General features: G+C 41.6%; 4 protein-coding genes across 16 annotated transcripts; 2 read left to right on the top strand and 2 right to left on the bottom strand.

Moving 5' to 3' along the window:
- Positions 1-26,711: 26,711 nt before the first annotated feature.
- On the bottom strand, positions 26,712-55,077 carry GABPA (GA binding protein transcription factor subunit alpha). Of its 4 annotated transcripts, XM_075170653.1 has the most exons (11): positions 54,956-55,040; positions 53,698-53,764; positions 51,041-51,141; positions 49,278-49,422; positions 48,297-48,381; positions 42,744-42,989; positions 38,115-38,309; positions 37,271-37,327; positions 36,090-36,230; positions 34,542-34,734; positions 26,712-29,644 (listed from the first exon to the last, which is right to left on the bottom strand). In XM_075170653.1, the coding sequence occupies exons 3-11, from the start codon at positions 51,115-51,117 to the stop codon at positions 29,416-29,418; spliced, it is 1,368 nt and encodes a 455-aa protein (XP_075026754.1). In that variant the 5' UTR covers positions 51,118-51,141; positions 53,698-53,764; positions 54,956-55,040; the 3' UTR covers positions 26,712-29,415. The 4 variants fall into 4 exon arrangements, with proteins under 4 accessions (XP_075026754.1, XP_075026746.1, XP_075026772.1 ...); XM_075170645.1 differs by lacking the exon at positions 53,698-53,764 and having other exon boundaries at positions 54,956-55,077; XM_075170671.1 differs by lacking the exons at positions 48,297-48,381; positions 49,278-49,422.
- Positions 55,078-55,173: 96 nt separating this feature from the next.
- Positions 55,174-62,162, top strand: ATP5PF (ATP synthase peripheral stalk subunit F6). 4 transcript variants are annotated; one of them, XM_075170752.1, is made up of 4 exons: positions 55,174-55,283; positions 55,992-56,170; positions 57,409-57,533; positions 62,039-62,162. In XM_075170752.1, the coding sequence occupies exons 2-4, from the start codon at positions 56,001-56,003 to the stop codon at positions 62,065-62,067; spliced, it is 324 nt and encodes a 107-aa protein (XP_075026853.1). In that variant the 5' UTR covers positions 55,174-55,283; positions 55,992-56,000; the 3' UTR covers positions 62,068-62,162. The 4 variants fall into 4 exon arrangements, with proteins under 4 accessions (XP_075026853.1, XP_075026833.1, XP_075026843.1 ...); XM_075170732.1 differs by lacking the exon at positions 55,174-55,283 and adding an exon at positions 55,396-55,507; XM_075170742.1 differs by lacking the exon at positions 55,174-55,283 and adding an exon at positions 55,449-55,544.
- On the bottom strand, positions 62,141-101,284 carry JAM2 (junctional adhesion molecule 2). 6 transcript variants are annotated; one of them, XR_012676806.1, is made up of 10 exons: positions 101,040-101,200; positions 77,602-77,667; positions 75,503-75,799; positions 73,060-73,173; positions 71,680-71,832; positions 69,654-69,859; positions 68,074-68,176; positions 66,258-66,393; positions 64,535-64,568; positions 62,141-63,362 (listed from the first exon to the last, which is right to left on the bottom strand). XR_012676806.1 is itself a non-coding variant. In XM_075170701.1 (10 exons), the coding sequence occupies exons 1-10, from the start codon at positions 85,969-85,971 to the stop codon at positions 63,330-63,332; spliced, it is 942 nt and encodes a 313-aa protein (XP_075026802.1). In that variant the 5' UTR covers positions 85,972-86,511; the 3' UTR covers positions 62,599-63,329. The 6 variants fall into 6 exon arrangements, 1 of the variants encoding a protein (XP_075026802.1); XR_012676807.1 differs by lacking the exon at positions 101,040-101,200 and adding an exon at positions 81,924-81,994; XR_012676817.1 differs by lacking the exon at positions 75,503-75,799 and adding an exon at positions 100,021-100,159 and having other exon boundaries at positions 62,599-63,362; positions 101,040-101,284.
- Positions 101,285-108,816: 7,532 nt separating this feature from the next.
- MRPL39 (mitochondrial ribosomal protein L39) lies at positions 108,817-118,962 on the top strand. Of its 2 annotated transcripts, none has more exons than XM_075170685.1 (10): positions 108,817-108,919; positions 109,419-109,625; positions 109,974-110,113; positions 110,601-110,700; positions 111,348-111,415; positions 112,729-112,841; positions 115,360-115,425; positions 116,638-116,791; positions 117,711-117,758; positions 118,804-118,962. In XM_075170685.1, the coding sequence occupies exons 1-10, from the start codon at positions 108,868-108,870 to the stop codon at positions 118,888-118,890; spliced, it is 1,035 nt and encodes a 344-aa protein (XP_075026786.1). In that variant the 5' UTR covers positions 108,817-108,867; the 3' UTR covers positions 118,891-118,962. The 2 variants fall into 2 exon arrangements, with proteins under 2 accessions (XP_075026786.1, XP_075026789.1); XM_075170688.1 differs by lacking the exon at positions 108,817-108,919 and adding an exon at positions 109,026-109,276.
- Positions 118,963-143,539: the final 24,577 nt, after the last annotated feature.

Raw genomic sequence — 143,539 nt, 5'->3', positions numbered from 1 at the left:
CACATGGACTACAGCCTGCTTGTGATGCTGTGGTCGAAGCGCAGGGTGAGATACTTGTGAGATTAGTCTAGTCCATCATCAGCCCAAATGAAATCCCTAATGCTGCTGAGACTGACACAGAGCAAAAGATCATACTGCCCTTTTGTGATTATAAAATTGCTCTTAAAAAAAAAAAACCCAACACTTCCATCGTATGCTTGTGAAAGCAAACAATTTTGTGTCAGAAATCTTACCAAGTTAGCATACCTAAAATACATGCTTGTTCAAAATGCAATGCCTGTATGCAGGCAAGACACCAAGAGTCGAGGTTTTAGACTCGGAAGTGAGCTTGAAGATTCCCTCTTTCTTAGCCCAACAGTATGCAAAAACACAAACACAGCAAATACCTAATCAAATAATTTCTGGGAAGTTTTCTGCTGGCTGGAAAGTAAGACAGCAAATGCTACTATTAATTATTTCTATTTTGAAATAATTGGGAGCTGTTTGAGGTCTGCAGCTCTGTGGCTTTATAAAACACACAAGATTCTCATTAACATAGACTTTGATATTTAAAAGTTCAAATTTAAATACACAACTCAGGAAATATTGTAAGTCAAAGGCCATAATAAAAATAGGCCTCTATCACACAGTCACCTACATTAAGAGTAGACACTTGTATATGCATCTCTGTGAACCTATAATTACAATAAACACTAAATATACGCAGAGTGTAGGCAAGTCAGTGTTAGCTGAATGGCATTTTAAATGGCTCCATATGCTTTTGACTAAACTACTTTGTAAATGTACACAATAAAGTCCTCAACGTTTTGCTACTGCATGTTTCCTTCAGTTTTATAGTGCTGCAGACTATTACGCAACTCAAGAACAAACTCTGACTCCATTAACACAAAACCGTGGATTTGTTTATAAGTCTGCTCTGATTATTTTTCTCCAACCTGGCTGCAGACTGCATAAACTGTAAACTCTTTGAAAGTGCCTTTTTTTAATCTGCTTTGATGGCACTTAGCTGAAGGAAACTCTGGTCCAAAATCTGTTCTTTTTCAATAATAAATAATTAGACCTCAATAAACACTGTTAGCCTTTTCTTATCTGTGAGCAAAGATCTTAATTAGTTTAAAAGCAGGCAAGGTATTGTCTCTGTAAACGTGCAATATTTTTCATTTTATATCACTTCTAGCTTGGGAGCGTTCAGCTCAGGACTTCATGAAAGTGGGGAGCGCATAGATCTCGATATTGCAAAAGAAATGCACGTTCTTCTAGGGTTGAATTAAACAGAGCTGTTCAAGCAACTGGAAAAGAGAGCAGGGGAACCATGAAATATAAAAGCTGGTCTGCAGGAAATGAGTGCTGAGGTACATAGGAAACTTCATGCTGCTGCTGCTTTTGATGAAGAGAAAGCTGGTGTGACATCTGGCTCAGCCTACCTTAGCAATTAATGCGGTGTAATAAGTGTGGATATGCTGATCAAAGCATTTGGTCCTGAGGCGTCTCACGTCCCCATTACCACCCAAGTTCAAGGTGTTTATTTCAGAGTATCTATAATCCAGCCTCCAGGGCTAAACAATTCAACTGCACATAACAGTCTGGCACTTTCAGAAGCCCACCGAACCCTGCCTCCCTCACTTGCCACCCCTTCTAGAAAGTACCGTGCTGTCCTTTCGTCTGTCTTCCGTTAAAGTGTCACTGCCCACATCAGTTTGTACACACATCATCTCCCTTTTAAGACTTAATGCCAGAAAAACTCTATTTCTGTCTTTCCTGGTGCAGCTCCTGAGTGGCACCACGAAGTTGGCTTCTCCATCTGCCTCCCTGCTCGTGTTCAGACAGTGTGACCCGCAAGGGGCTGTGGGCTGAGGGTGGGAGCCCCATCCTGCGGCGGTCCTGGGAGGACACCTGATGTCTGTTGTCCTGGGCTGTTTTTTTCCCAAAGGATGAGGATGGCAGGATTTCCTCCCGAGTAGCCACCATGCTTGGACTCCTCTGCCTGAGTCTGACCAAGGCCTTGGGGACACGTGGGGCCCCGTCACCCTTGGAGTGCCTAGCAAGCATCCAGCTTCTGGATGTGAGTGGGCACAGTCAAGGCCATCAGCTGTGAGTGGATGCCAGTGCTCCACGTCACCCTTTGGGAGCTCATCCCTGGGACCAGAAGTGGAGCTACTGCCCTGGGGTGTCTCACCATGCAAGTCCTGCCAGTCGACCATTACCCAGTTTGGGGTGGGCAAGACTGCCAGGGTAAGGTGGTGCTCCGGGTCTGTGAGACAGCCTCCAGGCTTGTTCCCTTTGAGCAGGGCAAGTGGGAGAGGCTGCCAAAATTATGCATCCTCCAGGCCTTCAATCCTCATGGGAGCCAGCATCGGGGGGCTGCTGGCTGCGCTCACCTTCCCGTCCCGAGCTTAGCTTAGGGAGCCTCTGCACTGACCGTCAAGGCTGCCTAGTCATACATGGGCCTTCGTGGACCTTCACAATATATTTATAGACAGCTCTTCAGAAGCACTCACGTCACCCATGACATCTGCTTCCAGCCTTGGTTTCAAGAGCTTTGCTGGTATCTTTCTTTTCAAGCCCTCACCATGTGCATGATGGAAGCTGAATGGGTGTTTCTTGCTGGGAGGAGAGCCCTGTGTGACTGGCAGGGTGCCAGTCCTCCCACGGCATCCAGCGCATGGAGCTAATGGCTGTCATTGATGAGGGCCACAAATACACTGGTCACCAGGAGTGCATTGCGTGAGGAGGGTGGGAAACGTGCTTCATCACTGATGCTTTTGTCATTGTAGTGAATGCATTGTCAATACAAAAAGAGTCCCGATGTTCCTCTCTGTCATCTTTCTCCACTCCCTTTCCTCAGAGAAGGTTTATTCTTGCCTTCCTACATCCTCCTCTAAGACTTGCCTACTCCTACTCTCTCACTTCTGAGTAACACTCAATCTACAAGCATGGGGCAAGCATGGTTACTTGGATTACACCTTCCCTGGCCCTCTGTGATTTGGGCCCTTACATCCCCGTCAGGCGTAGGTGCAAATTTGAAACAGACCTTCCAGGTTCATGTCCTCTGAAAGGGTTCTATCCTACATACACCAAGACCCCTCTGAGAAACAAACATGCCGATGGGGGAAACAGAGGCTCTCAGGGGGTTTGTTTCAAACCCCCACGCAAGGGTTCCTAACCAAACCACTAGAGTCAACAGAGTTTCTCTTTTTCAGGTGTGAGACACAGTCAGTCTTTCCTGTCTTCCCCTCCTCTCCTTTTCCACCCCTCCTTCCCACTCGGTGAGAAATGTTAGCACTATGCTCAAAATGCCAAGTGATTTTTCAGCTATTCCTGTCTTGAATCTGGAACAAGCTATAAGTACTTGAGCCTAAGTCAGCTCAGCAGGAATATAGATTTGCTTTTGCCTGACAAACAATTACAGATTTTTTTTACCCTTTGGACTGCCCGAGTTTGCTCATGATAACTACTTTCCCTGTCTAACAAGCGTACAGGGCCAACCTTTGAATTCACCAGACATACCACCAAAAAGCAAAAGCTGCATTAGGTCTTCTTACTGCTGAGTCCAGGCCATGCAGTCTGTCAATGCTTTAATGCTTTACACTGTGCATTATAGGCAGTGAAGATATGGTCAGTGGAGTCAAGCAAATGACTCATTTCAACCCAAAATTTACACATTTGGTCACAGGAATTACATGCTAAACTAGATCACCATTGACTGAAATGAGAGAGGAGGCAGCTAGCATGGTAGGGTGAGGGGGTTGTAGTTGTTACAAACACCTCTCCTGGCAGTACAAATGACAAAAATCCCATTCAGGGAACTATAACCTTGGCCTGAATTGGAGAAAATCCTCTCTCTGGACTCTGGGTTCCTCTTGCTTGCTTTTACCTGTCTACAGTGTAGGCATCTGCTTCTAAGTGGCCTCTCCATTGACCACCATGGGTCTTAGGGACCCACTCTGTAAGTGGTACCCACAGCTACATGACAGAAATCTAAAATGAGGCAGGATGAAGTGGAGTAATTACGGGTGCTAACTGAAGGGCTCACTAGCTCTAGCACAAGGACTCTGGTTCAAAATTGGGAGCAAGATTACCAAATTAGAGTGAAGTAGCTAGCAAAAACAGAGGCAGTGTAAAACAATGATAAATGTATTATGCATTCATCAGTTGGTCAAAAAGGAACCCCAGCAGGTAAACTTACTGACAGGGGAGTCCAGTTCCAGGGTAGAAAAAAGCAGGAATTCCTACAGGCACCAGTTTAAGCCTTTTGCTGAAAATACCTGGATAGTGAGGACATTTTCTAAAGCTTTTGATGACTGCCTCAGAAAGCTTCACTCAACAATAAATGTTTATCGCTGCAAAGCTGCAACATTTTCCTCTTTTCCATTCTGACTGTAAGACACCACCTTCACCTTTGTGCCTACAAATGATTAATTAGACAGCTGGTGTGTGGATGCTGCTTATCACACCGGAGGAGAAATGGTAGCACACAAGGTTTGGGGTGTGAGTTAGGAGGCCAGTTGTCCTACGCTCACTCCGTGGGCGAGGAGACAGAGCTTCTGCCGTGAGCCAGGGAAGGAAGACGCGCATAGCCCCCGCCCCGCTCAGGGCTGGGTGCCGCAGGGGAGATTAGATCCGAGACTTTCCCAGGCAGGCAGAGTCTCTGCGCTAGCTATCTGCAGGCACGGTGCATCACAGGCTCTGGCTCACTCAGGAATAACTCAGTTGTAACTAAACAGCAGCTGCGTTTTAGAAAAGCAGGAAGAGAAGTACCGGCTTTTGCAGAATAGGTGCGAAAGTGGTGTAAAGGTATAAGATGTTAAGGCAGGAGGAAGGGGCAACCAGACAAAAACCGAGGGTTCAAGCTGACTATCAGTGTACTGCTGGAAGTGCCAGGAAAGGTCGTCCTCCTTCCCAGGGAACCCTGACTGTAGCTTTGTAGGGAGAAACAGAAGCGGAGAAGAAACCACTGAGATACTGACTTGCAGTTCCCAAGACATCCCAGCTAGCTGATGATCCACAACTATTTTGCCTTGTACTACGAAATAATTTTGCCTGCTGGTACCTGTCCTCAAATAAGCCACAAGCAAACCCTACACCCAACCGCGTGATGCACAGGTGGGGTGAGAGAGGGACAGGGAGAAGCTCTTGTTTCATTTGAGCAGATCAAAACACAGCTGGAAAATAAAGTCTGTCTAAAACATCCACATTCTGCTGCCCAGTTCATTAGAGGAAGAGTTTCAGACTAATGCACCGTTACTCAACATTAATATGGAACTAAACCAGAAATAATCACATGTGACAACTTATGGAAACCTCAGTAAGGAGACAGACAAAAAAAAAAAAAGTGGTAATACGCAAAATATCAGCATTTCAGGATCCTATTTTTAACCTCCTAAAAATGCATTTACACATCCCACACATTAGCTACATAATCTCTTCCTAACACTAACAAGCCAACAACCTTCCCCATCATATGGAATATAAAGAGCTTATCAACTGCTTGGAAAAAGCAAAGAAAGCATCATTTGGAGAGGCCTTGGGGTGGGGGGGTGTGACCCAAGGTTTACAAAGTCGTGATGCTGGGTGCAGAACTGTTATCCACCACCTCGTGCACAGCCAGAGTTTGAGGGCACCTGCTGAACCTCACGGGCCATCCGTCCCAGACAGGGGAAAGCAAGTGCCTCTTTACACCGCAGGCAGTCAGCTTGCACTCACTGCCTCAGGAGCTCAGGGGGACAGACAGGATCATCAGGTCCAAAAAGGGGCTAGAAAAATTCGTCAACAACAGGTACATAAATAAATACCAAAGGGACCGGGCAAGGATGTATCCCCTAACAGACCAAACACAGTGCCTGGGAACAAGGGGAAAGTGCGGGGCAAGGACTGCCACTGGTAGCCAGGCTCACATGCTCACCTTAAATGGCATCTCCCGCTGGCACTGCCAGAGTTAAGATGCTGGGCGGCCGAGATGGCCCATTAATCTGATTCAGGAGGGCATTTGTCATGTTACAAATAACCTTCGGGGGGGGGGGGGGAAGCTCTTCCATGTGACTGCAGAGAGTGAGAGAGGCATAGAGAGCATTTATGCTCCTGGGAGCTTCGGCAGTGCTGGCCACCTCAGGAGCTGCTTAATTACACCGTTAAGCCCATTCCCCCCCGGGGCTCTCTGCAGCCAGCTAGCACTGGGGAAGCACTGCGGGTAATATTTCAGATGGACTGACAGCAGAGATCACTGGCAGGGTCATTTTGCTGCTCCTTTCTCCCACTCTATGTGCATTAGAAAATTAAAATGGAAAATCAAATGATGGCAATTCTGGAGCAGGAATGGGTACTGAAACAGAAGAATAACACCGCAGTGCTGACATGGAATAAACTCTGTCCAAGGAGAGGTTAGGGGTATGCATGGTCGGTGTTCCCTTCACTGATCAAATTTAAATCAAGCAGTGAGGGGAGTGAGGGAAGTGCAGGAGCATACCTAACACTGCCACAGGGCAGTGCCACTGCCACTGCCTGAGACATTGCTGAGCTAATGGTTTGCTTTTCCCCTTTATGCAGACCCAGTCCATGCCACGCTGTCTCGGTCCGTCGCTGCAGCAGCCAAGACGTATCACCGGGGACGGTGATACAGAGCCAGGGAGGCGGAGGGGTGAGGTGCCGTGGCCTGGATCACCTGGCCACCACATAGTGGCAAGGAGGGCTGATCTCTGTCAGCGCTGAGGTGGATGGATGCAAGGTGGACATCTCTGGGAGGGTGCAAGCAAGGTTAGGGGCCAGCTGCTGAACACAGCCATTGCAGATGCGTTTTGTGATGCTGAGGTTTAGACCAGAGATTAACAAACCTGTCTTCAAGAAGCCATTAGGCATATGGCAGGACAGACCTTGTTTCTCTGCTTGCACCCCTCCTGTTGAGCACCCACCTGTATGACGTGGCCACCTATACTGTCACTTTTGATTCATACCTGTGTTTGTGTGCATACTTGCTCTCTCCCTACCAACAAGTGCCTTCTCACACTAAAGGGCCTTTGGACGTGGGGTTATGTCGTGGTTTAACCTGGCAGGCAGCCAAATACCACGCAGCCACTCACTCACTCCCCCCCACCCCCAGCGGGACGGGGAGAGAATCGGAAGGGTAAGAGTGAGAAAAACTCGTGGGTTGAGATAAAGACAGTTTAATAGAACAGAAAAGGGAGAATAATGATAATAAATAATGATAGAATATACAAAATGAGTGATGCACAATGCAATTGCTCACCACCCGCGCTGACCGATAACCAAGTAGCGATCGGTACTTCCTGGATCACGCCTACCCTTCATATACTGAGCATGATGTCACATGGTATGGAATACCCCATTAGCCAGCTGGGCTGGCTGTCCTGATTATGTTCCCTCCCATCTTGTGTACCTAGCTCAGTCAGTAGGCACGGGAGCTGTCCTTGGACTAGGAGGGCACTTAGCAACAACTGAAAACATCAGTGTGTTATCAACATTCTCCTCATACTAAATCCAAAACACAGCACTAGGAAGAAATTTAACCCTATCCCAGCCGAAACCAGGACAGGTTACCTTTTTTACACCACATTAAGGTACTGTGGCATTCAAATCCCAGTTAGGACACCCATGCTCTAATAGGATTTGTAGCCAATAGGACTAAGGCAGCTTTACAAAAAGAACATGAAGAAAATAACTTGCCCTTTTTGATAGCCACAGGTCTTTTTGCTCGTGCTACCTAAAGGGAGTGGGATGCTACACCTGCAGTTGCCAGGCAACAGCCAGGAGTTCTCTTCTCTTTTGGGCTTTACCCAGTGGACTTGTCAGCTGGGGCTTTCTGGCCCTGAGAGGAGATGGGGAGGCTGGAAGACTCAGGGAAGGAGGAGCAGGCTCAGGAAGCCTCCAGATGATGAATTCCTCACTAGTCTCTCAGATTTCTCTCCCTTTCTTATCTCCATAAGACATTACCTGGTCCATCATTAAGGTGGTATCTGTGGGCTCAGACACCACCGCACTGGTCAGAAGTGTGCATTAAAACAGGCTTGTCAGACTACCTGAAATCTTCTCTCTCTCTCTGAAAAAAACCCAATAATACTTGATCATTACTGAGAAACTCACTTTGAAATCCTGTAACCAAATCCTGTGACTTAACAGAGTAAACTTCCTGTGAGCTTTCCTTGGAGGAAGAAGGCAGAGGCTAAGCTGGGCTGTTCTCCCCTCTCCTTCGCCCTGCATTTTCTCCTCTGTGCTGGGCATGCAGCCAGCACCCACGCCTCCCCTGCTTACAGGGAGAGCCCGACCTCCCCTGGGGCTTAATTTATTTGGCTTTTGTGGCTTTTATGATGCTGAAATAAAAGCCTGAAAAAAAGTGAAAGCTATCATCAGGGTAATGCTGGAATGAAGCAATTAAGTGTGTGCAAAAAAAAAAGGAAGGAAAAGCCAACTTAGATTTGACCCTGTCTCCAGAGAGCATCAGTGTCTCTGCTTGCCTTGCCAGGAACAGCCCGTGCTGTAAGGATACACATCAGGGAATTTACCGAGGTGCCGGTGCTGTACAGTCTCTCTACGTCAAACTAGGATCCAGCCACTCCTTCTGCCCAGCCCCGGAGGTGTGAGCTTCTCCAGCGGGCGGGCGGCTGCGTGTGCAGTTGCAGCTCCATCTCACAGGGAGCCAGAGCCCCTGCTGCGATCCTCCAGGAGAGGCAGGCGATGTTTCTACATGCCTTTTCTCTCAGCACCTTTCATAACACTCCCTTACGCATTGCTTTATCAGCAGTGGGCAGTCAGTGCCATAAAAACCCTCCACATCTGGGGCAGGGAGGGAGGAGGCGGATGACAGAGTGTCGTGTCCTGTGTGGAGAAGTGCAGCTCTGCCATTACTGCTCGTGCAAGGACCACGGTTTGCTATGACTGGTTGAAAACATCACGGTATGCTTTTTCAAAAGAAGATCCTCCAGAGCAGTCTGTGGCCTTGCAGGCTCTGCCTCAGGCTGCCCCATGGCTGCCTTTAAGCCAGCCTCTGTGGGCACAGCTCACCCAAACTCACAAGTTCAGCTGGGGTCTGCTGGCTCTCGTGGGCTCTGGCTTTGCTGCACAGCTGTCACAGCTTTGCTGCACCCGAGACCGTGACAGCTGGCTTGGAATAGAAAAGGCAAACCTCCTCGGTTTGGAGGGCAGTCCCCAGGCTGCCCTTAACAGAAAGTACTGGCACCATAGATTAGTCTTCATGCATTATGCGGTAGGGGAAGATCTGGGGTCAGGTGAACATTACTGCCTCTGTTACAGCTGGCAGGCCAGGTACCCGGCTGCACTAGCAACGCCCGGGCAGCATCACGCCATCTGAGCCATCCTTACAGGGATCTTACAGGAACCTCTGCCTGCCAAAAAAAGGTCAAGGGGGATTTCCTTTCAACACAGCAAGGGTGTTTTCCCTCTCTTGAGTCTTCTCTGCAGGACCGCCCATGGCAGGCAGGGTGGCTGGTGGTATACCTGTCATCCTGTTACTCTCATCTGTAGCGGGGATAGCATGGTATCCTCAAGCAAATAGACCCCTTTAACGTGGTTTGGTTGTAGTTTTTAAAAAAAGGAATTCAGTAGCAATAAGGCTGTTGTCCCAGGGGCAGCAGGTAATTCTCTGACTAGAGAAAGGCAGCACACCAAGGAAAACCTGTGGGCTGTAATGCATGATAGCTTTCACCGATCTCAGGGTCAGGATGACTCACTATGAGATGGTGTGAGGACAGACCTGCGGAGGGCTAATAAATCTGTTAGGCAAGCAGGGAGCACCTGAAATTGGAGTTTTCACTAAACTGCTTAGGAGAGACAACATACTTCCAGGGATTGCTTTCAAAAAAGTAGAGACACAGAGGAGCGACTGCCGCTAGTAGCTATTACAAGAAGAAGCTGTGGGCCCTCGCAGGCAGCCACAGCATGGGGAGCCCAGGCAGGGAGTAGCAACTTACGGGCTGGGTGAAAAGGAGCAGCCACCCTCCTGTTCTTTAAAGGCCTGCGTGTGCTCCTTCATGGCAAGTGGTTGCCAGCAGCACTGCTAAACTGGCTGACCCTCCAAAGAACTGATAGCTCCACCAAAAAAAATAAAGGGGGGAGGAATGTGGTGGGTTGACCTTGGCTGGCTGTCAGACACCCACCCAGCCACTCTCTCATTCCCCTTTTCAACAGCACAGAGGGAGAAAATAAGATGAAAAAGCTCGTGGGACATGATAAAGACAAGGAAATCACTCACTGTTGCAGTGTGGATATCTGCTCCATCGTGGTCTCTCCAGGGGATCGGGCTCAGGCACCTGGAGCACCTTCTCCCCCTCCTCCTCTCACCTCAGTGCTTGCAGGGCTGCCCAGCTCCCTGGGCACCCTGGGCACAGCAGACACACATCCTCCAAGGGATGCACCCTGAGCTCACTGGGAAAATGGCGCCCGGACGTTGGCACAGGCGGTGGCTTTCCTTGTTTCACGTTGCATTTCCCAATTTCATCCCAATCTTCTGGGATGTTTCCCTGTGCAATCCCCCCTCCTTTGTCCTGGCTCTGACTCCCTGGGCAGTGAAAACATTTCAAAGATCAGTCCAAAACAAGTTTTTGGGATGCCTACCAACCCCCATGCCCTGGTGCAGACCCCCTCCCCATCAGCCGCCCCCGTCAGCCATCCCCATCACCCTGTCCCCAGGAGTCAGCTCTTCTACCGCCGCGGTTCTCACACTGATCCGGGGTTTCTCCGGCTTTAGCTGATGATCTCCGGAGTGAAATCATATCGCAAGCTTTACTGAAGCAGGTAGCTTCAGCTATACCAGATTTCCACCTCTCTGTCTGCTTTTTGGGAGGTAAACCAGTGTGTGTCTTTGTACCCTGCAGAGCACCCCTCGCCGGAGCCGTCGCAAAGCACCAGAGAGCACCGAGAACGAGTGAGCGCCAGCCCCGTCCACTCGACGTCTGTAATCGTGCGTGGCGGGAGGCTTTCAGGTTCGGCGAAAACATGCGCACAGCAACGCTCAGGCCGAATGGCTGTAGGTTATCCCCTGGTACTTACGGAGGGATTCGCCTTGGCGTGAAGTAGGCTGCTGAGCCTCCTGCAGCATGGGGAATGGCGTCAGCGAGGTCCTCAGGGCAAAATTTGGGTTTAGTGGGATTTTATCATTTGAGGAACGGCTGACCCATGACAACGGAAGGGAGGGACAGAGAGAAGGGTGTGTGACCGCAGAGGCTGCTTACAGGGACTTGGGACCGAGCCTGAGGTACTGCCTGACCCCTGATACTGAGTGATGCATACTATTTACCTATATCTTAGAGCACCCCAGAGAGGTGGCAAAAGCTGTAACAGAGTTGGAAATAAGGCTCAGCCAGACTGAGCGAAGGCCTGAGGGAGGCAGGTTTCTAGGCTGTCCCGATCCGATGTCAGGAATGTCCCGATCCGATGTCAGGGGAGGTTTCGATATGATCCCAAGAGCGAGATTAAGACACAAACGAGGTCAAAAGCCGTGTACCCAAACAGCAACTTTTAATATCAAAAGTAGAAAATTAGTAGCGATAGGATAGAATAGAGTAAAAAGACAGAAGTCAAGCAGGCATTCAGGATAGACTTGCAAGAATAGTCACCGCCATGGATCCGCCGAGTCCCGGGGGTCCAAGTCTCTCGGTGCTCCGGGGGTGGGCGGTCGCTCCAGGGTCCGCGGTGTTTCTGCGGGGGGCAATCGCGCCAGGGCCCTCTTGGCAGTCCCTTTTATTCTCCTTCGAGGGCTGCAGTTTCCATGGCAACGCCACATCTCCGCATTCCCGAGTCTTGACCGTCCAAGCACGTGCCAGCCAGAGATCTTCCACACCTTGCCGCCCTTCTCAGCAGCCAAAGGAATCCTCACCCAGATCTACAATTCCGCCTTTCACACCTTGCCAGCCGGAGATGCCCGTGGCCTTGCAGCCATTCTTATCATATTCAGCAGCCAAAGGAACCCTCGCCCAGATAAGCAGTCTTTGAGACAAAAGTTCTACAATTCAGTCTTTCACATAGGCCTATGTGAGTACTGTTTCTGATCTTCTTTCCATGATCATATGACGTTAAAACAAGGGAAAAAAATTTATTGTCTTGCTATGGCAGAATGTGGTGACATAAAATTCAGGCCTGCTGGTTGTGGCTTTGCAGCCGAGGGGACGCGTTTATGCAGACTGGAAAGAAAATAAATCCCTTCAAAGAATAAGCTTCAGAAAATACCTCCCTGGTAATCCAGCTGTCATTTCTAATAAGCTGGTGATGCAGTATCGGGTATTGTCATCCTCTGGAAAAAAAATATTCTTCCACCCAAGCATAACACCGTGGGAGAAAGTGACCTTTCCTGAGCTGCACTGGGGAAGGAGGTCCCACGCCCCAGACCCCAGACCCTGCACCCCAGGACTTCCTTTTGGCTATGGTATGCATATGTTTCAAATACATCCCAACTTGCTCAGACAATGGGGCAAACCTCCCGTGCATTCTGCCAGGCTCTCGTCCCACAATCAGATTTCCCATCTCTCGGTACCGCCTGCTCTTTCCGTTTAGACCAAATACACTTAGAAAATCCCAAAGACAAGCCCAGCAGGCAGAGCTTTTGGCACAGGCAAAGCCGTGAGCAGCTGAGCAGCTGCAGCCCAGGTCCCACTGAACGGTGCTACTGCAAGGACCAGGATTTTCCTCTTGTCCTCTGGACAATGACATTCAGTTTTGCTCACGCTTTGATCTGCCTCTGCATTTTGCATCAGCAATGTCCTTTCCACCCTGGCTGCTGCAGAGTGGGTAAAGGGACAGGAGAGGTGGGCCCAAGGTAGCTTCCCCTCTCTGGCAATGACTCATGTGGATGGGAGATGCCTTTTTCTTCATTGAGAAGTTTGGATAAAGGTTTTTCAGGCAAAGTATTTCCATTTTTGGAAAACAAAAAAAAAGCCTGGCCCACAGAGATGTCAGTGGGAAAGACAGACAAGCCCAAACCCATATATTTTCTTCAGAGAATAAAATTTCTGTTAGCGAAAACCTAAATCTGACAGAGCTCTGCCAGCATTGATGGTGACATGGAAAAGTTTCTTCTTTCTTTCTTGGTCATGTCCTTCTATCCTCTAACTCAGAAAAATGGGGTATAGGATGTCTCTTGCTCTCTAAAGAGCTGAATAAATTCAGCCAGACAGATGTATAATGAGGTTTATTTAACGGACCCTTTTACACTTCAGATGTTTCCAGAGACAAGCGTGCATGTGGAACCCATCCGTTTCACAGAAAGCCCATAATACCCACTTGAATTTAAAATACACACTTAAGAAAAAATTGCACTGTATCTTAATAACTGCAGGAGACTTTGGAGGTCATGAACACAGGGAAACAAGTGGATGTATTAGCATCAGGCATTAATTCCCTTTTGTAAGGTCTAGCAGCACATGGCGGTCCTTGACCTGTCATAGTGTGGTGTTGATTTTCCGATTTTGAGTGGGCCTTTTCTGACCAGAAATCAGCAATTGTAACAAACTGTATTGCAGTTTTATTAATCAAACACCCACTGGAGACTGCTATTTCCACTAACAACTCGCTAATACCTTTGGTCAAATCCCATGCATAGTGCCAGCAGGGGTTTAAATGATAATTCAAAGTTCAAGACAAGGCTCATCCGTGCACTATCAGGGTCACCCGTGTAGCTGCCAAATTTCACATCAGAGAGAGGAAAAGAGAGAAAAGAAATAGCCAAGTCATCTGTGAACTGCTTTGGTCGAGAGATTCCTGATGGCATCCCTTTATTTACAAAACCATTGATTTTCTTTCCTCGATGCTGGTAATGAAAGCTAGATATGAAAAAGCACTCCTGACATCTTCCATATGTCCACGTGCCTTCCAGTGCGGCTGGGAGATACGTGTGAACAATTCCTTATGGCAGGACACAGCTCTCACAGAGCTCCAGTCACGAAAGCAGCCCAAGGGCATCCATGTCGCCCAGATGCAGGGTCCCTCCTTGGGCTGAGGGTCACTTCATCCATTTGTCTCGGCACTGGCTGAAAACCTACTCTGTTTGCCGCCTGCAGAAACGTTCCCCAGCCACATATTTCCAGGCTGCTGCCTGAAAGCGTTGCAGGGCTCTCTTATTTCAGTCGCAGGAAATGCGTTTAGGAGTAATCTCTCTGGCAACCTGTATTTATCGTCCAGCTTTTGCATGATTTACAGAGTCTTTTCAGCATTATTCAGCCGATGCTCAATTAATCTTGGTTACAAACCTTTCTATCTAAACCATTTGTATCTTTCTTTCCAATAATATAAACAAATTTCAAAGCAGGTATCGCAGCACAGTAAGTATTATTACATGGACAGCTCATGTGTGTAGGAGAATATTTCATTATGCCTTCAGCTTCTTTATACTCTCCAGGCAAAAGATTAAGGGATCAGGCTATCCCAGTGTCCTTTAAGAGGTATCAGGAGCAAAGATTTTGCTGAGCAGCCCCTACTCAGGCATATGGCAGCAGGTTGCTAAGACAAAATATTTGGGTTTCCCTTTTTAGCGTATGCAGGTGACAGTCTTGGAAGGCTCAGAAAGACTTTGGGGGGCTTGCTGACTTTTGCCCATGCATCAAACTTGTCAGAAATACCAGACTTGTAGGAAAACAGGATAACCTTGACTGGATATTGCCTCCTATTTTAGGGTTGAGTAGGGTAGTGATTTATACTCGCACATCACCACATGCAAAAAACTACCTGAAGCCAAAAGGTATCACAAGGAGCTGTTAGCTCCCTGTGAATATGACGCCAGTGTCTTGCACTGCTTTGCTGCTGTAGTGGCTGCCTCTACCCAGTCAGAGTTGAAGGGGAATAAGCTTCACCTTGACACAAGCAGCTCCAACCTACAGATGCTGTGAGAACTTGTCTGAGTACCAGTTTTTCTGCACCATCCTGCCTTCACGCGTGGCCTCAGTCTGTCGGTGTTGCTTGACGTTGGAGCCTGGAGAAGACTGCTGACACCAGCCGAACAGAAAGCAGCAGTGTAAGTAATGCACACAGTCACCTGTTTGGGTTTGTTGGCCTTGCCTGTCTCGAGAGAGAGAATTCTTGAAAATCCATGATGTGCTGTCTTGGGGTTCAGCGTGCTTACAGGTACCGGTAGGAAACCTCTGAAAATGAAAAATATCATAGTTTTAACAGAAGACTAATATGGTCGTTGAAGGAAGGGGGGGACCTTCTATCTCCTTAAACCATAATGGTTACAAAATGTGAGACTCCTGTGTCTCTAAATTACTGCTTACTGAGGCACTTCAGTGAATCAATCTCTGCAAATAGCTACCCCATTTTAACTTCTCTCTAGGCATCCACTAACCCAGCCTCCTTCTCCGACTCTGAATGCAAGAAGTGGCGGCCACTGGCTACTGAATTATAGGCTCTGGCATCATCACAGTGACATTTCATAACAACAAAAATTAGCCTGGGTTTAAAATGGAATGAAAAAAAAAACAAAAGGAGAAAGCATCTGAGCGGAGAAGGATGTTTTTTCCTTCCAATCACTGTACATGTGACAGCATGGCACCCCCTAAGACAACACGAGCAGGACTCAGTGCCAACACACCGAGACGAGCCGCCTACCACTTCTCATGAAACTAGAGGTGAGAAGGATCCCCTCCAATTGTCTAGCAACATCACTAGGCCAGTTATTGGAGCCCAAGTGTAATTTTAGCAGCTGCTGGCGTTCGGGAGATGTGGGCAGCTGCGTATCGCGCATGCTAATGACACATAATGGTGTTGGCCGATCCTTCATTTCTCTTTGCAAATCGCAGTTCCAGTAAACCGACAAAGGAAAGCTTTAGGGATCAGGGCTAAGAGGTGAGAGTGCCTCACAGCATCAGCCCTTGTGCCAGCTCTCGGGGCTGGTCCCAAGGCATTGCTGCCAGTGGCAAACCAAGCCGAGCAGGGCCTGGCCCTTGTCACATGCAGGTATACGTTTCTACCCCCATGCAATCTTCTCCGCTGAGTCCATACAACAGGTCACGGGGACACATCATTAACAGGATTGCAGAACTGATCCAACTGAAAGATAACCCTAACAAAACATACTGTGAGGGTTATTTTAAATAATTTATCTATTCTATACAAATATTAGGTATACGTAATCATATATTATGTCATATATAATTGCTATATATGTTTTCATACATGTAAATTTATAGTTTTTAGTATATCTGCTCAAGCATCAAAACTTGTCATTTTTAACCTGGGTGAGTTTATTGCTGTGGCTTACCTTCCTGTGAAGCATAGCATTTTTAACAAAATTGTATTTCACAAAGCCTGTGCCATGCCCTGTTGCTAGTTCTGATTGGCCTCTTGTACCGCTTTCCAGCTGGGACTCCAGGTCGGATCCTGTTCCCTCCTGAGCACGCAGCCCACAGGCTGTAGCCAGGACACATCACTTATTTAACGCAGCAAGCATAAAATCCAGGTGGTGACAATGACAGCCACTCAAACGATTACCCATTTGAACCAGCGCTCCCCTCCGTCATCTGCGATGGGGAGAAACAAGACGTGGGGATGTGTGGTGGTGCATTTCCCCCGCCCCCGCTCCTAGGCCGCTTGTTGATCTCAGAAATTCCCATGAAACCTCACCCTTGGCGTACTGAGTCTGGCGGCTGAGCGTTCCTTGACCCTATCAGAAACTCTGCATGGCTGAGCTGGGAACGTACTCCTGCTGCCTGGCCCAGGTGTCCAGTAGAACAACACAGAAACCTTGAGGATTTCTAGTAATTACCACCTGGGACTGTGGCCAGGATGGAAATTTACGGATGACTAAAGCCAACCATCTTGCAAACCTATAAAGGGTGGTCCCAAGTGAGGCCCTTTGAGCTCTCCTGGACCACAGCGGGCTGCACCCAGCATCTCCCTCCGAGTGGGACGCCGACCTCTCGAGTCTGCGCCATGCAGAGGACCGTCGCTGACGACGAGACCTGGACGAACCCCTTCACTCCTCGAAGCTCAACACTTCGCCCGTTGAGAAAGAAATGCCTAGACGTTCGACATGACTATTTCTTCACTGAAATTGGGGAATTTTTAACAGGTATACCTTCTGTACATATATAAACATATATATATTTCTATCTGTCTGTATGTATGGACTAATAGTAAGAATAATCTGTAATTAAGTAATGATTATAGTAGACTCTACTAAGACTTATTTCATAAATATTAAATTAGTTAATGATTAAGTGCTACTAAAGTTTGTTAATGATTAGTTGATGACTAAAAGTGCTGCTAAACACATATAGTCGCTAAGGTATAAACCCTTAGATGATCTTCCTTTATATGTTTCATCCATGTAATAAGTAATAGAGTGAACTTTGCCATCGAATTCTGTTAGGTTGCACCTTTATAAAGCTCTATTAAAATTACTTTCTGCTAATAATACCTTTGATGGTGATTCTTTAAGCGGCCTCTAAACCATTCATTTGCAACAGATGCCCCCGCGGAAGCCAGAGGTGCCCACGCTTCTGCTCACCTCCACGGCTGCTTGCAAAAGGGCAGAGCAGGGAGTCGGCAGCAGTTCCTCCTCAGCCCCCCCCCAAAAAGGCTGCTGCAGGCTGAAGGGCTTTGCAAGGGCCTCGCCTCGCTCCGGGGAAGAGGTGCAGCCAGCGGAGCTGCTGGCCAGCTGGGCCAGGGCGTCTCTTCTGCTGTGCGAGCTGCAGCCCCAGAGTAATCCCCCTGCGTCCCCTGGCTGGGCGCTAAACCGCCAACTTGTGCCACAGCGTAATGGAAAGGATTTTTTAATAAAAAAGGCCCTGCTTTTGAAGCCAGAGGTAAAAAGGTCATAAATCTTTAGAAACAGCTCATTAGGAAGCTGGAATTAAGCACAAGTGAGTAGGAATTTTAAAGATGACATTCTAATTATTTAATTCAAATTATTGATACTGCAATCTTCTATTAATTTCCCTGTAATTTGTATATGCACTTAAGAGAACATGTACCCTCCATCCATCTTGTCAGGCACATAAACCCAGGATTTTACCAGCAGAAACTGAGAGAACAACCCGAGATTCGTAGGGAGAAAGTTGCAGCACACCCACTGTCACAGGGAAATCTGAGGGCTTCTCCAGCAAATATGTCGCAGCAGAGCTTTGTACCACAGGAGGCATGCAGACCCTATAGCTTCACAGCTTTTTCTTTTTTTTCCCCTCTGCATTATTTTAGTTGAAGTGCTTCAAGCACACCACTGAAAATGTCAGAGAACAAATCAATATCATTGAGAGGAGAGCGTTGCTGATGCACCACCGTATCACATGTGAAGAGAGGGACAGCACTACTGTCTGCAGTGGTTTTGCTGGTACGATGCTACTGCCTGACACTTTCCCCCTAGGGGAGAGAGAAGTCTTGGGATTTTAATCTTACTTCAGCTAAGAAGTAGCTCTAATCCTCACTCTAATTCAGCTCAAAGCTCAGAAGCCATGACAAACCATCTCCAGGGTGTGTCACAGCAGACAACCAAAGTGCTTGTTTAGAAAGGATGGGAGTAATTTTCATATACTTGGGAAAAGCCTGGGTTGAAAACAACCATTTTCAGCTGATTCACTGCATTCACTACCTGCTGCCCCAAAAGACATGTCTTGCCTGCAGCGAGGAAGGCAAAAGCTCTCTGCCCACAGCCAGCAGCTGCAGGTGGTGGGGAAGGGGAGGAGGAGGGACGTGCATCCCCCCAGGGAGGTGCAACCCAACCAGGCAGCTTCAGAAGGGCTAAGGTGCAGTAGCAGCAAATAGGAAGCTCTCTGCTGGACTTTGTGACAAAATGCTGTGAAGCAGCATTAAAAAAAATCCAATAAAAAACGAGTGAGCGGTTCATTCTTTTCAGCGCAGTTGTGCTAGACTCCCTGCAAATTCAGACCAGGGGCCCTGAGAGTGCTTTGTCACTGTGGTCCCCACCTCCTTGGTGCTTTGTAGGCACCCAGTTAAGTAATTAGCCAACACAAACATCTTTCTCACAGGAAATAAAAAAGGGGCTAACTTCAACAGAGAAGTTTTTGCTGTGTGACACAGTCTTATTTTGGTGACATAAGAAGGAGTTTTGACAACAGATATGGAAGATGAAGGATTTTTTCCCCTTTTTTAACATCCTGCTACTTGCCATTACTTGGTAATCTTATGCTTACCTCACATGCTAAGCCTACCCGTTTTTAATTACTTCCTTGCTTTGGACTTTATAAATCTTTTTCACTTGCTTTTCAGTTTGTTCTATGCTCCTTTGTGCATTTGCACATTATCTTCTTAGATTTTTCTGGGCTTTGTTCTGATGTGAAATGCGACCAAGTTACACGCAAAGCCTTGGAGCGTATTCATTGTTACCTCTTTTCTGGATTTAATTTTCCCCACACCCTTGACAGTATCATTCCCGTGTTTCTTGGCTGGCACTACTTGGGATACCAATGCCTGATGACTCTACTGAGATCTGGACAAGAAGAAACTTCCCCTCCCGAGCTGCCAAATACCCGTAGCAACCAGAGGCCGCCCCTCCTATGTCTCGCAGGAAGGACGGGGGCTACCAGGCTGCTGGGCCATGTCCTCCACCCGGCCCCAGCCCCGCAGCGGAGGCCTCTGTGAGCAGCCTGGCACCGTGAGCCAGGGGGCCAGCGAGGACAGAGCCCCGAGGGCGGCAGGTGGCCGCGGTCAGCGGTCCCGTCACCTTGGAAGTGCCCCACGCCATTTCTGCCGGCCAAGCCGCAGCAGTCGAGCGACAGTGTGGGGCTCAGCTGATCGCTGGTGCCCACGCTGAGCCTTCAGCTCCACCATATGTGTTAATACATCTCCTTCCTAGGCCCCCAGGATGAGTGTCCTCTCTGCTCAGGAGCATCATTAGCTTTTACAAAGAGTGCTGCTTTTCTACCTGGCGTGCTTGAATTCGTTGTCAGAGTGACATCAGCTGGGAAAAGCTGGTACTGGAGCAGAACTTTGTTTTAGAGAAGTTTATTTCCACCCAAAAGCAAGTTCCCCCCACACTGCACAGAAGAACACCTCAGTTCTTCTGAAATCCAAGAATCCCGGGCAAATTATAACTTTGCATAATCTGAAAGCAACCAATGACCTCCCTCTTCAAGAGCGTTACCCAGATTTAATACCAAGTGAAGTTGTACTTTAATTATTCATTTTAACTGTGACTTCTTCGTACACGAAATGAGCAAGAGAAAACTGGAGCGCGGCAGCGCAGCCAGCCTCGCTGAAGGGCAGGGTTGGGCGCAGTGGGGTTTTCTCTTTCAGTCATACAGGAATGAAGCTTCAGCATCAGCTCTCGTGGGGGCCGGAGGTGGCAATTATCATACTGAAGGGCTGGCTGCTTGACATCATTTTTTTTTTTGGTCCTTCTGGTGGTAGTAATTGTATTTTAATGTTATATTAAGACTACAGGCTTCTCATTAAAAGGCAAGGCAGTTGCAACACAATACTAAGTGATTCAACACATGTTTATAATAATTTCTGCTTCTGGCTGGCAGCATATATTGCTACGCAAGAACCTAATGTGTTTCATATGATCTGGGCATAAATCAGGACTATATTTCGTTCTGAAAAATATCCACAAATGCTGTAAAGTAAAGTGCCTTGGACAATTCTGGTGTACGCAGATGAGCAGGAAATACATCAAGATTTTTTCTTTGGCAAGAAAGCATGCATACTTTATTTCTGAATATGTGATAGGTGAGGTTGGAGAAATCCTTCTCAAAGAGGAAGATGGGTAAAGAAATCCTCAGAGACTCAGATCAGCACTGAAAAAAGGTTTCTTTTTCTTGGGGCAGGAGATTAATGTTTATGGAATTTTTTCGGCCAAAAATCTCCATAGGTGTAGCTGAGCTCGTCTTTTGGGAAAAGAAGCTGTATGAGCTCTTACTCAGTAATGCCTATGATGTTTGCTACTCTCAAATCTATTATTGATTTGCTGAACCACAATCTTGACAGCAGGGCTTCTGATTAGGATTTTGTTTAGTGACTGAAGTTTTGTAGTTCCAGCAAGTGACAGGCATTTTTCACTAAGCTAAGCCTTGCAAAGGGGAATTGCCCCTTTTTCATATAGAAAACTGATTGCCCTGAAGGTCACAGAAAAAAAAACTTTCTAGACAGAAGCTATTTTAAGAGACGATGGAAATATCCCATGAAAACTAGTCCGCACACAGCATGTCTTTTGGGAGAGGGGAAAAAGCTGAGCTTCCCAGAACAACACTCCTGGACTTGTTTTGGCACCAATGCCCTTTGCTAAAAAGACAGGTGCTGGGCTAGCACGCTCCCTGGGACCACTGTCAGGAAAAAGGAGTATTTTTGCCTTTAGTTCTTCCATTTCATTGAAGAGATTCCAAGGTGATAAAAGGAAAGGGAAGGAGCAAAGTGCGTGCTGGAGTAAATAGCTCCAGTAATTCCCAAATTATTTAGGAACGTCAGATTGAGTTGGTATGAAGTTTGCGAGGTTCTCTGCAGCGAACAGCATCAGGCCAAACTTTAATTTTGCTGCTCTTTGAAAGAAAACTGTGATCAGTAGCTCAAGCAATGGAAAACTGCAGAAAAAGCGTAGAGCTTTACAGCACGCTTCTCTCTAGCAAGAGCTCCTCTACAACCACAAGGCCAAATACAGTTTAAAAAAATGAAACACAAGATTCCCTGGTATGTAGAGGCTTCAGGATCAAAATCTTTAAATGGGTCATTTAAAATGCTTCATTGAATAACACTGTAATATAACAGTCTGTTGGAAGCTGTCTGCTTCCCGGGACCACCGCTCACCGGACATACCTGTTAGCTGATACTGAAAATAATTCTGCACAGGACGCCCAAAGTTTAATCAGAGCAGGTTTTTCAAAACCCTTCACTGAAAACCCAGGTAAGGAGAGAAGAAATGTTTCTAGGTGTACACTGTTGAAAATGAAAGAGGAAAAACTGCGTTTATCTGTTTACTCTTCCTGGCCCAAGGGGATAGTCAATGCCAGTTGCTTCGGTCAGCAGCTAGCGAGGATATAATCAAGAACTACCTTAACACCATCTGGTTTTGTTACAGAGGCTCCCTGAGGTACGGAGCCAACAGGAGACAGTCCCTTGGCGTACAGGACCGGGCTGCTCCCAGCCAGCAAGCAGCAGCTACGGCTCACTCGGCTGAGTCAGGAGTTTCTTTGCTTCCCTGCGTTTTTGTTTTTCAGCGAAGGCTCTGTTTCCCTCCCCTCTGGCTTGCCTGCACCTTCAGTCAACATCAATGCTCTACCTGCATTTATATTCAGTCTATTAAATAACATGTCCAGCCTTACAGTTGATATTTCTGAGCAGCTTTGCACCTCTAAGGAAGAAGTTTTTATTTCTTCCCTCAATTTGTTCTCTTCAGCCAGGTCTGTCTCAAAAATAAAAGCACTCATCCGTTTCAGCTTTGTCTACTGCATGGTAAAGTCCAAAGGGCGGAATACTATCTGTCCCCTCCCCCTCCCCAATATATATATTTTTTATATATATATATTTATAAACTTGCCCAGCACTTTTCTGTCAAGACATGTTCAGTCCCTCAACACAAGCCAGTTTTACTCCAGTGCAAAGCCCCTTTGATTACCCTGGCAGAGCGTCCAGGCAAAGGCCGTCTGTCCTCTTTGTACCTTCCAGCCTGGTCTAGTTCACCTTCTGGTCCAGGGAAAAACTCATCTCTATTGCCCCCTGCCTGGTTTTATAAGCTTTTTACACCTGTTTTCAGAAATTAATATTGCTATTTTCAGTTTAGTGTCATAAATCAGCTATCGGTATGGTTCTGCACTCTAGCTGGTTACTGGCCACCCTCGAAGAACTATCCTCCTTTTGACAAAATATTTCAGGACCAACAATGAAACTAATGAAAAACTGTTGAAACCTGTTTTCCAAAATAATAGAGTCCTTTCCATCCCAACACACGCATGCCTATGAATCGCAGCTCCCTCCTGTTTTTCCCCGCTTCTCCAGTTGAGCAAAATTCAGCAAGCGGCCAGTCCACACAAGCATACTCTTGATTGCAAAAAGGCTGAATTATGCTTTATTTTCCTACCCGGCCACACCAATTTGAGCATGATCGCACTTACTCAGCTCTTCAGTTCCACAGAACTCCTGAACATGTATTGTTTGTAACCCCTTAGATGTTACTGGCCCATGGGCTGAAAAGTTGGTAAAGCAGGAAAGGCAGACACACCTCTTTTCTGTAAAAACCCCGCTACACTAGAACTATTCCTCAGCTGATTTTTTTCCCCTCTTCATTCTTATAGAGCTCGCTTTGGGCCTGGTGAATTATTCCCAAGGACAAGTTCAAGCTCCTGTTACAGCTTCTAGTTCCTTGTTGGGTGCAGTTCAGGTCATCTTATTAATTTATGGTTGTTAGCCAAACTGCTTCCCCAGCAGTTCTGCCTCCCTCAGTGTTTTTAGTGGACAGGAGCCAGCAGAGACTCCAGTTACACAGTGATTTTTTTTGTCCTAACCCTGAAGTTCAAAGAACTGCACCCTTGTACTGGTCTTGGCTGGGATAGAGTTCATTTTCTTCATAGTAGCTGGTATGGGGCTGTGTTTTGGATAACCCAGGGATGTTTTAGCTATTGCTGAGCAGTGCTGACACAGAGTCAAGGCCTTTTCTGCTTCTCACCCCATCCCACCAGTGAGGAGGCTGGGGGAGCACAAGAAATTGGGAGGGGACACAGCTGGGACAGCTGACCCCAAGGGACCAAAGGGATATTCCATACCGTATGATGTCATGCTCAGCATATAAGTCTGGACGTTCAGAGTGATGCGTTTGTCTTCCCAAGTAACCGTTACGCGTGATGGAGCCCTGCTTTCCTGGAGGTGGCTGAACACCTGCCTGCCGATGGGAAGTAGTGAATGAACTCCTTGTTTTGCTTTGCTTGCGCGCGCGGCTTTTGCTTTGCCTGTTAAACTGTCTTTATCTCAACCCACGAGTTTCCTCACTTTTACTCTTCCGATTCTCTCCCCCATCCCATTGTGAGGGGGGTGAGCGAGCGGCTGGGGCTTAGTTGCTGGCTGGGGTTAAACCACAACAACGCTGCAGGTGTCTTTCCCCCTAGTTAATCTCATTAAATCTCATCTCTTGCATTCTCACGCTTCCAGATTCATTTTTTCCATGCACACTGTTTGCAGCTTTCTCTCTTACAAGGCTTTTTTAAAAACATACTGGTTTCTCATTGTCTTCTGCAGCTGAAGCTTTTTGCAAACCCAGTTCCTATGAAGCAGTTCCTGCAGAGTCCTTGAAAATGAGAATTTTTAAAAACCTAAGCTTAATGGGATGAAGGGGGAAACAGCTAACTAACATTTTTTCATCCCAAAATACCTCTCCCTAAGTGGGAGAAATTTCAAATAAACTACTTCTAATTTCTAAGAAACAGTTTGTTTAGTGCCATCCATGCTTGCTTCAATTATAATCTATAATTGATATGTTACATATTCTATTCTAATAGATATAATTTATATAATTTGCTTTTTGTCTACCGAGATGGGGGTATTCTACTTTGATTAGTGAATTCTGACACGTAGGCCACATAGGACTGAAAATACGGCTCCTAAATGCTGATTTCTTCCATTTAGATTACAAGGCAGGTTGCAAAGGTAAGAAAAATGATGTGTCTTAAGATATTAGATATATTATGGACAATGGTGTTTTTTAATACTGAAGACTCCCAGCTCATTTAGATCATTAGTAGCGAATACCTGAAGCAATTCAGTAGACAAAATTAAATGTTTCCACAAGTTTTCACACTCACCAAAGCTGTGCTAAACTAAACATGCATTTTCCCTGCTGTTTCTGAACAATCATTTCAATGCCAGCAGCCTGAAAATGACTATTAAGAATAAACTGAAATTGTATTACTATCTGCTGTCCAGCAATTGTTTTATAAGTCAAGAACAGTTGGGCAATTAAAAACTAATGCACCACAGGTAGTTTCAGCTGTTTCTGGTAACATGAGACAACTACTTACATGAGGATTTCAGCTGTTTCTGATACAGAGTTATCTCCTCTTTTAAACTGCCTTTATTTTTACTAAGTAACTGTGTAAGTAAGTTGCTTACAACTATGATCAATAATTAATTACCTTTGGATTCTTCCTTTCCTATCATGGCCAGTTACGGTGACAGCACCTACAAACAGAACCTGCTTGGTTGTTGTGTGTCACGAACCACAAACACAACCACTGATACCTGTTTTTCCAGGTAAATGAGAACTGTTTCACAGGTTTCAGATCCATCTTCTGATACCACTGCCATTAGCACCATTTAATTTTGGTTTCCAGAAGACCAGTTCCACGAGTAAAGAAGAATTTTAATTAAAGGCAAACACTCAATATTTGTTTCTCCCTCCGCAGCATTTTTCACCCTTAGTTTCAAACTATTAATGGCTAAGATGACAATACTCTAAAATTACAAGATGATAAAATTTCAGTTTGGGGCCTGATTAGATATTGTGGGCTCTAATCCTGAAATAATGATGCAAAATATAATTGAGCCATAGTACGTCTAATGTATTGGGTCCCATGTTACAACTCTCAAAACCAGTCAATCATTCCTCTCCTTTAATTATTAAGTAATCTTCTGTTTAGCATCATCCATATTAACAACTCCTTTTCGAAAAGAAAAAAAAAATTACACAGTATCAAACCAAATATATTGTAGAAGTCCTGATATAGCTATACCAACACCAAAACTGTTAAGAATATGTATGATCTTGAAAAACAAAACCCACCACTCTAGTCAGTAAAAATATTCCCCGTAGACCTGTGTGAACGGATCTTGTATCACGCTGCGTTAAAAAAAAAAAAATTTCCCATAAACCTATGTCAATGGACCTTATATCATCCTTCTTTCACTGTCAGGCCATGGAGCCCCATGTCAGCTTATTTTGCTTAAGATTGATAATTGCAATTAGTTTGTAATTCCCTACATTGTTCCAATAAAAATTTCAGTCTGAGAATGGGAATCCCAAAACAAACTCCCACTGGCATACAGACTTAATATATAGTAACTATAAACACAAACAAAAGGTCGTCAATTAATAAAATACTGAACATTTGTAAGTGTACTTTAAAAGAAGGCAAACAAATTATTGAAATGTTCTAAAAACTATTTTCAGTCCATTACATGCTGTTGTTGCTGAGCTAAACATAAACATTTTGAAATCAAGTGATCTGGTAGATTTAAAGATGACAAAATATTTCAGTCTTGAATTTGGCAGTCCAGATGGAGGAGTTCAGAGGTATAATGAGAACATTTCTATTGAGACACGATTTTAAAATAAGGTAATAACAGTATAATCAGAATTTTATCTTCTTTTTAACAAGGGCAGTACTAACAATTGAGTTAGCGGGCCACATGAAGTAACTGCAAGAATGAAACAAAGTCCAAAGATTACAGATCAACGTGAACCTTTCCAATTTAAACACTCCTAAAAGCATAAAAGTAACTATTTTACAGGGCTCCATTTTGTCCTACTGTTAAGTTTCCTTCGTTATTTTTATCAAAGCACCGTTTGAGACTTACAATTAAGACATTAAAGAAAGCTGTTACAGTAATGAAGGACGCCGAGTTCCAGTTTAAAAGTAGAAACACGTAGCCACGTATTGAGTCAAAGAAGATGCATCTTCAGAAAATAAGATAGTCTGCCTTCTTCCTGTAACGACCTGGTGATCTTAAGGGTAGTGAGAATAAAGTGCATGCACCTTTAAACTGGTTGCACCTGAATGACATTACAAATGGCTTTCTGAAAAATTAAAAGTCAACAGGCATTAGCTGTATAACATTTTTATTTTACTATATTGACATTTTATGCACAAATATTTTATCAGAGTAAAAATAGAAAATAATTGTTTCATGTAAAATTACCAAAAAAATGCAAAACACAAAAGAAATACATAATTATTAGCAGAGTATAAGTGTCTTTATTTAAAGAGTAAAAAGTATGCAAAAACCCTTCCGTTTTACAAAAAATTGGGAATATTCTTTCTATGTTTTCCTTCTGGCAGCAACAGAACAACCTTTGACAATATATTCTACATCTTTTATTTTATTGAAGACATCAAGTTAGTCACAGATTTCTCCCTCAACTACAGAGAACGTGACAGTGATTTTATACTGTTTGAAAGATTCCTTCTTTACTAATTAGAACACGGTGGAAAAGCAGATGATCCCGCAACAAAGAACCCAAAGGACTATCATACCTACTGAAAAGCTGCAAAATAATATCGGATGTATTTACAAAGGAAGTGTGATATCAGAACTTTCCCCCGGAGGGCTTCTCATGTAACAAGAACATTCAGGGGGATAAAGTATTGACACAACGTTTCAATTTTGCTGTTAACTTATCCTCCCACAGTCCAGTTTGATCTAGAAAGCTGATGTTTTAAGCTTGTCTTCTCTTTATACTGTATTTTAACTAAAAAGGCCGCTCATGAACTCTGCTAAATAAAACTTGAGACTTGTTTTAGACTTCTGTTTAGCAACGGAGCAGTGTGTATACGTAGTTGCTGCCACCGCAAGATCAGCTTCATCTTATTCTTGGTAAGCAAACCTGCATCTATTTGCATAAGTCACCCAAACACTTGCCAACTGGTGGAATCAGACTACTAACAGTAATAAATGGATTGATGGCTGACCTCTCGTGACAGATGCATTTACATATTTTGCTTAAGATTTTTTTAAAAACAAAATAAAACCAGCATGCTCAGTAGATGGAGTGCTTTAAGAGCTCAAGAATGAAAACAGTATTAAGAATTCCTGAAAGAATCTGGCAAAAAAAAATTTATAATCGTGGTGATGATGAAGAAAGTAGGCTAGAACTACATGCAAGACTTCTAGTTAAGCAAAAACTATCTGCAGATGAACATCCACTTATAAACAAAAAGCTTTGTCCTCAATGCATCTTTAAAATAAACATGAGTGTTCTGTGTTCTTTGCCCTCTGCCTGCTAGTATGACCATTCCTTCTCAGATCAAGAGCAACAGTCCAGTGTTGCTCTCACTACTCAGAATAAACGCATTTTATGTTTAGAACCTCACTGTACAAGCACTTTTGATTTAGGGTTTAAGAGTAGCTCGATCCCTCACAGAATTAAAGGTTTTCCCTTATACATCTGCGTTTTAATTGTTAAGTGTTACCAGAGGGGGTTTCACTTATAAAAAGTTGGAAAATACGCATGGTGACATAATATTTATACTGTTTAATAACATGAAGGGGCAAAAGCAAACCCAAAATCGCACCATTTTCAGCCATCAGTACTGAAGCTCAAAAGTTGCAGCCTACTTCTTACTGCACAAGTAAGTTTGCATGAAGTACTCTCCGTAGCTCAGAATTCAGGATACATTCCAACTATTTCTATTCATCATCCAGACTTCAAATTGCACCCAGCTCTGGAGCATGCATTTGGCTTACGAAGCTTCAAAAACATCACTTGAAGTTCAGAAAGAAATTACTTTTAAATAAAAAATACATCTTTGTATTTTAATATATGTCAGACTGTACAGTAATTTGGAAATCAAACTTCAGTTCTCTGTAAAACTATTTTTCAACTTGCATTTTGTTTCTCAACAGGGACTACGGACTGTGATTAACTTAAGTCTTCAGTTACTAAGGTTGACTACTGTGCAGGTATACGCACCTTGCAGAACAGAGCATTAACAACCCCCACCAAAACAAACTACTCTTTGGGTGAAGGCTATTTTTTCAAGTTTTCAAATCACCTGATGGGGGGTGGTAGTGGGGGAAGAAGTTTGTCTTCGCTTTTTGCTAAATGGCTAGCATCAACAATGTCTTTCAAAACAGGTAAGTACTTGCCCTCATATATGCATATTATCTACATATTACAGTGAAATACTCATAATTGGCTTTTCACCTAAGCCAGATCTAAACCTGGATCTCCTTCTTCAGCACTGATCTTCAGTTCAGTCTAGTCTTAGTTTCCTTTGCTTATAAACACAGAAGCTGTTTTAAGAACCTGATGCTTTGTAACGTTTAATGTGTCTTTCGGCTCTGCTTGATTAAATGAGGATAATGAACATGTTTAACTTTGAAAGCATCAGATGCCATTTGGTAATTCAGCAGAGAACAAAAGACTGGAAAGGACTGAGTTCAGACAACTGATCAGCCTGTTTGCTGTAGGTACTTCATTTTTGTTAAAAGCGCTGCAAAAATTACTTCGTACAGCTGTGGACACAGCGCGCTGACCAGTTCAACCTTTCTCAACCAATTTCAGATTGCATATCACAGAGGCCCTGACTCAAAGTTGCAGAAGTCGTGGTGATCTCTTAACTTATATTGAAATATATGCTGTTAAAAGATCCAAATTTATGCGAGTCCCAGTTCTTTATAGAAAATCATGCTCTATATTGTACTGTCAAGAAACAAAAGAAGTTTCCAATTCTGATAAAGGTAAGAGCAGGAGCTGCTCTGGTTATATAGGAAAGGCCTCAGGCTCCCACTTTCAGGTCCTAGTGCTTAATTATCTTTCTCTGTTTGCAGGGATGCTGTAGCTAGTGCCACTGCTGTAACTGGCTGTGCAATGCCATGGAGCTGCATCTTGGCTAGTTTCTTCTGCTCACATTCTGTGACCAACCGATTCAACTCCGCTGCGCTGTATCCAATGAGAGTTTTCAAGTCACAGACAAATTTGTACACAAACCTCTTGCCTTGCACTTTGCAGATCATGTCTCCATCATAGTAATACCTGTAAAAAGAAAAAAAAAAGAAAAAAAAAATCAATGTAAATTTTCAGCATTTGTAACTTCCATACGCATCCGTTATTTACTTTAAGGTCACTCAGAGGCCAAAATACGAATCTTTTTCTCATCAAGATTCTCATAGAATTTCATATACCAAGATACATTTTCTTATATGAGAAAAGGGAAGGGGGTTGAAAATTGTCCCTGCACCTTGATATGTTACGGAGAAACAATACATAGTAATTATTTTCTAGGCAGTCCGAAGCACCAGTTCAGAAACGAAGGCCTCGGAGCAGTTTAAAAACAGCTGGGGGAAGGGGGAAATAAGTTTTATATAGCCTTTGCCTTAATAAGAAAATGTTGTCTCCCCCCTCATTACTGTCCTTTACTTTCTTTACTCTTGTCTCTGCTTTTCTGAGGAAAACATTCATGTTGGAAGCACTTTGAAAATTAGCATTGTAGTTTCTGTGATACTAAAGCAGCCATTCTCTCCCTATTGTTTTCAAAGATGGAAGTAAAACTATAAAAGCATGTTTGGGTTTTTTTATTTTTATATAGTTCATATGCCCACAAAACTACATCCTTTGCCTTTATTTACAATTAAAAGTGACTTCTCTAACTATGAATACTTTTTACATGCATCACAAAAGAATTACCAGACTGGGCAGAAGTGCAGTAAAGGTAACAAAGTCTAAATGACCCACTGTACTCCAGAGACATTATAAAACTTTAGGTGATACCAATAAAACAGAAGTTAGAATTTTACAATTTTGTTGCTGATCTTGTCTCACTGCAGGCATTAATAGAACACATGTCACATTTCTCCTTAAGAAAACCTAAGTGGCTGGGACATAACTTGGACTTGATGAGCTTAACAAGCTTGTGATAAATTTGGAAAAAATCAAAACCAAAACTAACCAACCAAAAAAAAAAAACCCACAGTTTAATTTCCTCAAAACCATCACCTCAAGTACAAATGACCCCGGATTTCTTGACTGTCTGAAACTCAATCCTCTGAGTGACATGCTTGTAAAGCAAAGATAATTCTCATTCACCAGCAAAATTCAGTCAATTAAAAGACTAACTTCTGTCTCCCACCTCTAGTGGAAAAGAGGTAAGTTACTAAGAATCCAACCAAATTTCTTCAGACACCGCAAATTCTGAAAAAAAAAAAAAAGCCTTTTCATTTCTTACTTTTGAGGGTCAGGATCTAAGCAACAGGACCAAAGCAAAGATAGGATGAGAGACAGACTATGTAGAAAAAATGCTGGCAAGCTGGTTACTGATACGATGCAAGAAGCCACAGAGGTCTTTATGGAGTACAAGAACTGTCAAAATAGCTTGCTATTGCTCTGTGGGTAAAGAAAGTTTGGTCCGTTTGCCAAAGCTCTCCTTCACCTTTCTCCTGAATGCCATACAGTTACACAAAAGCTTCCTCTTCAGTCCTCCCCCTCACTCCAGCCCGCCAAGCCAACATCTGCGCCTCCCTCAACTCCTCTTGTCTTCTCCTCCACAATCATTATGCTTGTTCTTAACTGCACCTCCGCTGCCACTCAGCACTTCTCCACGCCAGCCCTGTCCTCCAAAGCATCTTCCTGGCACCAGCTAAAGGATCTGTTGCTGTATGGTGTCCATCACATCCTAGTGAGGTAATGAGGTTTACTTCTAATGGGTTAGATGAACCCTGAAACCCAGAGGGTGGGATGATAATTTATGTTCAGCTTTGAAGTACAGTCTTGCAGTCCTGGGCGGAATTGGGGAAGGATGAGCGATTCCCTGGTGTGCCCCTCGCGTGTGAAATACAGTATAGCTTAGAGAAATACCGTATAGTTTAGAGCAGGCATTCATGTTGAATGTGACTGGGTACTGGACATAAAGAAATTGGGGAACTGGGAGCTGTGCTCACCTGGGTCAATACGAAGCATCTGCAGAAAGTCAGAGTTTGTAAAATGTGGCCATGGCATATGTCAAGTGCCACTGGCCAAATTTTTTTTTTTTTTTTTACGTTATTTAACTCTGTACAAGCATTTACATTTCTTGTACAATCCTGTACAATAACGACCATCTCAAAATAATGCTGCAGAAAAAGGCTTTACAAAACTGAATAAATTTCTTTAAATGATTTAGTCCGCATTACTGATACGATCAGAAAGGAAAAAGACCACAAGAAATTACTCCGCATTTATGCAAAAGCCCAAAACTATGCAAGATTCCCACATCTCATGCTAGAAACATTCAAGTTAGAATTCACGCAATGTGGTGAGAGGATTTTTTCAATATTATGTTGAAAGCATTTCTGATTACAGCATTTGCTTACTCAAAAATATAGAAAGCTAAAAATAAATAAAAATAAATACCCATGCAAGTTTACAAAGCCTTAGTTACTGGAATGTTCCAAGTCACATGAAAACTTTGTTTCAGAATAATACAGGGGATTAATCATTTTTCTTCAAGTCTCACTTCCCTACTGGATACCTAAACAGATGTTGATTTTAGAAAATTTACCAAGGTGTATGTAACAAAAAAAGCTGCTCTGCCATTTTTCACCCTGCCCTAGTTTCTATACTGCCTGGTTTTCCTACAGCTGGGCAGAAGAGCTAGCACATTTCTCAGTAATATCAACATCATTTTCTGTATTAACCAACAATTGACACAGTAATTTCAGTACATTAGTAAACAAAACATATTACCATTTAATAAAATTTTAGCTTGGCAACAGTGTTTCTCATGGGAGTAGCAAGAGGCATTAAACATCCCTTCAGGCATTCAAGTGTTAGAAAACATGTCAATATCGATGCAGCTGCCAAAATGGCAACATTTTGAGGAATGTGATTTCTGTAATTCTGTGACTAAAATATAAATGCAAAACTTCTCTAAGAGTGATTTATGCAAATTACTGTGCAGACATCTGTTTAATATCCCAGTGATAAGATCATCATTCTAAAGTTCTTCAGCTGCCTTTGAGATCTTCTGTGGAGTTTGTTGGCAAAACCCAAAAAACATTAGCATCATTTACATCATTTTTATGTTCCAGAAAGTCTTCACATATACCTTCAGTACATAAATGCATAGATTCCCAAAACCAGGTAGGAAATATGGGAATGGTATTGCAAAAATACAGGCTGGGGAGCAGCTCTACCGAAAAGGCCCTGCTTTGGGCAGGAGGTTGGACCAGAGACCTCCTGAGGCCTTTCCCACCCAAAGGACTCTGTGATCCTATGAAAAAAGTAACATTCTAATTTAATATATAAATAATGCAAGAACAGCCATACAAGACCAGACTAAAGATCTAAGGAAAAGCATGAAAGTAGACTAAGCATGTATCGATGCTCTTCCTTGCTTTCAATGATCTGGGGCTCAGGAACTTCTAGAAGTTGCATCTTTCCATACCTAATATCCTTCAAAATATTTCTTTTTCATTGATTTGTCCACTTTCCTCTCAAACTCATAAAATAATTCTGGCATCCACAATGCTGTGCCTGAAGAAGTTACAAGACAAATGAAAGGGTATAGTTAAATTCTGTATCTGGTGCCTGCCCAGGTTTCTTCTGATGCCTCCTGTTCATGTGAGTGAGATACCGAGCAGTCATTCTTTACTGACTCTATGCCATTCATGGTCTTCTAGACTTCGATCTCCCCCAGTGAAAGTACTCATTCTGCATTATGCATATTGATGTTATTTAAATCCTCCCTAAAAGACTAAAGAAAGACAGAAAATGGTAACTTAACCTTCATTTCTCATAGAGGTATTTTTAAATAGAAGTTGATTTTTTTTTTTAAACAACGCTAGATGAATTTACTTCCTTTTAAAAAAAAAAAATGTAGCGAAAAGTGGAAATGCTGAAAAGTAAATCTTAGATCCCAGACTTCAACGAATATGCAACTTCACTCATATAAAAAGAGTTCCTGAAACTGCTTAAATAATTTGCAGGATTAGCCAATAAATACCTTTCTTGAAAACTAATAAAGAGAAATAGATTTAACTGTATCAGAATAAGAAATTAGAAGTTCAATCTTAATGATTTCAGAGAACTTGGATGAATCTTCAAATGATTCCAGAGGCCAAAATAATCAGGGGAAAAAAGTCGAAAATTCAGGTACTTGCATTCTTCCCCCTCCTCAAGCACATCACCTACAGTGATTCAATAATACAAGTTCCTTTTACCAATGTCAAACTCCAAAATCACGAAGGAATGAAGACAGCCTGAAATGCTTCCATTTCTTCAGATGATAAAAGTTCACTATGTTGGAATCACAACTACTGTTGAAACTTACCCATCAACTGTATTTTTCAATTTAACATTCCTACCATAAGAACAATGGAATGATCAATGAATATTTGAACTTAGAAGAAGTTTTGTTACATACAGAAAAAATTGTTACATACAGAAAACTACTAACGATTACGTAATTACAGGAAAGTATCCGCTTTATACCATAACAAGAGCAAGAGGAACACAAACAAATAAACTGTAAAATATAAAAATAAGTCAATAATTCAGAGTATTCACATATATCTGTATCTTTCACCAATAATCATTATTGTTTGGCACACTACTGAAAGCATAAATGCTGAAGATACATTAAAAAGAAATGTATTTCCGAAAGTGAGCTACGCAAATTAACTATCATGTCAGTGTTCAATAATCTTGAAAAAAGAAAATGTATTTTCAAGAAGTTATTGTACTAGCTTCTTTAAAAAAAAGAAAAAAAAAAGGCAAAAAAGCCCAACAAATACCTTGCCCCTAAGACTCGTACGATCTGATCGGAAGGAGTAGCTTCAGAGGATCTGTTTATCCCTTTACTAAAAAAGCCGCAAGTCTTGCATGATAATAGTTAAAAATAAAGTAGCCAACTGGAAGCAAATGACTTGATACCTGATCAGTTCCTAAAGTTCCTTACCTCAAAGCCCGACTAAGCTTCTCATAGTTCATCGTGGGTTTATTTTTGCGCTGTCCCCATTTTTGCGCAACCAGTTCAGGTTGATTCAATTTAAACTCTCCTTCATCACCAACCCAAGAAATACAGTCCCGAGCATCTTTGTCAGTGAGAAGTTCTAATAAAAACTGCCACAACTGGATCTGGCCATTGTTTCCTGTTGAAATAGGAATAACAAGATCCATTTCAATTAGTCCCTTCTATGTTCCCCTCATAGCTAAAAATTTTCTACCAACATATTAAAACAGACCAACGTAGAATATATGATCGAAGGAAGACTTGCACTTAATTAATTTCTTCTAATTATTTTTTTGTAAACGTCTTCCTGCAAAGACATCAGTATTAATCTATTAAAAAAGAAACTGATGAATACAGAAAAAAAAAAAAATCAAGATTTCTCATAAATCTGCCCCTAGAACTTAAGAAAAAAAAGACAGAACACAATTAGCAAGAGCTGCTTATTCCTCTTCAGGCATATACGCACACATGCACACACATACACATATATATGTAATAGAAGCTGTTTTTTTAAAAAATAGTTTAGTCTCCAATTTTCAACGTGAAATATTAGAAATACAACTCCCCCCCACCCCAAACTTCAGTTTACGTCAGTATAACATCTTTCACGTCCAATCATTAAGATTACTTTTTAACTCAGGTATCTGCAGTTAAATTCCTAAATTCTCGATGAGATACAGATAGCAGACCTAATGTCTAAAGGGATAAACACAGCATATTCCCCACTGATGTCAGCTGATAAAATCTTGGCCTAAGAATCCTGAATGACATCATAATAGACTTTTATGGAGAGTATAAAACAAATAAAAATTCAAGGGAAAGGAGAGGAAAGGATTTAACAGAAAAATTCACAACAGTGGAGAGAACAAAAGAAAAATGACAGCAAGAAAAAAATAAGATAAAGAAATTAAGATGAGTTATTAATAATCAAAGAGTATGTACGAATAACAGTAATTCCAAAAACAAACTGCAGATTTAGTGTGCGGTTTTCGAGAAGGTCCATTCATTTAACCAAACAAGAAATCTGAAACTCGCTAAATTCTAAAGTCACCAAATTCGGGGGGGGGGGAGGAGGAGGGGAACAAGTAGAGCAAGTAGTATCTAGGCTAGGATTCTACAACATACAGTTTCTTTTCTCCCCCTTCTGCAAATGGAACGTGGAAAGAAGTTAAAAGCTTGAATAAATGCTATACAGTGGTTTCAGAGGACAGCCTGTTAAGTGATAGGAAGAGAAACAACTTTATGCATTTCATTTACTGCAGCACTCAAAAGCTGTGGCACCACATTCATATAGTGCCCATAGTGCGTGAGCTAACCAACCTGCCAGGTCTGCACGTGCTTGTGATATATTCTATAGCTACAGTCCCCTTCATACCACATGGACTTCTACCAACCTCACATTTAGAGTGACAAAGATGTGTTCTACAAAACTGTAATTCAAATTAATAAGCAAGTGTTTACTCCATTTGCATTTAAAAATAATGGAGACAATACCTGTTCTGTTCCCAGGGGAACTTCTGTCTTCCCCAGAGATCCTTGGAGCTCTCTGTACTTTAGCTGCCTTTGCATTGCTGTTTATTACTTTAATGGTGGTTGGGGTAGCAGGCTGTACAGATGCTGGAATAATCTGCACAGCTGTAAAGCAGAGAACATTGCAGAACATCAATTATAAATTGCTGGCACAGAAACAGGCATATATTATTTATTACCTGTATTATCACACAGGAGCTAGTTTTTTCCTTTGCTAAAAAGATACACTGTATAAATCACAATGCTAAGAATAATTTAAAGACTTTTTACCTCTTACAGTGGAAATTGTGCTTTTAGACTCGTAGCAGAGATGCCACATTACAGATAAAACATCAGTTTTATTTTACTATCATGTGTATTACATGTTTCCATAAAAAAAAAAACCTCTCATGCCTTTGTTTTAATCTTTATGCTCTTCCCATACGATCTACCCTAATGCACTTTTCTCTATAGTCACTGTACAACCCTCCACACCTGCTATTCAAACAGCAATTAAATACGCTTCTACTGCAATGGTATAAGAGGATGCAAATGCCCCCCTCTAGGTGTCTTTAAGCAGACACAAACCCAGTATGGAATACACAGTCTATCTATTTAACATATAAGCTGCTTACAAGTCTTCTGAAAATTGATTCATTCAAATAATTGATGACACTGCTTCAGCTGGAAGAATGAGTTTCAAATAACTGGAAATTTACTTTAATGTTTTTCTAGTATTGGTTTCTAAGCAAGACCTCTCTTCCACGCTCCCTTTCAGTTTTTGGAAACGCTTTCTTTTGAAATCATAACATTTTAATATATCTATTCATTAACACAATATGTAACCTAAAAAAACCGAACAACTCAAGACCTCAAATATGTGTCCTAGACAGCTTATTTCAAGAGAGTGGAGAACCTACCACCCAAAACGAAAGTTAGAGACTTTCATAGTTCAGGTCATACGCCACCTTCCAGCCAATAACAAAATATCGAGAAACCCATCATTTTACTTTCAAGTTTAAACTATACCCTCCTCCCCTCACAAAGGAAAACTACTCTCTCGAGTGATTTTCTAAATGTTGTACCATTATAGAGCTGAACCAAAGTACAGTGCTAAACCTGCGAACAGTTAATTGCGTAAATTAACTGCTGGAAGAAGTACTTACGCTGATCAATAGTAACAGTTGCTATTTCTCCAGAGTGTTCTTGGCTAGCCAACACATCTGCAAATGAGGGAAAAAAAAAAGTACATTTTTATTTAACCTACAAATTTCAAGTCACCTGAAGATCAAAAACTTTTGTATTTCATAGAGGAAAAATGTCAAAATTTGGTATCAGTTTGCAAGAGACATGCATAGCTCATGGTCTTATGAGTAGAGACATTTAATGTCTGTCATTCAATTTTTAGAAATAAGGATGTACATGGTGAATTTCAAGGTATCTTATGCATTCTCCATCCCCTAAATCCTTTAGCTATATCATGTAAATGAAGATGGAAATAGGTTTTAAGTCTGCCAAGTTACATCCAAGCATGGTAAATCTAAAATGCACATATACATTATAGTATTATACACATACAATGCATCACTTATCGGTTGTGTTGTGTACAATCTACGGACTTCATTTCCTATGCTTAATAATCTTCACTTCTATATGACAGAAATGTACATTAAATAACTCAGAATCAATATTTAATTATAAAACTGTCAAATTCAGCAGATGCACAAACTAAAAATCTTTATTAAAACAAAGGCGGAATCATCAGTCACTACTTCCTCCTTATTTGTTACGAAGTTTGATGAAAGACGGGCAAACAGCATTTAGTATGCAGACATGTTTCATAACAGAAGACATTCTCACTAATACCTCTTGTTATCTTGTATTGAAGCCCTCATTTTTACTGCCAATATTAAATAGAGGAAAAACAACTGCTCACAATTGGTTTCATCTTTAAAGAAAGAAAAAAAAAGAGGAGGGGGGAATAAGTAAAATCAGAAAAATCTGCCATACACTTTCGTAGAAGCTCCAAATGGCTCCAGAGGATTTCTCCCCGCGGGACGCGCTGGAAGAAGTCTTCTTGACTGAGGCTGCAGAGCTCCCGCCCGGGAATGCTGAGCGCATTGAGGTCAATGTCAGTCATGCTGAACTCCTTCATCACCCACACCACCCAGTGGAGCACCTGGTCTGTCGACCACTGCACTGGGTCTGGGAAAAGAGAGACAAAACTGCAAATCATCCCATTATATACTGCAAGGTTCCTCCTCACTGAGGATACAGAGCTAGACCTTACCGTAACTGACAACAAGAATGAAATATAAATGGCTACTGATCTAGAGCATTCAAACAAGCATAACCCAGAGTTCATTTTTTTTGTATGACCTTTTCTGAAGCCTTTTAAAAAACTTTATTTAGGGGGTTCTTGTTATCTGTTTATTTATTTTTTTAAAACGGCCTGCTTCTAGGCCAGTCAGTGCTACTATTCCGTTAAAGTCCAATGATGGTATGTTTTCATTAATACAATAACTTCCATAAAATAAAATACATAACATCAAGAAGTGTAGTTACCATCACCAAATCTGACTGGATGGAAAGTTGACTCCTCTTAAAATGCTGACGGAGTGGTGTTGCTTGGTGGGGAGATGGAAAGGGCAAAAAAGGGATTTCCTTTAGCAAAAGCTTTTACATCAGAACTACGCCTGACATTTCTCAAACACAGAAAATAATTATTTTTCTTTTTCCATAGGTCTTTAGTTTCAAAAAAGAGTAGTCTCTCTCACATCAGGATGCTCTTCCTCAAATATGCTGATCAGCATGTGATTATGATGAAATATTACACTCTAAACTCATCCACATTATTCCAGTTTCTAAACTATTTAAAATCACCATGGTACTGGGTTTGGATGGGATGGAGTTAATTTTCTTTATAGCAGCCCTTATGGTCCTGTGTTTTAGGCTGGTGACCAAAACAGCATTGGTAACACACTGATGTTTTAGCTACTGCTGAGCAGTGTTTGCACAGTCAAGGTGTGACTGACTAAAGCCCTAGGCGTGGGACACGACTCCCCTACAATGGAAAAAGGCTCAGAGGAGATGGGCAAGGGTGAAGTGCCCGTGCAGCTCAGAGAATAATGCAAAGAAGCATTTGCAAATGCAAAAAAGGAGGCGGAAGGTAACCTTTGTTTTAGATAAACAGCTATCAACAGCTGAGTGGATCAACTGGTGCTGTAAATGTCTCCCTGAGCCAGCCAGACTAGCATGGGGGGAGTGAATACATTGCTCAGCCCAACATAGATCACACAAACTAGACAACTAGCAAAAGGATTTCGAAGAGAGCAACAGGCTTGGGCTGGTATTCCTTCCTGGCAACTGGGGACACCCAACATCGTGATGGTAAGCGTATAATATAGAGACCAGTAATGGGAATCACATTGGTATTGTGATTGAACAGTGTGTTGCAATTGCTGTATTTTTCTAAGTGTAACTTACCTTTGTATTGTGTTTTTAGTATAACTTGTATCACTCTGCTAAATCAGAAATCCCATGTAACATCAACGATCTTCAAGTAAATTTGGCATCAAACACTACATCCTCCATGCATGGAGTATCTAAAAGAACCTGGTCAGAGAGTATGGGACTCCGACACAAGGCCTTCTCTGTTTCTCACTCAGCCACCCCAGCGAGTAGGCTGGGGGTGCACAAGAAACTGGGAGGGGACACAGCCAGGACAGCTTATTAAATTGTCTTTATCTTGACCCATGATTTTTTTTTTAACTTGCTTTGGGCCTTTTGATTCTTTCCCCCATGCCTCTGGAGGGGAAGTGAGCAAGTGAAGAGGCTCACCTGCCAGCTGGGGTCAACCCACCACAAGGGTGGGCTAATAAACATGCACTATATATATATATATAGATAAAAATATGAAACAGTAAGTGTAATATACCACATCTAGAAAGACCACAATAAATCATTAAACCAAAATTTGATACAATAGGACCCAATGCATGCCTGTATTTGAATCAAACAAGCCACAGCATCAAGTTTTGGGATGCCTGTTTGACATTTCAACAGAATACAACATGCAGATCATTTAAATGCCAGTGTTAAACCCACAAAAGTATGGACAACTCACACAGCAGAGGAACATATAGAAATGGTAATAAATAATCAACTCAAGATATGCGCAATACATGATTTGTTGACTCAAGAGATTTTAACATTAAAAGTCTGTTGTTTCAAGCAGTATTAGTGTGAGCAAGCTAGAAAGAGGATGGGTAAATTTAAGCAACATCTTCAAAACTTTGTTAACCTTGCATGCAATATATTAAAACATATACGTACAACAAGTACAAACTGGAAGTGGAAACTAAAGCAGGGATATTTATTTTCACTGTCTCAAGGGTAAAAAACAGGAGCAGAACAATTATGTATTTTTAAATTATGATACTGCAAACAGATGTCACCTTGACAAGTTTTTATTTTAAGAATTAAAGAAAGCAAAGCTTTATAAGTCTATAAACATTATCTAGGAGTCACAAATTCTATTTTGCTTAATAAAGGACAGTAACATTGCATGATTTTTTGCTGATGCTACCTAAAACCATGCAATGTAATCCTTTGGGAAAAGTCACACCAAAAGGGTTTTGGTCTTCAAAATGTTATCAGCAGTGAATTTTCATCAAAAAGCTCCTAATTTGTTCTCATTGACAGAACATAATCTGCAAGGTAACATGAATCATTACTTTCTCCAACCAGTTCCATGGTTTCCAAGCTTTCTGCTGCTTCCTTTTTTGGCTTTATTTCTCATGCCAATTAATATTTTCCTTCTTCCTAGGGACCTTTGCAATGGTACCGAATTTTTGGATTCTATTAGCAGAAATACCTTTAACAGCTAAGAATGTGTAATCTCTAGTAAAACACACCAAAACATAACACAAAGGGAAAGTCACAACATTTTAAAGACCTGCTAAAAGCTAATTTTCCATTTGCAGCAAAACAGAGAAACCTGTAAGGATGAAGATACCGAACCACTACCTTTCTGGATGATGATTATTTACTGACTGGACTTGACATTTAATATCAACATACCCTGTCTTTTGAAAAGATTCAAGGAATAATTTCAGATGAATAATTTCAGAGAACTTCACAGAACCAAGCCTCACAACTCTTTGAAGAAAACTGGCCTCTTTTTCTATTTTTTAAGATGTATATTTATAAACGTTGGGGAAAAAAAAGGCTTTTTTGGGGGACTGCATAAGAACCTCAAGAACATTCTTTACTCTCAGATAACGTAGAACTTAGTGGTGCCTTATTTCAACCCAAGTCCCTGCAACATCAAATCAGATAACGTTTAAAATTTTATTCTTTCTAGGAAGGCAGTTTAGCACATTTTTCTGATATCAAGAGAACGCTATTATTCTTAATACAGAGATCTCTGCCATAATGAACTAGTATGATTTTCCTGGAAAATCTGCACTCCCGTGACACAAAAGACATTAAACTTTTAAAGTCACAGTTGTGGGTTATAGGGTTTTCTTAAAGCAGCAACATTATTAAAGTTTATTAACATTATTCAACATAACAACAACATGGTTTTAAGTAATTTTCTTCTTACATTAATGGGAGAGCATGCTGAAAAATATCAGTCTGCTCCTGATAATGCTCCTGATAATGCCCCCTCTCCCCCCAAACATTCTGCATCAAAACCTTAATGATCAACAGATGAAAACTACTTTGGAAGTGCTTGCCTATAAGAACAACAAAAAGGCATGAAAAAGCCATTGCTTTAGTTATCAAAAATACATTCAAAATATCGACAAGCTACATCTCCTGCAAAGACCTGCAACTTCACTGGAATTCTTAAACACCTCCAAATATCCCACTTGCCAAATATATTCCAGTTTTGCAGGTCTGCTTAAGATATTACAGCTTCATATGCTCAATATGCCTTGACAGTACATTTCTGCAAGTCACACCAAGCAACTCAGCTGGATAATCTCCTGAACGTGATGTAGGTCTAAATCCCACAGTTTCAGTTCAATTCTAAGCAGGCATTCAGAGATGCTTTTTCGAAGCCTGCTAAATAACAACATTAATTCAAAAGAGATAATGATCTACCAGAAGACTTATATTCAGTTCTGAATCATCTTTTTCCAGTATGAAGTCAAGTATGGCTTTCCATGCAAAATCTGATTTTACACCGTACTCGGCATCCTACAACCTATGAACAATTTGTTTCAGTATCTTAAAAGGCAACCCCCACCAAGTACTGAGTCTAGTTCGAATTCAGACACACATGAAAAAGAGCTTTATCACTAACATATACATTTTTAAGGAGGGGAGGAAGAAGAAAACTGCTTTCTAAAAACTGAAATGACAGGAAGGTTATGGAGCAAAAAGGACTGTTTTAATAAAACTATTACAAGCACTGATTCTACTTCACTTTAGCCCTCTCTTATGCAGATATTTGCATTGTACTTACCCATATCATAAGAAGCTTTCTCTGAGGTATTGGAGCACTTTAATTATATAACCAAAATTAATTATCATTTATGAAAAAACACCAATCCTCCAAACAAACAAAAGAACCCAGCCACCTCCTGAACACACGCACGCGCACACACACACGGAGTCATGTATTATTACCATAGGGTATTCCAAGGCGCTCCTGCTCCTTTCGGTAGCCTTCCAATGCTGCGGCCCATCGTGTCACTTGTTCAGAGGTTTCATCTGAAATTGTTGTAATATGTTTTGTTCCATCCAAGGTTATCACTTGAGCTTCCTCGACAAGGTGAGCTTCAGCCTCTGCATGATGAGCATCCGGATCAATCACTACCTCCACAGTCTCCACAGGCTTCACAATTTCAAGGATGTTTAACTTGGGCTCTATCCCTAGATATAGAAAGAACAAACAAAAAACTTAAAAATAGCAATGCAAATATGACAAAAACATTGTTTTAAAGCTTTCTGGTTAATAGGTGTTAGCATACTTAGGAAAGAAGCATGACACAAAAGCATCACCAAATTTATGCAAGAGTCCTAAATTAGAATGACCTATTCTATTACACAGTATATACTTTAGTAAGGTGAATACAAAGCTGTCCCTCTTTCCTCCCCCAGTATTACAGCTTCCTGTTCTTTTAGGTGATCCATTTCACATATCTTGAACAGAATGTTCAGCATGTGGGCACAAAGAACAAGTATTTTGGTCTGTAAGAAATATACCAAACCAAAGCAAAAATAAAAGCAAACCCCAAAAAAAACAGAACAAGCATCCACCTCTTTCACCCAACCAAGAGGCATTTCTTTCAGTCTTTACAGTATTTCCCTGCTATCTCTGGGGTCTACACACAGGAGTTAACATTTTCTTTCAGTGCCCTGCAAGAGGCAGTGTGTTCAACAGCAAGTTAAAAGAAAACTAGAAAATTCTTCATGTTTTAAGCTTCATCAGCTACTCATGTTTTGGTTTTATGTCTATCTTTTAAAATATTAGACCACGGAGTTTGAAGATATGTCTGTAGGTATTCTGCAGCAATAAAGAACACATTCACTAATGCTACTAATTCTTTGTATCAGCACCTTCTCTGTCATTTTCTGAGAAGGTATTTTGTCCATCTGGTGCCTCACCAAATTTCTGACTTTGTATAGAAGTCATGATAATATGTATTCTTGTCATTGTAATATGCTAAACAGAAAAAAATTCTTTCGATTTTTGTGACATATAATTTCCATTACAGTAACAACTAACAACCACACTTCTTCAAGAGATTTTTACCAAACATATTTGCACATTAAAAAAAAAAAAATGTATCTGTAAAATCCATTTTATTATGACTTAGAAAACCTTGACCAGGGTTAGGCAGTTGAAGGTCGGATTCACAGAACATCACGTGGCCAGAATAACTTCTTGTGCCGTAAGGTATTACTTTGTGTCCCTCCCGTCTAATCTATATTAAAGCTCAATGTGAGATGGTAGGTTCTGTAGGTGACGGTCTTAAAAGCTAAAACCACAACCCATTCACAGTTTATAAGGGAAAACAAATGGAGTACTTACCTGTAGTACAAGTAAGAACAAACCAAGTCTTTTTTAGACAAGTATTCCTCTAGACTTTAAAAGGAATTCAGCTTGAGAAAAATATTAGAAAGGGAACACTACAAAGACTGCAAGTACAATATGCAGCAATATGAAATTAAGGCAGTGAAAATAGATGTAGACAACCAGTAAGTGGTTGATTAGATGAAGAAGCAAACATGAAGAAAAAGCAAAAAAGTACCTTACTTAGGAGAGTAAGTGTTTTATCTAGGCCATCTAAGATTAACAGGCACAGCAGAGGCTTGTTTTAAAGTCAGATAGAAATGGGTAAGGGAAAACACTAAGGGTTAAGATTCTATTTCTGATCTTCAAAAGAGACAGTAAAGAAAAAAGCTTCTAGAAAGGAACAGTTCACTATTGCTCAACAAAATTATTCACTGTCTGTCAAATAACTACATGTCAAAAGAACTGTGAATGGAGATCAAAGTGACGAGTCTCTAGAGAAATCAGCTTATAAGTAAAAATGTTGTGAAGTAGTCTGCCATCTAACCTACTGCAACATTTGATCAACATTAAATCACTGGGTTTGTCTGCATATCTTCTCACATCTCTACCTACTGCATAAGAAAACAGATGTCCAGTCTTCCTTGGACAGCACGTAAGTTGTGGAACACGATGTGACAATGTCACACCCCCAAAAAGTATAAACTGGTACAAAAAGTACAAAAATTCAAGGACATTAGCTATCAAGACATGTCCAGATGTTGCCAGTACAAGCCCCTTCACTGCTAATTGTCTGAAGCTAGAGAATATACTAGGGTTAAGACTGACCTACGGGCAACCTGGTTTTTCTTCCTTGAAATGTCTAGTATTAACCACAGCCAGAGACAGGACTTTAGTGATACTGCACCTTTAATCTAAATCAATATGTTTCATTACACTTCGTTCCTTTTCATGAATCGTTCCTTTACATACTAAAAATAATAAAAGCCTAGTTATTGCAAAAAACAGTTAAGAAACCACAATCAAATGAGAAGTTACACAGGTTACGCAGTTAAAACAGGACTCGGACTTCAGCTACCTAAATCCAAAGAACCTTTCATGCTTAACCACCACTTAGTCCCAAAATCTGCGTAAGTATCTATACCACAGCTACATACACATGCTCAGAAATTCTCAAAGCAGCTAGACGCTAACCTCTTATGTCAGTTAAGTGTTTAAAAAGTAGGTGGAACAGCATCTGTTTGGGAAAATGTTAATCTTGCAGGTGTGCTTTGGGTGTGCATAACAGACAGAACTGAGCTCAACACAAACGGCAGCTACAGACACTTTCATTCACAAACACGGCCTTGACTCGTTTTTGTATGTGGTACGTGAACAACTTGAATGGCAGGTTAACTGGACTACCTGTTCGTACACTTTGCAAACAAGAGATAGAAAGCAAAACTACATTATCCACCTCCATAATACAGGTCTCTCTCCTCCTATTGCTCAAACCAATGACTGTCAGAGGTCGCTGCTCTCATTCTGGCCCTTTCAATCTATCTCTGTCTCCCACAGTTCATCTGAAAAAAGTGTGGCAAGTACTTCCATTAAAGCTTGCCAGTACTCTGTTGATTAAGGAAGTAGAAAAAGCAAGAAAAAATTCCTTCAGGTGACAGACTACCAGCCAGATTTTCCACCTCTGAAGTTTTTCCAAAAAAGATTTCAACCTATGCCATACACACAGCACTGGCATTTACAACCTGAAAAGTTTATCTTCCCTACACCCCACCCATTTCTTTTCTTAAAAACAAAACCAAAACAAAACAAAAAAAAAGAAAAAAAGAAAGCAACTAAAAATAGGGTCAGAAGCCATTTTATCATATCTCAAGGAAAAAAACACCTACCAACCTTAACAGCTTAAGGATGGCAAAATGTTAATCTGATATTATCTATAGTCAGACAGGCAGGAGAAAGCCTTGATCAAATATAACTTGTGTCTGGATTTAAAAAAAAAAAAAAAAAAAAGACCAAAATATTTGCTATGGAGGTCTTCAAAATTAAAGCTTTTTTCAAATTCTTTGACATACGATGCAACGCAGTTACTCAGATCTCCACAGACTTGCAAGAGGCTTAGTTCAGAGCAGTACAGAGCAGGGCTGCGCTCAAAATTGCTGTTCTCACAGTGACAGGAAAACCATATACATCTCCACTCTTCAAACCAGAAGGGCATTAAGGCAAGGTGGAGTGACAGGATGGTCCTTCTAGTAAAAAGAATAAACAGGACTGAAATTTTATCTGCTGTAACTTATATTAAGAGATCTTTGTTTGAAATGCTATAAAAGAACTACAATGCACTATATTTCAGCTGGTGTTTACTCCTTTGAATTTACAGATGGCTAATTAAAATTTGATAGAACACTTGAACTGACATAACAGCTTTTCTCTTAAGTAGTAAAAGAGTCCAATCCACCACAAGGATTAGCATCACTGATTACTGCTAGCTGAATTCTATATATTATACAAGTTGGGGAAAAATAAAAAGAAGTACATCGAGAATCTTTCAATACCTCATCCGTACAAGAAAAATATGTGGATGGCATAAGAAGCTGTTTTTTTCCCCTCTGGCTCAAAGGGACACCGCAGTCTAAATAACAAGTCCATCTCCCTGTTAGTGATCCAAATATCTTCCTTTTATTATTTATATCCATGCTGTTTGTTTTCTGATATTCTGTCCTGCCATATTTTATTTGACTTCAACAGACAGATTTCTTATGAGTTGCTTAAGTATCAAGTATCATGGCCTGAAAAATACTGAGGATTGTTCTGAAGTCACACAAAAGTACTTAATACTCAGGTGTGTCTTTTAAGGAAAGAGGAAGAGAGAGAAGAAAAAAAAAAAAAAGCAGCTCCTTGTGCTATATGGTCATGCACCTCAGTTTTACATTAAAAAAGAAGGGAAAAAAAGCACAGGAAGAAAATGGAAGATAACAGTGAAGATATTTATGACTTGCATCCTTTTGAAAATGGAAGTCCGAGCACTGCATACTACAAGTTACTGGGCATGAATTAAGAGCAGTTATTCTAGTTCCCTGGAGGATATTTCTACTCTATTTTTAAAACCAGGAAAGTAGTTCAATCCCCATTACATATGGGGAACTGAGGATTCAACCTAGCACTAGTCACCTGACACTCAGCATTAAAAGCAAATCATCAGTCTTACCCAATACTGTTAATACAAAACAGAAAGTCTTTCTTCTGTCTAATCTACGCTGAAGCCACAAGAAAGCAAAATGCGCTCCCCAAATTTTGCTAATCTGCTTTGCTGACATAATTCAAAACAGATAATCAAAGATACTCTAACTCCAGTAGGAACTTGTTGTCACTGTTTGTTTGAAAATATGGCAACAAACATCTGTAGCTGTTCCCAGAGCCCAACATGAACGTTGTCTTCAGTGAGTGGTGGCAGTCCTTCCACTCAAGGCATATGGAGGGAGCAAAGGAGAAGAATAGGACAAAAAGCAAAACAATGAAGCTACTAATCCCTGAGGATTTGAAAAGGGGAAATCCTGCCATACCTGATACTACAAGCAAATAAAAACTATGCATCAACAAATCCCTACCTACCTGGTTAATGCTCCTCTGCCACAACAGTTTACTCTGACTTCTCATCCAAAGAAAACAGACAATAGATAGTGATCCCAGCCTTTCATACCAATTTTCAGCTAGCTATATATACTGTCATAATCTAATCGTTCACGAAACACACAAACTCACTCACCTCACAAAGATGAAACTGTCACCTACCTAGACAAAAATCTTTTGCCTGCTTAGATACTTGGTCTGGTATGAGTAACTACTCACCCTTAATGAAAGCCTCATACTGCAGTTGTCACTATTTGACCCAGGTTTGTCTGGGTTTTGGTTTTGGCTTTGTTTTTACTTAGAAATTGGTATGAACCTACTATAAAAAAACCATTTCAAATAGCATCAGTCCATTACATTTATTTTAATTACTGCTACTTATAACCACAGCATGCAATGAAAGAGACATTCTGAAGCTACGTGATCATTGACTGATTTTCTCAATTTTACAGCTAGAAATAGTAGGAGATTAGGTTTGCTCACAAGAGGACTCCTACAATATTAATTTGTCTGTACAACAGACAAACATAACTGCTTACCTTGCCTAGATATTACTTGCACACTGAGTTGCACTGTTCCATCTGTTTTTACTCCTTGATCAAAAAGGCTTCGCTCTGGGTCCAGCTTGATAAAAGCAAAAAAATTAAAAATATGTATTAGTCTCACAGTTATAAGAAACTCATTCTCCTTTAAACTTTAGAAACACTTAGTGTCTGCAGCAAATTTTCTGAAGAAGCGTGCCAATATTTTTAGTACTATGTAGACATAGTACACAACAGAAAGAATTTGGTCAGAATTTGAAACTCGCCACTCTGTTCTGTTTAAGGCAGTTTCACTTACAGGGACAGTTTTTAACCTAAAAAAAGCAATGCAATACCCGGAAGTACCTTCACTTTGTGGAAAATATCTACAGTTCCTTTTCCCAGTTTTTAACACCTTCATAAAAATTCTTGTCTTTAAAGCAGTATTCTCCCTGTTGTTTCCGGAGAAGCCACAGATGTCTGATTATAACCACAAATAAAACATGCAGCTAAACACAATGCTAAACAGCTATACTGTCTAACATGTGGTGATGCCTGTAAAAATAGGGGGGTGAGGCTGGAATTTTTTGAGTAATGTTTTGCTGTCTATGCACCTGAATAGTATAAAAACCTTCTCGCTTTATTCAGATTCAAAACAAGATTAGACTCATGGAAATTCAGGCAGCAACAAATGATGTGGGCTACCTCAAGAGAAGATAATATTGTCATTGCCCTCATTCCTTCACTCGCAAGGTGGTAATTTTTTGCTTTCTTACCCTCACCCCAGGAACCCAGAAAGTATTTTGATTTTATTCACACTGAATTAGTGTGTACATATTAAATCGTCTGATGATAATGAACCTGACATAAAATTAAACCCTTAATTGTAATTAATATATCGAATGACGCATGAATTCCATGAACAATGGAAGAAAGGGACAAAGTATGTAAAATGCTTCTCCATTAAGAGGTTAAATCTTTCACAGCCTTTCAATTTACCTGGATATCTTGCAGGCAAATTTCATGTGCATCCAAGGAACACTGCAGTCTGGGTTCCAGCAATTTCTTAAGATTTCCAATTGGCTCATTGATGTCAATAGCTTGACTCACAAATTCTGCTGTGGTGTAGGTTTGCTCAACGATGCTTAAATATCAAATTAATCAACAAATCATTACCTACATGTTAATACAGTAGATATAGGAAAGCTTAAAAAAAGTTAGAAATAAACTACATAAAAGGTAATACCGACTCTGAAATCTTAATACCGTGCAGAACAACTCTTAGCTTGAGTAGAGAGTGAATTACTAAATTTGGTCCCATTGATTTTACAGCTGTGTAACTCTTCTTTTACCCTGTCATCGTTAAAAAGCTAGGTTAAATACCAAGATCATTTCCAAATCACCAATTTCAAGAGATTAAGTCATGATCAGTATATTATACATTACTAACTTGCATGTAGAGTAAACTAATTCTATTTGCCTTGCCTAGACTGTATTTAAAAGATATTCAAGTTAAAAACAAAGAAAGAAACTTAACAGCTAGGGAAAAAAGAAGGAAAAAATGTTCACACTCATACAGAGTAATTGTCCATGTCTTTTCGCTAGTCAGCACCAGGATAAACTTAATGCATACATGAGACAACCAGAAGGAACTACAGCAACATGGAGCCTTGAAGGAAACATTAGTCACGTGTCATGGTTGTCCTGCACTAAAATGATGACAGTATTGGCATAGGCATTCAGAAACATCAATGTTATGGGACTCATGTCTTAATCTTAGACAGTTGGTCTCTCTACATTTACACAGAAGGAAATCAGAAAGTATACAGGCATAGTCAGTTTGTAAGTAGTAAAAATATACAAGGAGCTCAGAATAAGAAGAAACTAATAAGTGGTTTTAAATCAGTTCTCCAAAACAGGTTCTTAAAGAGCAGGTCACCTACCAGCCTCAGCTATTTCTACCCAACACATTAACTGCCTCTCTGTGCTTTCAAAAACAGTTGTAAAAATTAGGAGGGAGGCATTAGGAAGAAAAAAAACAGGTTGAGGTAATTAAGTGAAAGGATATCAGACTTCAGCATCTATGGTTTCAATGGCCCTAACAACAATACAGTCAATAGATACAGAACATAATTTCTGCTCTGTTAAAACAAATGACCCTGTATAACAGTAAAGCAATGGACTGGAGGAACTGAAAGGTTCATCTCAATTACAGAAGGGTACACTGAAACGGAAAGCTTTGCAGCATGTACATGTAGACATATTCCTACAGACATGAAAGTAGGGGAAAACTACTAAGAACGTAGTAAGAGATAAACAAAACTGTTTGGGATTTAAGCAATTAAGATTGAAGAACATGATAGCACTATACCGGTTTCCTGTAGTGGCTACAGTTCCACTTCAAGAAAACCACCATTTAATTAGATAAGAAACAGAAAAACTGAGAAGAGCACAAGCAAAACTAAGAGCTCCGTATCCAGCAATAAAGTTGAAAAACTGTGGAAGCAATCAACAGCAGGATTACGGAGATCATACTGAGCCAGTTACTTCTGCCCGTTTAAAGTTACTTCTTTCGCCTAGCTAGAAAACACTTGCACTTATTTCATAACCATGGCCACCTCTGAAGCATTACACAATACCCAATAATAAATCTAAATAGCCCAACTTAGTGCGTGCAGCTACAAATCTGAAACCAATTAAAGAAAACAAATAAATAAACGAATTGCATCTTAAGGACCCCAAAAAGCAAGAACAGTACATACCTTTCTTCAGTGCATTCCTGTTTCTCAGTTCCATCAATTTCTATTTCTATCAGCTCCTCTGCCTCTCTCTTAGTCATGGCTAAAATGTCTTAAGAACAGAGCTATGAACAGAAAAGAATTTTTTTTTTGTAAGTCACAGACCAACAAAACTACATGATGGGTTGTGTCCTATCAAACGTTTTTTAAACCAAATACCAGGATAGCTTTTTAAAGACAAGGATTCACCTAAAAAATAAAGACAAAAGCTAATACAGGTTTCACAAAATAGATGAGAATACCGGTTCCTCAAACAAACATTCTAGGGGCACATCCAGGACTATAAATGGGTGTTAGCACAGAGCCCAAAGCCTGATTTTCTTGGAGGCATCCAAATTTACTGAACGTTTTTGTTATGGGCCAGCTACAGCTTTTAGTGGCTGGTTGCAAAGAACAACTGAAAATTCTTTGAAAGTTATGCGTATTTTGCCATCTAGATTCAGCTACATACTACCTTCCTAGCGAGGCTGAAAGATGCTGCTTGTAAATTTAGGCAGCATTTTACATAAAATGCTGCAAAAGGAAGCTAGACAGAAGATCCATTATTTCCTCATAGGTAAAAAAACTCAACAATAAAGTGTTTATTGATCGTCCCGTCTTTCTACCCATCCCTCTCACAGGTGATCCCTTGATGATACGTGCAAAATGAATGCATCTTGTTAAGTCCCAAACTAACGCAGTATGTTAGCAATTAAAAGGAAAGCTATTCTGTGATGATATTCTCATTGACACTGCAGATTTTCATGCCCTGTAGAATACTGGAGTCTGTTGGAACGTAAGGGGGAAAGAAAGAATTACAGCATTTGGTCTGCAAAGACATAGTTTGTATAATATTATCATGTTTCACTAACCATCCTATACATCGTAAGTATGAAATACACACGATAAAGAACTGGGCCAAATTATATTAACAGTTTACAATAAATAACACCACCAACTCATAGGAAAAGGAGTAGGAAGTAGGAGTACAGAGGACAAAAATCACAGCAGAAAGAGCAAAACACACTACTATTTAAATATCCACAATAGAAGAGATTGGCAAGGTTTCCATCCAGGAATCATTCCTTCCCAGGGACTATTCTATCCCAAACCCAACTGTTAGTAAGAGATTTTATTAAAGACAAGTTAATAAGGGAACTTATTAAACCTTAAAACTTCTCAGAAGGAATGGTAACCAAGTTGTACAGTTGTTACAGGTTTAAAGAAATTCAAACTACTCATCATCTCCTTCAAAAACTATTATGTAAAAGTAGTTTGAAGAAATCAAGTGCTGCATGTGATATCAATCTGTAAAAAGCTACCAGGGCTAGAGAGGAAGTAAACAGCACCTCATTAATATCTTACCACTAGAACCAAAACCAGAATCTGTTCTGCTCACAGATCTGGCTTTGTGAAAATCCCCTAACTGCCACGGTAGGGTCCACTGAACTGGAGTGGTAGCGTCCACTGAACAGAGTCCTGGGAGTCCCATTTCTGTATCACTTAATCTTGTATATCATCTTCATGATAAATGGGGAAGAATGAAACATCACTTCTGAAGAATGCAGACAAGCTTAATTAAATATATGAAGGAACTGATACCTGCATGGTTACAGGTGATCTGGTTGACTGTTAAAAAGATTTTTTTAAGAAATTAAGGTTTGAGCAAAGCCCCTTACTGAAAACTCGCAAAAAAGCTAACTGGTACCATAAAAAAGGGGGAATTCCTTCTTATATTAGCAATCAGATTAAAAACCCAAAACAAGAAGAATAAGCTATCATTTTTTTTGTGAGGAAGGGAATTTACTAGTGAGGTCACAAAAAGGGTTAAGCTAGGATTTCTTTTCCTTGACATACTCCTAAGTTATTTATTGAGAAAACTCTGCAGATCTGCAGAAAGAACTCACCATCTTGAATGATTTCTGGCAGAAAATATTCAATACTGGTAAATGCAAAGCGATGCACAGTGAGCAAATATTGTAACAGCACAGTGACTGTATAGAATTAGGTAAGACATTTTGAAGTCCTTATAGATTGGACTCCAAATTGGCAGCCGGAATAGTAACTGCTCACTCACTTTTCAAAGGTGGTTTGCGGTTGCATCTCGTAAGCTTTACTATATTTCTGGTTACCCTGGGGAGGTAGGAGAGGGGAGCACAAGCACAGACAGGAGGTACAGAAAGAGGAAGAAAGACTGTTCCATTGAGCACAGATACAAGAAAGGGAGATGACGGGTGGAAAGAGGAAGAATAACATGAAAACATGTAAAGTCATTAACAGTTTAGAGAAACCTAATGGGGAAAATTATTCACTCTTTCCTATGCTAGAATAGAGAGACTCCTTATGATATAAACATTTCACACCAAGTCTAGCAGAATTTGTGGCTACAGGATGATGCAGAGATTGAAAGTGTACATAGGTTCAGATGGGACTAAGCTTCCTGAGCCTTCCCTGAAGGCTACTGAGAAACAAGAGAACTCAAACAGCCTGGTTCGCTAGGAGGGTCAACGTGGCAGGAATACCACAACAGCAGCAGTTGTTTGGAGGAACATATAAAACTGTGCTTGATTTGTGGAAGTTACAGCCTACTGATTGCTGTTTGTTTTTATTTTTCCTTCAACATAAAAAGCCCTAAGGCTTACCTGTTATCCTAGAAGGAATCTGACCATAGTGCCCGACACAGACCTCCACTAGCGTAAGAGAAGGCACCTGTTAACAGAGCCTTTTTTCCCCTGCACAATAGCCCAGTGCCATTCCAGTATCTTTTACAGTTTGGCATTTGCAGTCAGGGGAGAAACCCCATTGTTCTGTTAAGATCTATGTTTTCTTTTCCCTGGAACACATGGAATTAAGCATGTAACAAGCCCATCATGATAGAGGGACAAACTCTACTACCAGAATTAGTGTCTGTTATCCTATCAGGCAATTGTGAAGTGGGGGCAACTACTGGAGCCCATACGCATCATCAAGCGATACTGAAGCCCAATCGCTGGAAATATTTGTGCTCCCAAGATGCTCTGGTGGTTCAGTTGTTCACGGAACATTTGGTACTACCCATCCCTCTTACCATTCGGATTGGGAAATACCACCACAAACAGACACCCTATCCTTTACAGATCAGCTTTTGCAAGTGATCAGCCAGTTGGGATTTAAGACAAAGACAGGGGACCACTAAACGGGGTGGAGTCATGCCAGATTTCAAGTGTTTTCCTTCCTTATCAACAGTTAGAAGTTAGAAAATAAATCCGAACTGGGAGAAGATGGTCGTGCAGCACGCACCTGGCCGAACGCCAGGAAGCAAGCGACGTGAGATGCCAAACACCCTCTTACGTTTTCACCCAAAATAAGTTTTTACGAGCGGACATCGGCCTGTACGCCCCGGAGAGGGCTCACGGACCTTGGGTCGGACTGCCTGACTCGCTCCCAGCCGCCACCGCAGGCCCTGCGGCGGGAGGACTTCACCCGCCTCCCGCCTCCGGCGCGCCAGCTCCGCCGCGCTGCCCGAGGGGCCCTTCCCCGCGCCCCGCCGCAGCCGGCGGCTCCATTTCCCGCCCGCGGGGTGGCCGGCGGGCGGCGACCTGACCCGGCGGCGCCGAGGCCCCTCGGGACGGGGCGCCCCAGCCCGCTCCTCCGGCCGTCGGGCCGCCGCCACGGGCCCTCCGGCGGGCGGGCGCCGCCGCAGCCAGGCCAGCGGCCGGCGCAGACCCGCGGCCGGGCGAGGCCGCTCCTCCCCGCAAGGCCCCGGTTCTCCCCCCGCCACCCCGCCCGCTTCCCCCCCTCCTCCTCCCCGCGGCGCCTCGTCGTTGTTTGAACCCGAAACGGAAATGAGACTCGCAGCGCCGGGGAGAAACGGAAACAAAACACGGGCCGGGCCGCCGGGCCAGGCCGCGCCGCGCTCACCCGCCGCCACCGCCGTCCGCCGCCCCGGCTCCGAGCGGAGCGGCCGCACGACACCTCCCGCCGGCCGCGGCCCTCGCAGCTCCAGCGGGTCCCGCCGCCGCCGCCCTGAGGAGGCCGTCGCGCGCTCGGGATTGGGCAGCGCGGCCCAGCGCGGGCCCGGGCGGGGAGGGCGCGCCGACACCGCCACCCCCCGCGCAGGGGCGGGAACTACAGCTCCCGGCGGCCCCCGCGCGCCGCCAATCCGCGGGCGGGGGCGGGGCTGTGGCGCCTGTCACTCCGAACCCTTTCCCCTCACCCGGAAGCGTATCGCCTACTTCCGGCGGGAACGGTGGGTGGTGGGCTTTTCCCGCGCTCTCTCCGCCCCGCGGCGGGCAGCTCAGGGGGGCCCTGCGGCCGGGTGGCTCCGGGGACCCCCGTGCGCGGCCGCGGGGCTCAGCGCTGTGGCGGCACGGGGCCGCGCGGAGGGGGCGGCTTCCCAGCGTGCATTGCGCGGGGGGGCGGGGCGGGGCGGGACGGACCCGCGGCGGCGGTGGCGGCGGCGTCTCTCCCAAGGTGACCGGAGCTGGGCCGGGGCGGCCCCGCGGCACCGGTGGGTGCCGAGGGCGGCTCCTCCCCCGTCGGTTTGCGGTTGGGATGCCCGGGCCTTGGGCCTAACGGCGCCTTCCGGCCCCGCCGCCCGCGGGGGGTTCCCGGGGGGGTGAGACGGAGGCAGAGGCGGGGGAGCGGGCGGGCGGTGCTGCTGCTGGCTTTGGCTGGGTTAAAGTTGTTACTTTTTCCTTAAACAAGGCAAAAGCTGAAATTCCCCGCGTGTCCCGGTGGCGATGGGAGCGAGGTCGGTCGCAGTGCGCGGTGGAACGGCGCCCCTCGGCGTGGGTGGGTGGCCCTCGAGGTTTCGCCCCGGGTCGCGTTCTGGTTTAAATGTCCTTTCTGGTTGAAAGCTCATCTCTGAATTTTTACTTCTTTACGCATTTACATTGAGGAAGGAGCTAACTAATTATGTGTTTCTCTTTTGGCTTTTTTTTTTTTTCGCTAAAAGAGTGGCATCATGATTCTGCACCAGATTCTGCGACTTTCTTCCATTTTTCGCTCTGCTGTTTCCATTCACTTGCGCAGAAACATAGGGCTTTCTGCTATTGTCTTTAATAAGACAAAAGAGCTCGATCCAGTTCAGAAGCTCTTCTTGGACAAGATCAGAGAATACAACACAAAGAGCAAGTGAGTAAAGGAAATTATTTTAGGACTCATGGTAAAAGGGGGAAAAATTTTGATTTTGACAAATGCTAAAATATGCTAGCTTTGTAGGTTGGTCTCTAAATACTTAAGTTATGCTTTCCTGCAACACTTATTGATAGTGGCACAAGTGAGAAGGCTTGTTCTTGTGTACCTGACAGAAACTGTTCATTCTTTCCTCTTAAAAAAAAAAAAAAAAAAAAAAGAAGTAAAGCTGATGTCATTCTTCTTGGGGAGTTAAGGCACTCAGTTAAGTTTTTTTGCATACTACGTGAACATACCAGTATGTTAATTTTTACCCATCTATGTGCTCTGTAAATAGGGGGGGGGAAAAAAAAGCCCCTTTTTTTTGTCTGGGGAAAACGGCTATTCTTCAGCCTTGTTTCCAGAAGCTGAATGGAAATAGCCTCCAAAAGCAATTGAGAATTAATGGAACTGTGAGGCTGATCCATTAAACATCATGGAATCTTAGATTCTTGTAACGTTTTGAATGAAGTACTTAACAGGAAACTAAAACTATAGTAAATCTATGTAGTTTATTCTTGGGAATTATTCTTGGGAATGAAATAAGCCACTACTTAGTTCTAGTGGAGGAAGATGTCTGTTTCCACATCTACAAACTAGCCTGTGTAGGGAGGCATATTTTTGGTGGCTTTACCAATCATAAATGATATCTGTGTTGGTACAACTGAACATTGATAATTTAAGGAGTTACTATTTTAGTTGTATTTGTATCCCAAGAAATTCCTGTCTGAATCCATATGAATGCAAGGTGCTCTGTCTCTTGGGTTTTTTGCTTGTTCAGTATTCAAAACACATTCTCTTTGCAAGAACAGTTTAGCTTTACTAACCAAGAACCAATTCAGAAATAGCAGAGGTACAAATCACAATTTTGTTAGGAAAGCACACCTGGAACAAGTGAAACTAAGAGCGCTGAAAGCCTGGATACTCAGTGCAGTTTTATGTCTCAAAAGGCTAGCTCCGTAGCTTGGATTTTCATCACCCATAGTAGAAAGTCTGTACTTTACCCTGAGAACCTTGTTTATGTGTAAGGTAAGTAGGCCCTAAAGTGTGTCGTATCTTGACTTTCGGAAATATTTTATATGGTTTGCTTTAGTTGGTTGTCAGAAAGGTTTTTAATTCATAAATGGCCATGAAAATGTAGAACTTCCACAAGAAACTCCAGAACTGAATTGTTAATCAGAACTTTTAATGTTTTTTAGGCAAGCTGGAGGGCCTGTTGATGCAGGCCCTGAGTTTCAGAAAGACATGAATGAATCCCTTGCTAGACTTCAACGGGCGTACGGTGAGGGAGATCTAACCAAGTTTCCAGAATTTAAATTTGAGGGTGAGTTAACAATCTTACTGAATTTCTAATTGCAAGTAAGGACATGTTCACTGACTGGTTTCCTTAATTAATTCCCATTTAGTTTTTATTTGGACCATTAATTTCATGTAAGATGCCCTCAGTGAATCTCCTTACTTTTGCAGAGATCACATCTGATTCCGTCTAATTCCTTTTTTTGATTAGTTGCTTTTTCCAGTAGAGATGTGGACTTGGTTATATGATGCTTAACAAAACTTGCAGTCACATCAGGCTATCTTAATTACCCTTCACAGACCCTAAAGAAATAGCCCAAACAAAAATAGCCCAGGGCCTATTGTTATATTTGGTTCCCATCTTCCCAAAGAGGTCAGCAGGCTATAATTTGAAAACCAGTTGTCGATGTCATCCAAACTGCAATTTGTAAATTTTGTGAGCTCATCTGGAAGTGATTTCAGAAAATGACTATAGAACTTAGTTACTGATGATTACTTCATGAATAAATTATATTAAACCTTTTTCTTCAGTTATTTGGATATGACTTCTGTTTAACTGTTCTAAGCTTGTGTTAGCATGTTTTCATATTACCCAGATCGATTATGACAGGAAGAATGCTTGTGATGATTGGTTTATCAAGAATGCAAAGAAACTGCACAGACTCTGTCCGCCTTAGGACATAAAGGCGACAGTTTTTTTGCGGACAGGCTCATTTCTATAGTTCTTTGTTTCTTTTGCTTGCTTATGTAAGTACAGCTCAAAGTCTTCATTGCTCACAAGCAGTTTTAGCTAAAGTCAGGTTTTGCGGGGGGTAGGCTGTCTTCCTCATAAGCTGTAAGGAGCTGGTAGCTGGGACTCAGCAATCTTTGGAACGTGCCAGTGTATTTGGTTTACGTGGCGGGCTGCAGGGGTGGCCTCTGTCGGGAGAGGCCAGGGGGTGTCATCGGACAGAGCCCATTCCATCGAGCTCCAAAAGGGACCCACTGCAGGACACAGCTGAGCCAGTTGGCAATGTTGGTGGTGCCTCTGTGACAACATATTTAAAAAGGGGTGAAAAACGCTGTCTCGGTTCTCAACCCTCCCGTGGAAGGAGGGAAAGAGCAAGAGAGCGTGAGGCTGGGTGGGCATCTGGCAGCCAGCCAAGGTCAAGCCACCATGATCAATGACTTGTAAGTCTGATGAGACTAACTGGAAATTATAATTTAGACTAGGAATACACATAAAAATGTTTTGGGTTTTGGTGGTATTGGAGATGCCTCGCTTGACCTGCTGTTCACGAACAGAGAAGGACTGGTGGGGGATGTGGTAGTCGGAGGCCGGCTTGGGCTTAGTGACCATGAAATGGTAGAATTCTCGATACTTGGTGAAGTAAGAAGGGGGGCCAGCAAAACCGCTACCATGGACTTCCGGAGGGCGGACTTTGGCCTGCTCAGGACACTGGTCGAGAGGGTCCCTTGGGAGACAGTCCTGAAGGGCAAAGGGGTCCAGGAAGGCTGGACGTTTTTCAAGAAGGAAGTCTTAAAGGCGCAGGAGCGGGCTGTCCCCATGTGCCGCAAGAAGAACGGGCGGGGAAGACGACCGGCCTGGCTGAACGGGGAGCTCTGGCTGGGACTCAGGGAAAAAAGGAGAGTTTATCGCTTGTGGAAGACGGGGCAGGCAACTCAGGAAGAGTACAGGGATCGCGTTAGGTCGTGCAGAGAGGAAATTAGAAAGGCAAAAGCCCGGCTAGAACTCAACCTGGCCACTGTCGTGAGAGACAACAAAAAATGCTTTTATAAGTATGTTAATGACAAAAGGAGAGCCAAGGAGAATCTCCATCCTCTATTCGGTGCGGGGGGGAACGTTGCCACCAAGGATGAGGAAAAGGCTGAGGTACTCAATGCCTTCTTTGCCTCAGTCTTTAGTAGTCAGAGTGGTTATCCTCAGGATACTCAGCCCCCTGAGCTGGAAGACAGGGACAGCGAGCAGGATAAACCCCCCATAATTCAAGAGGAAGAAGTTAACGACCTGCTACGCCACCTGGATGCTCACAAGTCTATGGGGCCGGATGGGATCCACCCGAGGGTACTGAGGGAGCTGGCGGAGGAGCTTGCCGAGCCACTCTCCATCATTTACCAGCAGTCCTGGTTAACTGGGGAGGTCCCGGATGACTGGAGGCTCGCCAATGTGACGCCGATCTATAAGAAGGGCCGGAAGGAGGATCCGGGGAACTACAGGCCGGTCAGCCTGACCTCGGTGCCGGAGAAGATCATGGAGTGGTTGGTTTTGAGGGTGCTCACGAGCCATGTCTGGGGCAACCAGGGGATCAGGCCCAGCCAGCACGGGTTCATGGAAGGCAGGTCCTGCTTGACCAACCTGATCTCCTTCTATGACCAGGTGACCCGCCTAGTGGATGAGGGAAAGGCAGTGGATGTGGTCTACTTGGACTTCAGTAAAGCCTTTGACACTGTCTCCCACAGCATTCTCCTAGAGAAGCTGGCGGCTCACAGCCTAGACAGGTCCACTCTTCGCTGGGTAAAAAACTGGCTGGACGGTCGGGCCCAGAGAGTTGTGGTGAACGGAGTTAAATCCAGTTGGCGGCCGGTCACGAGCGGTGTTCCCCAGGGCTCAGTACTGGGGCCGGTCTTGTTCAATATCTTTATCAATGATCTGGATGAGGGGATCGAGTGCTCCCTCAGTAAGTTTGCAGATGACACCAAGCTGGGCGGGAGTGTTGATCTGCTCGAGGGTAGGAAGGCTCTGCAGAGGGACCTGGACAGGCTGGATCGATGGGCCAAGGCCAACTGCATGAGGTTCAACAAGGCCAAGTGCCAGGTCCTGCACTTCGGCCACAACAACCCCAGGCAACGCTACAGGCTTGGGGAAGAGTGGCTGGAAAGCTGCCCAGAGAAGAAGGACCTGGGGGTGCTGGTCGACAGCCGGCTGAACATGAGCCGGCAGTGTGCCCAGGTGGCCAAGAAGGCCAATGGCATCCTGGCCTGTATCAGGAATAGTGTGGCCAGCAGGAGTAGGGAGGTGATTGTGCCCCTGTACTCAGCACTGGTGAGGCCGCACCTCGAATACTGTGTTCAGTTTTGGGCCCCTCACCACAAGAAGGACGTGGAGGTGCTGGAGCGTGTCCAGAGAAGGGCAACGAAGCTGGTGAAGGGCCTGGAGCACAAGTCTTATGAGGAGCGGCTGAGGGAACTGGGACTGTTTAGCCTGGAGAAGAGGAGGCTGAGGGGAGACCTCATCGCGCTCTACAACTACCTGAAGGGAGGTTGTAGTGAGGTGGGTGTTGGTCTCTTCTCCCAAGTAACTAGCGATAGGACAAGAGGAAATGGCCTCAAGTTGCGCCAAGGGAGGTTTAGATTGGACATTAGGAGAAATTTCTTTACTGAAAGAGTGGTCAGGCCTTGGAACAGGCTGCCCAGGGAAGTGGTGGAGTCACCATCCCTGGAAGTATTTAAAAGACGTGTAGATGAGGCCCTTAGGGACATGGTTTAGTGGACATGGTGTGTTGGGTTGACGGTTGGACTCGATGATCTTAGAGGTCTTTTCCAACCTGTATGATTCTATGATTCAGTTGGATTAAGGAAGAAGTTGGTGTCGGATTGTTACTGGTGCAAATAAAAAGAGCATCTGTAAAGTAGGATCTATGGTGTTTCTCTTTTTTCCCCCCAGTTTTAGGGATGTGGTTTCTTCATATTTGGTTTTATTTCTATGTAATATGTGAAACAATATATATTAAAGTTTAGGATTTTTTTTTAATGAAATCAAATTTGTATGACCATAGGAACAAAACAAAGGGGAGGAGAGATAGTGTTCTTTTAGCACTGTTGCCTATCCTTAATCTAATTTCAACAAGTTTTCAAAGCTAAGTGGCTAGAAACTTAAATTTTTTGTCTTAGTGAAGATTACTATAAGCTGAGCCTTACCTCTCAGACTCTTTGTAGCAAGGAGAACAAACATTAATAGCCCATCTGTCAAAAGCCCTAACCCTTCTGAGTTTGTACCTTTGACATCAAGAACTCCTTCCTCATACTCCTTTGTATGTGGAGAATATCTTCTGCTGAGTGGAGTTGAAATTGTGCACTCCATTCTGTTAATCAGCTATAGTACATGAATCAAAGGGAAAGAAGAGCTTGGTTACTTGTTCTTGTATTACAGCCATGTTGGAAATACTAGTGTCATGTCTAGTAACATTCTGGTTGACTTCAATTTCTCTGCTGCCTTCTCCCCTACCCCAGGTGTTGCTAAAAGCTGTTTTGTCAGACTGTTACTAAGGTGCATGTCTGTCTGAAACCTTATGCATAACTCCTCTAAGGTGGAAAAGACCTGTCTCCAGCGTAGTTTATTCTTCAGTGCTGCCCACATCCAATCATACCCTGATACAAAGTTAAGTGGTGGTGTAGCCTGCAATGTACAAGAGCTTGCCTAAGCTTGCCAACTTAATGTTTAGTTTTCTTTGAATAACAGATGAATTGTGGTGTTTGAGGCTGGAATAAAAAGAGACTAATATGACTTTTCTCTCTCTCTCCTTCCTCCTTTAGAGCCCAACTTTGAGGAGACTCCAAAGTGATCTCTGCAGGTTGTACACCAAACAGCAGTGTACATCAATGGAGTTGCTGAACATGGCACCAGTTGTAACTTAATAAATTCAGTGTTTCAGTTTGATTTCAGAAGCGTGAATAAGTTCTTAACTGTATGGTGAGCACAATTAGCTATGATTGTCAACTCGTTAAGTGACTGAGGCATCTGAGTAGTGTTTCTTAATGTTAACCGGAAAACTCCTTTGCCAAGCTACATTTTAGTGCTGAGAAGTTATAACACCGATAATGATACACCAAGAAGGAACTACTTGTTTTTCTGAGTTTGTCACATCCAAAAAGCTGCTGCAGAGAAAAACCCCCATGAACCCCAAAATCTGTAGCAAAGCCCTATGGTAGTGATGGACCTGCACAGCCAAAAGCATAGGCACAAATATACTAATTTTACACTGCATCAATGAACATACAGGTGATGAAGTGTTACTCTTACAGAAGCAACTGAAACCTGTTAATGAGGTTGTGAGATTTAAATTTCAGTAACTGAACTATGGACACAAACGCTTCAGGTTCCAAGGAACTATTTATTTGTGACACTTCAACAATTAGGATCCAGATACTACAGCTTGAGTTGTACTGGCATGATTTTTCTTCAGAATGAAATTACGTATGCAGTCTACAGAGAGAGATACACTTCCTTGTGGAAGTGAAGCTGTAGGCATTTTATATTTGACAGCAAAAACACTGCGTGAGCCTCAATTACAGGAAGCTTTATTCTGTCAGGATATTCTGACAGAATGTGGGAAGCTTTATTCTGTCAGTTTAAGTCTGCACGACTACTTATGCACTTGTAGATGGCTTTGGCAAATCTAATACAACATCAAGGTACTAATAAGTCAGAATTGCAGGAGAGTTTGAGCCCTTGACAATGGTGGAGACATAAGTAGTAGAAGTAGTGGTAGCAAGGTCATCTATGGAAGTTACTTGAATAGATTGTTCCAAGCTGTAAGAGTGAATCCTGTGCTGCTGCATGTATACATGAACCAAAGGAGAAGTCTTCATACAAGTTGACTTGTGTATTCAATTTAGTTCTATCTTTAAGTTAAGTTTTTTGGGGTTTTGTTTTTTTAAAAAGCAATCACAGACAGTTAAGTTGGCTAGATCTAAACATTGGCAGTTTCTATTTTCAGCATATAGTATGTGGAAACAACATTTACAGAGTGGAGGTCGAAAGATCCCTTTGATACTTTTGTATAACAAGTAGTCATTTGATGTCCCTCACAGAGGCTGAAATCTTCTAAATGACAAAGGACTTTGTATGCTTGAAATCCTAAATGAAGCAAACAAGGTTACATAAGTAATAGTTCAAAGATTTTAACCAGATTAACATTTAGTGTACATTTCAGAAGAAACTAAGGCATCGAGATTGAAAAGAAACACGCCTGAAGGACTGTTAGTTAATGTTTACTCTTTTCTGCAAAAGGAAGTCTACAGAATGCTCTGCTACACAGAATAGAAGTAATAACCTATTAAAAAATACAAGTATCAAACACCTCTGCTGAGCGTCTGATTCAAAAGTGCATTAATATTGATAAACAGATACCACAGCTCTTCAAAATTTGCTCCTTCCCACTCAGAGCAACCAGGTAGTTGGCCTCGGTAAGTTTCTTACATACCTGCTAGGTGAAGGAATAAGCTTATGCTATTTAGTATGTTCTGTTTTGATTAAAGAAATGGGTGGCATTCAGCAAGCTTTTAAGGCTACTAATATAGCCTTAAACTATAGATAGTGAAATTAAGTTGCTTCTAGTTGAATAGTTGGAGCTCCATTCTTTTTGCACCGATCTGAAAAGCTGGAGCAATGTACGTGCAGTTAAAGCCCTTGAGCCCTCTCAGTGAGGAAGGGGGAAAAAAGTAGTAAGTTTAGCTTCCATATTTAGTCAAGCCTTTTGACCCACATTAATCTTGGAGGAATTAAAGCCCAATCTTCCTCTCACTGCTGCCTTGGACTGTGTCCGAGTTAGTTTCCTTGGTTAACTGATACCTACAAGCAAGGCAGAGTGGAAGTTTCTCCAAGAAATGGCATCATGAAGTGGACAGTTTAGAGATGATATTGCCAAATAGTGTAAGGGTGTTACTGCTTTAGTTTATCTGACAGAGGGAAAATAATCATGAAAATGGGAAAGAAAAAGAGTGAAAGAAGCTAATATTACAGGGAAATGTGGGAAGAAGTAGGTAAAAGACAACCAGGTAAAAATCCAGTTAGTGTGGTAAAGAAAAAGATGGCAAAGTATGGAGCAAGGTGCTCTAGTTGTGTGGCACTTGAGACTGAGTAATAGGAAGCTACCAATGCAGAGATAAAGTATCTCCAGATATTGGTGGCATGTACGGTTTGGCGGGTGTGTGTAGGGTGCGTGTATGTGTGCAAAACCATCACAAAGCTAAGGAATTTTGAAGACATCTAAAACTTTTAAAACTCACTACTGAATGCAAAATACTTGCCTTTTCACTTGTAGATTGATAGTTGGTCTTCTTTCTGTTAACAGAACAGGAGAGGAATATAGGTTAAATAGTGACTCTTCTGGTGTTAGTTTTAACCCTTTGAGAGCCTTATTTATGAATGCATTTTTCCAGATTTCTAGCAATCCTTAGGGTTTTTTCTCCCTCTTAGAAAAATGTTACAATAACAAATCCATTGAATGCTTTTAGATAGCTGTCATTATTTCATGAACTACTGTCAAATTACCTTCCCTAGCTTGTCTTTTCAAGACTGCCTGTTACGCTTTTTGCCTAGTTCATGGCCAGTATAAATCACACAGTATTTTAAAGTAATATTTGTATTTCTCTTTAGTACATTACTCTTTTTTTTTTTTACCTGCTATTACCTAGAAGTGCTAAGATAAACTTTCAAAAGCAAAAAAAAAAAAAAAAAAATTGGAGGCCAGCCTTCAATGAAGCACACAATTTTAGCCTTGTGTGGGAGCACTAAAATAGCTTGAGGAATTCTGACTTGCTACTAAGAAATTTAAGTGCATGAAATCTCCATATTAAAGGAGCAGACCAGACATCCTCAGAAAGTTTCCACCAGTTATATTTTTACAAAACATTTCCCAAAATAATCTGTAGACATGGATATGAGGACAGTTCAATCTGGTTCTGATCATCTTTTGTCTAGTTTGAAGAGGAGACAAATGCATGCGTGTAGCCAAGTTAGGAGCTTAAACCGTAACTGTAAAAAGACACATCTCTGCACATTTATCACAGTAATAATGCTTAATTCATTTTCTGACCAGCACACTGGTTCTAATAAGGGAACCAGCTGGTGTGTAGGATCAGGTTTATTTCAGTGTTCAAAAAAGCCACTGTGCAAGAATCATGTGAGAAAGGCCTTACACAATCATCACAGTTACTAAATCATCAGAAATGTAAATGAAGTTTGCAGTGATTTGTGTATTACTTGCATCAAGATACTTACTGGGAAGAACTTTCCTCTGGAAAAAGAAAAAAAAAAAAAAAGAATTAGCACAAGAACAGTTTCCTTAGCTGTTTTAAAGTTCTTTCAAAGAGTTATTCATAGCTTATTCAGCTTTTCAGTTTCTAGGAGTTTCTGAACCAAATGTCTCTTTTTGGTGTAGTGAGTTTAAACAGAAAAAGATTAGGTTGCTTTCAAAGGTAAATGAACTTCCAATTGAACATAAACTCTAACAACAGCTCCGTTAGCCTGTTCCTTTCAGGCAGCGGACCTTCTCAGGCCCCGACATTTGGCATCCCTTCTTGCTGTGCTGAACTCTACAGAGAGGGTTGCTTGCTGTCGAGCAATCTTTAAAAGCAAACTTTCTCCATCTGCACTTTCACCACGACCCAGAAGAGGGAGCCAGTAACTCAGTTTCCCCTTCATCAGAACTGAGCTAAAAGTGAACTTGCACGGCTTGTTTTTATGTTGCCTTTCTTTGCCATTCCCTCTCAAAATTAGAGGAGAGAGGCTCCAGGAACCAAGGTTCGGCTCATTGCTTTCCCTAGATTGCCGCTTGGTAGCCTTGTGCAACTGCACAAACGTCTCCATGTCATTCTTGAGTCTTTTGCAGTAGAAGTTGGCAGAATAAAAATGCCTGCACAAAAAAAATTGCTGTTGTAATGCTCTTTAGCTTTAGTGCCATGGAGATAGAGCCTTCATGAAAAGGAGGACATGTTAGCGTCAGCAGAAGTACAGACATTTTTTTGACACAAGGAAAGAGTGATTTTATTTTACTTACTTGTAAAGTAGCCCTTTTTTTGGGCATAAAATACTCCAAGGCCACACAATGCCATTACCAGAGCCACAAATACTACAGCAGCGATGATACCGCTTACATTAAGGTCATCTGTAATGATAAAACATAAGTTCCAGTGTTGTAAGTTGTAAAAAGTTCCACTGGCTGGATTTTTTCCCTAATTACTACAGGCACCTTTTGTATCTATAGGTGGTCTTTGGCCCAAGCTGTGGAAGTTGATTAGTAACACTTGAATGTAGATAAGCAGTCCAAAAGCACTGCTGTATCACAGCCACATTAACAGGAGTGCTTGATACACTTCAACTGCCTAGGTTGGGTCAAAAGTAGGGGAAGAGTAAGAGCGGTCAAGGAATACATACTCTTCATTATACCTATCCCCAATAAGTATTATTCAAGTCATGTGCCTCTAAGGGAAAATATCTTGAAATCTTTAAAAGTCTTAAAACAAGTGTTTTCATATAGTTAGTTTGCCTAAAATAACTGAAACAGCTGATGGCAATGTCAGGTCCCAGTCCTGAAGAACTTTTCAGGTGAGTTATTTAAAATTCAGTGCTTATTTATTTTTAAACAGCAAGGCTTTTAAAATTCAACACAATAAAGGCCAGCAAATATTTTAGCCCAGATGTCTAAAGTTAAACTCTACACTAGGCTACCAAAACATCTAGCCATTTTTATTTTGAAGGTGATGACCCGTGCCCATTTCCTAATATAATCACTAAGAGCTTCAGACAATCATCCGTTTTAGGAAAAACAAGAACATCAACAAGCAAAAACATTTTCATAGGTTTTTGTTATATGTCCAATTACTTATTTGGATCCTAACTTCAAGCATACATTAATATATGGTTGGGAATTTTACCCCCAAACCTATCAATTTTTGTGCATTGGTTGACAGCAATTTAGGACTTTGGTGAGTATTTCCACAACAGAGGGGCTCTGTCTTTGTAGCTTGTGGAACACTTGCTCATAATGAACCAGGAATGCATTAAAAGCTGTGAAACAGTGATTTTCAGCTAAGTTCTAAGAAAGCACCAGACAATTGCTTTATGGAATACTTGGACGTGAACTTCTGTGCAGTATTTTTTAGAATTTGTTACCATCTGCTTCCTATCACATCTGCAAGAGCTAGTTTTATATTTTGCAAAAACATTCATACATTTCGGGTTATTATAGACTCTGCCCCCCCAGCCTTTGCTGACTTCTTTATTAGCTAACCGACGTTACACTTCACCTACGCTGTGCAAGTAGAAAAGAAACAGGCAGCAGGATATTTTTTTTTTTTCCTAAGGTACACTGACTTCTTCAGTGTTCCTCTGGCAGGTATAAATGAGTCATTCAGTTAAATTTCTAAGATCTCACATGAATGCATCTCAAAAGGGAGGCTTGTCATAAAGAAAATAACCCAGTGGACTTGCATGTTATCCTGTACACCTTCCACAAAAGCATTCTGAAATATTAAGGCTCTCATATGGATACTGCTGTTCTGTGAAGTTTGGTGTTTCGCAACGTAAAGGCTGGCTACTGCAATAATTTTAAGGTACTAAACTAGCTGCTTTTCTGTGAAATGCAGTGAGATATGTTTGTGCTGTAAAGGAATGCTTTAAGTAGCCACAGCAACTACATATAAGGAACTCATTATTCCTCCCCCAAAATGCCATAACCAAACAAAAAGATATAATTCAATCTTGTCTTAGCTTCTCAGTTGCATCATGCAATAAAATAATTCCTATTGCAAGACTGTTTTCCGCCCTTATTTTCTTTAACACATACCAACTTGCATTCGCTTCACTGAGCATTTCTGAGATAATCCAATCCCATTGGAGGCTTCACAGAAATACTCTCCAGTGTCATTCTTTGTAACTGTGTTAAATAGCTGTTAAGACAGAGTCCAAAACCATTATCAGAATGGAAAAAAATTCAGAATTTCCTGTGGGATAGAAATTTTGACATGTCAACAGGGTTTTTTTTTTTTTGTTTGTTTGTTTTTTTGAACAAAAAAAAACTGAAAGAAAGTGAGAAATTCTGGTCCAGTTCGACCTCATAATTCAGCTCCCTAGTCACATTCCCTGGTCCTCAACTTCAGCTTCTGGTCTAAGAGGGTCTTCTAGATGGACATTTTAACTAGATAGAGTGTATCTACAAGGAGATTCTTTTTCAGTGGATCAGTACTTTCCAATAAAATGCATTTTCTTAGACATGCTCTAATTTCAGAATCCCTGAAATCAGAACTTTTTGTTCATTTTCCCAAAACAACAACCACAACAACAAAATTCCAAAAAAAAAAAACCCAAACGTAGTACAAAAACTATTTCCCACAGAAAGATTGTTGTTTCCCCCTCCCCCTCCAGAAATGGCACTTTCTCTCTTCTTCCAATGGAGAAATGCTAAACTGCACTATTTATCAAATACTACTACTATTAAAATGAAAATGAGGAAGCAAGAGATGGACAGAGACAGACCTTATGTCAATTCCAGTGTTTCTCTGTATTTTTTTTTTATCATTAGACTTGTTAACCTTTTTTCCCTTTAATATATCCCATACTTTAAAACTAAGGTTTTCAGAGGTGATTAGTAATTTTGAATAGTCCACCTAATTTCCACAGTGTGCTGAAAGACCCACAGCACCTCTGAATGCCTAGTCACATTTCACTTTCCACGTTTGATCATGCACAAGAGTAGGGTGTTCCTAGAACAACTCTTTACTTCTGAAAAATCTCAGCTGATAATGCATCGTAAGTAGTATGTATCAATGTTTTTAGAAGGATCAGCTAACAGGGCAGGGATGAGAAAAAGACACGGCCAATTCTGAGGGGGGAAAAAACCGCCACAAAACCACAACTAAAACAAAAAAGTAAACTGTAAGCTTACTTACAGTGCCAACTCATTCCCACTGACTTCACTGGACTGGAACTTGTAAAGGCCACTGGACTGCACAGATTCTGGACTGCCCTTAGTGCTGCACTCCCACTGGAGTGTGTGAAGTTGCTATTTCAGATTTTAAGGCGCTATCAAATATAACTTTGTTGACATACTGAGAGATCATTCTCACCTGGCACTAGTTAGCTAACTGACAAGGTGAAATTTGTCATGTATTTTCTAGATTCTGCTCATTTATCATTACTGCAGCCTTGCAACTCACCCAATTTGTCTGTATCACTCAAAGTCTATGGCTTGTCATTGGTCTGAGGCAGAAACCACCTTCTACGTTTGTTAGCACATATTTCAGCATGACATTGCTCTCCGACAAAGACCTTGTGCGTTTTTGGATTAAGACCCCTGTGCATCACTACTGAACAGTAAATTTTTTCTTCTTGATAGCTGGTTGTGACAGAGTTGGTTATTACACTTACCAGAGTGCCAGACTTTTTATTCATGGTGTAAGTTATGTTTGCTCCTCTAGCACTGCCTGTTCCCGTCTTTTCCAGTAAGGCAACACCATTCTTGTACCACTGGTACTCAGACGGAGGAGACCCCTCAGTCTCCTTACAGCTCAGTTCCACTACTGTTCCCGTCATTGCGGAGCTGGGTACCTCACACACCGGAGTGGTCGGAGCAACTGGACAATGAAATTGCACTTGTTACACAGTCTTACCGGTATTGTCTATATGGCAACAGTTTGACAGTCACTGGTGAGGAGGTGAGCACTTGTCTACATGCTTAGAAACTCCCACGTTAATGAAATGAGGTGCTGGAGAAGGGGTTGAAGGCAAAGTCCTGCTACTGGAGAGCACAGTAAAATTTGTCAGTTGCTAAAAATGGAAGAAAGAGGCTTGCTCCCAGCCTCCCCCCCCCACATGCTGTGTCATCCCGTCTCCACTGTATACACTCTCATCCAACACCAGAGAGTTTCACCTCGTTTCTTGTATGGGGCCTCTTGCTCACAGACAGAGGAGGGGTAACTCAGGGAATCTGTAGTCCAGCAATTCTCCCCTTCCCTGCCCCAGTATTTAAAAATAGAAGTGAGGAAGAGGACGAAGATTTTTTTATTAAGTCAACTGGTTTTTGAAAAATGATTCAGAAAGTCAGAAAGAATTACCAAGACTGGCCATCATCACAGCCATTGTGTAAATCCCGGGTTGAGGACCAAAAACAATTGGCTACTAAATTTCAGTTTAAATTAAAAACAAACATTCTCACACACAGATGCAGGAGAACTGATCATTTCTTCTGCCATGAAGATGAACGTCTCCTTTCTGATTTTTATTACATGAACAGAAAAGGAACTTTTTTTTTTTTCGGTAACTTGAAACTAGTTAGAAGAAAAGTAAGGGTGAAGAGGCATGCATGGAACATTAAAAGCACAAGAGACACCTTAACAAGTATTCATAGTTTTTTCTTGGCTGTTTTTAAAATAAAAAGCAAAAATAAAGAAAATCAAGTGAAATACTAAGTACTTTGCATTAACTTTCAAAAAGGTTTGTGAGCAATGCACACACACATGCTCCTTTGGGCTCTAAGATTTCAACTTTAAATTGAGAAGCCACATTTAAAAGAGGAAAGCTGTTGAGAGAGTGGAAGAAAAAAGGAATAAGTAGGGTTACCTCATTGTTGGACCTAATCAGAAGGTCATGAATTTATCATCCTTTATGAAGAACTTTGAGACTTTATTTATGATTTTAAAAGATCAATTATTTTTGTATAAAAAAAACAATACAGAAACTACACAAGCGAATATTTTCTTTTCTCCCTATGCGGAGAAGAGAAGAAAACTACCAACCTCTACCACTTGTCCACTGGGAAAAATACCAGGAACAATGTAAGAAGAATGTGCTCAGTATTCACTTTTCCCTCCTTTCCCCAACTGGGAAAAAACCCCAACAAAAAACCACAAAGAACGACCACCCCCTCAAGCCAACACCATCTCTCCTGTAAATGAAGTCCACAGATTGTTAGCTCACTGGCTGGCATTGCGCAGACACTGCAGCAGTTTCTCCTTCCAAAAACAGGAGGAGACTGTAGCATATTGGAATGAACTGCTGCTTAGGAATATTTGATAAGTGTTGACAGATGCTGACTTTCCAGTGCCAAACACCATGATCAGCTTATCCAGATTCTCAGCCACTTAGTAACTTCAGTTTTAGTAGAAATGGAAGTTTCACCATCACATAAATCAGCATATTTGCTAAGTTTTGAAAACTGAAACCCACATTTGTATCAACAAAACAGTTGTTATATTCCTTTCTAATGCAAGTGTGCATTTTGCAAAGCTCTTTTGTGAAGTATGTTGTAGAATGTGCATGTGCACGCGTGCTTCTAAACCCAGCCCAAAGAGGACCCAAAAACCCAGCAGCCACACACCATATGGACAACCCTGCCTTCAACACCCCTTGCCATCATTCAGTTTCTTTACAGAAGCCCAAGGGATAAAGTTTGTACCCAATACTGTGAGAGTAATAGTAGCCTCTCCCAGGCGTTGCCCCTCTTCACTCTTTGCACTGATTTCACAGCGGTAGGTCCCAGAATCCCTTCTAGTCACATTTCTAATACGGATTCCTGTATTCAGCATCTCTGCTCGGCCTCGAAGATCACCTTTAAGGGAGAACAGACAGAGAGGTTTCTGCTCTTTCTATAAGACGTTGCTTATAGTCTACGTCTCATTGGCTTGTTCTGAAATCACGTACAATTTATGAACTATTGCTCATTTGTCCACGGTTAGTTATCTATCACCAAGGAGCAATATGTAATCCCCCTCCCAAGACAGTAAGAACCTTCCACAACTTGTCCATTTAGTCCAAAAAAACCCCTCAGTTCAAAAAACCTACATCTGTCATACACTTTCTATTTGGAAGATGGAATGCTTTTTTTCCTGCAGATATTTCAAGAAAACATGTATAGCAGTAGTCAGGTGACAAAAAAGACATCATTTTCCTCTAGAGGGATGGCAATCACTAAATTAATTACCTTATAGAAAGAATCGTGAGTGAGACCACAGCAAAGTATTTGACATTTTAACTTGGCAAGAAAAACTTGATGGATTTAGCAAAGATATTGCCATCAGACTTCTTACAATAAAGTTTTTTCCTTCTACAGCTTGTTATGAAATTAAAGTTACATGCACACACAGAACCATGAGTTCCAGTGTTTCTCTAAATTAAATATATGCAGAAAAAAACCAAGTTCATCAACAAGACCAGCACATCATGCAAGCTCTACAAGCTAACAAAATCGCTGTGCTCTTATTTTACTTCTCAACCTTCATTTATTGTGTACAAAGTACCAGAGACCCGTATTTTCTTCAACATATAAAGCTGAGGTAAGTCCTTTTCAGAACATATAAACAGAAATTCCACTTCTGAAAAGAATACGCATAATTTAAAATATACAGCTGAGTTTATATTTTATGTATATAAAAATTGCTGCATTATTCATATCTAAGCCTCCAGCTCTACAGGAGGCTTCAGAAACCTCTTTGTAGGATAGAAGTGCAGAGCTTGCAGTAGTTTGGGGGAGTTTATATCTGAATGTAATTTGATTTTTGAAAAATGTCAAGGAATGCGCAGTGCCATTTTTTTTAGTCTTGAGTTTTATTAAATATAATTTTATTACCAAGGTAACTAATCGTTGACGATTTTATTAAGAAATGCTTTTTTTCCCCCTGGGGAAGAATTCTTTTCCTCAAAAGGACAGCTGTTCAGTATGGAGAGTCAAGAGCATTCTCTTTCAGTCATTTTCATAATGTTATTCCCCAAGAAAGAGTCGATATCTATGCTAAAGAATGACATGTTAAACCATCAGTCTAAGTTTGTGGTACTGTACCTGTAAATTCACCATTGTAGTAGACAAATGAGACTCCTTGAGACTGGATTTTCTTCCATTCTATTCTTAAGCTCATCCCTTTTGAAAATTTGTGCTTGCAACTAAGAATAGCCTCTAGAGGCAGAAGAAAAAAAAAAAAACACGAAAGGGAAAATTAGAGACTTTAGCATTGTGTTTGGTACACATTCAGGCTCCATGAAATATCCCCCCATCAAAAGAACTTGAGCAGTCAGCAGGGGCCAGATCTACTTCTCAAAGTGAGGCCATCAGACCTTCTCCAGATTTACAAACACACACTGGGGAAACAGAAACTAGTTATTTTCCCATACTTCAGTGGCCTTCAGATCAAACTTCAGATGTTGGGGACTAGAAATTCCCATGTTGGATGGGCACAGATTCTGTATTACTACCCTCATTTTAGGTTTAAATATTTTCGTCAGTGAGCAGACCACCATTAAAAAAGGACTCTGATCCTGTTATCAACAATACTTTGTGAATTACCATTCTGAATTCAGTATCAGTAGTTTAACTGTTTAAATGTATAACTTAAGGCAGATGGAGAACACATCCGTAAGATGGTTAAATATTCTCCTAAGTAACTTATGTATTTAGTTGCAATTTCATATTGGTTATTGTAAGGATATGTGGAAGGTGAGAGTCTGCTTCATTAAGGTTTCCCAGTCAAGGACTCTTTCAATGCAAAAGTGGTAACAAGCAAAGGGGGCAGCAACAAACAAAAACACAGAGACACAAACATGACAGACAGGGACTAACAGAGATGATGACAAAGACCATCAGTCTTCAAACAAACTGATGGCAACTGGAGCGAGTGAGGGTCTCTGCACCAGTGGTTGGAGGGGCCACAGATGTTGGGAGTGTGTGCTGGTGAGTTTCAAAGCACGTCTGCCTGGAGTGCTAGCTATCGGGGCAGAGAGGGGTGGCTTGAGTAAATTCAGGGCCAGCAAGTGGGGTCACACTGGGGGCGTAGGCATCCCTGGGCTTGTGGTGCTGGCTGCTGAAGTGGGAGTTTGTGGTGTGTGTGCAGCCTTTCTATCTTCCCTAAACCTGGTGTGCCTGGAGGTGCGTGTGTGTAATTCACTAGCAAACCTCAAGCTGGGAGAGCTGGTGAGTAGGGCAGGGGTAGCGGATGGGCAGAGGGGCTGTGCTGGTACTCAGGGTATCCACGAATGTGCATCTGCTTGTGAATCTAGAGAGTGTTGTGTGAAGGCTTTCATCACTGAACTTCAATCTCCACCAGCCAGAGAGGAGGAAGGAGGCTCAGCTGTCTATACTTAATGCTTTATGCGAGCCCAGGCAGTGTTATACGTTGGTGCTGTTGAAGGCAGCGCCTTGTCTGTGATGGTCTGTGTAGCTGGCAGCGCCAGTGTCGCGAGCGTGTGTGGGTGTGCGCACACACGCATGCATCCCTGGGACACACACGCGGCCTTGCTACTGGTTGAACCTGCAAATGGGAAAGCGGCAGCTGTGTCCATCGGCCTGGGACAAAGACCCCCAGGTCTCCAGGCACATTGGGCTGGGCTCCCGTGGCCGGCAGGAGGAACTCCAAGGCCCCTGGAGCTGCTGGCAGCAGAGGCTGCTCATAACATCCCTTGGCGGTTACCTCATTTTTCTTGAGTTTGAGACAAGAAGGTTCATACTATTGTTCACCTTCCTCTCTGTCCACTCAAGTTTCCCTGACTTATGTATAGTGGGCATCACCAACCAAATTTCACAGAGAGGCTGAGATTTCAAGAGTTACTGATTATTGCTAAAGTTGCCATAACAGGGTAGGAAACAAACCAAAATTAGTGGTCCTAATCAGGAATAGGTCATACTGGGAGCTCAACTGTTCTTTTTTCCTCCGTCACAGCAGGGCATCAGCATATGCCATCACTAATATGTAGCTTGCATCATTGTAATTGTGGTCTATGGCCAAGCCTATAGTTATTATGGGGGAACTGGAGAGGGAGAGAAGACATGACAAACTGTATAGGTGAGTTACTGGGACAAACTCAGTGTTTCAGTAGTTCCATTCTCCGTGGAACAGCATGCTGAAATATGTATATTTTTTTCCCCCAGTAAATAACTCTTAAGTCAAGGTATTAATAAGAATTGTTGGGAGACAACATCAGAGGAAACAATCCAACCACACATCTGACTGGCTCCAAATCTATTAATAAAGTAAAATTTAGTATCTCCCAGAAACTTCTGTAAAAAACAAATACAATATTGATCTTGCCACCTTTAGGCTGCTCATCTTCCAATATAGGCCAGAGTATCAAGGATCAAAGCCTTTATAGTTTTGGCAATGCCTGTCTATCCTTCAGGAGACAAACATCCACTGCTCAAACACACAATCTGCATTAACTGGCACTCTCGTTTCCAGTCTCAGCCAACAAGGCTAAAGGGCAATTAAGAGCTACCGACAGATCTACCCACTCACCCTTTAGAGTCTGATTTCCCAGGTCTGTTCTGTAGAGAAACAAAAAGCTTCCAAGGGCCCAGTCTGGTAGCCTTGGTGATCTCTCATAGGGGAAAAAATGTCCAGACTTGAAAGAAAAATTGAGGCAGGAGAGCATTCTTTACCAGAAACACATTACACATGCACTGGCCGCTTCGAAAAACATGCTGTGCACTCAGGAAGCCCGAGGTTCCTGACTTCAGGTTGAGTGGATGGGTGGAGGCTTCCTGAATCTTAAGATTTGCTAAAGTTTCCTTTCCATTTTGTTTTTGTATCCTTCTAACAAAGAAAAAAACATCATTCAAGCTCAGTTTGCTTTTGCTACTGACCTTGTGACAGTTGGCGGGTCTCATGAGCTAGCGTATATTAATTGACACAGAGACAACTCAGCTGAAGTGTTCTCAGCCGAACAAGTCACCTCCATCTTGAATGAGCTGCCACTTTCCTGCATGCCACGTTTTTTCATTTCAGAAAAAGCCAGCATTGATGCCCTCCCACTAATCTGATTCGGAGAAAGGGAACGAAATGGAAGAAAGGGAGCGTACGCAGAACAGAGACAAGATAATAAAACCCTCTTTAGCTATAGTTCCCCTCTCCCACTTTTTCCCATACTAACAGAGTCAGTGAGAGGTATTTTCCGGAACAGGTCCACTTGACTTGCATCAAGGTAGGCCCACAGGACACTCTGCATCAGCACAAGCTCTGCCAGGCCTGGAAGAACCTTCTGAGATCTTGGAGAGATCTGGACAATGTTTAATTTGGATCTACATCTGGTCTGGAGGCTATAATTTGGTTATAGAATCATAGAAGATCTCAAGTTGGAAGGGACCCATAAGGATCAGAGAGTCCAACTCCCTACTCCTCGGAGGACTACATAAAACTACCTAAACCCATATGACTAAGAGCATCGTCCAGACGCTCCTTGAAATCCGACAGGCTTGGTGCCATGACCACTTCCCTGGGGAGCCTGTTCCAGTGACCGACCACTCTCCTCTACAGTAACAAGAGCTAGGAGGAGAAAAGAAAAATGCATTTCAGATCAGCTGCATTCAGTTGAATAGCTACGTCTGTCAGCCCCTGCCATTCCCTTAGTGCTGCGACACAAAAAGAACTCGGCATGGCATCTGAGCTATGTTAAACTGATCTCACTCTGTTACACAAATACAAAAGAACAAAATGCAAGCCTTATATCATGTAAAAAGACAGAACCTAATCAAGCTTTAATATTACCTGAAGAGCTTCTCTCTCCTCTTGCCTGTCCTGAGCTCTAAATGTATTAAGTTTTTCTTCCCCAAAAGTGACAAGAATACTCGACAGGAGCCCAGCTGACAGCTTTAGAGACCTCCAAAATATTTGATTATTACCTCAAACAGATGAATAAAGCCTAAAGCTCAGCAAACAGTTTTTTCAATTCCTAAATTCCCATCTCTTTCCATTCCAACCAAATGCAAAAAAACCAAATAAACAAAAAACCCCACATAACCCACAAACCTCACATACACACTACTAGGATCCCTTTCTCATCTACCCAGCAAACATCAGGTTTTTCTCCCTGCCTCCTTAGCTTCTCTAGGATATTATTGGAAGTAATTTGTCATTTTACATGTGACATACACATATATAAATAAGTAAATAGCCATTATAGTTACTGACAATTAAAAATAGCCATTAAATTATAGTTACTGACAACTAACTGACTTCAGTTGTTCTCTCTCTAGTCCCTCACTTCTCTGTCTTGCAAGATAATAAATGCTTCTCCTTTCCATCAGTTCCCATCATTTTGGGTGGAAGGAAACCATGCACAAGTTACAGAGTGAGCTACCAGGACTGACAAACAAGTCATAGAATCACAGAATAGGTGAGGTTGAAAAGGACCTCTGGGGAGCGTCTAGTCCAACCTCGCATTAAGTAAGAGAAAATGGGGACAGGACCAAGATTACACAAAGAGTCAATGGAGAGAGTAGGAGCAGGACCCCTCAGGAAAGAGGAAGACAATCTTAACAGCTGCACAGCTTCTGTATACATAGTTTGCATGTATTGTGTATATATTAAAGATAATCACAGCAATGCCCATACTGTACCCTTAAATTCCTCTGCTTTTACATTTTTGTTATCCGTTTCAATGGAAATTCCAGACACTTTACGATCTGCAAGGGGACAGAAAAAAAAGACAATTCAGCAATAAACACTTGTAATTTCATATGTGCTTCAGCAGCTACAAGCAATATTTTTGAGACCTCCTTACACTGGACAGATTAGATATTGTCTACTAGAGAGAGCATGGGACTAAGAGCTAGACCAGGGCTGGCCATGTGAGTGGCCTCGAACAATTCATCTTTTCCTTTCCATGCCCTGACACCTGTAAAAAATAGTAATATTTCTTTTTTACAATAGCATGATAATATTTACATGCGAGAAGTTCTACATAAACAGTAGGTGGTGTTTTATACTGGGGTAGTTTCTCAGTCTGTTTCTAACTGGGGAGACTTGTATTAATCCATAAATACATTTTCCACTATATTCCTATTACAAGGCAGGCATGTTTACTGGAGAATACCATGTACAGCTTCTATAGGGTAAAAAAATGCGTGCAGTAATTGGCAGTTACCTCAAATTCTTGTTGAAATGAAAAGGAAAACATTAGTCAACATTTCTATAGTTTTATATCAAAGAGAGAAAAAACCACCGTACATTCTTGGATAACTCTTGTATCAAGAATACTGAAATTCCAGAGAGAACAAGTGAAATAACCACTAGCCCTACATCAACCCCCACCCAGCTACCTCGTCCCCCACCGCACCTCCCTACACATCCTCTCTTAAGAGCTGCTCTCCTCCCACGAAAGGTCTCCACCACGTTCCCTCATGATTCAGAAGCATTCCAGCAAGGCCCAAGAGTCGGTCACAGTTACTCTGATTACTCCATGGCAGGTTACAAGTCTACCAAGTGCTTAAGAACAGCTAAAACCAGTTCTTTACACATGTTTACATTAATCTTTTTTTTTTTTTCCCCCAAAAGCATCTCAAGTTCTCTTGGGTTTAGGACCAGTTTTGAAGACAGCATGGACACTCCTAATGCAGTCCTTTTCCTCCATCTGCATGAGCCAACTGAACAATTGCTACAGAAGGTATGAACAAGAACTGAGCCCCTCTCCCCATCAACAGTATTTAGAAACATGGCTTGTTCAAGAGCATAACGTTCTTTTGACTGATAGAAACTAGTCTTGCTTTACACCTTTTAGTCTAATCTTGCTATTTACCTCTCTCATGCACACAGACCTCCTTTGTTCATCCCCAAAGAATTAATTTCTCTTTCCCCTGCCTAATGGGGGAAGAGTTGCACACAACCTAGCAGATGGATATCCAGTCTTGATCTGAAGACATGAACAGATCAAGAATCCTTTACTTCTTATTGTTTTCTTTTGACAGTTGATTACTTCTGTTGAAGTGTGTGCCTCATTTCTCACTTGAGTGAGTCCATTCGGGCTTTCAGCTATGGGTTCTCATAGCTCTGAGATAGCTCGCTGTTTTCTTTGTATGAAGGTACCACCATAGAATAGTTTGGATTGGAAGGGACCTTTAAAGGTTATCTAGTCCAACCCCCCTGCCACAGGCAGGGACATCTTCAACTAGGTCAGATTGCTCAGAGCCCTGTCCAACCTGATCTTGAATGTTTCCAGGGATGGGGCATCTACCACCTCTCTGGGCAACCTGTGCCAGCGTTTCACCACCCTCATTGTAAAATACCTCTTCCTTATATCTAGTCTAAATCTACCCTCTTTTAGTTTAAAACCATTACCCCTTTAGCAACAGGCCCTGCTAAAAAGTCTGTCCCCATCTTTCTTATAAGCCTTTAAGCACTGAAAGGCTGCAGTAAGGTCTCCAACCCCAACTCTCTCAGCCTTTCTTCATAGGAGAGGCGTTCCATCCCTCTGATGATTTTTGTGGCCCTCCTCTGGACCCGCTCCAACAGGTCTACGTCTTTCCTGTGCTGAGGACTACAGAGCTGGACACAGTACTCCACGTGGGGTCTCACCAGAGTGAAGTAGAGGGGAGAATCACCTCCCTCGACCTGCTGGCCACGCTTCTTTTGATGCAGTCCAGGATATGGTCGGCCTTCTGGGCTGCAAGCGCACATTGTTGGCTCCTGTCCAGCTTTTCATCCACCAGTACCCCCAAGTCCTTCTCAGCAGAGCTGCTCTCAATCCCTTTGTTCCCCAGCCTGTATTGATACCAGGGGTTGCCCTGACCCAGGTGCAGGACCTTGCTCTTGGCCTTGTTGAACTTCATGAGGTTCACACGGGCCCACTTCTTGAGCTTGTCCCTCTGGATGGCATCCCATCTCTCAAGTGTGTCAACCACACCAGTGAGCTTGGTGTCGTCTGCAAACTTGCAGAGGGTGCTGAGGGTGCACTCAATCCTACTGTTTATGTCACTGATGAAGATATTAAACAGTACTGGTCCCATACACCATCATGGATGTCTTCTCAATTAAAGATCATTCCGTATTGTTCAAGTCTGGCACTACAGAGGAAATTCTCCATCCAAACTGTTCCTACGGCCTTTTCCTTCCTAGTTTTTTTTCAGCATCCTTTAAAAATACAGATTGCGGTTCTATCAGTATCTATAACCATTGACTCTGTGAGTCATGGAGCAATAGTCAGAAGGCGTATTTGAGTCCCCAGCACTGTAGCAAAAGTTCAATTACTCATTCACTGTATGCTGTTGTGGTGGGTTGACCTCAGCCAGCTGCCAGACGCCCACCCAGCCGCTCTCTCACTTCCCCTCCTCAACATGACGGGGGAGAAAATAAAATTAAAAGCTCACGGGTCAAGAGAAAGACAGAGAGATCACTTAGCAATTACCACCACAGGCAAAACAGACTCAACTTCGGGAAAATTAAATTTATTGCCAATTAAAAATAGAGTAAATGCAGGGTTGTGCGGAATGAGGGTTGTGGTCAGTCCATAACAGCTCCTCTCTGCCACTTCTCCCTGCTTCAGCATGGACTCCTCTTCATGGGCTGCTGTCAGGAGCCTGCTCCAACACAGATCCTCCATGCACTTCAGCTTCCTTCAAAGCATATCCACTTGCTCCGGTGTGGGATCCTCCATGGGCTGCAGTGTGGATATCTGCTCCAGTGTGGTCCTCCACAGGCTGCAGGGCAATATCTGCTCCACCGTGGGCTGCAGGGGATCCTCCTCCCCCTCTCCCCTCGGGGCTCGCAGGGCTCTTTCTCGCACTTTTCCCCTCACAGCCGGGCAGCGTTTTGCCCTTCCTTACCCAGGCTTTCCCCGAGGCGCCGCCACCGTGGCTGCGGGGCTCAGCCGTGCCCTGCGGGGGGTGGGTTGGAGCCGGCTGGAACCGGCTGTGTCCGGCACGGGGCAGCCCCGGCCGCTCCTCACAGGGGCCGCCCCGCAGCTCCCTGCCAGCCCCTGGGCACCTGCACCCAGTACCCCTGTATTACTCTTTAGAGTTGCTGCTTTCCCAATATCTCACCATCCCCTTCCCCTCTTCCAGATGTACGTCCAACATCTCTTGTTTCTAAGAGAATACAGCTTCTCACCTGGCAATGTAAAGTGAATTTTCATATGTGCACATTACCAAAAGATCCAAATTTGTGTGCAATTATCCTGACCTTAATATGTTTTAATTTTATCATCACGTTTGTGTTACCCCAAAATAGTTACAGCAGAAGTTTATAATATGAAAATGAGTAAGAAGTGAAGACGACAATTCCAGCAATGCCATTTACATACCCGCAGAATACTGAAATAACAAAAAATACTTGCGTGACAAATAGCGCTTGGAAATTTTTTCCACCCCATCAAGAAAGGAAACTTTCCTGTTAGACTTTAAATAAAGAAATAAAAAAAGCCAAAGTGACCCCCCACACACCTTGATGAAACCAGAGGAGGGAACCGCTTCTCCAGCACCTCCCAAAGTAAGCGTTACTCCTGCATGTCCACACAGAGCCCACCTCCTTGCTTCTGTCCAAACTCGGTCTAGTATACAGCCTGAAGTCATTAAGTCATTTTCCTTTTAACCTATTAAGCCCTATTTAGATTTATGGAAAGAAAATTAGCTTTTGACTTTTACCCAAAGCATGTTGTTTCTAGAACAACAAACACCCCCCATATCCTATATGCCAACAGATAACGAATCATGTTTATCTATTGAAATAACATCTTCCTTCATGTGTTCATGATGGGGAGGAACATTATGTTCTGAGGCTCTGACAGCAGCTAACGCTTGCTAACACTTAGGTAGGAAGCATTTCTAGGACTCCAGTGTGTGGGTAAAGCCATTTATAAATTATTGGCACATCAACCTTCTCTGTCTGGACACAAACCAGCTCAAAGACATGCAATTCACCACTGTATTACATTCACCGTTTCACAGACCTGGAAATTTCTCTCCTCCTCTTTAATACAGATGTCACGCAGATCACTGTCAAGGTCTAAGTATTCATAACCTAGAAGCCACAATAAGAAAACATGTTTTATGGCTTCTGGGGCAGAATCATGGTACTTACTTCTCACTATGGAAGTTACCACGAAATTACTTTGCATACTTTGTATTGGGAGCTTGCAATTGCACAAAGTCTCCATATTTCCTCTTGCATCAAGGGATTTATAGAACACATGAAGATCCTATTATGCAATGCAATAAATACAAAATATGTCAGAAAAAAGAAAGAAAGAAGTTCAACATACACACAGTCCTCCTCCTCACACACACAAACCGCACATATACGTGACCCTCTCCAAGAAGCAGTAGAGTCCGAACAGTAATTGAAGGTGGTGCAGAGACAGAATTAAAACCATTATATATTCTGATCAAGCAGAAAGACAGGAAAGCTCTTTAAAGCTAAAGCATCTCTTCCTTAAAATGTCCTTTTAGAAATGCCTCTGTCAATTATTCAGAATCCAAGATTTAGCTTGGATTTTAATTCACCATATAAAGAGCAATAGTGAAAAGATGACATATTACTGTACCAGTGAACTTTTTGTTCATCAAATGCTTTTATACAGACTGAAAGAAACCCTACTCTTATGTGTCAGTAACTCCATTTGTTTAGAAGTAAACCCCCAAAATACACACTTTCCATTTGATAATCACTCGCACAGCTGTAAACTGATACTACTAGCTGGAGGAATCATTAAGGAAAAACGTATTAGTCAAACCAAATCAAAGGAAACTGTGCCTGGAGGAAATTACATGAGAACAGAATCAAAACAAAGTTATAAGTACAAGAGAAAAAGCAGTCTTGGGGTATTTGTTTTGCCAAGTTCTAAACAGCAGGTGGTCTAGAGCAAAGCTTAACAAAGGATTTCAGAGGATACTGTAAGTTTAGGAAGTCTGATGTCCCAAGAATAAAGCAATAATGAAGCCAGTTCTTTTACAGAAATCCCTGAAAGAGAATAGGAAACCAGACATCGGTTTGGTGTTAGCATCCTTCAGACACATGACCACCTCAGGATAAACCATTGGCGACATGCTTAGATGCTGATGCAGACTTCTCAACTATGTAACTACCTACAACGAGGTACTCAAACAATACCTAGAGTTTTGACACAGTCGCATCATTTAAACACTCACACCAGTTTTGGCTCTCCTGTTGCCATATTTTTCCTAAGAGAAGTAGTCCATAGATTACATAGTCCATACATGGGGAAGGGGGAGGAGAAGCTATCTACCTTTGGACAGAATTAGTTGTGAATCACCTAAAAAAAAAAAAAAGACTACCAACTTCCATTCTTCTCAGTAGTCTAAGATGCGGTTGCTACAACCAAAAGGCTACCAACCCTGCTCACGGTGGTGTTGGCAGGCTAGACTATGTTAACTCCGACAGTTAACAACAGGCAGCCAGGGGTCACACCCACCACTCCTCCCAGTCGCATTGCTGTCAGTGGTCAGTGTTTAAGCAGCCTTCGTCCTCCATGAGTTCTGCCTGGTGAATGCTAACCTCCAGCAAACGTGCTGGAGAGAGATCGGGAGTATTCACAGCCCCTGCAGGAGCCTCCTGTGTTGGCCGGAGTCCTTAACCGATCTCCAAAATTGGCAATTTAGGCACCAAAATATAGCCCAAAATAACCGGAGTAACCCCAGCTTCATTAAGTAAACATAATGTAAACATAGCATTAAGACTTCAAATTTTGGACAAGAGCTAGAAGAAATTATCCCACATCATGGGGAAAAAAAGGAAAAAGAAGCTCAACTTCAGTCTTCCAGTTATCTTGAGTCACAAAATTTCTTGAATCTTAAAGAATAATAATAGAAGAGAATTTACTTTGGGCAGAGTTTATCTGATTCACAAAAAAACAACCCTACATATATTTAGCCGCAGAAAACAAATAAGGCAGTAGTCTGAAGGGGGGGGGTCTGCAGGGCTGGAATAAGAAGCTCATCTAAGCCCAGATGTGGAGAGCAAGTTTGTATTTTAATAGGTGTGGTGTGACTGCATAAAGGATGGTAACCTAAGAGAGAAGGCACATTTTCTGGCTGACCAGCTAAAGGGGTCTAAAACACAAAAGGAACTTCAAGAGCTTCTCAGCCACACGGTCACTTATGTGGTAGCTGTCAGCAGTGCTTCTGTTGTGTTTTGGAAACTGCTAGGCTTAAACACAGCAAGTTTTAGTTGTTCAGACCCCGGAGCTGCTGCAACTCTCTGAGACCTGGTGGTAACACATACAGCTCTTGAGAGTGGCTTAACGTGCTGTGAAATACGTGGCAAGATTTTCAACACTCTTACTGGCTGATTAGAACATAGACCTTGCAGATGTTTTTAATCAAGGAAGAAAACCTAGGCATCCAACACTATGTACACATGTGCTATCCCTACATCAGCGGCAAACGAGAGATGTTTTTCTAGCAGCTTGAAGAAACTGCTTTTAACAAAGAAGTTAAGTTTTTAGTCCTTACAACTACAAGGAAAACTGTTCCTCGATACAAAGCAGATGCAGTGCTGGTTTCCTGGCACTACAAAGAAGTTGTTCTACTGTGTCTGTGCTGGTAGTGTTTCAAGCATCAGGGGAAAAAAAAATGGCTATTTATTTTCACTTCTTAGACAGTACTAGAAATGCAGTACCTTGGTCTTGACTCTTGGGAATGACAGAGATACATCAGTAGAAGCAGGCTTTTAGATATTCAGCAGGTTCAAAGAATAGGGCAATGCAGGGAATAAAAGCTCACTGGCAGAGCAACACAGTTTAACTTCTGTATTGTAAGTAGTGCCTTTTCCATAAGGAGATTTATTAATAACCTCATGAAAAGCCTTGTAATGAACCGCAATTTGTGCGCATAGATACCTGCTAGCTTTCCCTCCCCTCCTTTTATACAAACCCTCTCCTAACTCCTCACAAATTTTTTATTCATGGAGAAATGGACTAGGTTTTTGCAGCAAGGGAAGAGCAGGAGCGGTGGGAAGAAAACAGCTAAATCCAATATTTGGTTTGGCTTCTCCTTTGGAAGAGCAGCTATTACAAAATTAAAATTCCATCTCTACAGCTGAGTATCTGACACACTCAAAATGGACCCTCCCCCCACCTCCAGCAAAACCAAAAAAATTTCCCCAAAACCCAAAGGCATTTTCCCTTCTTCCAGCCCAGGCTCAGAGCCATGCACAATCTTCCACTCCGTTTGCTCTCCTAAGCAGAGCTATACATTTGAAGCTGATAAGGCCAGCACCTAACTGGTAGGTCAGTTAGATATACAACACACACATTAAGTGCCTTGCTGGGAAGTCAGCAAATACTCTCTTCGCCCATTTTTAAATAAAAGATCTCAAATTAAGAGCAAAAGCAGTCAAATTAAAAAAAAAGTTATCTACAGATACTCAGGTAAGACAAAGCAGTCAAGTTGAAACAGAGGCCTGCGGGACCTCTATTGCAACACGGGACCTCTATTGCAACACAGCAAGGCATCACCCTAAAGTGTACTTTAGAGTGGTTCCTCCAAACATAAAAACCTTACAAGTAGTAGGTTGTTTCAGAAAACAAAACAACCCCCCCCAAAACTTAGGCTAAAGTGACAGAGCTTAAATGGCCAAGCTGTTCAAGTTCAAATAGTTTTTCTTTGATTTACTACTTATTACATATCCAGAGGTCTAGAACCTAACACAAAAAAGCGCGATTTTATTTAGATGTAGCATAAAAATAAAAACAATCCCTCACACTCATCTGTTACAGAAAGTAGGTTTTGAATCAGCTTCAGTAACTCTGCCTTCGTAATGGAAATCACATGAGAAACGGAACGCAGAACTGCATTTTCATCCAGCCAGGAGTTATTTAAACAGGGGAAGAGAAGCTTTGCCAGAAAGTGACAAAGAGCAGGATTTCTACCTGTATTAAAAGCTGGTATTGGATGATCTGAGCTCTCAGTCTCACAGGGGAAAGAAGTTCTTGTGTTGAATGCCTCTGCTACAGAGCAGACTAGCAAAGAGGTTTTCATTTATAATGCCAACCTAAGAATGAGTTAATCCTTGGCTTTGTGTGTACTGTTTAGTGCAATCTGGAAGGCTAGCACACCAGCTGATGGTGCCTTTATTCTTAACTTTCAAGTTAAGCAAAAAAAAAATCTTGCAAGTAAAAGTAGTAAGAGACTGAAGTTTTCACAGCCAATTATCTAAAGTTATCAGCAGTAGTCCTAAGAGTTTAAGATCATGTTAATGATTCATTTCGGAGCACAGCCCCAAGGACAGTTGGCCCTGGCAACACAAAACTGGAAGTGCTTGTAGAGGAGAAAGTAGGGAATTTAAAAAAAAAAAAATCATCAAGTGGCACGGGACAAGAAAGGAAGAGATTATTTAGGTCAGCCTTTCTGAAAAAACTGAACACCAAAGCACAATTCCAGGTAAACTGAACAGCCTCCTAAGTGCTTTCAGCAGTCCCAACACTGAAAGATTACTGCATGAGATGGTGTGGGAAATTCTGGGAAAAAATAAATTTATAATTAATTTTTATATAATTAATAATCAAAATGTAAATTTCAATTCCCTTCAAAGTTTTTTTTTGCCTCCTCTTTTTTTACTCACACAGAAGAGAGGAACGGTTTGAATTCACAGCTTGCAAAGGTTCAATGTAGCATGGAGTTTATTCCAACAGAGAGACAATCCAGAAAGCATATGCTATTAACCAAATAAATATTTATAGCTTGCACTTTTACAAGACTCAAAACTCCGCTACTCTTCTTGTATCCATGGCAATTCCGAGGGAGCTTCTGAAAAACGGGGGATGGGGTTTTAAACTAGTCAGGCTCTCACAAAAAAGCCTATTTTCCAGCCCTCTCCCAGTCCTGCTCAACATTGGTTTCCACAGCAACTCAGCAGCTGCTCAAAGACAGCTTGTAAATGCAGTGCAAGCCTATAGCTGCTTCAGCTGTTGCTTATTCTAAGATGCATCAGGACGCTGACGACTTGTGTCTAGTACCATCATGTTTCAAAAGACCATGAGAATGGGCTATGGGAGTAGAAGCCCCTTGCCACTGCTGTCCCGCCCACCTCATATCACATGCTACAGCAGTGATCTGCACAGATTTCCAGCTGCATTACTAGGTGTAACAATTCAGCAGAACACTTGCCTGTGCAAATACCTAGAGAAATTGTCATAGAATGATTATTAAATTTACAAAACAAAGCTAGGTACCCAGTGCAAACTGGCATGTTCCTCTGAAGTCAATAGTACTAGACTGATTTACATCAACCGTAAAATCAGCCCTGAAACACAAGAGAGTTGGGAAACTAGAAGAAACAAACACCCCCAGACCGTGCCCCCCCCCCCCCCAAACCCCACAACAACCATTCTGACCCACAATTCGAGATAAAGATCTCTGAAATCTCCTACAACGTTTAAGTGACTTTTGCTGGAATTGCCAAGCAATTTGAAAAGCATAAACACTTTCAAAAAGTCACTTCATTTATATATCTACAAGGATTATGTTTCCAGATGCTAGGAAGAACATCAAGACGCTACAATTTTAAATCGTTGCAAATAAACACATTGTTATAGTGAAGGAATGTCTCTTCCCATAGTTAGTCTTACTCATTTAAGCTGGAACCAAATTTCCTGTGCATCCTTAGCCCCTTCTCAAGTTTATAGCAGTTTTTCCCCAGTAGGTCTTCTCAACCCCTTTTTGATTCATCTAAGCATTTCTAGAAAGCGCTTTCACTGCAGAGCATGAGAACATACGAGTATATATTAAGTTCTGGCTTCTAAACATATAGGAGTGGCTAACTAACCAGAATTGTGCATTGCAAACAGATCCTAAGTAGCAGGTAGGATAGCTACTTTGACCAACTATGCCCAAATGTCTCATTTTCAGCAAAGTGTAATAATCAAAGCCAAGTCAGCACTGTTACCTTATGTCCCCCACTGAAGGGGATGATACATCTGAAATTTAAAAAAAAAAAAAAATTGTTCTCTCTGAAGCAAATATTGACCTAGAATATACTTCTATACTAATATGTAACAGATGTAAGAATAACTCCTTGCGGTGAGTTTTTAAAAGAGGGCTTTACACAGGCTTTCTCCCATTCAATTTTTGCTGACTTTGGGGCATACCATGACTTCATTCTAGCTAGCATGTCCATTAAAAAAAAAAGTCAGAGTCTTTCCAAAAACAGTAGGATGCTCTTTAAATACAAATACTCAGCAAGAGCCTTGTGCAATGCTTTGTGAATTTGGGATTTCTAGGGAGATGTTTCCAATAACTGGGAGTGGGGGTGGTGTTTTCACTTGAGCAAATTTCACTCGAACCATGAGTTTTAGGACTGCATCCTATTAGTGATAAACAGCACTGAACTCAGCTTTTTAACTTTTTTCTCCAGACTACAGACCAGATTCTTTGCTAATACGAGCTGGGAACATGATGACCACTTCTCTCCCGGCTGAAAGAATTTGGCGAACCCTTCCTAATAATCCAAACGCAATTGCCAAATTAGCTCATCCCATTTTCATTCACACATGATGTCTTACACTGCCAAATTTGCTCAATAGTCTCTTCCTGCCAGAAGCAGCTAACAGTCACATTTGATGACTACTACTTTCAATCAACATCGTAGCTTACAGTACGAATGCATATCTTTAGCCTTAATTCTACAGGCCTTTAATAGATAATTTAGTTCTTTAATATCAAATTTTATGGAAGCACCTTCCGGGCACATTTGAACAAGACTGAAGCCACTCCTCCAATTCAAATAAGGCTGATACGTATCAAGAGGAGCTAGAACAAACAGAAGATGTTTTGCATGCTTAAAGGAGAAGGGTGATTAGAAGAAATCCTCCGGAAGGTAGAGCTAGGAACAATAGGTCACAGCATAATAGGTGCCAAGTTTTTCTTAAAAGGGATGAAGAGGGTAAAAAAACAAAAACAAAAAACACCCAAACAAAAAACCCGCCACTACAGTCTTCATCACATTAAAAGCTACACAAGCAAAACAACATATGGGTATTCAGATCAGAAAACATTAGAAGAACAACATTGGAAAGTTACACAGGAAACAGGAATAAACATAATAGAGTAACCCCTGTGCTTTATTTCTTTTTAAAATCAAGCATAAAAGTTAACTTGGTGATCATCGCAGCTTTTCAACAGAAGAGATGTGTTAGGAGCCACATCCTCAAGAATATTTGGGTAAGGTTCGCTAATGAAACACTCTGCTGCTTTGCATCAGAAGAAGGGAAAGCTAACATTCACAATTCACTGATTTGCTGCTTCACGTAACAGGATTTAATGATCTTGTCTGCAAGTGCTTAAACTAATGAAGTACCAGCTGTTTCACTCTCACAAAAATGAAACAAAAAAGATGTAGTTTTACAGCATTGTAGAATTACTGACAACAAAAAAATAACCCAAGAGACAATGATTTTTATGGAAGACAAATAATCTTGTCAGAATTATATAGTCAATCTAGTCACAGTTCAGAGACAGAAATAGTACCGGTACATGTAGAGCTGCAAATTTTTTAATTAATTTTTTTTTTAAAAGTCATTGGATTTCCCCACCCCACCCCGAATAAACCATATCTGATTAAGGATTCAGCCCCCTAGGTCACTACCTTCTCAAGTGCAACTTAGTGCTTAAAAGTTAAAATGGCTGTATCTGGAATACTCTACAACACACATAAGATATAATGTCATCAAAACCCACGTTACATTTCTAGAATACCACTGTTAGAGTCAATAGACCAACACATTTCATGAAACCATGACTCCTAGATAGGCATATATGCTGCTTTAAACTACTGTTTTGCCATCTGCTTTGCCTACTTCTGCCCGTATTCCCTTTATAACCAACTGCTCATGAGATATTGATGGTCTAGAAACTTTTGTGTCACTATTATTACTTAAACTGAAGTTTCCTTTAGAAATAAGACTAAATAATACCACTTTGAAGGTGTTTGTGCTCCTTCAACTCAGATCAACTAATTTCAGTTTAAGGATCTGTTTTTGAGAAAGATACTGAAGAACAGGCCAAGGACTATGCTGGCAAACACATTATACAGGCAGACGCACATCAGCATAAGCACTGTGATCACATGGAACTCAAACACAAAATAAGGTCTTCAGCATTCAGCTCTAAGTTCACAGAACAATACATTTTAGTAAGAAGAGGATCTGGGCACATTTACATATTTATTCCCACTGTTGTTGCAGGGCTGAGCTTCTTGCAGTGAGCCTGGATGGTACAGAGCTAGCATCAGCAGAGCTACGAGTGGTCAAGAAATCAAGAAAGGGAGCCAGATGGCTTGCTGAATAATAGATTGCTACCAGCATTTCTCTTCTAGTAGAGGAACTCATCATCAACTAAGTAAAAGTTCAACAGTCCTACTGAAAGTGCCTTTGTAAAATAAGCCCATAAGCTTTTTTATTTACGAGTGCCAGGTATTGTTTTAGGGCAGATAAGGAACAGGTTCCTTACAAGAAAAAATTAATTACTCTTTCACAGGAAAGAGCATCCACTTCAGAGCTTACAGATATGGAACTCTTCATAGCCAAGTCTACACATCTCCTACTTAAACAGTATGATTTCTTAACTAAGCCCCTTGCCACATTTAGCCACAGGAGCTTCCTTGGATACTATCTGTCCATCCAGCACACAGTTCCCATCCCAAGGCAGAGGCAGCTAAAGAACATGGACTGTCTACCCTTTAGTCACCACAATTGACAATCTAAAATAATCAGATTTCATACCACATTTTTATGTACAAGGTTTCAGCAGGGCTCCATAAAGTTATAAGGGATACAAATGCAGCATATAGGTGCAGGATTGCACCCTTAACAGCAACATGATGCAGTAGATAATTTTTCTAGTTTTCAGATGATTAGTCCCACCCCAAAACTGACGGTGTTTGAAGTTACTAACATATCTATATTGGACATACTATTTTAAATAGCATGCCTGTAAACAGGGTTACTAGGACTCCAGTCAGCTTCTTTATGTACATATTGGACACACAAGCTACACTGTTAGTTTGACTGATATTCTCTATAGTTACAATTTGTCCCTCTTCTTCTCTTTGTATTCATGCAATGTGAGCTATTTCAGCTTCAAAAGAAGGGCAAATTCTTCCTCACCCCCTCCCAATATTTCGTTAACTGCTTGTAACATCTAATTTCTGCTGGAATCCATAGGCACAGCATCACCTCAGTAACGAACAGCATCTCTGTTCCTCGTCCACCCTGTTCTACCTGCAAGCTGCTCTTTTGCTTTGGGGGCAGGGGGAGCATACACTGATGTATACAATCAATTGTTAAAGATGCCAATAAGATCCGAGTTCAACTTTGCCCCTCCAAAAAATATTAGATGAAGTTAAAACCAGTTGTGCTCAGAGTTTATCACATGCTAGGCTGATCCTAAATACTGACTTATTCCCAGCTTTCCAAAGTGAAGTGTAAAACAAACTTTTGAGTTTAGTAGATTTTGTTATATAGATACTCTATTCTTTTAGGTTCTATTATTTTACTAGAAGACAAAGTGTCTGTCTTAAAACTGTGCAAGTTTTATGACATTTTCATAGGAAAATGTAAGTTTCCTGTGACTTTTTTGTTGGACTGAAGACTAGCTTAAGAAAGGAAGAAAAAAAACTTCTGCACAGCTTTGATGTTCCATAGAAGACATTAAGTTTGCTTTAAGTCAAGAAAAATGTTCGGCACTTGAAAGTCTGTACATATAAGAACTGGCCATCCCCTTCCTCTTTCGCCATTCACATAGCTTTCAAAAGCTTTGAATAAACTTCAAATAAGTTTAAATGCTTATAAAGAGACATCACTTCATCCTTCTCTCACAAAAATTGGTGTATTCTCCCAACAGCTATTTCTGTTAGAAAGCCACTGCACTCTTTGGCAACTGGGGAAAACCTCTGTAGCACTGTTTTCTCTCCCTTCTTCCCCTAAAAAAAGGGGACTAAGAATTTGAACACAGCTGGAAAGCGAACACCAACTGTGTGTGGATTGTTACAGTCTTGAGGACTCAGCTAGAGATACAACTGGAACATGAATGAAATAAGAAATAGAGAGAGTATGCAGTGACAGGGGAAAAGCAGAGCTGAAAACAATTTTTTAGTTAGTCTCTCTACATATGGTGCTGATTCTCTGTTGATAAACAGCTTCCCCAGATGACTTTTATCCCCTAGAACATTATTTATTGAAAGGCTCCGAAGACGAGTGCTATAAGTACGTTAACTTCTGGAAGTACCCCTGAGCCATCATTTCAACAACACTTAAACTGAACACGTAGAAAGAGAAGAATCACATTTACTTTTTATGCTTAATACGTTTCAGAAGACTTCTGTATCGCTTGATTCAAACAGCACTAGTTGAAGTCCAGGACATAGGTCTTTCTTAGAAAAGAAAAAAAAAAACCAAACACAAAACAGCAATTTACTTACAAATGGAATTATGTGAAGGCCTTTTAGTCTGTATGGCAAGTAGCAAAAGCATACACTAACACAGCCCAAAAGGTCACTTCTTGATGTCTAAGCATACTTCCACTATGGATACATCTGCTTACTTCTCTCCACCTCCTCTCCCAGGCACCAACTTTGATGTTACCAGTGAATCTGGAGTGTCTGAATTTGTTTGCTTACTAGTCACTCCAATACTACAACAGCATCACCTTAAAAATCTTATAAGCCCTTACTACTACCTGGCTGTCCCAACCCTCCCTCTCTTTTACATTTTCAGATGCTGTGTTACTCCATTCCAATATTGAAATACTGATTTTTCTTTCAGAAGCCTCTCAAATGATTATGACATTCTTGTGTATCGGTGAATCACATTACACCAGGGAGGATCATTATGTTGGTGAACAGAAGGCAACAGTGGCATTCATTGCAAGATACAAAGAATACTCAAATACTTACTAAAAATAAGACATTTACCTTTCACATAAAAATATTTGCTAACATTTAAGTGGAAAGCTACTAAGTCTTCTTGGAGGATAAAGACCTTTTCTGCACAAACTCTTCCAACATCTAAGCATTGCTATTAATGATCTTTTAATTGGACTTTATGTCAACATTAGAGCAAAAAGAGAAAAAAAAAAAAAAGAAAAAAGACACATCCCTTTCCCACCTTCCAAGGAGAACCCCGTGATACATGTTTGTTCTTTAAAGAAAAGCAGGGGGGCACAAAAAACACCCCAACAGACCAACGACATACAAAAGAATTCAACCCAGCAACATTTATCGTGTATTTTTGTTTCTGAACAGTGCTAAGCAGATACCAGTGATGTCTTCCTTTGATATTCTACTACCTCCTCTAATTATTCCTACAGTTAGGAGTTGCAAACATCTGAAGCAAGCTGGAGTTGTTTATGTGCAGTATAAGTCACTGATTAGTTATAATATTTTAAGTCTCAAGCAATGAAACATACGCATTTATCTGTTAGAAGTTACTAAAATTTATACCCTTTTCCAAATCTTGACATAAAACATCTTAATTGGCAAGACATCACATTAAAATTTGTTTAATTCAGCAGCAGCATTGAAAGAGTCTTCATTCATGTCACATTTATTACAGAAAGCATATATTTCTGTTTAGAATTAACTTGCACAACTTAAGAGTTAACTTAACTCACACACCTTTCATATAGCATGGGTCAGCTAAGTGCTTTATTCTCAGCAAGGCCTGACTTCCCCCAATCTACATTTTTAAAATGTTCAGGCTCTCAGGCAAGCTCAACACCTTAACACCAGTCGATCAGACCCAGCAAAGCTCTGTAGCATGAGAACGGGGGCGCAGAACTCCCCAGCCGACGCCACTGAGCAACGCCTCAGGCCAGAGCTGCAGGGCTCCTCCCCGGGTCTTGGCACACCAAAGCCCGTACTTCTCATCCCCAGCCACTGTGCCCTCTCAGATTTTTCTGTATTTAGGCAGGGAAGCAGCCTCCTCAAATAGAGATGTCTAGCCCTTTGTTATTAAATACATGGGACAGCTTGCCTGAATCCCAGTTTCAGAAGTGCTCACCACCACCAGTTTGAACGGTGTCAAAGCTGCATCAAAGCCCCGTCACACTCCCCGAAATCCCAGTCAGTCTGGCACAAGGGTACATAAAACAAGAGCCACAAACAACAAGCCAGGAGTTTAAGAGAGAATTTCTCACCTTTGTGGTTGCCTAGCTTAAAGACTGGAGGAGGGGTAGAAAATCAGTTTAGGTGGCCCAACAGTCAAAGAACCAATATTTACGTTTTAAGACCACTTTATAGAAACAGAAAGGGTACTGGAGCACAAAAGCTAGCCATAATATGCACCTAAACACACCTACACATTCTACAGATATCATTCCAGATCATGCGTTTTCACTCATTTTCGCCAGTACAGCTACTAGAAGGCTTCAGTTATGAACCAGGGCCTCCCGGAGATAAGTACTCTATACGTTCAAGTGGTAGACTGCTGTCTAACTCACATAATATGTATTCAAACTCTGGTTTTCTGCATATCGTTTCCTCATATGTTTACAAGTATGCCAAGCACAAACACTTCTCCAACTCTAATCCAGCTCTAGCCAACATACACAAGTCCTTAGCATACCACCCTCAAGAACTTTTCCCAACTCATACTGGGCACTTTCTGCAGGGTGAGATACAATACATAATCATTTTTGTTTCTTTATTATATTGAGCAAAAGTCACTTTTCAAGAATGCATGTTCCATCATTACCTCCAAGTACTATGCTAGCAGTTTGTGAACAGCAAATATAGCCCCTATTGTTAACATTATCTGGTACCAAAACAACCCTATAATACATCACTTTCCATCCAGACAATAACATGTTTTGTTTCCCTTTGAGTCTGATCCAGTGGTCTGGACCAGCTTGAGAGCATGTTCAACTCTTAAGAAGTTAATCCAAACAAAAGCTATGTAAATATATCTATTGAAACTTCATACCTGCAGGGTCTGTTCTTTCCAGCTCAAGTCTGACCATTTCTTACTTTTTTAAACAGCCAGGGTCAAGTTGTAGCTATTTCAATGCAAGTTTGATCTTCCCATTTCTTACTAAAAAGTGTTAAGTTTGAATGCTTGCTTTTTACAAGTTCAAAAAAGGCTTATTACCAGATTTTTCTATCAGGTTTTCCCCTGCAAATAATGTTTGAGAGAAACTGAATGCCTGCTTTAATTCCTGTAAACCAGGAGGGGTTACAGACTTACTAGTGGTTCAACAACTACCGCTGTTGTATTATTTGCTGTTGTTCAGAAATGCCTATTTTCCCCTTCTTCCTTCTCCAAAAGCTCCTTCACCACTCAGTGTATGTTAGAAACCGACAAGGGAACAGGACCAGATGTTCAGCTGCCAAGCTCACCTTATGCCTCATTTAAGAAATTTTATATAAGCACTCAAGTGCTGGATGATATACTGTGAGCATAGAGGTGATTCACTGGAGCCCTCCAGAAAAAGAGTGGCTTTGGAAAAACAGGTGAGCACAAGCACTGGCAATCATCCAAATGCTCCTCCAGCCTCATTTGCTGTCTCATTCTTTGAAATACATATTCATCTCCCTAAAAAAACGGTATTTAGATGAAGGAAACAAATCATTTGTCTTGCTTACAAGACACCATAATATTTTCTTTAAGCTTCCTGTGGTGGAATTACAGCACAATCACATACAACGCTTGGAGGAAGACGCGACAAGCTTTTCTGCAGAAATGTTTTGTTAAAACTTATCATTCTTTGAAAAGTATTCGGTATGGGAAAAGACATGCCAGAAAGTAAAACTGTAACAAAGCTAGCTTTACAAAATTGGGGGGGGAGAGGAAGGTGTGCTAACCTGAATAGAATTAATTACTGGTAAATGAATTGCCTTTCAGCTTCCACATAACATTTCCCTCAGTTTCCATTACAGTGCTCACCCCATTATAAATTAGCCACTAAACCAGAAAGTAAGAACTTGTAAACCAACTATTTTCCCACATATACGCAATAGTGCCACAAAGTTACCACGGCGGAGGAAAAAAACCCAACCAACCAAACAAGAAAAAACAGCAATAAGAGAGCTCATTGTATACATCCACAGGGGCATTATTTTAAGCAATTTTTTTTTGTTTGATATTGTTGTATAACTTCAAGGGAACCTAATTTAGCCATTCCATATGGCCCTGGCAAATAGTCCAATGACAAATACAAATGTCTACCTTGTGCTTCAATTGTTTTGGTATACAAGATATTTATATTGTATATAGACATTCCTGGCTGTGCGAACATTTCTTAGTAATCTTCCTTTACGTAAGCATTTACACTGGAGTCACCTCTAGCATTGCTAAGAGAAAGTATGACACTAAGCCTTACTTTGAGAAAAATATTCCTAAAAGGGATTGCCAGCTGCAGGGAACCGATGATAAACAGACTGTCTTCAGAAGTGCTCCAACACAAAGATGACATTTTGAGTGTTGATGGACTCTAAGTAGGTCATACCATATGTAAACTTTAAAATCCCAATTTCAGAACTAAATTACTAGTTGTTCCTGCCCCTCCAAAAGCACTGACAACCCAAATCTACATCCCCCACTCCCCCCAACAAAGGAAGCTTGAGGGAAGCTTGCTTACTGCTACTGCAGAAGATTCACATGCATGTCACTGTCCGTCTTCAGTGAAGAAATATCACTACTATTTACGCATGCAAAATTATGAGAAAACTGGATTTCTTTTTAGTATCAGTTGTACAAGAAGATTCCCTCATACTTAAGAAGAGGACTTCTCTCTCATGACCACTAGCACTTGAGAAGAAGATAAAGCACTTGGGGCACCCTTTGAGGAAGGTTAAAAGCCATCTCTAACATTTTTAGCTCACTTCTTTAAAAACAGGTCTGCACACACCCCCAATAACATTTGGGGTTAGGCAGTGAATACAGACAAGTTTGGTAGCTTTAGGTCACGAAAGATGATCCCGCATGTTTTGTTAAGTCAGTCAGCTAAAGAGAAAAGATGAAGTCAAAGTTCAACTACTTGCGAGTTCCTACCTAATCGTTTGTGATGTCATCATCCAGTTTCTGCAGCAGAACCTGGCAGCTACCATGTTGCTGCCAAAACAGCCAGCAGTAGGAAATATAGGCACAATACAGGAAACAATTGCAAAAATATCTTTGTGTAATTCAGTTAAATAACCAATGAGAAGACCTCATCCAGGCTCGATGAGATCTGCTAATCACAGTGGTAGTTTTAACTCTCATTATTAATGCCAGATGCCCTATGGTATTCACAATTACCAGAAATACATGTCCTATGACATGAACAAATAATTGTTGCAACGTTAACGCTGAGAAAACAGGACCTCAGAGGCCAAGAGACAGCAAAAGCAAGTCCTCCACTTGCATACATCCAGCTTAAACAGAAGAAAACAAAAGGAATTGCGATTGCCTTGACGTGACTTTTCCAGGTACATTTCCTGTCTCCTGCAGGCAGTGAGGGAAGACAGTCACCCCCATTTTTCCTTTTGCACATCCAACAGCAGGCTGTGGGACCAGTAACCTGAACTAAGGATACCACAGGGCCAGCCAGGGACCAGTGCTCTCTGCCTCCTCTCTGCTGGAGAGAGAGAGGAGAGAGACAAAGCCCTTACCACAGAACCGCATCGCTTCTGGCTGAGGCCTCTCAGAAATAGAGAGCCCCTTCCAAGGGTTGCTAGGTTTAAGGGAAATAGCATGATTTGCTCAAATGCAGCAAAGGCCATGATTTCTGAGAGACGTGCCAATAACTCACAGCCAAAGTTTCTTCTAAGCATGGTTCTTCTAACCACGAGGGTGAAATTGTGAAGGTTATAACATAAGCTAGAGAGAGAAGCATGTCTCCCTTTTAAAGACAGGAAAGTCTTCCAACCAAGTCCTCAATTTTTATCCATTTTAGAAGCATTCAGGTATCTTGTGCAGTGTCACCACAGTCACAAATGAAAAAAGTCAGGCAGCACATTAGAAACAAGCATTACTTTTCTGTAGCTAATTTTCATTTCTTTGTTTATATTTAAGAAGCTAACTGTCATCTCACAGCCTATGTTATGGTGTTTAAGAGTCTGTGCAGGTTTGTAGACCACTAGCAGTCTATAGCAAAGAAATACTGCTTCTCAACTAAAGCAGCAAGAGAAGGAACTTTTCCTTAATGTCTCTTCCCCCCACTCCCTCTCCAAAAAATAGGTAGTCTGGTTTCTAGTATTATGTTGGACAGATATTACTAGAGAAGTATGCAGTCTTACAGATTTAAGAAATCCCATCTCACCTGAATATGGACTCTGATTTAGAAATCAGAGTAACTCCCTAGCAAGTTAATCCAGCAAACAAAGGTTCAACAGAAGACTGGGGATTGACAACACTCTCAATTTTGAGTATATCAGTTGTACATCACATATAATCAGGAAAGCATGGTTTGAAGACTTCCACTGTCTATTCCTACAGCCAATGCAGTCATGCTTTATGATTTCTTGTCAGGGGCAGGGGAGAAGACGCAAAAGGCTTTTTTGGTCTAGAACCTCTGTATCTGGCTGAAAGATTCCTGAGCACTAAGGAGTGTTTGTTTTAAAGCCAAAAACAAACAAACAAGACCTCACCTTACTTACTGCTCAAACTACCCCAGTGAGCTCCATCAAATGTTTATGTAAGACTACTATTTATTGCCTCTGCATTGTCCTCACACAGACACATTGAGCTGGATTTGCTTCAGCATCACTAGCTTAAGTTTAATTTCTAATGTACACTAATGCAAGAAAAATCACACCTAGAAGCTTCACGAAAAGGCCAGTTCATCATTACGTACTATCTCCTCCAGAGTAGCTATGATGATTAACAACAATCTTTTCTGGACATTTTCTAGCTGTCTTGCCAACAGAGCTCACAAGTCTTACTCTGTGGTACCTTTTAAAACTTTCCCGATAACATCAGTTTCAGGAGCTCATGCTGACACAGAATATGATTGAAGACCTCCAACTCCCTTACTTTCCCCTAAATTAAAGGTGAAAGAGAAGCTTTAACTCAGAGAAATTACTATTTCTGTGGGTCATTAATATTTCTTAGTAGGTTCTCACCGAAAAGCAATCCAAACCTCATCTACCTCAGCACTGTCCTTGGCTATGCTGACGTCCTTCGACCAACTTACACAGCTCTTAATTTCTGCAGCTAAACTACCAAGCAAGCTCTCTAGACCGACTCCACAATATATTGTTCACACGCTTCAGGTATCAACCACTACTTTCTTTTCCTCATTAGTTTCTGCCCACTCCCCACTATCTCCATGGCACGTTGGGCCCCAGTCCCACATAAGAGACCACTCAGCCCATATGTCTGACTTGGACGCCAGTATTACTCAGTCTTATTGTTAATGTGAACATACTTCAGCCACAGGAGCAGCAGCAGACTCCCGATTGCCTGGATTTCTGCCTAGATTTCCTCCAGCTCACACAAACAATCAGCATTTGCACACCCGTCTACAGTCATTTTCTTCATGCGACAACTTCTTATCAGCACCTTGCTGGTAAACTTTCTCCCCACCTGGCGTTTCTTGGGAATTGGGACAGGAAGAGAAAAAAACAATGCATGTCTGACAACAACGTAGGCACCAGACTTTGATCCACCGTACCGCTTCCAAACCACCCTCTATCGTTTCTTCACTGGTCAAAGCCAGCACTGCCAACAGACGCAACTAACCAGAAAGCTGAGCAACCTGAAGACATTGAAACCTGTCACAAAAAAAACCACAGCAGCCTCATTTGCTCAGATATACCCATGCAATTAACAACAAATGAAGAAAAAAAGATCAAAGAAAATAATTTTTATTACTCTTTACTACATGAAAGAGAAAGTCTGCCCTAGCTGCCCATCTAGCAGCCCAAAATTTCCATAAGGTCTCATAGAAGCAAAGAGTGAGGAAAAGAAAAACCACCACCAAACCAAAGACCTAACAGACACGCATCACTTAAGTCTCTCCTCGACAGGACTCATCCCTCCTCTGCAAAAAAGGAGTTTCCACACACACAAGTTTCTGTTAGGTGAGGAAGAATGAAAGGTGAACTACAAAACATACCCAGCATCAGCACCGTGGATGTCCCACATCCACAATGGATTGAGAACCCGTCCCAGGCTGGTCCCAGGTGGTCACTTCACTGCAAGACTGTGCTACAAAATTCTTTCCAAAACGTTATTTCCATGTACAGCCTCTTTCCCTAAAATACCAGCAAGACACAAGCATACAACAGGAGCACAGTAAGATGTGATCTGAAAGTGACAGCCTTATCACACGACTGGCACCATTAACACTGTATATTAATTCACTACTTCTTCGCAGGTATGTGGCCCCACGATCTGTTTTTTTCTTACTTCCATGCGCCTTCTGGGTGGGACAGCTCTTGCCAACTTATTTTAACATCTCCTCTGCCTCCCCCCCCTTTTGTTTTTAATGGGTAAGACAATAGGACCACAAAAATATTGGAAACATAAGTCTGTTCTGGAGCTACAGCATCCAGTGCTGGCAACAGAAAACATGCTCCCGCCACTTGCTCATTCATCTTGTAAAGGCCATCAGAAAAGCAAACTACGCAGCCTGCATCCTAAAGTTTGCATCTCTGCAGAAAGCCGCTGGCTTGCGCTGAAACAGGCCCGGCTTAAACAGGTTACATCTGTGTGAAAACGAGAGACACATGGAAACAATCAGCGCGCACTCCCCCGGCTGCAGCGACCCGGCTCCTCTCGCCCCGGGGGCGAGGGAGGGGAAACAGCACCCCGCCGCCGCTCCCCTCGCCCTGCCCGCGGGCTCCCCAGGCCGGCCAGCGCCGCCGCGGGGGCAGGCGCGGCTCTCGGCGGGCAGCGGGGCGCGGCAGGGCAGGGCCCGGGCGGCGGCCGGGGAAGGGGCCGGGCGAGGCGGGCGACCCCGGGCCGAGCCCTCCCCCCTCAACACACGCACGCAGATTCGGGGGACCATGCCCCCCGCCGCCGGGGAGCCCAGCGCCGTAGCGGGGCGGGGAGCCCAGCGCCCGAGGCGCTCCCGGACGCAGCGGTAGGCGACAGCCCCGCGCCTGCTCCACGGGGAAGGGACGCGGCACTTACAGCTCAGGACCCCCAAGTAACCGAGGAGCAGCAGGCGGAGGCTGCGGCTCGCCATCTTCCCGGCAACGGCCGCTCCCCACCGGCGGCAGCGGTTTAATAACCGCCGGGCGACGCCGGCGGGGCGTGAGGCGCGGCCGGGGGGGACGGCCCGGCCCGGACTCGCCTCGCCTCGGCCCGGGGGAGCGGGGCGGCGCCTGGCGGGCCGGGGGCGCCCCGGGGGCTGCCGTGAAGCAGGTGCGGCAGCCGGGGCGCAACGCCCGCGCTCGCCGGGCTGTGCCTCCGCGCCGGCGGAGCCGCCCCGCCCCGCGCCCGCCAGCCCCCCACTCCCTCCTCCTGGCCGTGGGGCCGGCGCCGTGCCCCGCGCACCCCGGGGCTGCGTCGTGTTGCATTCAGCAGCTCTTCCCTCCGAACTAGTTATTTTTAAACCGGGAGGTCTTCGTGAGCTCAAGGACATTTGTTGCAACAGAATAAACTTTCATTACGAAAAGCTTCAACTTCCCAGGGAAGACCATGGCCCCTGCTGGTACATTTCCCGACGTGAAAAACCCGCCCGGGGTGGAAGTCGGAATAAGAGGGCGAAATCACGAAACAAAACCGGAGGTGTTGCGGATGAAAAGAGCGCGGGGTGACGCTGAGGCGCTGTGTCAAGCTGCAGAGTTTAAACAAAGCCAGCGTGACTCCTGTGCCTGTACCGGCGGGCTGGACGCAGTCCCCCCCGCCGCAGGGCACATCCGTTAGCCAGCAGGCGATGGACTACACGGTGACCTTCGAAGCCTTTTTTATTAATAGTTTATACCAGTCTAGGAGATTCTTGATTAAATATACAGGAGCTGTAATGGCCCTTTAAATTTATGAATCAAGGAAAATTACTCATTGTGACAGTTAATAGTGCATCTGAGTAGTTTCTAATGACATCTTAAAAATATATTACCACTGATGTAATACGGTTCTATAACAAGAAAAGTATCACAAGCATTTCTTTGATAATCAGAACAGCAACGTTGGCTATATTTTGTTAGACTGTAGCAAAATGAGGAAGGATTGTTTATAAATAAAATCTCTAGCAGCTATTTTAATGGAGACCAAAGAAGTAGGATGCCATGATGCTCTTCACATCAAAATCTTCTTAGCTTGTTTTTCACATGCAAAAATGTATATAGAATACAAGTACTATTTCTGCAAAAAATGTGCACATATATATATGTGCAGTATATATTACCAGTATAATGGTGACATGCATTTAATAAAATCAAAACTATTCCATAGGCAACAGTTCTTTATTTTGTGTGGCCCAGCACATCATAACTTTAAGCATGTACAAAGTTTCATTGATTTCAGTAGGAGTGCTTTACTGTTTAAAGCCACAGGGTGATAGAAACACTGTGTTGATATAAAATTTAAATATATGGGAGGAGCCTGGTGGAAGAGGTATAGAAGTGGGGAATGTACAGAAATGGCAGTACGGAATTAAATCAAGGGGTAGCTCACAGGATGACTACTAATGCCGATGTAATGACAATGAATCAATGAGGGGAATTAAGAGATGAATCGTGAGGAGAAGGAATCGCATTAGACAATGGGATGAAGTTTAGACTAGTACAGTATTCTTTCCACCACAGTAAATATTCAGTTCTAATTGCCCAAATACATAGACTCACATATAGGGTTTAACTTGGATTTCATTAACGTGACTCCTATACCACAGTAAATCCACTTAAATGCGTAGGGTTTATAAAGACGAGGCCAAATTCCTTTTTTTTTCTGTTCACTGTTTTCTTTCTCTTGCAAGTGAAGCAAATACCCAGTGTACAGGGTTGTCTCCCCGGCATTCCTCTGACTTTTTCTAGTACTGTTTCACAGTACTTTCACAGTTTCTTTGCATTTTTCTCTTTTATTTCAGCTACAACTAGATCATGGTTTCTCTGCTTGCTTTATACAATTGCAGGAAACACCAGCAACTAAATAAGAGTATTCTGAATGCATTTACAGAATTATTGGAAAAGTGGTGGTAATGCATATAGTTCATTTAATGTATATACTTTTTCTGTATGTACTTTGCTGAACAATGGTATTCTTAAAAATACTGTAAGTACTTTGTTAGAAGAGTACAAGACTGCTATGTTTTCAATCTTTTTAAGTTAAATGTAGTAAAAATATTTTCATTAAACAGCACATAGAGCCCAACATAGAAGAATTTGTTCTAGAGACTCAGTTTAACAGTTATTCTTGGAGAGCTTTCCATAGAGACTCCTTTTTAGAATAATAAAAATAGTCTATAATTAACATCTGCACACAGAATGCCGGTCAAGAATAGCTGTCTTATTTTGTAATAACTATTCTAGTCCGTTCTTTGTGTAGAAAAGCCTTTAAGAATTGTGTGGAAGTGCAACATGATTTCAAGACTTGGCTGCTTCTTAGTGATCTCAATAATTCATAAACCAAAAGATTACCCTCATTTCATGAGATGATATTTTAGATAAATCTACATTCTTACATTGCAATGGAATTGTTTCTCCTTTTAATGAAACTTTCTATTGCAAATGCAGAGTGCTGATGATAATCTGCTCTAACAATACAAGTTTACCTCTTTTATTATGGTGCCATCACTCTGTTAGAGCTCTGTGCGAAAACAGTTTTGAAAAATAATTTGCAAAAATTCTGTGGAACGGTATAAGCTAAAACTCTGACTCTTCACTTTGGGAATGTTTCATTTTTCTTAGCTATAGGAATGATAAAAATGAATACAGAGAAATTAATCTATGTTAAGAAAATACTCCTTTTGGTGATTTCTCCACTCAAAATAGGTTTTATTTTGCATTTTATATGCAGGGGGAACAAAACCAAATCACCCTAGATTTGTTTTTCTACACCTTGCATGCTGATTTCTAGAATAACTTTGGGGTATAATAATAAAAAATTAGTACAACAAATTAGAACTGCTAAATGTGGTTACACAGATGTTGTGATGTAAATACTCGAACACATTACAGATAGGTAAGAGAGGAAGATGATTGTGATTCCTCTTCTCAAAAGCATGCGTAGGATAGGGTGAAAAGTAATGTGCTACAAGAAGAGAACTGGCTGTTTGATTAACACTTAGAAGAGTAAAACGTTAATTCCTATGTAATCACTCATCTGTCATGGCTTACACATACCAAACTAGAAGACAGCCATGGGAGAGCTAATGAATGTTCATCCTCGCACCGCCATTTAAAAAAATAGTTCAATGAAAGGCAATGCTTCCCTAGTACATCCCATTCAGGCATAAACCTGACATATCTCAAGTTTGCTTGTTGAATTTAAGTAGATCAGCTAGTGTAACGCTCGTTTCATGTAAGCAAATGCATATTTTTTATTGGGTTGATGAGCAGGTAGTATGGATGTGTGATGATCTGTGAGTAGCTCATCTCTTGTTTGCGGAGTGAAAGCATCAAATATTACAGTTCTGCACCACTTTTCCCCTTTCTTCCTGTGCTTTCCTAAGTTCAATGTTCTTTAAACTTTTTAGTGTCTCTTAGCTGATCTATGATAGCAGGTAGCCCGGCAAGGTTGCTGGTAACTGTGCCTGGTTATGATGAGAGGAGGAGGGAAGAAGATTTAGGACCTGGAGCCACTGAGGGAGAAAGTAAAAGACATAGGAAAAAAGCGCTCCTCTGCATAAGTATACCGATATCTTTATTTATATGGAGAGTTGGAGGGCTGAATGTTACTGGAATTTACATTGTTTAGGTTTTGATCAAGAAGACATGTTTGAATGTTTTTCCATATTTAAAGAAGAAGAAACAGATTTTTTCATTTTTCTAAAAGAGGAATGTTGCATTTGAGGTGGTCGGAGATGCCATTTGACACTTGCTGTCATAGCCTGTGGGTTAAATCTCTGTACACATCTTTTTTCCAAGCACACCAAATTGTTGTCACATATGTTTGTTCTAGTAAGTGCTGAAGACGGGTGGACATAGCTGTAGAGCAACTGTTCTGGTGTGATTCTGGGCATGGCACTGGGACAAGTTGATGGAAATCTATTTTGTAAAACTGCTAAAACAGATTCCATTTAATTAACTAGCTTAATCACCAAAATACATATTTCATGCTCCGTGTCACAAACCTTGTTTCTAAAACTCCTTGATCGATGTGCTATGAATTTTTCGTTGTGCCCAGACTACCAGCCTGCAGTAGATTGAATCTATCAGCTTGAAAGCTTTGCTCTTTAGTGTGAAGAATTATCAGCAGCCCTGTGTGTGTGGAGAGGTTGATATCTACAATTTAAGGGATAATTTTTTTATTTTGCAATTTTAACTGTCACCACACCTAGCTTTTTATTATGTTCTGGGGTATTACTTTAATGGCTATCCACTCCTTTAGTTACAGTAGGCCTTGTCTCCTTTCTACTTCCGCGGCATCTTGTTATTTTGTTTTGCTGCTTCATGTTAATTGCTTTAACTCCTGTCTGGAAAAAAAATCTGATTTAGCTAGCAGGCTATCTGCTTGTTTTGTACTTTGAAACTGAAAACTGTGAGCAAGTATAGTTTTGAGAAAAGAAGCAAAAGAAAATTCCAGATATTCTTTTTTTTCCATGAAGCTGTCGTTGATGGCTGTTTAAAGACAGAGTATGCCATAGATTAGTTGTCTTGCTATAATGAAAAGGATTAGAGCACTGTGATAGAACACTGTATCTCTATTAGACTGTTAAAATATTTCATATCTAATGTGTCAGCCAAACTTGAACCAGGAAAGCCAGCAAATATAAGAGTAGAACAAGGTTTTTTTGTTCTCAGTAGCTTTTTTCTGTGACTACCACCCCTCCATTTTCTGGAATGTCTTGTATAATTTTATCTTTGACTTTGCAAATTACAGTATTAATGCCATTTTTTTTCAACTGAATTTGCAAGATTACTGCCACTGAGCAGACAGCTCAGTAGCAATCAAAGGTACATTTCTAAAAAACATCCACCAAATTGGATGGCATTGTAGGACATTTCCCGGTTCAACCTAAGCAACAGTGGACAATGCATTAGCCACAATGCTGATGGTGGTAGATTCAGAATTATTTCGCCACAGTGTGCACAGTGTGCACAGGAATGTGTATATGAAGCTGCACTTTAAGCCAGGTCACTGAAATAATGTGAATAAAACATAATCTTTCAGCAATACTGATCCTGCAATTTGTATCACCTCAGCGATATCATGTTCAGCGCCTTGTACAGCGCTGCCATGGTTGTCTGCCTAGAGGGTAAGCAGTGAGAAATGGATGAGAATGGCAAAGGGAGGGGCAGGAGTTTTTAAGCCAGTTTTGCTTTTGAGGCAATCTTGCTTCCATGAGAGCCACAAACCATCATGGTTTGTCACTTACCCGTTATGGTTGGGTCACATACTATGGCATAAGAGCACTTAATGGGGTTACTATTACCTTGTAGGGCAACCTCCCATTTTCTTCTGCATATTAGAAAATAACATCCACAGTTTTCCTGAAAGTCAAAGGACTTTATGAAGTCTGATACCTTGTAATTATTCTCGGACAGTTTTTCACTTATTACCTGTCTTTTCTCAGTACCACAAACATGCTCCGTGTTGTGCCACACTAAAAGCTGCTGGACTTCAGCCAAACCCTTCCCAGAGTACTTCTCAGTTGGAAGGTGTTTGTCTTTTGGCATTGAGGGATCGATAGCTGGGGGACTGCACCGAGCCTGTACGTCCCCCACAGGCTGCTGGCAGGGCCATGTTTGGCAGCTGAGAGTAACCCCCAGCTGGCCTTAGGCTCAGTCCATGGGGTTCGAGTGGACCCAGGGGTTTCCACCCTCTCACAGAAGCCTCAAGTAAATATACTGTGGTAAACAGAGAAATGATATTACAGTTGTGAGCCAGCTGTGTAAGCATGAATCAAAAATAATCTTGAAGACTGAACTTTTTAATTAACCCCGAATCTATGCCATTGTTGTTCCTCTTTTCTGCTTTTGTCCAGGGGTTGCAGAGGTGCCAGCTGAACCCTGGCTGAAATTTCCAGCAGCTTTGGATGTCTTTTGATTTCCACTGGGGGGTAAAGCTTTGCACTGTCACTCTGTTGGATGGGGATTACCAAAAGGCAGAGGGCTACGACCATGCTCCTCCTGTAGTCTTCAGCATGTTACAAGTCCCAGACGTTTTTTATCTGCATTGTGCTTCCAGAGTGACAACAAACAAGTGGAAGGAGGGATCAGATATTCTACCACCATTTTTCTGAAAATTAAACTGAATAAAAAGTTGCAAATACTTGTACAAAAGGAGATTTAGAGATTAGAAAGTGGCAATTTAAAACAGAGAGACAGACATGTAATAAAGAATTGTGCAGTGATAAACAGGATTTTACTCTTGTTGTTCAAGACTTCCTCAGAGTGATAGAATGGGGTTTGTTTCTGTCTTTCATTGTCCAAACATTTTGAATTTAACTCTTCATAGAGTAAAAAATGTTCTTTTTATACCCTACGTTGTGAATTTGTTTGGTGGGGTTTTTTTTACTGTTTAAAATAAAACAATTATCTGATGTGATCATTGACTGTATATGATTCCTCAAGCCATAGAATAAAAAGTTAATAGAAGAAATGGTGTAGTTCAGCTATAATGATATAAATAATAATAGCATCTTCATGTTTTCTCAGGACCTTTCACCTCAAGGCTATAAACTGTTTTACACACGCAAGTAGGTAGCCTACAATAAGCCTGGTGCACTAAAAAGTAACTTGTATTTAGCTTGTTTTAAAAAATGAGAAAGCAGGATGATTGACTTGACTGAAAACCCTAATCAATCAGTCTTGATTGGCTGAAATTCTTAATCTATCAAATAGTGTAAGGAAGGGCACAAATAGCTACCGTGCTCCCACACCTGGTTTTCTGGATGAGAGCGCAGGTGAGCAGGGAAGCCAGTGCCAGGTGCCAAACCAGGAGGAGCCAGCTGTCCTGCTGCTCTGCAGACGTGTTACCACGGTGGAAAATTCTCCGTCTGTTGCCGGCCCTTGCCACCAGTGTTAACACATTTATTTTTTTGATGACGAGTTTAATTACGTCCTTTAGCTCTAATTCAGTGTCACTGTTTGACATTGGCATTCTTGATGGCTGTTGTTGTACCTTTGCCAATTGGGGATCGGGCTGAAGACCGCCATCGGTTAAATTGTAAAGCATCGGAAAGAATTCTGAGTTATTTCACAATTTTGAACAAATTTTAATGCAAGCCATGGTTGTCCTACCTGGGCAGTAGCTACTTTGTGCTTGGCTTCCATCTTTTGGGGAGGAAGGGCAGGGCGGCGGGGAGGTGGGCGCCAGGGAAGGGGAGCCGGCGGCGAGGGGCCGCAGCTGGAGGGCGCTGCCGCAGCAGGGGGCCGGGCACCAGCCACCGGGCTGTCAATGTTAACGCCGTAACGCCAGCACTACGGCCCTTACTGCGAGGGGCTGAACATCCGCCTTTAGGCCATCCAAAAGCTGCTGGTTTCGGGGATGGCCTGACCGCCGGCCGAATGAGGCCTGTTGAGGCAAAGGGAGGGCAGAGGGGCTACGCGTTACACCCGCAGCGCAGCGGAGCTGAGCTATACATAACGGGGCCTCTGCAGAGAGAGCCAGAAGCGGGGGGGAGGCGGCCCGGCTCCTTGTTGCGCTGCGGGCAGCCGCCGGCCCTTCCTCCTGCCCCGAGCCGCCGCCGCCCCGCGGGCCCCGCGCTGCCCCTCCAGCCGGACCCGGACGCGGCCCTGCGGCGCCGCCTGGCGGCCGCGGGCGAACCGCCAGGCGGAACCGCGCTGCCGCCGCCGCTGTTTCCGGCGGAGCCGGGGAAGGTGGCACCAGCGCGGCGGGACTCGGCCGGAGCATGGCGGCGCGCTGGGCCGCCCGCTGCCTGCGGGGCGGGCGGGAGGGGCGCCGTGAGTGGCGGCGGGCCGGGCGCGGGGGCGTGTGCGGGCGCAGCGGGGCGCCGCGCCGGTTGCCGGCTTGTCCTGCACCGGTGCTTTGAGGGGTCCGGCTTGGGGCGGCCGGGTCTGGCCGTGCGGGGAGGCTCGGGCCCCCGGCGCGCTGGGCTGAGGAGGCCTCTCTGAGCGCGGGCCGGGGCGCGGCGCCCGTGGGGACGAGGCGCCCGTGGGGACGAGGCGCGGGCGCGGGCCGCAGGGGCCTGTCTGAGGGAGGAGCCTTTGCAGCCAGAGAACGTCATTAAGCTTTCGTTGCTTCAGGGTTTTCCGTTGTGCCTTGATGCAGGCATGGCAGGGAGCAGGAATGGACGGGCAGTAAGTGCTCACCTTACGCACACTGAGACAGGCAGATGGATTAGCAGTGCAGTGGCATGTCTTCCTTTCTGTAGAAACAAGCGTCTTATAAAAAGGCTTTAAAAACTCCTTAGTGCTTATTTTAGATTATTCCTTTTACCAGGGTTCATCTCCACGCCGACTATTTCTCGACTGACATCGGACGAAGTGATTCAGATGCGTAATGAGCTCTTTACCAAAGAGAAAGAGAGACAGTTATCTCTCTATCCACGAATTGAGAAAATCGAAGTAAAATACACTGGGAAATCTCACCCTGGCAGCGTGTTTGTAATGAACAAAGCTTTGTCTACTCCATACAATTGTGCCATGCGTAAGTGAATGGACTCTTAAACTAATGTTGTGCCACTGGTGATGAAAATTGCGCTGCCAATTGAAGTACTTGTCATCCAAATTTGAAATGTTAATATTATTGACGTTTTAATGACCCAGGTAACAGACATGCATTCAGAATATTTGTAGTTGGTATGTTTAAAATACAGTTGTACTAAAATACATCAGCAGAAACTGAGTTAATTTTTGGAGGCTCTATTAACAGCTCATCCTTGCAAGTCATTTACAAAAGTGAAACTTGCAGTTTGTTGTTACAAATAAAGGGGTCTAAACTGCTGACTGAGGAGTGTGGTTACTAACTGTGTAATGCTTTTTTCATTTTCTTTAGATTTAAGTGAATGGCATTGCAGGAAATCTGTTCTAGCTCTTGTGGATGGTGAAGTCTGGGATATGTACAGACCCTTGACCAGATCATGTGAAATTCAGTTCCTTACTTTCAAAGATGAAGATCCAGAGGAAGTAAACAAGGTAAGTCTGTATCTTATCCCATTGTAGGTGAGCCTGGTTATGACCACTTGATTCTGTATGCCCCTTTCAGTTCCATGCCTGTCTTCTTTCTTGAACTTTGTTGCCGTGAAAGTTCAGATATTTTTAATAGTTGGTTGGCACATCATGGTTATTGTTAGCTGGACTAGGGTGTGGGCTAGGTGATGTGCGGTCATCCCTTCCAACCTATATTGTTGTATTATTGTATGATTTCAGATTTAAGTATCTTCAGGGAAACATCTGGCTTGCATTTTAAGTGCAGTTTTGATTATTTTGATTGATCCTATATGGAGAATCATCTCTAAATAGAAGTTTAAACACTAAAGAAAGTAATGCTTGGATTGACGTCTAGGTTTGTGCATAATTCGGTTAAATGTTGGTGGTCTTTTGGAATAAAGAGCAGATGTTCATCTGGTATGGGTTGTTAGCTTCTAGGTAATAAACCTGTGTTTTGAAATTCTCTTTATAGGCCTATTGGCGTTCCTGTGCCATGATCATGGCATGTGTGTTAAAGCGGGCATTCAAAGATGAGTACTCAGTGAATCTGATTAAAGCTCCAGAAGTGCCAGGTGATATAAGTGTTTTATGCTGATTGTCTTGTCTTTTGCTGCTTCTTAAGTGACTGTCTAATAACATCACCAAAAAAATCAGAGGCTCCTTTTCCAATGATTGAAGGTACTTAGCATTGATTTGTGTATTACATGCTGTTGTTGTAGCCTTTAATTTATAGCAATCACACTGAAAACAATTTTGTTATCAGAGTACAGAAGACTGGTCTGTGGCAACTGGGTTTCAGACCACTTAGGATTTCATAGGTTAAGTTAGTAACTTGAGGACATAACCTTTTTATTTTGAAGTTACATGAGTGAGGTATTTAGAAGATGTGATATGTTTCTGTGAAATTTGGACTAATAACTACATAACCTTGTGAGCACTTGAGTTACTAAAAATTATGGTGTGTATATCAAGTTGGAAGATTATGGAAGTACAAACAGAGTTAGTAACAACTTTTGCTCGTCTGTGATGTGATACAGGTTTAATCTACCATTTGACTGTATAATCACAGCTGAAAATTTATATTTTATGATGGATTTCTTGGGATAATTTTGTTTTTCTTTTCATTCGTTTTGATATATTTATAAGTGTGTATTATGGCAATAAAATAGGTACTTTGTTACAAACATGAATATTTTTCTCTTTGGAATTGGGATTGCAGTGATCTCTGGAGCTTTCTGTTATGATGTAATTTTGGACAATAGACTGAATGACTGGAAACCAACAAACGTAAGCACAATAACTTCTTCCTCAAAAAGTTATAACGCTTGCATCCTTGTCCAGTGGTTCTTCTCTAATAGGGGAGAGGGGACAGCAAGTTTTTTTTTGCTTTTCATATGTACACTAGTATTTTATTTTAGCTCAGGAGTAGTCTTTGGAAACTAATCTCCGCATTTACCACATACTGGCTTTCATGGCAGAGTGGTCTCAGAGCACACAAACTGGGTTCCTTTCAGATGAAATTAAACCTAGAGCTGTCCTCCAAATACTTACAGGTTTTAAATGTATGGGGCTAGAGTAGCTCCAGTCTGAAATGCGATTCCCAAAATAGTTGGTGTGGCTATTGGGACCTCAGTGCCATCTTTGTTACTATACAGAACTGCTCCTACTCAGCCACTCTTGCCTGGTAATGTAGATGCAACCATAGCCCTATAGCCTTCGTGTAAATAGAGCCCTCTGAAAATAAAAATGTGTGTCATATGTGTATTTTCACCTAGTGGTTTACAGCATAATGGGTTTATTGTTGTAAAAGAACTGTGAGCACATTCAGCTGAAGCTTTTCTTAATAGCTTGCTTGTATTTCATGCTTTTCAGTAAATAATAATCTAAAAACTTTAAGTCTCATAACTGTTTGGTAGCTGGTGTGATCATGAGTGTTTTACTCGTCTGGTACCTATTCTTATTCTCATGCCCAAATATTAGCAGAGGTGTGTATGGCTAACAAAGCAATGTTGGTACAATGCAGAATTTTTCTTCAATATGATCTTGTAGTTAAAGTAACTTAGTTTGAAATGTTTTCTAAGTGACATTATAAATGTAATTTCTCCTAATAACAATTTCTTATTTATCGACAAATCTAAGTATGCAGAGCTTTGGATTCTGGACCAAAGTGATCAATGTCTATTTATTAATTATTCAGTACTGTTTTCTTTTGATTCCATCAGAATAGAGGTCATTTATAAGTGGAATCATGACTCTGGGATACACAGATGAATATTTACAGTAGCAAGACTGTATGTATATATATCATGTTGGGAAGACCTGAGAAGTTTAACTCCAATTAATATGTATAGTTTCTGATGAAAAAATGCCTATTGATTTCACTGGGCATTGAATCAGTCCATTCAAACAGCGATGATCTGTAGCGATCTGTTGCAGATAAATAGTAAGAGTTATGATCCTACAGCGATATTCTTATCTTTAGGATTTATAGTAGATGATCTTTAATGTTTTGACTAATACTTAGTGTTTCCTATGCTTTGTCTATTCAGTACAGCTGTGAAACAGTGGTGACGGTTTTATATGTATCAACTGTTTTTTAGGACAGCTTCCGTTCTCTTACAAGAGATGCCAGAAAGCTAATTCATAAAGACCTGCCATTTGAAACACTGCATGTTGAAGCAAAAGTAGCATGTGAAATGTTTCAACATAACAGGTAAGTGTCTGAATTTGCCCTTCTTTTAGAAAGACAATTAGAAATTAATTTAAATCTCTGCTTGTTGTTGTAAATCTAAAATAAGATGTGACAGGTGAAGTAAGAAGGTACTTCTCCCACTACTCTGAATGAACATGCCTCTGTTCTCTTTGTCACACTACCTTAGTTCATTTTTAATGTTCCCTCCAGAGGCCAACACCAGGCACCTTTGCTGAATGTACTTTTGTGACAAATGGGAAGACTGTAAACTTCTTAGTTTAATAGTGAGCTTCAAGATTTCACTACTTTTAAATTGAAACTCTAGTGGTTAGACTTGGCATGCTAGTTACTCTCAGCCTTTGCTGAAAGGCTTTCATGTTCAAAGAAATGTAGATTTTTCATATTTTGGTATCTTCAAATAAAGATTTGATGAAATGCAGTTTTTGAGCTCTGCAGGAGGAAAATGGGTAAAATACTCTGGCCTGTGCTATAAAAGAAGGCTTGTTCAAAACACTCCAGTCTTCTCCGGTGGAAAAACAAAGCAATGTTTTAGGAAAAAAATTCTCTGGTGCACAGCTTTTTGGTGGTTGGAGAGAGGTGGGGGGAAATGATAAATAATTTATAATTTTGTTAACCAAAATAAAATTATGCTAAAGCTAAAGTTGCAAAAATAACTAGTTTTTTAGCTTAATAATGAAGCTGATATTAATGTGACATACGGACTAACATCTCTTCACTACGTTGGCTGGCAAGCGTTGACAGCAGGTGGGAGCTGACTTTTCATAATAGCTTTAGACATGGTATGTGTATTTGTGTGTGTGTAGAAAGAGCAGAGAACACTTTGCTGTCTTGCGGATGACCAGCTTGAGGACCACACATTGCATAAAACCAGTTTAGGTGTGTCTTCTAGTCTTACATATGACTGGAAGAACTCTTGTTTTTATTTGAAGTAGTAGGTTCATTTTATCTTTCTGAATAAAACTCTATTCAGAGAGCATGGCCATCCTATAACATATACGTAGAATAGACTATATCAGTTGGAAGGGACCTGCAATGATCACAAGTCCAACTACCTGACCAATTCAGGGCTGACCAAGTTAAAGCATGTTATTAAGGGCACTGTCCAAACGCCTCTTAAACACTGACAGGCTTGGGGCATCGACCACCTCTCCAGGAAGCCTCTTCCAGTGTTTGACCACCCTCTCGGTAAAGAAATGCTTCCTAATGTCCAGTCTAAACCTCCCCTGGCACAGCTTTGAACCGTTCCCATGCGTCCTATCCCTGGATCCCACGGAAGAGAGATCAGCACCTCCTTCTCCGCTTCCCCTCCTCAGGAAGCTGTAGCGAGCAATGAGGTCGCCCCTCAGCCTCCTTTTCTCCGGACTAGACAAACCTAGAGTCCTTAGCCGCTCCTCATAGGACGTTCCTTCCAGCCCTCCTCTGGACGCATTCAAGGACTTTCACATCCTTCTTAAATGGTGGGGCCCAGAACTGCACACGTGCTCCAGGTGAGGCCATACCAATGCTGAATACAGTGGGATAATCCCTTCTTTTGACCGGCTGGTTATACGTATTTGATGCACCCCAGGATGCGGTTTGCTCTCTGGGCTGCCAGGGCACGCTGCTGACTCCTATTGAGCCTGCTGTCACCCAGCACCCCCAGATCCCTTTCTGCAGGGCTGCTCTCCAGCCACTCCTCTCCCAGTTTGTACTCGAGCCCGGCGTTACTCTGTCCTACATGCAGAATCCGGCATTTTGACTTGTTAAATTTCATCTCATGAATCATAGCCCAATGCTCCAATCTATCTAGATCCCGCTGGAAGGCCTCTTGTCCCTCAAGAGAGTCAACAGCACGTCAACAGTTTGGTATCATCAGCAAACTTGCTAATGGTGCATTCAACTCCTGCATCCAGATCGTTGATAAAAATACTGAAAAGAACTGGCCCTAGAATTGAACCCTGAGGAACACCGCTGGTGACTGGTCGCCAGCCAGACGTAGCCCCATTCACTACAACCCTTCGAGCTCTGCCCTTCAGCCGGTCCTTCACCCAGCGCACAGTGAACCCGCTCATCCCGCAGTTAGGCAACTTGTCCAGAAGGATGCTGTGAGGGACAGTATCAAAAGCTTTACTAAAATCCAGAAAAACTACATCCACCGCGTTCCCTTCATCCACTAGGTGAGTGACCTTATCATAGAAGGATATCAAATTAGTTAAACAGGACTTGCCCTTTGTGAACCCATGTTGACTGTGGCTGATGATTGCATTATTCTTTAAATGCCTTTCAATAGTACTTGGTATAATCTTCTCCATAATTTTTGCAGGAACTGAGGTTAGACTAACAGGTGTGTATGACGTGCTTTATGAAACATGCCAATACATGTTGTCATATAAAATTAAGAATTTAAACCTGTTTTAAAGCTCACATAAATAAGAACATGATTTTTAAGAATGCTCCTTAAATCGATTTCTTAAGTATTCTTATAAGAACTAGGTGTTAAAGTTGAGATTTTTTTAAATCTTTTTTTTGTCTTCCTCAGATACAAAATGGAGATGATAGAACGAAAAGCTTCTCAGAATGTGGAAGGAATTGTAACGTTACATAGGTGAGCAAAACTGACCTCTCATTCTGTAATGATTCACTGAAAGATTTGATTATATTGCAAGTACTCTCTACAAGTGAGAAGGGTAAGTTACTTGTGCTGGTTTTCAATTTAGAAATCACTTGTATTCATTGCTATCTGTAGTCTGTCTTAAGTTGTTGTGTGGGTGGGGTTTTTTTTTAATACAACCATTGTTGCATGATACTTAACACTTGATGGATCTCACTACATTTCTGTTTCTTGTTGTGTTAAAGGTAGTAAGTGCCAGAGAAGTCTTACTGCTTTAAATGCTTTTACATAAAATCTAAATAAATCTCTAGAGCTTGACAGGTTAAACAAAATACAAACCAAATACTTGTTTGAAAACAAGAGTTAGCATTGTATAGAGGATTTTTCTTCCAAAATAGCAAGCTACTGCCTTGTAGTGGTGGGGTTGAGAATGGAGCTGGGTCCTGGGATACAGTGTAAGATACAGAATTCGTAGGCTGGAGGCAGGAAGCTTGTATTGTATCTCAGGCATGTAAAAGAATTTGTGACTAACTTAGGCTAGTGTAGGATACTCAGTTTTCTAGATGTCTAAATTGTTCTGTATTTGATTTTGGAGTCCATATCTCTACAAAGGAACAGATGTTTTTGCAGTGATGGTTCTTGAAATTTTAGAACTATGTTGTGTCTGTTATTCCTCCTTCCTCCCACGCTCTAGTTCGCTCAATAAGAGGGAAAATGGCTTATCTATTGATTTCTGGGAGAGGTTTGTTCTGAATGTTCTATTGCTGTACATCTTTTTGTCTCTCACTGTTCTTAACTGATTTGCAGTTTTCCAAGACCTGAAAGGGAAATACCTGTGTGGGTTTTAAACATTGTACTGTGGAAAATGTGTGATCTTGGAGACAAATCGTTTTCTGGTGAATGACAGAGTTATCCCACTTCTAAAGCCAACCTGGCTTCAAAGATTTGTTACGCCTAGGATCCTCTTTCTAGACTTGAGGTTTAAATTTCATAAATTCGTTTTAGGAAATTGTGTTATCTGTACCTTTGCTTCAGGAAACCTAGAAATGCTGAACTGGGGATTTCTTTGGATTTGGTTTGGGATTTGTGTGGATTTTCTTTCATCTGTTCCGTAGATAGTAATTTGCTAATCAAAAATAAAAACAAATAGGCTTGTATTTCTCTCTGAATATATTTGACATAGGGTTTTTTTTTTGCTCCCATCAGGTTTGGTGACTTTGTAGATGTTAGTGAAGGACCTCATATTCCAAGGACAAGTTTCTGTTTCCAGTATGAGATAACGGCAGCCCATAACCTTCAGACTAACCAGTCTGAATTGCTCAGGAGGTTCCAGGGTGTGTCCCTGCCAGTCCATTTGAAGGTAACTAATCCATTTTGTTTTCCTTCTCTAAGTTAGGGCATTTGGCTTACTTTCTGATCTTTATTATATGCTGTGCTGGTAGCCAAATGTAATTCAGAGGTGAGAACAGTAGTAGAAAGGCAAGGCCCACGATGATGACTATGTCGGATATTTGGGGTTCGTTTTCCTGGAACTGTTGTGGATATGAAATCAGAACTAGAGAAGTTTGCATCAGAGGGCCCTTGGTGTTATTTTTCAGTACTGAGAGTGTTGTTTTGATTGTGCAATTTCTGCATGGATATTTCATTCACCTTGCCTTAGTTACTTGTGCATGCTAATCTTCTGAAATTGAGGCTGCTGACAGTGTTTATTCAGATTCAGGAAAGAGCAGAACTTTGAATTTATACTCACGATAAAGGATACCATTTCAAAGTCTTTCATGACACCAAAGCAAAACTTAACAACAGTAACAAAAAAAGTCCTAGCATTAATCAGTCTTAAACAAAGGCTTTGCAGAACTATAGGTGGAGCAGGAGTCTTTTCTTCCCGTTTCTGTGGACTTACATGATTTTGACCTGTGGTCTAGCACATGTGCTATTGCCTCAGTTGGGGAAGTTTTCAGGCGACAAGTGGGCACTGGGTTCCTCACCTCATCTCTGTGTACCCTTCCTTGTCATTAGATTTTAATTCCCATTTTTGCCCATTACCCCCTCAATGATTCCACACAATGAATGGATATGATCAGCAGACATTTATTCAAGTCCCCAATGGAATATGGGCAAATTGGAAGCTGAAATCATAAGCTCTAACGTCTGAATTGGGGATTGTTATGGTTTTGTGCCATCATTTCTATACACTTGTCAGAATCTATGCTATGAGAAGATGTTAGTTGTTTTTTTTTCTGGCCTCCAGTAACATTATTTAATGACATTTAATACAGGCTCACCACACCGTGTGGCACAAACTGCTGGAAAGATCGAAGAGGCTGGTAAGTCTCATTAGCGGTGAAGTACAGCTTACCAAATATAAAGATATGCTGTGATAGAGTAGAATTTGAATGATTAGAGATGGGTACTATCTTCAAGAACATATCTTTAGGAATGGAACTGTTCACAGGTGAAGAAAAATCAGATGCACATGAAATCTCTAAGCTGTTGTTAATTATCACTTTAAACTATATTAGTATTTTTCAAATTCATCTCTAGAATTAATGTTGGTATCGTGTGTGTAAAATTTAAAATTATTTTTTCCTGTTTTAATTGTGAACATGAAATAAGAAAACTAAAAATTGGAATAATGTATTTACACTTACCTAGATTGTAGATAGTAGCAAGTTTTCTGCCACAGGTTTGAGAGAACACATACGAACATGTTTCTTACAAGTAAATGCAGGGATAAAATATAATATCACTGGGTGAACCTAGGTGGAAGTTACTGGAGATAGAAGGGAATGCTATTTCAGTAAGCTGCATAAATGCACTCGTTTGAGTACTTTTTGCCTGTTTAAAAGCTACATGGAAAATAAGGGTTTCTTGCAAACATACTTCTATTAAACAGCAGTGTTTCAAAGTTGAAATGTACTTATCCAAGAGAAGCTTTACAATGACTGAATAAATGCAAAAGGCAAGTTTTTAAGATAAATGGAACTATAAGATACCATAAGCCACATATAACCAGAGACTCACTTTCAAGGCATGCTTAAACCTGGGAAATCTTCATGAGAATTAAACAGCAGATGTTTTGGAGCCTTCAGATCAAATATTTTACTTACTTGTGTGGCAAGAGAAAGAAAAAAATGCTGTATGTCTACTGAAACTTGTTAGCCAAGGATGTGCTCAGAGCCTAACCCATGATATTTTTCTATGAAATTAGTTTGAAGATGCTTGTAGTTCAGGTTATTTAATTTTGGAGACAATAATTGTCTTTGTAGGCTGTCCTTTCTTGTTACAGTGACAGTATGAGGGGAGGTTTTCCAGGATCAAGGAGAATTAAATTATGTTTAAAAATATAACAAAATTGTTATGTTTCTGCAGGTCACTGAAGAAAAATATTTGGAAGCAGCAGCAGAATGTCATGAGGCAAAAGGTGGAACTGAAGAAGGAAAAACTGTATCAATTTAAATTAACTTTAACTCTAAATGTACATAATAAAATGGGTATTTTTACATGACTTATTTGTGCTGCATATAAAAATGTCTTGGCTAATTAATTTGAATTCTGTGGACCTAAATCACAGATAGATACAAAGCCAGTATCAGACATTTCAGTCCACTTGAATGTCACTTGTAACGTTTTATTTGCGGTAACTCATCTTGCAAGTTACCCTTGTCCTTATCTCAACAACAATTGTATGGGTCCAGATGTTGTCCTCTGTGATTAGTGCAGTTTGACCTACAGACTGTAGTTGAACCGGCAGCTGGAAAGGCCATCCCCTTTATCTTGATGTAATTTCAAGACCCCTTGTTTGGTCTTCCATGAAGAAAGTATTTCTTTCTAATTTCTGACCTGATGTGTTTGTTTCGTGCTGGAACTTCCTGATGAAATTCCACTGAGTGTTTTGCCTACTGCGATAGAAAGTTGAGACAAATAGTATCTTTAAAAAAAAAAAAAAAAAAAAAAAAAAAGAAAGGAAAAAGGCAAAAAAAAAAAAGCCCTTTCAGAAGCCCTTAAAGGGTTACAAAAGATGATTATTTTGCTCATTTTGATTTCCTGTCAGAATTGAAATTAGATACTCTATTGTGTTTCTGGTTCAAAAGACTCCATTCAGTAGACAACTGTGTAATTGCCATTGCTTTACTAATACAAAAATAGCAGAATGTAAAAGCTGAAAAGTTTTTTGAGTTTAATATTGTCTGCTGTACAAGTGCAGTTAAAGATCATTTTCCAGAATAGTACCAGGAATGTAGTTTATTACTTGCATCCCCAGCATAGTAAGATTTATTATGCATTTTCATTCTTTGATATTTAAATATGTTGACTTCAATTAAATTTCACAAGGGGTTTTTGTTAGATGATGTTTTCTGACATTTTGTATTTTCATCCCTAGCTCATTAGAGCTGTTCTCATTATACCAGAAGAGATTTTTATTAACTATTTGAAGTGTAAATATTTTCTCTGAATTTTATCCCAATTACTATTTTTACCATTAACTGCATCACTTGCTTTCTAATTAATTGACACTATAGTTTTGTAAGAGCAGGGTAGCAGTTCAGTAAAATACATTTAGGAAAGGAAATCTTACCTAGCTTAATCGAACTAAATAAGTCAGTAAGTAAATGCTGAATGTGTCAGAGCGCACAGAAGAAGAAATGCAAGCGGTAAAAGTAGCTTTTGGTGAAATTGCAGAAATCCGCTTAAGGTATGTGTTAAAATATGTTTGCTCCTATGCATTTCTGTGCTTAGTGCAATCTTTAGCTATTCAAATTTACGGTATACAGTGAAGTTTGAAGTCTGTCAATATGCTAACAGGCTATGACCTCTGGTTTAGTTTCTGTTAAATACAACACATCTTTAAAGTACAGCCCATGCCTTCTCAGACTACTTGAAAACCTCATTTTTTTTTCCTCTTGATTAATGTTGCAGAGGACTTTTTATAATGGTACAGATGCTTGTTTTCTTAAATAAGATTCTTGGTTCAAGTTTTACCTTAAAAGTACACACACACCTTCTATATATTTTCTTAAGACTATAAGTGATCTTTGCACTGAACTTCAAATATTTGTGTTTCTTTTAAACGTAGCCTGCCGGAGTATACTTTGGCTTTGGACCTGTTGCTCTGGTGCTACTGAAAAAGCAAGCATTGGTTCCTGACTTGAGGAACACAAAATTTACTCGGTTTTTTGGTTTTTTTGGAGGTACCTGCTATGTCTGGTTAACCCAAGACCACAGTGAAATTATGCAAGTGGGAACTGATCAAGGTGGCCTGTTTTGAATCTTAAACAGGTTACCTCACCAACCCATGCAGTCTCCTGGTGTCTGCTCTGTATTTGGGGAATCCAGTTCAGAATTCCTCCTGGATTCCACCACCTGCAGAGGAAGGTGAGAATGCTGCTTCCCCTTAGGAAATTTTTTAACTTTAACAGGAGTTTCATGTTTCAGAGCTTTTTTTTTTTGGGGGTGGGGCATGATCCGGCTTTTATAGCGCTCGGCGTAAGAAACGATTTGAAAGGCGTATAGCTGGGCTGAAAAATCTGGAGGGGGAATTTCCCTTTCCTGACCTTTACTGGGTCTATGACAAGTGGGTGCAGGACTGGCAGGGGAATTGGCAGCAGAGCCTGGGGAACCAGCAGAGCTCCTACCGCTAGGTGGGAGCAGTGGCTCAGGGAGGAGAGGTGCTGCCTCACTGGCGGGAGAGGAGCAAGAGAGTTGCCCCACTGGGAGATGGGTGAAGCCCCATGGAAGGGACTTTTTTGAAAGTGCAGAACTACGTTACCGAAAGTGCTGTTGAGGGCTGCCAGCTGGAGTTTACATAAGATTAAACTTCCTCCTTTCCCCAGAGGCCTATGTGTAAAAAGGTGGAAGCTCAAACTTCTGCAGAACTTGGTGCTAGCTCACATGTCGGCTTATGTGGTCTCCAGAAGGCAGGTCTTCCTTTGGGAGAGAGGGAGCTGGAGGACATCTTTGAAAAGCACCAGATTCTTGCAGAAGACAGTAGCAGTTAAAAGAGAATTGGTAATAGAAGGTAGTGTCCACTTCTTTCTTACCAGCAGTACGGAGATGACAGCACTTTCCAAAGAAGCAGGAGATGTAGATTCAATTTCCTATTCTGCCACAGACAGATTCAGAGCCACACTCGCAGGGAGAAACATCTTCCGGGCATGGATCATAAGGTACTCCGAGTACTCCCTACCCTATCTGTATGAAGTGATGCCACTACTAGAAAAAAAAATCCTGAACATTTCTTGGACGAGCAAGAGTACACATGGAAAGAGTGCTCAGTCCTCATGGCAGCCACAGAGCAACAGGGAGATCTGGTCCTTGAGCTCAGGGCCATTTCTGTGTTTTACCATTTCTATATTTTATCTGCATTGGAAGTAGCCAAAAGAGACCACTGTAGGTCAGTTCAAAAAGAGACAGGAAAGTAAATACTGTTATTCCTCTATACTGAATGCTATAGATCCCAGAGCTTACAGGGATTGGGGGAGGGTAGATGGACACAAGAGACTACAAAATTAAGCAAAGTCCCCTCCTTGGCTATTTCTTCTTTTTATTAAATTGCTTTTCAGGTTTAAAGAGGCAGTTTTTACTTTATCCATCCAGTAAAAGAAGTGCAGAGCCAGTTCAAGGTAAGAAAAAGTCTAGGAAGACACCATACTGCAAAACACAGATGATGGAGGAAGGGGAGGGTGGGGTGATTTAGGCCAACATACATGAGCAGAAGGTGACACTGGCCAGATTCTGATAAGGAATAAATAAAGAAGATGGTTTTTTTATGATGGAGGTGGTGAGACATTGGAACAGGTGGCCCAGAGAAGTTGTGGATACCCCAACCCTGGAAGTGTTCAAGGCCAGGTTGGACAGGACTTTGAGCAACCTGATCTAGTTGAAGATGTCCCTGCTCATTGCAGGGGTGTTGGACTAGTTGACCTTTAAAGGTCCCTTCCAACCCAGACCATTCTATGATTCTGTGATTACAGGGGAAAAGGCAGGAACTCAAGCCTTCTTCCTTGTTGCACGCCTGTGCTGGTTTTGGCTGGAATAGAGTTAATTTTCTTCATAGTAGCTGGTGTGGGGCTGTGTTTTGCATTTGAGCTGAAAACAGCATTGATAACACAGGGATGTTTTTGTTACGGCTGAGCAGTGCTGACACAGAGTCAAGGCCCTTTCTGCTTCTCACACCACCCCACCAGCGAGCAGGCTGGAGGTGCACAAGAAGTTGGGGGGGGACACAGCTGGGACAGCTGACCCCAACTGACCAAAGGGATATTCCATATCGTATGACGTCATGCTCAGCATATAAAGCTGGGGGAAGAAGGAGGAAGTTGGGGACGTTCAGAGTGATGGCGTTTGTCTTCCCAAGTAACTGTTACGCATGATGGAGCCCTGCTTTCCTGGAGATGGCTGAACACCTGCCTGCTGATGGGAAGTAGTGAATGAATTCCTTGGTTTGCTTTGCTTGTACTTTCCCTGTTAAACTGTCTTTATCTCAACCCACGAATTTTCTCACTTTTACCCTTCCGATTCCCTCCCCCATCCCACCGGGGGGGAGTGAGTGAGCGGCTGGGTGGTGCTTGGTTGCCGGCTGGGGTTAAACCACGACAACATCTCAGTAGTAGCTCCATGGCTTCTCACATTCAAGTTGTTCCTCCTTGTACGTCTTGTTTGAAAGAGAGTTGAAACTTTTCCAAATTGCAGAAACTTTGCGCTGAGCTTAAGGCTCTTGAGCCTTCCCTTTTATTTATTGGTTTTAACCAAAAAGGAAACTCATACCAAGGTTAAAGCTACATGGTGTCTTAATCCTAAGAAGTGTCAGTAGGAAGGTTGAGCTGAGTCAGTTGCAGCTTTGTATACACATTATCTGACCAAGTGAGATATTTCTTTCCACAGAAATATTCTATAATCCACGTTATCATGGATTTTGGAGATAGAAAAGGCAATTATGATCTAGTCTGACTTCCTTCATAACAGAAGGAATTAAATGTCAAGAGAGTTATTTTTTTCTTACCAAGGAAGTGAAATTCTTCCCCAGGAAATTGAACACATGCAAGTGATGAAAACGCTCAATCATCAGTAGACGTCGAGTCCTTTTTATGACAGCAGCCAGAATGAGCTTTCCTTTCTATTTTAACCTCTGGCAAGAAGTAATCTCTAACTGCTGTTTGGTAACTTATCTAATGCTATACCATTCACGTTATCACAATACTTTGTTATATTTGAAGCCAGTGAACTTGCTAGTGCAGCTACATTTATTTTATTAGTTTTTTAAGGAATCCAGACACAGGAACTCAATATCGTAGAGGCGTTCGATGGGAAGAGTTGGCAGTGGATATTTCTTGAAGAACACCAACCATCTGAAAATGGTAATGCTGTCATGCTGTGGTCTTTCACAAGATTTAACCCCAGTCATGGACAGCATTAACATTTTTTCAGAGTAAAAAGAAAACCTGTTTTTTTAATATCTGCTATTATAATATCTACAGCTTAATATGCCTGCTTTTCTGGGGAATCAGCTATGCAGAAAAAATACATATAAATGGTCTAATGACCATATTTATATCTGCTATTTATTTCTTACATTTGCGGGTCACTCAACTTACATTTTAAAGAGAGAGAAAATGTAAGGGAACATACATTTGATTTTTATAGCATGACTATGAATCAGGACGGTGAGTGGCAAGACCTGTTTTCCTCCTTAATATACCTTCCATTGGCATGTGTCTAGGATAGAAATGGGAGGTCCAGGCTGGGGAGTGGAAAGCTTGGGGTGAAGTAAGGAAGTCACAGCTGGTCATTGTTTCAGTACTGTGGCCTTCACAAGCACCGAGGACGGTACTATACTCCAGGTACGCTGCTCTGATGTTAATTAAAGCCTTTGAAGAAGAGAAAAAAATCTCTTACTGGTTGCAGGCTTGGGGGGCTCTGCAGTAAATGAGACTTCTTTGAGGAACGAAGGAAAATACCAAGTAACATCTTCCTTTTGTGAGCATAATTGACATAGTAAATGTAATCACTTAATTAATACTTCACTTTAATCTATACATCCCACGGAGGAATTTAAGTTGTGCTTACAAGCTCAACAGCATCTCCAGATTTCTGCATTTCACAGAAATCTTAGCCATAAAATCGGCTGTCAGTGTCAGTCATGCAGCTAGGTGCTCCGTAGGTACGGCAACCACATCAGGGCAGTGCCGGGCTTGCTGCCCGCTCTCTGGTAACCGCACCTCGGAGAAGACAAGCAGCGGTGACCTGCGAGCCTGCGACGCCCCTGCTCCTAGGGGCTCGGGACCACCGTGGCTTCAGTAACAGAACTGATAGTGCCAAACTTTGCCTCAAATGGAGAGGGAAATCAAACTGCGCTGCACCCTTTCACCCTGGTCCCAAGAAACGGGAATTTCGATCGACTTTCCTCCTCTCTTTCGCCACAATTTCCTCCCGGCTTTCAAAGCTATTTTTCCTGCAAAATGAATAGGAATATGTTTTTCTTTAACAAGATGTGCTTCACGACATTGAGAATGCCCTCTCAGAGCTACAGCTCTGACTTTGGAAGGGGTGAAGCTGGCTTTTGCTTTTTGGTGGGCATGGCCCCTGGCTGTATGCAACCCCAGGGGAGCCACTGAACTTACAGCCTGATTTGGAAAACATTTACGCCCTGCAGCGGTTCTGTCTGAGTGGAAAAGTCATATTCAGCGAGACTGTTCATAGGTGAGACTGTTTTATATGTGGGGCCATTGATTCATACGTGTCTGCGGTCTCGAGGTGCTCTGCAGTCATACCTCATGCTGGGGGTTCACAGTCAAAACACTGCGAACAGAAAAGGGTATATGTATTGATACAGCACAAACATTAACCTTATTTCTGTTCTTAATGAATGGTGAGTACTTTGAGGTTTTTTGTTTCCACTTCTGCTCCCCCATCAAACTGATGTTCCATAATTAAATTATTTATTAAGCAGGTTTAATTAGAGCATAAGATAGAGAGTTTTAAAGACTGGCTCTGTCACTCAGTTTTTATGTGACTGTGAGTATTCAGTATCTATTTTGACCTTCCACAAAATAAATATAATAATACTTTCCTATCTCTCTTGAATTTTTTGAGATTTTTTTCGAAAAGTTTGGAATGCACTGGTAATCCTAGAGTAAAATAAATATATTTTCATTTTCTCCTAATGACCCATTGACCCATTTCTCCTAATGAACTGACAATAAAATCTCAAAGAAACATTTTCTGTTAGTTTTTCTCTAACATATAATAAAATTTTATAGAAATGAATAGAATGCACAGTTATACATGCCAAAAGTTTAATTCATCATTTTTCTTTCCTAAATAAAATGAAGAAATGAGATATATTTGTGGGAAGTAAAGCCAGAAGACCTGAAAAGCAATAAAACAAAATAAAAAGGAGGTTGCTGTGCTCAAAATGTTACACGTGCTGCATCCTAGTAAGGACTTACTGATACACAAAGCTGCTTTTTTCCCCTGCTTTTTCCAGTGACTCTAAACCTAGCAAACATTCTAACAAATGTGCCTGTATGCAGAACAACTCGTCTTTTTACACGTAGAACGGAGGTTTTCCCAGCATAGTACTGACTGATTCACGATTTCTGTTCTCCTCCCACAGTAGCTGTTTGTTCCATGTGAATTCTGGTAAGAGGCATGATACAGTGTTAATGCTAACATGTAGGAGTCAGTCAGAGGTAAAAACCCCTATCACGATTAGCATTAACAACATACAGCCTACAGAAGAACTCCAGAGACTGGAGTATGAGACATAAAGAACTGAAACCACTGGTTTTTTCCCCTTGATATACCTACAAAAAAAAAAAAAAGACAAAAAAAAGATAGAAATGCATATTAAAATATATATCAGAGAAAGGACAGACATCAGAGGAAAAAGGATTGTAGTTAGTTAAATACAAAGGAACCATCTGCTGTACATTTAAAACCATTGTTTTAGTTACTTTTATGAGAGAACTAGAGTACATTCACTACTCGTCTTCTCTGAAGGACTTCCATCATTCTGCTTATTGCATTTTTTGTGCTGCTTTACTTGCACGGAGCAGAAGGAATACAGATTGTAGCACGATCTTGCCTAATTTTATATCCCTTTAGATATCAGTTAACAAAGACTTCTAATATCAGCCAAGTTACTCAAAATGTTAAGAACCCAAGATAAACAAAAGCAAAAATTACTTGGGTTTATTTTTACTTAAATAGACAAAATGCCTATCAGGAGAGCTGACTGTTTAACAGGACGTAAGAAACAGAGCTAAGAAATAGTCATAGTTTCATCAGGATGCGGTGTTTGTGATTAAGCAACAAATATTCTGGAATAAGTGAGCACTGAGTGGAGAGAAAACCCGTTGGACAGATTTAGTTGCCGGTATAGGATCCATATACAGGGCTCCTATATCCTCGTTCCAGTAGGCTAGAATGAGATTAATGACTATATTTGTCTGCGTTGAACAGTACATTGTTTGCTAATCGCTTCTTAATATTAACCAGTCACTGATGCTTTGACCATAAAATTAATAAGTTCTGAAACTTTTTGACCAAAGTTGAACATTTTTTTATTTTACTTCTTTCAGCCTATTAGGAGCTCTCTCCTGAAAACTAACAAGGAAAACATAGTTTTAGAAATCAGTAATTCCATAAAATATTTCAAAAATCTGCAAAGAAATAGCATAATGAAGTAGAAATGTACTCAGTAGAAGAAAGGTTAGAGAATCCTCACTATATATCCAATTATCTGAAATTTTTTTACAATTTTCAGTTACTTACATCAGTAATAAGGATGGAATAGTTGAGACAGTCATTCCAAGCAGGTTTAAAAAGGCCTAAATAATGCCCAGTTAGTTCTCTGCTAAGTATGTGTTGATTGAAATATATTTTCCTTTCTCCATCCTTCTAAAATAAAGTATCAGCTCCTGGGTAGAGTTCAGAAATGGTTGAATCTTGTTTGCTTTCTGTTTGGTCTCCCAGTAACCACTTTTTAAAAAAAACATTTACTGTTGTTTAAGAAAAAAGTAACAAGAAAGACAGTATGAGAAACAAGACATTATATATAAGACGCAATTTTGGAGATCTTTTTGTATGTAAATTTAAAGAAACTTATGTACTTTTATAACTTCCCTACTCTTACTAACACATGTTTTAAGAGGAAGTTAAAATGTCATAGTAAGACTGTGATCTAATTTAGAGATTTTAGGGAAATTACCTTTCACTTTGTGCCACTCTAAATGAAACCAGCCAAGTACACAGTTGTGATATGTAAGTGGCAAACAAAAATTCCAAGATGATTTTAAAATTTTGGTAGGCAGAAAAAAGTGGTTTAGAAATTTCCAAACCTCAAATTTAAAATGATGATTCAGAGCTCTGATGAGTGTTCAGGCTAAACTCCTACTGAAGTCAGACACTGAGACCTGTGGTGTAACATTTGCATTTGTGGGCAATGAAGTGAACAGTTTCTAAATCTATACATCAATACTCCTAAGTGTTGTGTGTGCATATGTGGTATGTGTGTGGAGGGTGAGGGGTGCAGGTCGGGGGAGGAGGATGAGAGATGCAAGTTTTTTTGGGGAAGAAAGCAAGCAAATTAATACTGTCAATAAAAGGCTATTGTCTTATCTGAATTTATTGTGGATTGAACCTGCTTTGAGCAGGGATTTGGATTTGATGACCTTCAGAGATTCCTTCTGACCTAAATTATTCTCTGATTCAATTATTGCACTTTTAATGTCTCTCAGTCCCTGACTCCTTATTCACTTACTGTCACCCAGTGGGCATACGTCTTTCCAAAAGGCTTGATGCAAAACATCTGTTCCTCCGGCGGGAACACTAAATTTAGCTTCATTAAGCTTTGGATCAGGACCACACTAGGCAGTAGTACAAGAACTTTGCTACAAGAAGTGTCTGTCACTTCAGAATCTGTTGCCCCAGGAATATTTGAACATGTTTGTAAATTTGCACTATCTTAAATGTATTCCAGGTTGCTGTTCTTTACACCATGCTTCCCAAACCCTAATTCTTTCATATCTTTTCAGGGTTTGCTAGACACCCCTATAGGTTTTGCTAAAAACAAGAATATTTTATCTGTGGTTTGCAGCAGCCATTTGTGGTTGATGGCACTTTCCTCTCCAGTCTGCCTTCTCCAGCGTTCAGTCTTGGAGAAGGGCTGTTTTGAAATCGATCACTTCAATAGATCTAATAATTGTTTCTCTGAAGAAGCTGAATGAGTGCTGTACTTGCACATGCTTGCTTCCAACATTACTGTTGAGCAGTGAGGGAAGCGAGAGGCTTCAGGCAGCATTTGCTCTCTGCGGTTTTACTCCAGAGTCAGCCCTTCTAGGCAAAAGTGGGTAAAAGCGGGTAGCCATAACCGCTTAACTAGCCATAACCAAATGTTTGTCTTTTGGGCTTTTCTACTCCCAGGATCTTGGATTTATGTAATGGGATACTTTTGCCTAGGCTGGTACCCTAGCATTTTAATTTTGGGTTTAAAACCTACATGGCATCTCCAACGCTGCAAACTGTTTTGCTTCTGTGTACTAAAGGCAAAAAAAAGAATCATGCTTTATCAGGAAGTGGTGAGAAATGACATGTGTTTCCTCTTGCTGAACCTTTGTAACAGCCTTTTGTACAGCTGTCAGATTTCCATTACATGAACAAATACATGTATTGCTGCCTGTCTTCTTACACAGCTCTAAAAATGTGGCCTTGCCATCAATGGAAATGATGACCGTCTCCTCATGCTTAAATATAATAAAATAAAATCCCCTATTATTTCCCTTGCAACATTAAAAAAGAAAAAGCTCATAAGATCTGGTGTGATTTCTCTCTTCCTCTTTCCAGCACTCTCTTCCTTCAGTGACTAACATCAGAATAACACATTTATTCTTCCTATCTTATCTGCTGATCTCTGGTCATCAGGTCCCATCCACTTATCTGCTTTTCTGTTCCTTCATCTGCTGTAGTGACCTCAGAGAGGTGTGTGTTTTAATTTCATTTTCAAACGTCATATCTGCTTTCATTGCTATTGCCTCCACAGAAGCTGTCCATATCAGAATGCTCTTAGGCTAGATGATCTACCCTTTGATTATTCTATCCCTGTTTGACAGTCAGACATACATGAAAATGTTGTCCCACCTTACCTTTTTGTGACTGTTCTTTCTTGGTTGTCCTCCCACCTCTGTGGCCACAGACCTGTCTCTGTATTTTTAGCCTTCATTTAATCATTGACTTTGCCTGTTCCTCTGAGATACCCCTCTGGGCTTCTTCGTAGCAACATTTGACTTGAGACATATAAACTGCAACATTTAATTTTTCCTCCAGTGTCATCTCTGCTTCAGTTGTTCTCCATGCAATTCTTACCACTGCCTTTTCTGTCAATACTATACAGAAGTGATCTATTCCACCAGCCATGTTCCTTACTGTACTTCATCTACTTGGAAGAGGCTTCCTGCAGAGGTGGTCGGTGCCCCAGGCCTGTCAGTGTTTAAAAGGCATTTTGACAATGCCCTTAATAACATGCTTTAACTTTTGGTCAGCCCTGAATTGGTCAGGCAGCTGGACTACATGATCGTTGTAGGTCCCTTCTGACTGAAATATTCTATTCTACTTCTCCTCATACTTTTTTACAGACCACCCTCCTTCAGACAAACGTTTTTCCTCCACAGTTCCTTTCTCCTATTTCAAATACCTCCTCAAGGTCAACTTCTGCTATGACAGCTTCAAGAAATCTGCTAGTGCTTTCTGCAGAGCCTGTGAGGCAGTTGGGATAAACTGAGAGGCTGGATGACTTAGTTTGAACTATAAGCAATAAAAACAAAAGTAAAAAGAGTAAACATTGACAAGATTTTCTCTGCGCTTGTATACACATATGCACACGTATTTAATTTCTTCTTTTTGTAATTTCCTCAGTATGTGACAATGTTTATCTTCATTTCTGTGGCGATATTAACGCAACTGATTGAGACCTTACTGAGACCTATGGCATTACTGAAAAATAAATGTTGACTACTAATTTTACAGGCTACGGTAATTTTACTTTGCAATCTGCGTTCCAAAATCTGTGAGAATGGACATCGTATTCATAGCTATTTTTGTATTTCATATATTTAAAAAAAAATCTGTGAGTTATTGAGGCACTTAAAAAGTCTGCTCACGTGTAGGTAGCTCATTGTTCTCTAACCTAGGATTTTCTTTGGTCAGTGAAATGTCAATGGTTAGTCAGTTCATCCATGTCATAGTCTATATTCAGATTCCCTTCAGAAGTAGTACCACAAGTAGAGTTCAAACTACTTAGTTTAAAAGCAACAAGTACTCATTTCCCCACCTGTGCATTTGTATATCATTGTACATTGTCCTCAGGGGTCTGAGTGGACACACGCTGGTCCACTGATGGACTAGAAGCATCCAGCTTGTTAGTCTAGTTATGTGATTATTAGCCAGTTTTGCCTCTCCAGTCCAAATGACCAAATTCCTATTTACCTAGATCCCCTACAGGGGATCATTTGTCATGGATCTGGAGTAAAACACAACCTTTTGTCTTTGCATTGGTAGCAAGAGGACATGCCATCTTTGATGATAGTACTTCCCAATATAATTTTTTTAAGAAAACCACATGCAGGTTAGGAAAGTAATTCCAACTCTGCAAAATTTGGTAGCCAATTTAGAAAAGATACAAGGTGTTCTCCAAACAGCAGAAAAAAATTAGAACTTTGCCTTTTGGGGAGCCTCATCTGAAGGTGCTTAGGGTTGTGCAATCACCTCTGTTACAAAACCCCTTTTCAGTGGGAGGGTGTGAGGGAGAAAAGGCAATTCACCAAGGCCAGAAGTCTGCAGTGCTCATGCACATGGGTATGTACACTCACAATCATGTTGGAGGAATCAGACGGTGACAGACCCCAAGCCTGATGCTTCAAAGTTAAATAACAGAGACCCACACTGACCACAATAGGCTTTGAAACAGACCTAGTGAGCCCCAGTCTTCTATCTCCTTTTATCTCCATATAAACGAGACATAGCTCACAAGCACAATGTCAGATTACCTGTTGAAAATAAACTAAAGGCCTGATTCTGGGAGAAAAAACTTGAAGGAGCTTCAGGGACTTGAAAGAGATATGCCAGCAAGCAGACTGTGTGAAGAGATTTGTAGGGGACATGAGGTGGGACTCACATCACCCAACTGCAGCTATAGAAAAATTAGGTCTTCAGTCCGTGCTGTCTATCTTCCCTGTATCCTCCCTTGACATTCACCAGAGAGAGAGAGAGAAGTGGGCACTGGCCAAAGGGTAACGTGCTTCACCTATTGTATATCTTTCTTAGAATGTGGCAAATTACCCTCTGGAGGTGCCTATTTCCTTTTATTTGTCAAAACTAAAATTTAGTATAGTATACGAGAATGGTTTTTGAATCTGTCTTCCTCTGCAGTCATGAAAAAATCCTTCTTGTAAAAAATAAGACCAGAATGAAATGTACCAGTTTCAGAGATGTTTTTACCCTTGAACAGCAGAAATCTAATTTTGACTGAAAAGGAATTAGGGTTAATATAATTAGCACATTCTATAATTCATTTAATCACCTACAAAAGGCTGTTGTACATAAACAGTACACCAGATATCCATTTTCAGGTACCCTATTTACATTTTCAGGAGGACTTTAAGTCCTCTATTCTCCTCTAATTTCTCAAAAAAGTAAAGCTATTCCTTTTAAAACACTTAGAAAAATATTGAATTCAAGTATCTTTCTTATTTAAGATAGTGGAAGAGCTCCAAAGATGTGTATGTGGATAGAAGAGACTTTTCTTTGGTGAAAACTTCCCTCTAAAATAAAATGTGCCCAGTACCTCTATTTCACTTTGTGGATCAAGTAGCTGGATTATTTTTTTTAAAACTATATTTCAGCTATTTTGCTTGTTCCTTTGTAAATTAAAGATCGCCATATTAAAAAGCTTATAAAAGAAATGATTAACCTTAGATATTGGCTGCTAAATTTGAGTTCAGAGCACATTTTTATGACCAAATTAAATCTTAGAGTTTTCACCAGGCAGTTATTATGCTGAGCATGGAGCTCCTGTTTTGTTGGTATGGATATGCATTTCAAGAAAGTTATATAAAGTTCTTATATGGGCATTTTAAACACCTTTATTTTAAAAAGGATTAAAACAAACCATAACTAAATGATGCAAGTCTAATGGGTATACTTTAGAGAAGGCATTTCTCTGTTGCTTAGTTATGAAATGAAGACCAGAACTTGTCCCTTGTCCAAAACTACTTGTAGGGCCAAAATTAAATAAGTCAAACTAGTCTGCACAGTTACTTTTCCCCACCTCAAAATGTCTCTGGCAAGCTGTAGGCACGAGAATAACTGCAGACTAGTCATAAATCTCTTCCGAATAGATAACTGAAACACTGTAGGAATTATATTCCGTGCTGCGCGGTCTTCTAAACTATTCATCTCAAAACAAAAAAGGAGGGGTGCAGGAGCTAAAAAGCAGCATGCATCCCCCACGTCTGCAGACACCTTTCTCGTGTGTGCTGTCCCATCAGTTACGTGAGGTGTAGCCACCTACAAAAGTGAATGCAAAGACAGCAAGGGGACTGGGTCTGTATTCACTCGAGACTGGTTATCCGGGTGTGATTCTGGATGGCTGAAGGCATATTTCCATGAGGATGCCTGCCTGAGTATTTCTGCATGTGTACAAGTGTTTGAAGTTTAGCCTCTCTGACTCCTGAGGCTTCTAAACCCTGCCTTAGGGCCCCTTCCCTTGGCCTGCTCCCATCTCCTGTAGCATATGAGCTTCTCATTTAAAAAAACAGAGCACATGCAAAAAATAAACAAAAAAGCCAAAGAACCAAACAGAAAAACCTACCTGCTATGAGGCAGTTTCTTTACACAGAGATGCAAGCAAAACCAATGCAGCAAGAAGGCCACAGACTTCCTTTGTTCCATCTCACAGGTTAACCATGATCACTGAGCTTGGGTTGTGTTTTTTTTTTCTTCTAAAGAGAGAGAGGGAGAGCGAGCGAGAGAGAGAGAAACAAGGCAAACGAAACATGAAAAAAAGCAACTGAGGCAGGAAGAGTTGCCACAGAGGTCTGTTGGTCTGGCTGGTCGCCTGATATCCCTGCAGCACAAGTTAGGTGAAGAAAGCCCGCTCCAAACAACTTGAGACCCTTTATAAGTCATGAAGGTGACTCATAACTAACCGACTTGCCTTGCCTTTAGTAAATCCCCTGCTTTCCTTTTCTTAGAACAGCGCTTCAAAAAAAAAAAAAAAAAGAAAAAAAAAACAGAAAAGAAAACCCAAGGAAAACAGAAAACTCCAATCAAACTGAGGATTTTTAAAAAATACACCATGTACTTTCCTTTCCTCAGACATCTTGACATCAGCCTTTGAACCGAGTATAATAATAAATGCAAATGATTGTTTAGTAGTGACGGTACACTTAAACAAGTTCGGGGTATGTCGTGCGAGAGAGAGTTCATGCCAGTATCTTCAGAGATCTAACTGGAGAAGGAGTTTACTGTGGTGAGCTGTTTCTTACTTTTCTCTGTATTACTTTTTTATCCAGAGCTGTCCTGCATGGACTTTTTGTATTACAATTAACTCTGGCACATCCAGGCAGAAAAAGAATTAATAATCAGAGATGCATAGAATTCTCCCTGTCCTCAAGAAGTGTGCAGAGGCACCTGACAGCTGTAGCTGGAACAGTTGCAAACCTCTAAAACCAGGGACAAGTTCTAGCCAAATTAGGGTGCACATGGAAGACAGTAAAACAGTGGATCGTGGAAGCCTGTTATTAAAATTATATGGCATTTTTAACATTCTTGAAAGAGCACTGCAGATGACTGGAAAGACAGGTTGGTCTAAATGTACAGGAGATATAAATTTATACAGTTCTTAGGTTCTGAACATATTCCCAGAAAAATCCAGTTTATGTGAATTTCCAGCAAGGAAAGGTGTGGCTGCTACCTCCTGATTTTCCTCAGACACTGAGGGTTGTATGCTCTCAAAATACTACATTTTCACTATGAATAACAGAATTTCTTTTGCCTTGCGCTTTGGAAGTTCAGTGATATTTTAAAAAAATATTTTCCTTTCAGAACTCATTAAGATGTCTGAAAGACAATAGTTCTGTGTGCCAACCACTGAAATATAAGGAAATAAAAAAATTCTGTCAAATTCCATCTTACACACACTGTTCTTCTCTTTGTTTGTTAGGTGATTAGAAACGTCTTCATTTTCCCCGTTGAGCCCATATAAGTTTTGGGTGCTAGTCCGCAGATCTGCACTTACCTGATTACATCAGACCCTCGTGCCTCATTAGCAATATGATGGATTTTGGCTCCCACGGTTATAGAGAAAAGTTTGAAGCTGTGGCTGGAGCAGTGATGTTTCCCTGACACATCCCAGGCGAAGCAGCTCTGAGAAACACAAACAATTAATCTTATCTCCAAGGTCCCCCGCTCTGGGGACATTGCCACCGCCCACGCTGCTGGAGGAGAAGAGGGCAGTAAGCCTGGCTGGGCTCTAACGCACATGGATGGGTGGGGAGGCTACGGCAGTCATCCTTCTGTTTTCTTCCTATGTCTGTGGGTCAGAAGGAGACTGGATTTCTCTTGGGCCCTTACCCAGGAAAAAGAAAAAACACTGAGCTACTTGGTCCTCTCCCCCAAATGTCTTCTCTTACTTGGCACTTGATGCAGGGCCAAAGCTTGGGGCCAGCTTTTGTGGGGAAGAAGAGGGAGGCTCCATTTCAGTGAGATTAGCTCCTGGCATTGTCTCCAGCCTAATTATACTACAGCACAAAAATCTAAATTTTTACCTCCAATCCTTTTTTTAAGTTGCATTTTTGCTTGATTTCAGTATAAGTTGGAAACCTATATTCCTAAGGAGATGAGACTTATGGAATCACAATTGGCATGTGTATGTCTGTGTGCATATCTGTTAGCCTCCTCTCTCATGACTTGAAACCATGGGTTAATTTGAACCCACAGTGATGGAGGGATATCTTGAGGATATGAAGCTTCTATGATTTTTGTGAAAACAAGTGAGCAGATTAGGAAAGACCTTATTAAAATTCCCACTTGCGGAAAGGAGAGTAATTGGAGTTCAACTCATTAATTATTACAGAGTCCACATGGGAACTCAATTACAAATCCATACGCAACTAGATTTTGTTCATTTTGCCACTCACAAAATGACCTGGTTTCTAAGGGATTACATTAAATGCATGAAAACGCCAGTTAATACATCGATCAATAGACAATTTTGGGTTAAGGAGCAAATAAAACCTTAATGTTACTAAGAACAATATACATGGCAATTTAGCAGGAAAGCTGTCAATTAGGCATTGATGCCTAATTAGGGATAGCCTGATTAAGGGTATGTGTGTGCATTTGTGTTTGAAGGCAGGCAGGCAATCCGCTTCAAAAGCCCAGACTGACAGGTGCCGTGAGGTGGTCTGGAGGCACTGCCGTGGTCCAGGGCGCTGCTGAGGCTGCCCCATGCTCTCTTCCTGCTCCTCTGAGTTGCACTCCCTATACTCTTTTTTGCATCTTACAGCAATTATCACTATGGTTCTGCACTCGAGTACGGCACAGAACCATAGCACAATTTCCTGGGAGAAGCATAAACACCTTTTGTATTTTCAAGTGTGAATATGATTTCAGTGGCTACATCAAGAGACGCAAAGCAATAACGCCTTGCAAGAACGTCACAAAGGATCTCTAGGGTAATTTTAAAAAAAATCAGTCTTTAAACACATGCCGTATATTTTTAAATTCCTGGAGTCTTTCTAGTCATCCAGCATACATAGAAACATAAATTTCCTAACTGACATGGTAAAGATGGTTAGGCTTCCTGTCTTCTGTGATGCTCTATGAGATGTGCCTGACCAACAGAGGGCAATACATTCATTCAAGCAATAGGCTCCGGTCCAAAGCTCATGGCAATCAAGGAGAGTTTGAGCTTAGTATGACACTGGTCAGACCCATAACACTCAAAGCTAATTTCACTTGAGATAGTGGCTAAGACTCCTAATGACATCTATCAGAGACAGAAGCAGATAGCAATTTGAGCTCTATTAGAAAATAAACAATGAAAAAGGTGGAAATGCCAGATTTAATTAAAACTCTTTAATGACAGAAGTACCATCTTCAAATAGAGCTTGTTCATGAGTAACTGCGGGGGTTCAAAATATGGGTCACTGGAAAAGCTAATAACAATCTAGAGGCAGCAAACTTCTCTTTCAATTAACTGCAATTTTCTTCAGACTTTCCAGACTCATCTTCTTCTCCTTTTTGAAATAAATTATTTTATTCTTCTAATGAGTTTTTTGAGTTGAAAATTCCAAAATTGCTAAAATTAGGCTTTGCAATAATAAAAGCTGACTGTAAATTTTTATTTTGAGTACACTTTTAATACTTTTATGGAAATTGTGACATTAATCAGACAAGATATTTTTGATCAAAAGTTCTTTAAAAGGTAACATTTCAATTAGCCAAAAATTATTCTATACAGTTTATCAGTTCTTGTCACACTGCCTAGTGAAGTGTCTAAAACATAATTTGAGATGGATGTTTGAAGCTTTTTCAAACCATCTCTCCCTGTTTTCTTCTATTCCTTTGCAACTGCCTCTAGCACCTCAACTTGTGCAGTCCTGGGTCTTAATGACAACTGAGTTGCTTTTACGGGAAAACAGTTTTTTCTTGTGGGCACCAAAATTCTGCCCAAGTTACTCTTTAAGTGCCTATAACTTCTTCTGTGTTACTGAAATCCTACTGGCGAGCCATAAAGAAGCCAGAACACGATTGCTCATACCTATCTTCCTTTTCTGATTCAAAAGTCATAGGTCCTAGATGCGGCTTTAAACACTGATGAAGAGTGCCCTCCCTTTCTTTGCAGTCTCTCTTGTCCATGCAATGGAGATGCTGCTTTCTAAAGCTGCCACGCAAGCAAGATGTTCTGGGGGACCTACTCTCCAGTGAACTCGTGGCCTTATCTGAGGAGCGAGGGCTAGAGCCAGTACCCCAGGAGGTGGGGAGGCTCAGGAAAAGCAGATGAGCTGCTTGTGGTCCTCCTCTGCTCGTGTCAAAACTGACAGTGAGAAATCCAGGAGGACATGCCAGAGCAATAGGCTGCACAGACGTTCGAGTGCAGCTTGGAGGCCGTTCCAGTGAAAAAAATGGAGATCAGGTTTTGAACATGAACTCCAGAGCCCCCGTGCTCAAGGCCCTGGAAGGAGGCAGCAGTGATGGAGAAAACTGCTTTAAAAGCTACATCCTAGAGAAAATAGGTTCCTTCTACTTCTTTAAGAAAAGGAAAAGACTTGGCCCTGGAAAGCAATATAAACTGGAACTAGTAACGAGGACTGTAATACAAAAAGGGAATGGATGTTATCGTGAACTGCCTTTGAGACTATCTTTACATGGCAGAATGGGCTATGTTTATAAAATAAACATTTTAAGGCATCCTGGATAAGTCTAAGTGTGACTGAATAGAACTCAGGTATAATTAAAAGTATGTTTAATAATGCCAAATTACTGTGTGTAATTTCTAAGTGCTTTGAGTTGTATCCGAATATCAAAGAATAACGTTTGGATTTGTATCCTAATGGCATTTCTTCTAACAGTGTTCTCAACTTAGAGTTGCAGCTGTCATAGTTTCTGGATATTTTCTTTATTACAGCCTTTTATTCTTGGGGGAGAACTGATACCTTTTGTTCCCAGACTGTCAGTAATTTTAATTTCTAGCAGTCTGTGAGATAGTCCTTTATTTTTTGTTATGTTTAGCATCCATGCTTTGCCCACTTTGATTTTGTGAAGGAAGGCAATGAAACATGAACTGGAGATAATTTTGACACACTGGAAGACCCTTCCCATTACTTTGTTGGTGGTAAAAACTGCTGTCATCCTTTCAAATATGGCAAACCAGAGGGAATATGAATATTGCTGGAAACCACAGGGCCAGAGGACAAGGTAGTCTGATGCCCATACTCCTCCATCCAGTGCGCTTCCGTAATTCTAAATCTCGCTAACGTTGTGGGGGAATGCGACGTATTTTGCTGATTACGTTTATATGTGATTTCTGTGTATGAAGAGCAGCTGGTTGGATTTCTGCTACCCTTTTGCTCAGATGGGTTCTGTCCGCTGTTCTGGTTTGTGGAAATCTCCTGTGGGAACCTTCTATTTTTTCAGGCAGACTAGTTCCTCACACCACAAGTGGTGCCAGGCAGCGAACCTCTTCAGCCTCTCTTTCTCAGGAGGTACCAGTTAAGGGACAATATACGACAGGTAGAAGAGAAATCTCTGCTGGGTTTGGCAGGAGGAAAAGGGAGTGGGGGGAGGGGACCATTCACTAAATAATAAAATAATATAAGATGCTTTTGTAGCAGAGTTCAGAAAAATTGAATTTGCATGTATCTCCTCATGGCTTCTTAAGAACTCCTTGGAACTTTCCTGTTCAGCTATGTAATATAGTCCGCAATTAGGTGAGCAAGGGGTAGCCATTGAAAATATGACTGAGGAAGTTAATCACCACAGAAGTGCGTTTAGTCTATGTTTAAGCTGGGACTACAGAAAGACATATGTAATCTTATGCAGGAAAATTTTGTGTTTCTACTTTTTTTCCCCTCAGTCTTGGTAGGCATGGGCTGAAGGGACTAACATGACTCCTGCCTGGAGAAATGATCTTCAAAAACCACTTAGGTCCTTCACCAAGCTAAAACATCCCGTAGGTGTCTTAGTTGGGAGCCTGAGATAAGCTTAGACCTACAAATAAAAGAGAAATTTTCCTCCCATCCTAACCCAACTGTTGCACTTGCGTTGTCACAGAGAAGGGGAAAAGAAATCAGACCTGTGCAGAAAACTCCGACTGCCTTCAGTGTTTTGGAACCTCCTTCTACCTGCAGGTTATATGCTATATGCCTTCCTTACATGGCATTTGAGAACTACTGTATTCCTTATTGTAAGTACCCTGAATAGTCAGGGCAGTACTTGTATGATTTTTATACAAGCCACACAGAAAAATGCGTAGATCATACACACATAAGTGCTCCCAAGCACAGACCAGATATCAAATCCTTCAGTTCTTATTTCCTCCTGAAAAATCAGAATTACATTTTTGGGAATCAGAAGAACATTTTTGTAGATTGTTGATCACTTCAGCTGAAGAAAACTGCCAGTCTGTGGAATTTATTATTTCAGAAGTTTTATAGTATTTCTGTGGGTTGTAAACATTTTTTTGGCATAAGCCAGGTTGGTGCTGTGAAAGAAATTGTGTATTCTCTTATTCCTGCCTTTCCCAAGATAAATAGTTTTAGATGTGAAATTGGACTAAGGGACAGCTGACTTCAACAATAACCATTAACTGTTTGAACTTACTGAAAAATTACAATGATATACCAAAGGTACATGGGGGCATATCCTCAGCAAAAGAGTGGGAAGTAGAACAGCCAGAAGTTGCAGTTCAGAATTTATGAGAATGTAAGCTTGAGTACAAAGCAAAAGAAAGGCTAGGTGAGCCTCATATTTCCTCAAAAGAGAAGGGTTGGCAGTATTTTATCTGAATTAGGGGCTATCTGCAGCTATTTGTGAGTGCCACTTGAAGTTCAAAAATCCTTTCCCTGAAATATGACCTATTTTGCTTTTGAAGATGGTTCTCATGCTGTTCCTTTCTGAGCTGCGTCTGTGTACCTGTTCAATGATTTTGTTTAATTGCTTTGCAGTATAGTCAGATACAGTGAGATAAGGTGGTCTTGTAGCATAAAGTTCCTTCCAACCTGATATTATTCAGTGGTTCTGACAGCAGAATTCAGCTCACTGTAGAATATAGCACAGATACAGGATTTCTTGGAGAAGAATGCAAAATTCATAGGCAGTAGACAAAAATTTCTGATAAATGGAGTTAATGGTACACATTTTGGATTTTGGATCTTGAGTTTAAGATCCTTGCACACCTCTTATTATGGTTTAAGCTGAGGGCCTCTGTGCTGTCTTCTCCAGTTTAGACTGCAAAGTAAATTCTATTCATGTAAAATGTTAGGATGCTTTTAACTGAGGGGGTGTTTTGATAATCCATCATCTGCGGGACATTAAGAATTATTAAGAATTCCACAGTGCAACATATCCTTACTCCAGTTCCAGACTTTATCTGGATGTCTACAGAAATTTAGATAAGGATTACGAATTTGTATAGCCTTATTCAAAGCTCCTAACCTCCTGCAGTCGGCACATCATTCTGCCAATCCAGCAAGAGGCTTCAGCAAGAACTAAATCAGAAATCTCTACCACACGTTGAAAATTTAGAGCTGGATCTGAGCTCATGGCACAGCTCTGTTTCAGCAACATACCAGGCTGTCAAATCAAGAAGAAAAACAAATTTTTATTTTCCACGCTGAGAGAGTATGTTAATGTTTAGTATGAAAAGCATTATTTTGCAGTTGTTAGAAACAGCAATGTTGTAAAGAAGGGCCACTCCTGAAATCACCCACAAATATCTTTCGTGGATAAAGAAAAAAAATTACCCAATGAGTAGAAAAAAGGTTCTTAAAGAAAAAAACCCTCCCCGCAACAACCATTGCTGTTTCCCATTGAGACTGTTTTTCTTTGTTCTAAGACCTGCAAGGTTACAAGTGTGTAAATATATCATGTATTGAAAGGGTTAATGGACTTTATCTGCTTCTTTTATACTCACAGGAAAACTACTTAGGTCGATTTCCTGTAACATAGAGAGCTGTATCACAACATGAAACACTCAGCTGACAGTTTTATGGCAAGAAATGGAAGGAGCAGCTCTATGAGAGTGTGCTTCAAAAAGAATAATGTGGGTGGGGAATTTTTACAAGCTACGCACAAGTTCAGAAATTTCTGAAGAAGTCAGTCGCCAATCAATGATCTTTCTTTCTGTAAAGTACATGGGATTTTGTGCTTTTTTCAGTGATGAATATTTCCTTCCCAGAATCCCCTTAATGACAACAATGGTTGTTACTACAGAGGCATGACATTAAAAAAAGAAAAAAAGATTGTCTGGTAATGTGGTAATAAGTATCATTATGTCACAGAGAGAGATGTTGAATGAAAAATTACATGTTTGGATGTCTCCTATGCTCTTGTATGTTCCTAGGAAAACTGAATAACTTTATAAATATAAATCTGCTAAACATATTTTAAGCATGATTACACAATTGCATTTTCTCTCTAAATGTCAGTAAGGTTTATTAATAAATGTCAATAAGGTTTATTAATAAATGTCAATAAGGTTTATTAATAACAGCAGCAGCAGTAACAATGTAATTATGTGCCTAAAAATCATGTTATTAAGTCACATCTAACATAGCCTTCAAAGGAGAGGCTGTGGTCTTCAGTGGGGCCAATAGTTTACTTTGAGTCACAGCCGCAACTGATTTCTTCTCCGTCAGAGGGAAGAATGAAGGAATATATGTCTTGTTCAAAAGGGAGCAACACAATCCTGCACTGAGAAAAAGTTACAGCTGTATCATCTGTAACAGCGTGCTCTGTTTTTAAAGAGGGACGTGGTAGCACTGAGGACTGGATACCCTGTGGTTTTGCTCAGGTGAGGAGCACTTCCTCACATGGCCAGTTCTGTTGTTGGGTTAAATAAGATTACACTTGTGTCTGTTAACTGTAGGATCTGGACCATCTCTTCCTCCTATATTTCCGGAACTGGAGAAAAACAAAGAAAAATGCCCCAGACCAGAGCCTGACTCAACAGCAAGGACATGAACAGGGAAGTAGCATTATACCTAACAAACTGGCTAACAGTGTGACACTGCAGCAGAGTATATCTGTATCCGTGTAGGTCTCGGTTCTGTGAACGATCCGTTATACTTTCAAGCTCACTCATCAGCCCGAGCGTGGCTAACACGGGCACACACGGTTGCCCCCCTGCAAAGTGAAGCTGGAGGTGGGATTCGGCAAATGCAATGCAGTTGGAGGTCTGGGCTATCGGGGGCTGCTCCCAGCAGCTGGCAGACTGTGGGTAGGTATTTGGACTCCCAGGGGGTCTCTGGCACACAGGGGTGGTTGGAAAGCCCTTCAAGGCACATCCCTGCTAGGAAGCGCAAAGCCCAGGAGCCAGAGAAAGTCCTGCTTCAGCAAAAACTCCATACATCTCTGCATAGCGGGGAATGTGAAAATCCTCCGCGACCAAGGTTCTCCTGCCCTCCAGAACTGCTGGAGTTTTTGCCGAGGCATCCTAAAAGTCCTCCTTTAATTTGGGGCAGTTTGGTCCTGAGGCAGTCCTAGTGGGAGGGAAGCGGTACTCTGGGGCCACAGGCCTCAGTGATCGGAGCTCACGGTGGAGAGATGAGCTGGCAGGAAACCAGGGGGAATGCTGCTCGCTATTTAGTGAAAGTCTTGAAACAGAAATGTTTCCAAGAGGCTTATGGTCATCATAAAATTGCACTATGTTGCAGGATTCTTTACCAACTCTATGTGACGTCTCCAAGTGCAAAGACCTGAAGTCAGAAGCAAAATACCAGCACATTGATTTAGAAGTGCTAAAACAGGTTTTCCTGTTCCTTTGTGTGTTCTGCATTTTAGGATCATGTTTTCAGTGTGTTTGTGTGCAACTGTGAGGGCTTGCAAGCTTCCCTGAGTGAAAACTGGAATTATGATGTTAGTGCAGAATCCTTGAGCCTGGGTTTGCTAAGAAAAGCACCTAGTACCCCAACACTTAGTGCTGTGCTCTGCCCAGCAAAACGTAGCCAAGACTTCATTCTTTCAGCTTGTCCTCCCTTTCCCCGCATCCTCCTATCCTGCAGGAAGAAGAGGTGGCAGAGTAGAGCAAGGAAGATTCGACATCAGCCAAAACATTTCCCTCTGTCACTTTAGCTCCACTTCAGCAGTATTTGACAACTGAGCACAAAGTGAAACTTAGGAGGGAAATATTTCCTTCTAATCATTTAAAACATCAAGTAACCATGTTGATGCTCACAAAGAGATAAACTGCTATGAATAATCAGTCATGTTTCCAATGTTCCAAAACTGAAAAAAGATTTTCAAAAATATTTCTCAATGAAAGAAACCATTTTGGAATGACACTTTCATGTCTTAGGGGATCTCAAAGTAGCAAATTTATCCAAGAGGT

The sequence above is a fragment of the Calonectris borealis genome, chromosome 1 (assembly GCF_964195595.1).
Source record: "Calonectris borealis chromosome 1, bCalBor7.hap1.2, whole genome shotgun sequence".
NCBI classification, from domain to species: domain Eukaryota; kingdom Metazoa; phylum Chordata; class Aves; order Procellariiformes; family Procellariidae; genus Calonectris; species Calonectris borealis.
This window is presented reverse-complemented; position numbering and strand designations above follow the sequence as displayed.

Excerpts from the sequence above, each read along its gene's own strand:
- GABPA (XM_075170645.1), bottom strand. The coding sequence starts at position 51,117 with ATGACTAAGAGAGAGGCAGAGGAGCTGATAGAAATAGAAATTGATGGA. Across the intron at positions 49,423-51,040 it reads CAGGAATGCACTGAAGAAAG|CATCGTTGAGCAAACCTACA; the intron begins GTATGTACTGTT and ends TTGATATTTAAG. Across the intron at positions 36,231-37,270 it reads AACTGTTACTATTGATCAGC|CTGTGCAGATTATTCCAGCA; the intron begins GTAAGTACTTCT and ends TCTGCTTTACAG.
- ATP5PF (XM_075170752.1), top strand. The coding sequence starts at position 56,001 with ATGATTCTGCACCAGATTCTGCGACTTTCTTCCATTTTTCGCTCTGCT. Across the intron at positions 56,171-57,408 it reads GAATACAACACAAAGAGCAA|GCAAGCTGGAGGGCCTGTTG; the intron begins GTGAGTAAAGGA and ends AATGTTTTTTAG. Across the intron at positions 57,534-62,038 it reads TCCAGAATTTAAATTTGAGG|AGCCCAACTTTGAGGAGACT; the intron begins GTGAGTTAACAA and ends TTCCTCCTTTAG.
- JAM2 (XM_075170701.1), bottom strand. The coding sequence starts at position 85,971 with ATGAAAACCTCTTTGCTAGTCTGCTCTGTAGCAGAGGCATTCAACACA. Across the intron at positions 71,833-73,059 it reads CTACAATGGTGAATTTACAG|GTGATCTTCGAGGCCGAGCA; the intron begins GTACAGTACCAC and ends TCTCCCTTAAAG. Across the intron at positions 63,363-64,534 it reads ATCAATCTACAAGTGAAAAG|GATTTCAAGCATACAAAGTC; the intron begins GCAAGTATTTTG and ends TGCTTCATTTAG.
- MRPL39 (XM_075170685.1), top strand. The coding sequence starts at position 108,868 with ATGGCGGCGCGCTGGGCCGCCCGCTGCCTGCGGGGCGGGCGGGAGGGG. Across the intron at positions 111,416-112,728 it reads ATGACTGGAAACCAACAAAC|GACAGCTTCCGTTCTCTTAC; the intron begins GTAAGCACAATA and ends ACTGTTTTTTAG. Across the intron at positions 112,842-115,359 it reads GAAATGTTTCAACATAACAG|ATACAAAATGGAGATGATAG; the intron begins GTAAGTGTCTGA and ends TGTCTTCCTCAG.